The following is a 144,179-nucleotide window of genomic DNA, read 5'->3' on the forward strand; positions in this document are numbered from 1 at the left end:
ACTGAACTATTGATATGAGCACATTCCATCGTCCTGTTATCACATTCCAGCGGCCGGGAGTTTCGAGGCTCGGCACTCGGCAGAACCCCTGACCCCTCTGCCTCGACGTCGGGTACGTCGCGCGGCTCTCTGCCAACACATCGTGACCTCACAATGGCCGCGGCCGGCAGTGTTGTTCGCCTGCGGCTAACTTCAGCTAACGGGCACAGCAGCAGAGTGATGCTGTCCATAGAGGATGGGCAGTGGCCTGAACAAGCACAGCTTGGCAGCCGTCAGATCGGGACGATGTGAGGCGTCCAGTGTCGCTGTGGCCTATGAGGAAGATGATCTGGGTCTCCGTAAAGAAACTGTATCTCTGGATACTGTATGTCGTCTGTCTGCCACTGGGTTTGTATGTTCTAGTATCGGTTGCCGGTACTCCAAACACTGAAACTGGTTGACGCCGGCCGTCTTCGGCCGCCGCGCTGGTGGGCTCCGCTCACTATATCGGTGGCTGAGAAACCCAGCAGATGTTCTCAGATATCTTATGACAGCCATGCAGGCCGCCCCCGAACCGAAACAGAACCGAGACAGAGCATGAGATGTCGCCGGACCCATCTCGTGCTGGATAGGACTTCCGGTGCTGTCGGCCGACGCCATAAGAGAAAATTGAAACGTCTACCTGACATGTATTCCGAGAGCGTCACAAAGACTCTGATCTACAGAACGATGGCTGTGTGGGAGGTGGAGGAGGTGGCGGCGCCGGTGGAATGGACCAAGAGGGAGGAGAAGTGAAGCAGCGGTATATTCTCAGCCATCCTTTTATTCGTCGAATTGGTTTGTGATTAATTTTGTCCATAGTTCTTGGCATCAAAGCGAATACTGTAAAATCCTTGAAGACTTTTATCGCAGTTCCCTGTTCTCTGTAGTAGTACATACCTCGGTTCAGGCGTCGTTCTGTAGAGCGCAGAGTCCCTGGTCGCCGATGTACTTACCTGCGCTGTTCCCGCCAGACGCTGCTGTTCGTGGGTACCTTCCCATCGGGAGTCGCCACGTCCGCTGCCGTGACCGACAGCTCATCGTGCCGGTGACCCGGTCACCTTTTCGACAATGGAGTTGGCCACACTTTTGATTACCATCGCATTATGTCGAACAGGTCATCAATCTGCCTAGGGAATCGATACTTATTAATTGGCTTTGTTCCAAATTTCCTTCTAATAAAGTTCCAAGTAGAATTGAAATTCATTTAAATGCTATACATTAGGTCATCGATTCTATTTTGACAAAAGAAGGTACCTTAATCTTACAATAGCAATGCAGTTACTAGTGACATTTAACGACCTTTTAGTAAATCATGTTGAATGGCATACCTATGATATCTTTAGAAACTGGGCGTGTCAGTAACCATAAACACACCCTTCACGCCTGTATCTATGTAGCTACGTGGGATTTACCACACTAGGTGAGTACTTTGAATTTTATAAATGATGTGAAACCCTGAAATGATGACCAACTAAAATGCGAGCACGCGCGGAGGTCGTTTCAGGTCAGCTGGTGGGCGCGGTCGAAGGTGGCGGACGGGAGCAGCTGGCTGGATTTTATTACCTACAATAAATATTAAATATACATCCATCTCCGGCCTCTTCTGTCGTCGTTTCGTATGTCGGTGACCGGTCGCGTAAAGCAAAATTAGCCATCTTTCAACTTAATGCGATCACAAATCGCTTTGAATTGTATTTAGACGAACTTCAGCTTGCTTCAGGTCTCCTTATTCGAGCTTGAGAGTATATACAAAAGAAAACTTAACTGCTCTTGGGACAAGGCCAGTGAACATGGACGAACAGCTAACACAACTCCACAAAAAATGGTTAATAATGGCAGAGTGGTACAGAGTAGGAGGTATTTTGGCCACATGTGTTGAAATCAGATGATTCTCTTTTCTTAACCCTCGCCGGCACAGGGGGGGGGGTTGATGCAACCCCCCCTAAGGTTTTTCGCGAATAACTCGCGTAAAAAGCGGCCGATCGCGACGAAACTTTCAGTACCCTCGCATTGATCAATTTTACACCTACCCTGAAAATTTCATGACCCTGACTCAAATGACCTTTGACCTGTGACTTCTTTTCCGAGACCATGTTTGGCCGGAATCGCGATTCGGCGTATGTCGGCTCGCATTAGCCGCGCGTTTGCAAGCCTTTCGTGGTTTCAAACGTTCAAACATGTGATTTGATGTTGCTCCCATACATTAGGGTGGGTTTCAAGGTCACCTGAAGGTCAGGTCAGGTCATTGACCTTTGGTGACCTCGGGTGACCTCGGTTCACTTTTTCGAGTTTTACATGTTTCTAGGCTAGTTTTTGGAGCTGAATTCGAATTTAGCAACCATTTGAACATTTAAGAAGTAGTTTTGGTGCCTTCGTAACATGTTACGAAGCTGTCAGAGGCGGTTGACACGTATTACGAATACCCGTCACAACCCCTACCGATTGACCCGACCTGACCTGACCCGACCTGGTCTAAATGCTTAAAGACATCATCTCTGATCAAAACTAACACGATATTCGTGATCAGTGCCTCGGAAAACCACATAACAGCCACTCTTTACGACTTTCTAACAGGTCCCGATTTTACCGGTTTTCGGGTCATTGACCTGACCTGGAATGACCTAGGACCTTAAAATTGGGTATCATCGGCTTTGTCTCGTGACGGGCAACACGCTCGTTTTTTTCCGCGAAGCTCTAGCTCGATCAGGGGCCAAACGCGAGGGGGGGGGTCGTACCAACCCCCCACCCCTTGTGCCGTCGAAGGACGCAAAATGGCCTGTGCCGGCGAGGGTTAAAACTGGTGATATTTTCCGTTACTGAGTTGTGTGTATTCTTTTTGTATTTGGAGACAATGAATCAAGTTTAAAAGGCATCGCACCACCCTGCCTCATATTTCGGGACATTTCACGGAAGTTCGTTAGTTGATCTCTTTGACAAATCAAGGCATATCTAGATCGTTTTTTGTTTTGTCATTGTAACAGCTAACATGTTTTGAATGGAGTATGGTGCAACACTTTTTCGAGTGAACTTTGATAATTTCTTTGGTCATTAAGTTATAAAATCCATCTGGGAAAAGCACCAGTTATTAGTGATCAGCTAATTCCACCGGCTTGAAATTATTATCTGAAATTTGTCCGTTCATAGAATGAGCTCCGGTAAACTATGCTTTCGGGATATTCAGTAATGACTCTCTACCTAGAATTAGCTGATTAGAGGACATTGATCATGCCTTCCATTAGAGTTATCCGCCGGATCTTGACAACGCTGTGCGGTGAAACACGGGTTTCTCATCACAGTTGGTGAATGTCTAAGGCATGTCAAAGGATTTGGTCGCCCTGTCTGATGCCGGAAGGTCTATGCCAAGTAATTGAGGCCATTTCCTAAATGCATCAGTTTCGCATGATATATATATCCTTTGAAAAACAGTTTTATTTATAAACATGGAAGCAACTTTTCCATGTTCTGCAATTTCTTTTAGCTGTCGGGCTATTGGTAATATTTATTTTCCATCATGCACTGCAATGACAGCACAATATAATTAATGTTAATTCCGCATGAGCTGTTGCATTTACAGACCATCAAATACTTTCTTTACCTCATCGTTGTAAACCGTCAGCGGATAAACGCTAAGTGGCACATAAGCAAGTAGACCACTGTCCACTGAAATGCTATATGTGGTCTTCCTTTTCATCGTCCTTTGAGACCCCAGACTACGGAGCAAAAAGTCGTAGGCGATGCTCGAAACCTACTAAAAAATATCAACTATTTGGAAAGGATGCATGCGGAAGCCATTTTCGGACAATGAAGAGGCGGGGACTGGCTATGTTACCCCCCCCCCCCATGACCTCAGCGGAACATGGACCACTGCGCTAACTATTCCCTACGTTTTAAGCTAAAACGTAACTATTCCCTAAGTTTTAACCCTCGCACGACCAGGCCATTTCTCATAACACGAACGACCAGGGGGGGGGTTGTTACGACCCCCCCCCCCTGGCGTTTCGAAACGGAAGGTCGTAGAGCTTAGCGGAAAAAACCAACGGATTGCTCTCAACGAGATCTCGCGATTGGTGGTATATTTTTTGGTCCTAGGTCAACATTTGACCTACTTTTGACCGGTCAAAGGTCAAATTTTCGGAAAAATAGACTTTTTTCAACTTTCGGCGGCGATTGCGGCAAAACGGTGGGATATATCGACTTGAAACCTTCACTATCGTGTTCCTTGATCAATTCTCTATCGTTTGGTATGTATTTCGTTTCCCTAGCTCTAAAAATGGCGCGTTGGGAGCGCCGGAAGTCGGCAAGGTCACAGTCGGCGGCAGAAATTCGAAAAATCAAAATTTAAATTTTTGAAATCTGATTGTATTTTTGGATTTGGGAGGTCCATTTGCTCCCTATAGAAGCTAATATTGCTGCATATTCCCATTGAGGTGACAAGAATTAGCAAAATAGTGGTTCGGGCGCTTTTCAAAAATAGTACCGGACGCTGTTCCTCTTGTGACGTCATAGCTCCGTGACCTGACCTGACCCGGTCAAATTTCTTATACCATATGATAGCCAATACTTGCCCCAACATGCATGGGAAGTTTCATCACGATGCATCAACCGATGTCCGTACCACCGGCAGGAAACCTCGGGCGTTGGCACTCAGTTTGTGAAAATCCGGCCGGAGGCTGTACCTCTTATGACGTCATAACTCCGTGACCTGACATGACCCGATCATTTTTTTTTCGGCAAAAGATGCGCAAAGGTTGCCCCAGAGGGTATTGAAAATTTCAGCCCGCTACGACAAGCCGTTTAGCGTGCACTTCGAAAAAACCTCAGGGGGGGGGGGTGATACAACCCCCCCCCCCCTAGGCGTTCTAGGGTTAAAGAGCCAAAACGGACAATACAGATAATATGTCTATATTGATATAAACCTGTGTACACTGTAGGGGAAGCCGGGGGAAGCCCGGCATAGTAAGCTCTTTTTCATTTTTATTACATACCATACGTGCTGTATAAAATGTTGATATCCTGCTAGCTAGCTAAGTTCATTGGCTGTGTTTTCCCAAAAAATCGGTTTCGTGGAATAAGTATAAGGTTGAGAAAATCGAGTTTTAAAAAAGTGTTGATTTTTCTGGGGTAAGCCCGGCACGCCGGCCACCTCCCCAGCGCCTTACAACGAGTTGATGAAACCATTATGTGTTTTCCAAATATTAACGGAAAGTGAAATATTAAGGTACTGATTAGCTCTTGACATCTTAGAGCTTATGTCACTACTGGTATTTTAGCTAGCGTCTACTACATATACAGTACAGGTCGATGAAAATCGTGATGCAAAATTGACAAAAAAATGTGTATTTCAAAATTTCTTAAAATTTATTTTTCTTTTTACCTTAATGCATCATATTGCATATCATTCGACTCGGCTGATGAAGAAGAACACAACGACACCATTTTTGAAGCTCTAGCTTCATTGTCTGTCGCGTTATCTGCAAAAACGTAGTTTGACCCTAATTGACCTTAAGTGACATGACTGGCTTTGTCTATGATAACATGTTTATTTTCGAAATTTATCTTTGATCTAGGTGTAAACCAAACCTGCTCAGTACCTATAATATCATGCAAAACAGTGGTTTAGTGGCATTGCTCTCGGTTGGGGGTAAGCTTGGCCACTCGTCCGGGGTTACCCCAATGTGCTAATTTTTATTTTAGAACAGCGATATTCGAAAAAAAATGTCATACTTAAGCCAGCCTGCCTCGTCACCCCTCACTACAAACACTTAAACGGTCCTTACATAACATTCGTATAAATATTAGTACTGTATGGTATAACATTAACAGTGCAGCATATCTCACTTTTTAGCTAAAAACCCTTAAAATATCATTTTTGCGCTATAACTTTAACAATATGCCATTTTTGTCAGCCTTAGCTTTTTTGCTGGCGTTACCTTAGCTGCACCACGCTGAAAGGACAAACAGTTGAGCATTTTATTGTGAATAATTTAGCCGGAAACGGGGTGGCCGGGCTTCCCCCGCGCCCGGGCTTCCCCCGGCTTCCCTTACAGTAAATCTTCGAATGCCAAATTTACTCAGCGGGAGTTACTTTGCAGACCGACTTCCGTCGGCTGAGGGGGACTCTAATTGGCCGGGGTAATTTGGAACTCAAACCTAACTGTGCGCTCAGTTAAGATGTGGGTCCGGGGTCGTGCTCGCCAACTTCAACACACAGCGGCTGTTCCCACGAACCGCAGGCCATTCTCTCCTTGAGCTGTGTCGAACGCTGGAGTGTCTACGAATCTTACTCTTGAGCCTTAGCACCCCACCGCATTTTAAATTTTCTGATGATATAAAATACCTAGATACTTTGTGAATGACCTCTCCTTGAAATTGTATGTAGGATATATTTTACAAACAGTCAAATAAGAATTTTCGATCACGGATCTTTGTCAAATCACATTCAAAATTCAAAAACATTCAATTTCAAGGAGGGTCATTCACAAAGTACATATTTTAAAGTACAAATGCTCCTTGCACAAGCACTAAGAAGACTGAAAATACCTAGAGCTTAAAGCAAGAGTCCAAGTATGTAATGTTCCAGCAACCTATGTTTCCTATACGATAGTTACAGTACATTATACAGATGTGAGATGATCACTGAATGCTATTTATTATTACATATATAAATAATGTATCCTATGAGAAGCCTTTAATCAACATCACGTCGCATTATATGTCACCTATACCTTCACATATTCAGTCTATTCAGACAGGGACTTTCTGAAGATGACTCGTATTCGCACAATATCGCGTGCAATGCCGCTCTTGCGCGTCACGAAATGATTGGACCTATAGACACGATACCTTTCTGCCTACCTATGTGGGCTGGCCGACGCGGCATTAACTGAATATGCGATATATTTTAACTGCATGCCTTCAGGTCATACTCACGCTACATCCGCGATGTTCGAATGGCCCAACCGGTTTGCTGTGTTACCATGTGCATAGGAAACGGCTGTCACCATCAATTAGTGACTTCTAAAAATCTATTTTACACGTATGCGCTCATTGACTATATTGCAATGCGTGTTTTAGATGACAGTAAGTGTTGATACCAGTGTGAGTGCGTTGTTCGGATATGGTTTCGTTTTCTGCGTAATGCAGACCACTCTGCTCTGTACGGTCTACTGCAGAGCTTATACGCCACCAGAGCAACGCTACGAAGGGGTGATGGCGCCCGAAAATCTGCCTGCCGCGGTATTATTCGCGGTTCTCTCTCAGATAGTTGGGCAACTTGTCACAAGTCTGGTCCAAACAGGCACCCCGTTAGATATTAGTTGCCGACTTCGGCTGGCTGAAGGAAACACTGGGCGCTTCCTGAAGGGCACTCCGCGGCTCCAAACGACACCCAGCAACGGGCGCGGAAGGCTCCGGGGGAAACGATTCGAACCAATAGGAAACGCTATTTAAATTGCAGAAAGTAGACCAGATGGTCAAATGATTTCAGCTCATTTTAATTCAAAGTCCTGGCTTTAATCTGATTTGACTGCGCAAGATAAATGGCGTGTTTTTCGGCGTGGTTTTCTGCGATTGTGACACAGTTCAGCAGGTCTTGCATTTATCAGGCAGGCTGTGATAGCTTGAAAGAAATTTGGTGTCTAGGACTTATTGGCTGGATGCACCGTTGACCGTACTTTTGCCATCCGAATTTAAAACACTACGCTTGGTCGGATCATATACCTTGTATGGTCAAATTCAGGGAGTGAGATTTACGAATATATATGCAGAACTAGTTTGTAGCAGGACGGTGAAACTGGGAGAAGGGACATGGAAATCTGGGAATAATTTGTAAAGGAACCGTTTTGAGTGGGTGTGTTTCTGCGACACGACCGTTTTTCGGGTGCGGTCTCATGCTGAACCGTCTAGAGCGGTTGTGTTTCTGTAACTGGATAGTTTGGAGCCTGTGTGTTTCTGCGTCTGGACCGTTTTAGCGGGTGTGTTACTTCGAACCGTTTCGGTCGGCCGGTGGTGGCCGAACGGTCGGCGCAGAGCAGTCGGCTGGAGCGGCTATCGGGGACAGGTTTACTTCTGGTTTACGATTATTGCCTGTCAGGCGCGGCAGCTCCATGGTCGGCTGGTGGCGGCCGACCGCCACGGTCATCGCGGACCGTTGGACAGATACGTCTTCAAGGGCGTGCGGCCTGCATCCAGAAAGAGAGAGTCATACAATGGCCGTCGCGGACTATGGACTGAACTCCGGAGGGAACGGGCGCGTCCTAGGGTTGTGCACCACCACTGGGCACTGACCTACCCAGAACTTACCTACATGATTCTCATGATTCTCATGATTATCTTCGCCATCGTGATGCTGCCAACACGTAAAAGTATCAGTTACTTGCGGCACGGGACTGTGCGCTTCATCCCATCTCTTAGCACTTCTATTCATTCATTCATTCATATTTATTTTGCACCAAACATTGGCAAATTCCCGACAGCTGATAACAAACAATCATCAGAAATGACAAAACCGTCATGTGTCAGCAGTAGCACGGAGCTTAGGTCACAGGGGCCACGGCCCCCGGTGGGACGTAGCATGTCAGCAGTCGTAGTAGGCGACGCGAAGCTTGGCTGTTGTCCCTCATCAAGAAGCGGATGCTATCTGCCAGTCCGTCTGGGGCGCGCGATGGCGTCACCCTGTGACTGCACGACCGTCCGGCAGCTGCCTCGAGCACGGCAGAGAAGTCGTTTCCGCACATGCGGGACAGTTGGAGAAGAAGAGAGTCGCCAAGCAAGTCGGGGCACATGGCCAACTTCGTCAGGCCCGAGAGGAATGCCTGCTGGAGACGGTGTTCGGACCGAAGAGCACCACTTGCAGCCCGGAAGCATGCCGACCGAATCAGCTCATGTGCTGGGGCGATACCGGCAGCAGCGAGGAGCGCTGAGTGGTGGGCGCGGCGAGGCAGCCCCAGCGCCGTCTTGAGGGTCGCTGTCTGAGTGGCGTGCAGCTCTTCGATGTCAGCTGAGTTGAGTGGAGCGGACGAACAGCCGTACGTCAGTGCTGGCTGAACCACAGTCTTCCAGAGAAAACATTTATCTGCTGGACAGAGCCCAGATGCCAGCATGCCGGCAGGCGCAAGGCTGTACAGGCTAGCCCGCGCTCTTGCCGTGCGGTGTCGGACATGCGGTGCGGCCGACAGGCTGCTGTCCAGTAAGACGCCGAGATGTTCAGACTGTTGGTGGTTTCTCAGCCTCTGACCCGACAGACTCCATCTGGGCTCTTGGGCTAGTAGCTCTTGACCGAAGATAATGCAGTGGCTCTTAGTTTTGGCTGGCTCTGGGTGGACGAACTCTAGCCTCCAGCGCTGAGCAAAGTCGCCAACCAGCTTCAGCATGGTATCAAGGTTTTTAGCATTTGTAGCTAGGAGGAGCAGGTCATCAGCGTAGCATACAGCCGGCGCATGATGACCATATATGTCCGCGCCGAGGTCGCTCGCGTCCAGTGCTGTCACAAGAGGACGCAGGAAAGCGTTCGCGAACATTGGTGACAGGATAGCGCCCTGCCTGGTGCCGCGGCAGACACGGAAGGCTCTGGACGTGGAGCCAGCAAATGTCACGCGGGCTGTGAGTTGACGATACCAAGTCAGCATCAGCAGCCATGAGCTGGGGCTGAGGTACGAGGCTAAGCGCATAAAAAGCCCGTCGTGCCAGATCTTATCGAAACATTTCCTGGCGTCCAGGTTCGCAGCATAGACAGGTAAGCCGTGATGCCGGTTCCATTGGATGGTCTCACTGGCAAGAAGTGAGGCCTCGCTGGTGCCGCGCTGCGTGGCGAACCCGAGTTGAAGCCCATGGGGCCTGAAGCTGCCGTCTAGCTCGTCCAGTACCAGCATCTCCAGCAGCTTGGAGGTACACGTCGTCAGGCTGATGGGCCGGTAATTGTCCAAGTTGTTTGGATCGAGCTGCGATTTTTTCAGCAGAGGTATAATGACGCTCTCGGAGAACGCGTCCGGAACGTCACATGTAGTAAAACAGGCCGACATAAGGCGAGCCAGGGCGGTCAGCAACGCAGGTGAGCAGCCGTGAATAAGGTGTTCCCCTGTCACTCCATCCGCGCCCGGCGCCTTACCGGGCAGAAGGCGTCTGAGCAGGCCGGCGACTTGGTCGGGAGTGACGGTGCGAGGACGAGCCGCCGACAGGCAGAGCTGTGCTCTTTCTTCAACTGCAGCGGCAATCCGAGACTGATCGGCATCTAGCAGCGTGAAGTCGTCCCTGTGAACCGCCTCAAAATGAGTAGCAAACTCTGAGGCCGTACGCGTTGTCCCACTGGATACCTCGCCTCGGCGGACTCTCTTGACACGGCGCCAGAATCCGCTCACGTTGCCATCTTTTCGAAGTTGATGAAGCAGCCGGGCTTCTTTCTGAACAGGGGCCAGAGCTGCTGCGCGACGCGCCCTCCGGTATTCCCGCCGTGCAGTCCGATAGCAGCAGTGGACGGTGGAACCGAGTGGTCGTCCACAACTGGTCCAGATGTGGAGCCAAAAACGGACGCGGTTGCGCGCGGCCGCTGTGTCCGGAGTCCACCAGGGCTTGGGTCGGTGCTGTTTCCTGGTGCAACCGGCCGCTCTAGCAGCTGTGAGTATGCAGTGAGTTATTGTCGCATTCAGAGCATCCAGAGACTCGCCACATACAGATAGATTCCTATCGAGCAGGGCACCCAGCGTTCGTCTGTAAGTTTCTATTCTGTCGGCGCGGTCCCAACAGATAACTTCTGTGTCAAGTGCTGCGGGTGGTGTCGGCGGTACCTGATGTCTCCTGTGGTGCTGCAGCGGACACCAAAACACGGCAGACGAGAGGCTGGTGCGGACTGAGATTCTCAGCGTGCAGAGGCAGAATTTGGCAGTCAGTAATGCCCGGGAGCAGATCACACGGCACGGCTATATGATCTATATGACTCTGGCAGGCACCTCGCGAGTAAGTGAAGTCCATCGGCTGGGGGAATAGAAATTCTGCTACAACAAGCTCGTTATGGTCCAGTAGGTCCTGCATAGCGACGCTGTGTCGAGTGAAGCCCTTGAGCCGATGCCACTGTGATGGGCGTTGCGCCGCTGTCATTCTCGGTAGTGCACAGTTGAAATCTCCAACTAAGACTACGGGGGCAGAGGGGCGCTGCGCAGCAATCAAGGCGTCCAACTTGGCTGTGACAATGTCGTACTCATCAGAGTTGCCGCTGGACCCGTCCCAAAACGGCAAGTAGCAGCCGATGACATTCAGCACGGACTGCCTGTTGAACAGTGCCGTTATGCCACACAGGCGTGGATCGTCGCAATCAAGTGACCTGAAGGTCAGTCCCGGTCGGCGGCGGCAAATAACAATCAGAAGTTTAGTCAAGTTTAGTCACTTAAGTTTAGTCAAGAAACCTATCATTATAGGTTATTTTCTATTTTGCTTTCTTTGAGAAATAGGTACGCTTCGTCTGTCCTAATCTGTCAAGCTAATCAAAATACAACCCGAATAGTATATTTTCATACATTTATACTGAACTCGTGATAAAACTCTTATGGACAGTGAATAACAGTGATGCCCAACTCTTAAACATGATGTTATCGACTCATTCAAGTAAAATCACACTGTACAAGCACTCCAGTTCTCTTGTCCAGCACACACCACACTTGGAGCATTTCGAGCCACGTGATTTGTCCCTATCGGACAGCGTTCTTTTCAACGACAACTGGTGACTGGCGGCGAGACGCAACAAACGATTGCCACCGGAAACTACCGACATCCGTCGCATTCACCGGGAACGAACACGGCTTCACCAAAGAAACGAACCGATAATTCCGCGCCTGCGATCGTTTTCACTCTCGCCTGTCGTGAAGCAGCATGATACTCGCTCTACCAACGATGCAAATATTTGTAGGTTCGCCCGATGTGGTTTGCGGCTGTCTGCAGGTAATCACAGTGTGGTGACAAGACATAGCGTCGACCGTCGACCGGTCACGAACTGACCTCAGGTCACCGTGAGCCGCCGCCCGCCGCCACCGACACCATCACAGCTGACCGGCGGCCGGCTGTCGTGACCGACAATTGAACGGCGCGGCTCACTCAACCACAGCACAGCGTGCCGCCGCCATGGCGAGCGCGGCCACGCGAGCGCCGAGCCGGGCCGAACAATCATAATACCGTGAGGGTGCGGTCAACATGCAGGGCAATACTCGGGCCGAGCCGAGCGACATGCGAGCGGGGACATTAGCAAACCCCGGTGACTGGCGACCCTCACACGAGGCCACAACACAGCTAATGTAGCCAAATCGGCACCGGGCTCCGCAACCTAACAGACACTGTGCCGGTAAACACACGCAGTCCGAACAGATCGAAACAGGCGACGTCTAATGAAGACACACGATATCAACATATAATCAGGACGAAACGAAAACGATGCCACTTCAGGAAACACTCTTCAGCGACAGCCTCGGTCACATTTCAGAGCTCGGCCGGCGCGGCGCCTCGATGGTCAGAGACCCGGTGGCGAGCCTCCTCCCACCGCGCCAGGTCAGAATTGAGCAGCGCGGGCTGTCGGGAGCGGCCTATCGGGCTGCCGGGAGCGGCCTGGATGTGGCGGCTGTCCACCGTCCTTTCACCGGAGGAGCTATACGGGTCTGCTCCCCACGCTGACCAGACCAGCGACACGGCGAGACCACTGTCGATGGCTGGTCCTGCACTCCCCTGCGCATATCTGCGTCCGTATCGCCACTGAGACGCCAAGGGGTCCTCTGTGCGCATTGACTGCTCGGCCTCAGTTCAAACTTCAAAGCACTGCCCAAACCACGCACCCATGATTTCACACCTCACTCAGTCTACACACACACATCACCCAGTGTCTTCACACATCACCTGCAGTCTACACACGTCACACGTGCCTGCGCGGCCGCCTGCCGTCCGTGCAGGGCCGCGGGCGGGCTGCGGCCGCCGCGGCCGCGCCTCACACGCTGTCCCGCGCGCTCAGTTCGACCGCCGGCGCCGGCTCCTGCGGCGCGTCGGCGGCGGCGTTAGCGGCGCGTCGGCGGCACGGCCAGCGACCGCGCCTGTTTCACCGCACCGTCTGCACGAGCAGCGCCAGCATCACGGCCAGCGTGACCGTGCCGCCCAGCCAGGAGGCCGCGCTGCCGCCGTTACGCCGCTGGATGGCGGCCATCTTGTCACCTGCGGGACACACGGCGGGGGTGTCAGTGTCAGTTTCAGTGTCAGTGTCCCCAGACGGTGTCATTGTCTTCATTAGGTGTCAGTGTTCCTATCCGGTGTTCTCAATGGGTCTCAGTGTTCTCTTCATTAGGTGTCAGTGACCTCAGACGGTCTCAGTGTCCTCAGACGGTATCAATATCGGGTGTCGGTATCGGGTGCCGGGTGTCAGTGACGGTGTTGGGATAAGGCGACATCGGCCGACACCGCGCCGGGCCGCTGCCAGGTATTACGGTAAATCCGATCGGAATCTGGCCAACCCAGCCGGCTTGATTGGAATCGAGCCGCACGGCGTCGCCGGTGCCAGGAGGCGGCGACGGAGAACGACGGCAGGAGGCGGCGACGAAGGGCGGCGACGGGAGACAATGACGGGAAACGGCGACAGGAGGCGGCGATAATGTATCTAGGAGACAATGACGGGAAAGGGTGTCAGGAGATGGCGATAGGATAGGTTAGAGACGATGACGGGAAACGGCTACAGGAGGCGGCGATAGGATTAGGATACAGTGAAAAGGTTACTGTGTAGCAGGAGACCTTAACAGCAGTAGGAAACGGTGACCATGGTAACGGGAGACAAGGACTCGAGAGACGTCGCCTGACCCACCACGGCAGTTCACAGACAGGAGACAGCACGGAGATAGGGCAATGTTCATATGACTGAAAGTTTCAAAGTTTCAAATTAGGAGGGAAAAACAGAAACACCATCAACGTCCCTTCCAGTCTCTCTTCTTACCGGATCAATTTGTGTGTGACAACTGGCAACACTGGCAACTGGTGCCAATCAATCCGAAGACGTATATTGAAATAGTTCTACGAAGTAAAAGCAATCAACCTTGCATAGAAGTTTCAAATAATTTAAACAATCCAAGTGTTTCCCGTGTTCACCTCATTCCATCGCATGTCGCTGAAGCCATTAGGCCCGCACGCCAACAGTGCCGTTCTTTCATGCTCGAAGGCTGTTCTGTGAACGACACATTCTCTATTTTTATAACAAGTCGTTGTTTTAGTAATATGCTTTTTAGCCGTGAGTGTGCGCTACCTTTCCGGCTGAGGAGGGAAGCGGGTCTCTGAGGTTGACCGGAGACACGCGATATTGATCGCACCACTCGGCGGTTCAGACTGAGTGCTTGTTACAGAGACGGCGTCGGGCGTGCAGTTGAAATGCTCACGAAGGGAGGAGACGGTGCGTGACAATTGTATAGGGATGCTGTTCTCTGAAACCTTGTGTTAACTCTGAAACCTTGTTGTTAGCGAGCAAATAGGCATTTTTGATATCTTCGCAAAGACGACCTGTGTGACCGACTCGGCATCTCGGGGCCCACCGACAAATTGGTGCTGAGTACACTGGGTGGGACCCAAACGACGACGTCACGACGCGTATCCTTCGCCGTCGAGGCTGTGGGCGGCGACGGCAGGGCACACCGTATACGAAACGCCCAAACGACGCCGACGTTAAACGTGTCAGCCAAGGCCATGGACTGCACAGTAGCAAAGGAGAAATGGCCGCACCTTGCCGACCTGGATCTCCCCAGCGCCACCCACGGCCCAGTGGAGGTGCTCCTGGGAACCGACGTCATCGAACTTATTGTGCCGCGGGAAGTGATCGAGGGACCGACGGGAACGCTGTGCGCCGTAAGGACGCTGTTGGGATGGACGGTGACCGGGCGGGCGTCGGAACGCTCGGTGCTCGATGGTGAACACGTTGTCAATCACGTTCGTGTCAGTGATAAAACGAGTGCAGTTGCTGACCTTCACACCCAGGAATCATCAGAGACGACCCAGTGGTGTCACGCAGCCGAGCCGCCGGGCCCGGCCGACATCTTCAGCAGAGGCGGCCCGGGGACGGACCTCGCCCCCGGCGGACCGTGGATACGAGGTCCAGCTGCGCGGTCCGGCCCGGCCGCCCCCTCCGGCGACGAGACGAGGGTGACGGCGTGCGTCACCGAGCGAGCGGAGCCGGTCGTAAACGGCAGTGGCTTTTCGTCCTGCCTCATGGACTCCGGCGGCCTGCTCAGAGTCGGTGGCCGTCGCTGGAAGCGGAAGAACACGCAGCCGCAGGATCGCTCCTGGCGACGCCGGCGGCGAGAGTGTCTCCCCGCGCACGCCGACCGCACACTGCATGTCGATCATGGACACGACCGAGGTCGGGGTTGGCGAACTAGTGCGACTGACCGACGTAAACGTACCACGTGGACATTGGTCGGTGAGATGAGCGGAGTGTGTGACCCTGGTGTGGGCGGTCGTATTCCCGCCGTTGACGTGACGACTGATACCGGCCAGTACAGGCGGCCTGTCTCTCGTCTCTGCCGTCTTGAGTGCGACGGCGACGGACAGTAAATGGACTCGGAGAGATAATGTGCGCGCACGTGGGACGGCTAAAGTGAGTCGTCTACGACCGCACTGTGCCGCCGGCGAGCAGTGTGGAGGAGATCGGAGCGTTTATTAGTGTTTCCTGCGCCCACCATTCGCGGTGCTAACGTGTGTGTGTGTGCGTGAGAGAGTGAGCCGCTCATTCTGTCCGCTGCGAATGGTCATTTGTGTTGAGTGTTCACTGTTCAGCCATTAGCTATCAGCTGTGAGCCGTGTGACAGTTCTTGGACGCGCTAGTAGTTTACGACCTTAGCAGTGTTATGTTAGTTTATGATACGCACCGTGTTAGTGCTATTGTACGTCCGCGTTTGTTCGCTTCGCCGCTTCGGTAACGTAATGTGTGTCGTGTTGTACTTTGTGTGATGGGTGTTTGTTGTGTGTCGGCCATGTGACGGCAATGTCACTGCCGCCGATGCCTCTCGGCCCAGCGTGTGTAGTTTACGACATGCGTCAGTGTGTGACGGCACCCGGCTGCCGAGAACGCGCCGTCACCAGTTTTATGACTGGGTGATTGTTGGCGGGGATAATGCCTGCCTCAGTCAGACATTGTGTAGTGCGTAATGTGCATTGTCTGTGAGTGTATGTATATCGCGCATGTTGAACGGATCGTTACGAGTGTGTGCGTGCGTACGGGACGCTTGAACGATTGCTCGCTAGTTGTTGGATTTTCCGCGGATGATCGCGAAAAACCGGGCCGGCTATGTTAGCGAGCAAATAGGCATTTTTGATATCTTCGCAAAGACGGCCGGCGCTCGGAGCGCGGCGGTCGGTCCGCCGCGCCACGCCGCTCACATATGTGTCATCTGGCCCCTGTCCTGGTTCTCATGCCCACGTGTTGTGCGTACCACGAGGGCTGAGACGGGACGGGGGCCTGACAGTCTTCGACGGGACTCCACCGGTGCGCGACGGCCCGGTGCACGACGTGGCCGACGTGGCCTTACGTACGACGCGGCCGACGTGGCCCTACGAGAACGATTCAGTGAACCGCATTTGTGACCGCCGTATTTTGAGCATTTTAATCGTTTCCGTTTCATTCAAGAATAGACTTTTACTTATATGAACAATAACTTTATGGTCCTCCGGGTGAAAGACAACGAGTGAACGATCACGAGCACGCACGAACATTTCCGCATCGAACGGGTGAACTGTACGATTCTCACGAACACCTTGTATGTAATAATTGTTACATCAAAAATCTTAGGAAAGAAGACATACCCCAGAAAAATGACATTGACTCATGACTGTCAATAAAGGTGTTTGTCGCAATGTTGCCAGGGGCACTCGCCTATACCAGGTAGTCTTCAGGAGGCGCCATTAGATATTTGGAACAAGGATGGGCACAGGGCAGCAGCTGGACTCTATGTAAATTGGCCCATCGATTACGTCTGTTCCTCACCTGGTTCACTCACCTGGTGGGGTTCCCAATCTCACGTCTGCAGACAGGAAGGAGTAGGCAGGGATACAGTAGGAACCCGCAGACACAAGGCGCACCAGTAGTTGCTGCTACCGGAGTGGAGCGCCTGCACATATGTTTGCGCGAAAACAGGCATGGTTCGAGATGCAAACAAGAGTAGTTATGTTGTACATAATTGATGCAGGAGAAAGACAAAGTCAATGCTACTTTAAATGTGTCCATGGTTCAGTGCATTTCGCAAGACGGAGAACAAAACAAGGCGGTTAGTGAAAGTCATACAGAGCGTCGCCTAGGGCTTCCGCCAGCAAACCCTTAAAGGTTTTGTAGTTAGGTTCCATTACGACGTGCTCCGGGAGGGAGTTCCATAGTCTCACACCGCGCACCGAGAATGACCTACGCCTGACATCAGTCTGCGAGCGGGAATGGAAAATCTTAAAGCAATGTCCGCGCATGCCTAACTGAGGAGGTAGAGTGAACAAGTCAGCGGGGGACACCGCACATTTGTCATGGAACACCTTCCAGTACTGAATCATATCAGCCCTTAGCAGTCTGCCTTGAGTTGAGTACAAGTTCAGCGATGAGAGCCGGGACCGATAATCCAGACTCGACAGGCCAGCGATATGCTTGGTCCAGCGACGCTGGACCGACTCCAGAGCGCGCAGGTCCCCCAGGTACCCAGTGTGCCACACACACGAGCAGTACTCGATAACTGGTCTTATGTGAGTACGGAAAAGTGTCAGCATAAAGTCCGGAGATCGGCACACCGTGCTCCTCAGGAGGTTTTGAGAAAGACCTGCGGCCTTGTGGACAGTAGCGGATATGTGGTCGTGGAATTTGAGGCTCGAGTCCACCAGTACTCCGAGATCCGGATGGGAGGGGACAACTCGAATCGGGGAATTATCGATGTCATACACTGGAGGTGGAAGAGATTGAGATTGAGCCTTGCTCTGAAAACGTATGACCACACATTTGTCACGGTTCAGGCGAAGGTCCCATGACGAAGAAATACGGTGCAGGGCAGTGATGTCCTGTTGACAAAGCGAGGAGGCATGGTCATATGCGTTTGCTGAGCTGTGGGCAACTTTCATGTAAAGCTTCAGATCGTCAGCGAAAATCTTGTGACTAGATGCGAGACTGCTACCAATATGGTTAATGAAAACTAAAAACAAAATCGGACCAAGGACCGAGCCCTGTGGGACCCCACTGGACACGGGGCGAGGTTTGCTCAGTACACCTTTCACTGACACAGACAGAGATCGACCAATCAGAAAATCTTCAATCCAGTAGATGAGGGGCTCTGCAATGCCGATCATGCGAAGCTTGCGAAGAAGGATAGAGTGAGAGACAACATCAAATGCTTTGGCAAAGTCAAACATCACGAGGTCAGTAACACAGCCATCATCAAGCCACTTAGACACCTCGTCATATACAAGGATCAGCTGATCCTGAGTGGATCTCCCAGCTCTGAAACCGAATTGGTTATTTGTCAGCATAGAGTTTTCTTCCAGGTAGGTTGTAAGCTGCTGGCAGATCAGGCGCTCTAGACATTTGCAAGACACCGCAGTCAAGCTGATGGGACGATAGTTCAGGGGGTTATACCTCGAACCCTTCTTGAATAAAGGAATTACGACGGATATCTTCCAAGAAGCAGGTAAGCGACGTTCTCTGAGTGACTGTCTGAAAATAACAAACAAGGGAAATGCTAGGCTGTTTGCACAAGCTCGTAAGAGCGATGGGTGAAGGTTGTCTGGGCCAGCAGCTGAGTGGGGGTCCAGTGATCGCAGCACTGCAAGAACCTCGTCAACAGAGAAGTCAACGGGTGGCATAACAGAGTCCGCTGTTTCGTGAGGGGACTGGTTAGCGTTGGGGGGACCGCGGCCGAAGACGCTCTCAAAGGCCTCAGCAAAGGCTTCAGCCATTGTAGCAGGGTCATCTGAAAGCGTGTCATTACAAAGTCGTAAGGGACCAACGCCAGGGCAGCCTACCTTTTTACGCCTGAGATGTGCATGCAGAGCCTTAGGGTTAGAGGCAGACTCCTGGAGCAGTTTCTGTTCGTAACACGCCTGGGACTCCAGTGCAAACCGTTTCAGAGAGCGATTGAGGGTGAAGAAAGTATCGAGTGCTGATATGGCCGCTGCAGATCGCCTGCCATGGGTAAGTCTCATCTTTTTGTACGTCTCCCATGCGTGTCTCCTCCGGTGTCTGAGGCTGCCAGGGGGGTTTGTCCTCCATGGGGGACGAGTGTTGTCAGAGGAAGTTCCTGTAGGGACAAAATCGTCGATAAGAGGCGACAGTCTGTCCAGGAAGCGGGTGTACATCTGGTTGACATCGCAGCCTGTAAATTCAGCGCTCCAGTCAATAACGTTCAGTTCGCGGGAGATGCGATCAAATTTCGCCCTGTGCCACTTCCTGAACTGAGTGCTAGATTGGGACGTTGGGGGTGAATAGTCAAACACATAGTTACAAAGCACCGGGCAGTGATCGCAGCCCGGCAGGGGCGGAAGTACCGAAGAAGTACCCATCCTGTCAGTTTCAGTTGTAAGCACAAGATCGAGTGTGCTTCCAGAGCGGGGGTAAGTGGGGAGGCAGATCCATTGAGTTAATCCAAGCGACATGAAGGTGTCATAAAAATCAGTGTCACAGCCTGACGCGCGAGATGAGGGGCTGCTGGAATCCCACGCGAGGGACGGGAGATTGAAGTCCCCCATGAGCACGACTTCACGGTCTGCACAAAAAGAAATGAGAAAATCCAAGAGATGCTGATTGGCTTCAGGCTCCGACGACGGGGGGCGGTAGACTGCAACAATATGTACACTGAGCTCTGGCAATACAATGGCGACAGTGTTAGGACAATCAGTTTCAATTTGTTCGAACTTCAGGCAATTTTTGACATAGATACAAACACCGTGCTTGGCAAAAGAGCCTTCAGTATCTTTTCTGACCACTCTGAAGCCAGGAATGTCGATAAATGAATCTGGCATAGAGCTGAGGAGATGAGATTCCGTTATACACATGATATGGACACTGTGACACAGTATGAAATCTTGCACCACCGGCAGCTTACGGACTAGCGAGTTCACATTAGACTGACTTATGTTAAGGACGAATGTGCTGCGGCTGTATGAACTGGTAGTCAAAGCTACACGTTTGACTCAGGGTCAGGGACATCATTGTTGTTGGAGTTGTTAGGGTGGTCATCAGAGGGCGGGGCAGCAGGGGCCGGGAGGTTGTCATCCTGGGTGTCCTGGTTCCCGTCCCTGACACGAGCTGGTTGATCACTCGTGTTGGCAGCTGGTTCTGGTACTCTGCTCTCGCGCCTAGAATCAGCAGTATGGTGAGGGTTGGAGGCAGTGCCAGTCTCAGTAGCAGCACGCTTAGCTCGGAGCTCCGATCTCTGTTTGTAAGTTAGATCTCTGCGAATAAAGACGGAGCCGAAACGGTCAGAGTCTTTCAGCTGCTTGGCCCTGTCGAGTATGAGCTTCCGGACATCATCATCACAAACTTTGCCTCTGTAAAGGTCAGTTTCCGAGGGGATTCGGACTACATCAGTCAGAGAAACTTTCTGGTGAATGAGGAAATCAGTCACCTGTTCGAAAGCCTGTACAGCAGCATTAGCTGAGCGGGCCCCCAGGCCTCGAATGACCAGGGAAGACCTGCGCTTTTGCTGCTCCTGCAGCTCACGCAGCTCCTCTCGAACAACTTTCCTGTACTCAGATGAGGCTGAGGCGGGAGGCACATCAGGGTTGGCTGGTGGTCTGGGGACTTCACGTTGGGCAGCACCGGGAGCGGCAGCAGCATCAGGCACTGGTGGATTGGAGGCAGACAGGCTAGGCCAGGACGGATGCGGTGGAGGCCCGGCACGTATCAGGCCAATCTCCGCCTTCAACTGCTGCACGACAGAGCTCATTCCATGTAACTGTTGGGACAGATGTTTGACCAGTTCAACCAGCTGAGTCTCAGTACTGTTCGCGTGAGAGCCCCCATGCCAGGCAGTGAGACTAAAATCAAGTCTACATTTGGTGCATATGTACATGATGCCAGCTCCTTCGTACTTTTCAATAGCCTGTATCATATCACACGAGAGACCGGAGCACATCTCAGTGCAGTGAACCCAGGCCTGGCATCCATCACATCCAATAGAGCTACCTTCAACATCCTTGCCACATGTTCCACATAACTGCTCATCAGGGACCTTAGCTTTAGCACTGCGTCCTCTGCGGGTGCCAGCCGCCGAAGCAGCAGTCACAGCAGAAGCGCTCGCTGCAGCATCAGGTGCAACAGAGGACATCTCCGCACCAGGCGATGGAGCACCAGCACCATGCCCGCCACGCCCACCACCCCGCCCGCCACGCCCACCACGCACGCCACGCGACATTCCGACACAGTTAGCAGCCACCACACAAGCAAGCAACACTCCGGGGCGAAGAAAAAGTGGAAAGACCGGAAAGACTGGGCAAGAACACACAGAGCCGTGGGATGAGCTGGGAAATGCAGGCGGGGGAGCAGACTAGCAGAGACAGTAGGTACTACCCAGCAGGCTTTGGCGGCGTCATGTGCAGCAGCAGGCAGCTTAGGCGGGAAGGCTCTCTTCATTCGTCATGCTTGATCATCACATGCAGGGTAAGCAAATCCAACCAGCAAGATCACCAAAGCCAGCAATCAGTCGACTTCTTGACCTCTTATGGCGATTCGTGTCAACCCTAATGCTTTATGCTATGCTATATGCTATATATATATATGCTATCCTGCTATGCTTTATTCATGGCTGCCACTTTCGCGGTGTTTCGAGAAAGAATGTGTCTTCTATTTGATGAGTGAGACGGCGACAATCGCCATTGCCATCACATAGTCGCCATCCATGTCTTGTTATCACATAGTTTGCATCAAAGCAGGTGTGAAGAAAATGAGCATTTTGTTATGTTTTTCATTTTTGAATCACCGTCTAGAGCTTTGTCGCCGCTTACATGAACAGTTTTTAAATGCTTGCTTATTAATGCCGGCGAATGAATCTGCCAGGTACGTAATTTCTGTTGCAATACATTACATAGTCAATAGAATACATAACCCTATATAGTTCTGTGGATGCACAACATCTGTGTATCTATTTCTAACTTGCTGCTAAAATATTCATATTAACAAAATAACCCAACAGGTGAGTAGACATAAGCATGTTTTTACGAATTATAAGTTCAACATGGTTTAATTCATTTGGTACATGGTCAGAATATTTGATAAAAAGCAAAGTTCGTCAGTTTTTTTCTAGTTTACGTCCTCGGAAAGGAACCAGGACTAACTTCAGAGAAGACTTGTACCGTGACTTATTTTACAAGTGAATGGACTCTCTCAGGCCCATTGCAGCAAAAAACCAACGACACTGTAGTGACACAGTAGTGATCCCAGCAGTCTCAAATGATCCACTAGTGACCTTGGTGACCCAATGGAGCACTGATTAAGATTCACTGATTCTGATGATCACCGGTTGATCTTAGCGACTGTGCAGTGACCTCAGTGACCCATATGGCCAGAAGTTCCACTAATGACCCTGCAGTGACCCCGCAGTAACCTCGGTATCCCACCTTTGTCCCCGGTGACCCAGCAGTGACCCGGTGACCCGGTGACCCCGCGGCGCCCGTCACCCACCTTCTGAGACGTAGACGCGCACAGACGCCGGCCGCGTGTTGTCGGCCGAACAGTTATAGTTGCCGCTGTCCGTGTCCCGCACATCAGTGATGTTCAGCGTGCTGCGCGTCTGGCGGGGCTCGTGCTCCACGCTCACCTGACGGCCGGTCACAGTGAGATATCAATCTGAGGCTGTTAGATCAGCGGTCATCTGACAGGGTTACACACGGGAGTTTTGAGTCCAGCTCCAGGGTGCTGTCTCTCGAAGACATACGGACACATACGATAGGCTAGACATGATCAGTTAGCTGTGAGTCTGGAGTTGCCGACGCTCTTCGAGGTACCAAGCTTAACGTTCCATGGAGAGTCAGGGTTTGAGCTGGCTACCAGTTGAGCGTTGACCCATATAAACCAGGGTTATATGGTCTTTTCTACGCAGGCTCCCTACCTGTGGCGAACCAGTCGATATGTTACAGTTAGTATGTTACAGTTAGTATGCGAAATCCGTTAGTTTGCAACGCAACTAGTTTCGTTGCAAACTACCTGACCGGCCAGGTAGTTTGCAACGAAACTAGTTCCGTTGCAAACTAACTGACCGTCCAGTTAGTTTGCAAACTAACTAGTTAGGATGCAAACTACCTAGGTACGTTGCAAACTACCTAGTTACTTTGCAACGGAACTAGGTGTGTTGCAACGGAACTAGTTGTAATGCGAAATCGACGAAGCAGTGGCTCTATTTGTCGGTTATATTCAACTTTTATGTAACTTTTAACAACGGTCTTAAAAACAAAGCTGTGTTTTTGTAACGGGTGACACTAGACATAAGACGGGTGGTCACATTTAGGATAGAAACAGTGAATTAACTGGATTCGACTACATAACGTTACGATCACTGGCGGATCCCGAGGGGGGGGGGGGCGCCCGAAATCGCTCCGCCATCCACGCAGCGCCCGAAAGCGACAAATAGTTACTTATTATGAGAATGAAACGAAATCCTTACAACTTTTATAATCAAATACTTGTTTAAGACTGCACAGCCGTGTGTAAGGATTGGAATCAAAATCCGAAAGGTTTTTGGAATTTGGAGATTTTTTGGGATTATGTCTTCCGCAACGTTTAACCCGCGCATGACTGGGGGGGGGGGGGGCTCTACAGAGCCCCCTCCCGTTTTTCGGCAATATCTTTGAGGGATCGTCACGTTTGACGGATCATCTCGAAACTTGCAGTACCCTCAGCGGCATCAATTAGACACCTTGTGTTAAAAATTTCAACTTTCTAGCTACCATAGTTTGGCCGGAAATGACGTCAGAGTGACGTCATGTCGGCCGATTTTGATGCAACATACTGAATTACGGCAAACGCTCTCAAGAGCTTAGTTTTAAAGCTGGATCCAATATCTTCAAAAATAGCCAAGTTATTTGCATTATTGTCAAAAGTTTACAATTACTAGGTCGTTCAATAAGTAAGGTAAAATCGCATTTATTTCAGTCCACCTTTGGTGTAACGACATGAAACTTGCAACATATGTTAATTGAAATATTGTCTTCAAAATGGCTATAAGCATTTGGTAGCAGGTCCCATCGGTCAACCACCCCAGCCTTCAGAACTTGCACCTACTTCCAATCACCGTTCAGGCACACGTGCTTATCTCAGCAATCCACCGGGCACTGAAAACCCGCTCGGAAAACTCCTTATTGATGTTTTTTACCATGCCTTTTTATTTTCTTGATTGCCTCATCCGTAAAAAAGTTATTCCCAGAAACAGAACGTCTTCCGGCAATCCGAACAGATTGAAGCTGGACGGCGCCAGATCAGGGCTATACTCCAGCATTCCTGTACTGAAAGAGCAAAGCCGCCCCCGCACTGATGCCTAGTCAGGCATCCTTCTGTTGTTGAGTAAACTCTTTTGGTATCCATCCCAGGCAGACCTTGAAAATATTTAACGTATCTGATGATGCCTGTAGCTGATTCGACAGAACACTTACACTTCACTCCGTAAATGAAGTAAGTCAAGCGAATGCTTTGGGTCTCCATCATCACCTCGCTGATTTCACGGATGGTGCCAGGTCCAGAGGGACCTGCAAGCATAGGTCTGCCTGCCGTAGAATTTTGTCTCTTACACTGCCGTATCACTACCCACTGCCCACCACTAAGCATTGTTAATGGTCATGTGGCGTCATCAGGGTACTGCTGCCGACGCCGGTTTTGAGATGAACTCGAGGCTCACCTGACAAAACGGCACTTCCCAAACGGAACGGTGCTGCATCAATGTTTTCATACCGACCGTGTTCGAACAATTTTTCAAACTCCTAAAAACGGTTGGTTACGTTGTGAAATGTGAATCAAATTTTTCGTAGATTCAGATGATATATTTTATTTTGTTTAACTTGTTAAGGTTAATGAGCTATAGCACATTTTACCTTACTTATTGAACGACCTAGTAGGTATATATTTTTCAAAACCATTTTTCAGTACGTTTTTACATCGTACAGTAAAATAAATGGCACCATCGTGTTCCTGAGCTCAAACTGCATCTGATAGGCACCTTTTTTGTTGAACAATTTCATTTTCAAAATTTGACATTTTTTTACCTGAAATTGACCTGACCTCCGGTACATTCAGCTGAAAATGACCTCAAATGACACATACGACATTATTTTCGAAATCTACATGTAAAATGGACCATAAAACATGCGTCACGTGACCGATACATGATATAAAATTTTCGTGACCTAGGATGACCTGGCCTTGACCTTAAAAAAAATCGAAGTAAAAGTTTGGTACCCTCAGGGTATCTAAGGCATATATCAAGGAGTGCGTAAACCAAAAATCAGCCTGATCGAACTTGTCAGTCGGCGGCCAGAGCCTAACTTGTGAACAAGCAAAAAATGCCGATAATTTTTATTTTGACCCAACCTGTGACGTCATCGGTGACCTCGAGGTCAATGAAAATAGGTTTCCTTCGACAGTTTTTCCAGGGCTATCAGACACCGTTTGAAGTTTGACGATCGGCCCAGTGATTTCGGAGATAGGAGAGGGGGGTATCTGGAGAGCCCCCCCCCCTCAGTCACTCGCGTTATGGAAAATATATCAGTCATGCGCGGGTTAAGACCATCTTTCTGGAACCGCCAGTGATCACCATAAACGCGTAACATAAGCGGAAAGTAAAGGTTCTGCTGCCGATTTCGGAATATTCAAGAACCAGGCCGCTGACGAGCTCCTACCTCCACAACCGATCAGTCTGTGACGCGACCTGCCCTTTGATCATTGCGCCGTTACCGAATGGCCCGGCACCGCTAGGTCACCTGGCTAGGCGAGTCAAGTAGGAGTCGGCCGGTGAGACAGATTCTTGATCGCACGCTTACCCCGGAACACGGGACAATGGGACAATACAGTTCAGTTCTGTTCTGTGCGGCGGCGGTGACTGGTGAAATCGCAAAATGCCCCCCGGAACTGCCCTGCTCTGGATCCGCCAGTGATCGTCACATTATGTAGTCGAATCTGGTTATTCACTGTTTCATCCATAAATGTGACCATGCCCGACCTACTCGCATGTCTAGTGTGACCCGTCAAGAAAACACAGCTTTTTTTAACAACCGTTGTTGAAATTTACATAAAAGATGAATATAACCGACAAATAGAGCCACTGCCTCGTCGATTTCGCATTACAACTAGTTCCGTTGCAAAGTAACTAGGTAGTTTGCAACGTACCTAGGTAGTTTGCATCCTAACTAGTTAGTTTGCAAACTAACTGGACGGTCAGTTAGTTTGCAACGGAACTAGTTTCGTTGCAAACTACCTGGCCGGTCAGGTAGTTTGCAACGAAACTAGTTGCGTTGCAAACTAACGGATTTCGCATACTAACTGTAACAAGTATACGAAATCCGTTAGTTTGCAACGCAACTAGTTTCGTTGCAAACTACCTGACCGGCCAGGTAGTTTGCAACGAAACTAGTTCCGTTGCAAACTAACTGACCGTCCAGTTAGTTTGCAAACTAACTAGTTAGGATGCAAACTACCTAGGTACGTTGCAAACTACCTAGTTACTTTGCAACGGAACTAGTTGTAATGCGAAATCGACGAGGCAGTGGCTCTATTTGTCGGTTATATTCAACTTTTATGTACATTTTAACAACGGTTGTCTACATAACGTTACGCCAGAGGGGGGGGGGGGGGCGAAATCGCTCCGCCATCCACGCAGCGCCCGAAAGCGACAAATATTTACTTATTATGAGAATGAAACGAAAACTGAACAACTTTTATTACGGAGCGAGCGAAGCGAGCGAAGTCTTTCCTTAGATTAACGGAAATTTCTGAGTATGAGCGGCCGGCCGGCCGGCCGTGCGGACGCTTTTGCGAGGCTTCTATCTCAGCAACCACTTGACCGATTTACACGCGGTAATTTTTGTAGGGTAGCTTCTTTCCTTCTACCAAGTATTGGACTATTCCCGATGCATGTGGGTGACCCCTTATGCACGTGCCACGTGCAAAACGAAGAGGTGTCAGTTTTGTAATTGTTGCAATATCTCGGTAACTACTTGGCCGATTGCGCTGAAAGTTGGCATGTAGATAGGCACCCACTAGGCACTGCATATACATGTGCCAGAGTTGGGGTGCTGCTGCACGTGCGCACGTGCAGGGGTCGTTTCCAGATCTCGAGAACGGCTGGACCGATGGCCCTCAAATTTGGTACAGGGTTAGGGACCAGTTAGTAGGGTGCCGTGCACAAGTCAGTTGGGACCCATTTTGCACGTGCGCACGTGCAGGGTGCCGCTCACAGATCTCGAGAACGGCTGGGCCGATTGTGCTCAAATTTGGCACATCGCTAGAAACCGGTCAGTAGGGTGCCGTGCACAAGTCAGTTGGAGGTACCCCCTCAAAATTTCGCACGTGCAAGAGTAACCCCCTCGCTCGCTCCGTTAGTCGCCCCAAAAGGCGTTATACTGGTAATCAAATACTTGTTTTAGACTGCACAGCCGTGTGTAAGGATTGGAATCAAAATCCGAAAGGTTTTTGGAATTAGGAAAAGCTTTTTGGGATTATGTCTCCCGCAACGTTTAAGACCATCTTTCTGGAAGAACCGCTAGTGATCACCATACATGGGAAGACATAAGCTGAAGGTAAAGGTTCTGCTACCGATTTGGGAATATTCCAGAAACGCGCCGCCGCGAGCTCCTGCCTCCACAAACGATCAGTCTGTGACGCAACCTGCCCTTTGATCATTGGCTGTTACCGAATGACCCGGCACCGCTAGGTCACTGGCTAGGCAAGTCGCAGTAGGAGTCGGCCGGTGAGACAGATTCTTGAGCGCACGCTTACCCCGGACCACGGGACAAATGGAACCTTAGGTCACGTGACCTTAGGTCAACTTTTGACCTTTCGACCTGTCGAGGTCAACATACATATGTTTCGATGCGGATCGACGAGAGGATCACGATGGTGCTATTAGTTTGTTCCTAGCTGGGATACCTTAAAGCTATTCGAGAAAAACTTCATATATATGTAGTGCCGCTATTTTGACTTCCTTTTTGCTCCTGTGACGTCATCTTTGACCTGACCTGAAAATGACCTCAGTTAAAATTATAGACCTTATCCGTGTGTACCCTTTACCGTTTACCGCTTGTCGCTATCTTGCTTTATTCTCGAGATCTCGCTGTCGCTCCCGCTCGTAATAATGGACAGGTTATAAAAATGACCTGACCTGAGGTCAACGCAGGGCGATAACCACTTTTTTATTATCGCATATGAATGGCAATTGATAAGGCTTTAATCGTCATCAGACAAAATTGCAACTTTCAGTGGGGAAAATATCAAGGTCACTTCGAAAAATAGGTCAAAAGGTCACGTGATCAAAAGTTTCAAAAATTGAAAATCCGAGAGAGCCAAAGTGTTTGTTGGTTGATTGTGAGTTGAACCATATAAAGTTTTTATCGTAGAAAGCCAACAGTTTCTGAGTTATAGGCCGCCAAACATAGGGCTGCAGCGCGACCTCCAGGAATTGCCCGAGGCTATATCTCGGAAACCGTTGTTCGAAGAAAAAAATCCTTGCCACAGCTGGCTTCCCCGCCCATCACAACCCATAAAGGCTGAAACAGACTCTTTCCGCGTTCAGGAAATCGCATGCGAGAGCCTATTAAAATGCATTATAATTCGTCTCGCATCAATCGCTTGCGGGAGGTGCGTGCGATTGATGCGAGCGTGCTTCCATGTATTTGAATAGGCTCTCGCATGCGATTTCCTGACTGCGGAAAGAGTCTGTTTCAGGCTTTAGACCACTTCTCAACGAAGAATAATATATGAGGGACGAGGGTGCAAATTTAATTTTTTATTTGTCGATTTGTCGTGGAATGCCCCACTGCCTCGTCGATTTCGCATTACAACTAGTTCCGTTGCAACACACCTAGTTCCGTTGCAAAGTAACTAGGTAGTTTGCAACGTACCTAGGTAGTTTGCATCCTAACTAGTTAGTTTGCAAACTAACTGGACGGTCAGTTAGTTTGCAACGGAACTAGTTAGTTTGCAAACTAACTGGACGGTCAGTTAGTTTGCAACGGAACTAGTTTCGTTGCAAACTAACGGATTTCCCATACCAACTGTAACAGATATATGTACAATAGCTGCCGCCACGGAGATGAACGCCCCGAAACTGATACTTTTCCGCCCAGGAGACTGACGAGGGAGAACGCTCCGACTTTTGAGAGCCCGACTCGAAAGGATTTCATTATTTTGTTTCATTTGGATTGGTAAATTTTGTCGAGGAAGAATAATACGGACAACAATGAAGTCCTTCTTATCCTGTCGAGAACTGCTGCTTGCCAATAAAGCCAGAGCACGGCCCTCTAGAAATGTCAACTGTTGCACAGTACACTGAGCAGCCGTCCGGTCTCGAATTGACAACGGCATCTCGACTGTGGTACTTGCCTATCCAATACGATCATCGAGAGGCTCGCCATTAAACTCAAGCCATCCGCTCTCGTCGTGGTGGGCTCAGTGCATGTTTCATGGCCACTCTGGCGGCCAACGGCGCCATCCTCTCCAAACTTTGGCCCCATCATTGGTCTTCGGTGTGGCATTCCTGGTAGCCGGCCCTCTCCATTCCGCCGGCCCGCCAGGTAGCTGCTTGCCATTCGGCTAGCGGCTCCTACTCAGATGTACACATGTATATAGTCACACTCTGGTATTCCGCGTGACATTCACTGTGTTGGAGCGGGTCCTTACGAGTCCAGGCACGACTTTCTCCTCTCCCTATCTACTCTCCCTATCTACTCTCCCTCTCTTCCATCCCCCTCTCTCTATTTCTTTCTCTATCTCTCCCATTCTCTGTTTCTCTCTCTCTCCTCCCTTCCTCTCCCTTCCATCTCAGCAAGTACCGCGCAATTCTATATCCTTCCCTTCTATCTCTCCACCGTTTATAATGATATGCACTTGCAGTGATGACGTCGCACACAGCAGACGTCGGGTTAGTTTAAGTCGGTTGGTCTATGATATTATAGGCGTTCAGTGGGCGTTGCACCGCTCTACATTGGTGATCTGTCGTCGATGACCCGCTGTCTCTGAACCCTCAGTTGGCGATCAGCCTTCCGTTGGTGACCTGCCCTCCCCGTCGGTGACCCGCCGCAGGTGACCTGCCCCCTCCGTTGGTGACCCGCCGCAGTTGACCTGCCCTCCATCGGTGACCCGTCCTATGACCGCCCGTCGCTGCCGACCCAGGTCGATGGCGGCCGGTGGGGATGGCGACGCTCACGATCTATCATCGAGGTCATTACACGGTCGTGTGCGGCTCGCCGGCGGCCGAGCACACAGTTCTGACAGAGACCGAGGCGTCCGGCACGGTCGGAGGCCGATACCGACCGCTGGCGGACTGGCCGTCATACGGCGCGGGTGACAGAACGGTGCGGGCGACTGACTGTCATACGGCGCGGGTGACAGAATGGTACACATGGGTGGCAGACTGCCATACGGGCCGATGACAAAGTGGTTCACACATGGATCACAGACTGTCATACGGCGCGGGTGACAGAACGGTGCGGGTGACAGAATGGTACACATGGGTGACAGACTGCCATACGGGCCGATGACTAAGTGGTTCACACATGGATCACAGACTGTCATACGGCGCGGGTGACAGAACGGTGCGGGTGACAGAATGGTACACATGGGTGACAGACTGCCATACGGGCCGATGACTAAGTGGTTCACACATGGGTGACAGACTGTCACACAGCGCGGGTGACAGAACGGTACACATGGGTGGCAGACTGTCATACACAGACTGTACGGCGCGGGTGACAGAACGGTATGGGTGACAGAATGGTGCAACATGGGTGACAGACTGTCATACAAAATGGTGACAAAATGGTACACAATGGGTCACAGGCTGTCGTATAGGTCGGTGTAGTGGCAGAACAGTACACATGGGTGACAGATTATACCACTTTGTGACAGACTTTCACACAAACATGCTGCCGGCAGACTGTCATAGAGGTCGGTAACAGACGGTGTCCGATGTTTACATACATCGATACCAGTCTGACAGACGAGTCAGTAACAGTCTGTCATACAAATCAGTGATTGCAGGCAGGTAACATAGGTACTGACCTATAGGGTGAGACCGAGGAGGTTACACACTACGGTTCCCGATCAACCCACAAACTGGTGACAGACTGACACTAAACACACCATCAAGACGCCAGTGAACGCTACACAATCACGCAGCACACAGGTGGATTGACATAAGTGGCTAATAACCAGCTGTTGGCGTCACACCGTATTACAAACCCGTTCCTTGTTATATTGCAGAATCACGTCCCTCCACAATACATACGCCCGTTCAAATGACTTCGTGGGTAAGGGGATACGACTGCGAGTGGCCTGTGTGACACTTACACTGGCGGTCAATGACAGGACATCGGTGCTAAGGAACATCTAAAGGTCGATCACATCGAAGTCGTTACCGCTCGACAGTGTGCCTTCCTCACCTGAATATCACTGCGCAGGTTGTACGGATTCAGGACCTTGTCGTTATGGTGCCAATGCACGAACGTCGGTGGAGTGAGTGCCTGCAATACAGAGGGCACCAGCGCGATAAAAACCACGTGGACGAGCCTTGATGGAGCTTAACAGGCTGCGCGAATCACTATAGCGGATGTACTCAGAACGGGCTGGCCACCTTTATATACGGGCGGCCAAGTGGGCCAATTGAAATTCCGGCCCCGGCGGCGGCCGCGCTCGTTGCGAGGCTGGACCGATCGTCAACAGACACGGCAGGGACGGAGCGTCCCGGCATCGGCCCGCCCGTCCGCTGACGGCCCATAGCTGCTGCTAACGGGAAACGGAGCGGACAGGGGGGCGTGCCAGCGCGACATCAGACCGGGGCCGGACGGCGGCCCCCACCGGCGACAGGGTTTTTACGGTGTAACGGAATTGAACTCCGTTCCGGTAAATCCCCGGGCGAGTTGGTCGATCACCAGGCCCCCCTCCCCCCCCACACACACACACACACTCAGCGGGCGGCTGCGTACCTCTCTGATGACGCAGCTGAGACTGATGGACGTGCCTCGCTCCACGTGGTACAGCCCGGTGCCCTCGATCGTCGCCACGGGCTGCACCACGCGCAGACGCGTGAAGTACGACAGCTTCCCCTTGTCCGTAGGAATCTGCCGACAAAAGAACGGAAATAAGTCAGTACGGTAATCACAGAATCACTACCGATACGGAAGAACAAGTGGTTTACTGAGCACCAATTGCAACTGCCGGCCACAGGTCAGGGTCACTCTTATTACTGCAGCTGGGTGTGTGCACAGTGACCCACCCACCCGACTACGAGCCGCTACATTCCTACACCTCCAATCATACGGTGTGCCGGCGGCCCGGGGGCGGGCTGCGGCGTCACGCGCTGACGGCGGGCACGCGCCCCGAACACGCGGCCGAGCCGGCCGGCCGGTGGCGCTGTGCATACACGGACGGCGACAACCTCACGCGAGCCGCCGCCGTCCATTGATTCCGGGCGAGGTGCGCCCTCCACACGGCCATATCGACCCATTTGTCACCAGTCGACGTCTGCTGAAGGCGGCGGGTTACCCCGTCCCCCTCTCAGCTCGGGACAGACGCCCCCGCTGCTGACGCAGAGTTCCAGCAACTGTCGGGCTCGATCGCACTCGAGTGGTGACCAGTTGACACCGCGGGCCGGCCTGCTGTCAGCCGGCCGTCCCACCAGCGTGACACTTGACTGCTGCTTTTGACGGCTGGAACGCACGAGCGACACTTGCAAGTGCTGCGCACACACAGAAAACTGCGCCGATGGGCTTGAGAGCACACAGGAGCGGCGGCTGTTGTGAAGAGGCCAGAAAATGTGTTGCTGTTTTTGACGGTCGAGTCGTGCCACAGTCTCAGGGTGGCTGTGTTGGTGTGGTAGGGTTTTGGTACAAGACTGGATAGCGGCGATTCGGTAGCGGGGATGATGGCGCGTCGCCCACGGAACTTTGTCGTGGAACGTTATTGGGCAAAATGCCAGGGTATGGCAGAGGCAGCACACTTGTTTCTCATACAGAGACTGGTGGCATATTAGGATGTTCTCGTTACTGACGCCTTGGGAGCTACATGCATACTTTGGAAAATAAAACATTTATTGGACTTGGCTTCCTGAGAGGTTGAATACATTTTATGACTGGGTCCAAGGAGTAGGTATGGCCTCATAGGTGTGCTACTAGTTCAAACGCTTAGTAAATAAGTAGGTACATTTTCGATGCATACCAATGGCTTTTCCCACTCGCACCATGCCAGTGAAAGCGCATGATTTGTACATCGTGTCGAAAACAGTTGTTGTGCCTCTTCTAGCCGTTGTTTTTTTTTTAAAGAAATTTAGTCCGAACCTTTTGATAGGAAGGATTCACAAGGACAGAGCCACCGCTAAGCGAAGCTTGTTGCGTTAACACTGCCCTCTACCCTCCGATCGCGCAGTCCCAGTTCTATGGCAGAATTTAGAGTCCAAAGTTTAAAGGTAGTGTGCCACCTTCAAATGATTTCCCATTTTATTTTTCCTAGGATAAGAAGCTTCTGTTTTTACCTAATATCGCAAAGAAAATCAAAAATGGGCCTAAAATAGTGTTTTTTTTTCGCCTAAAAGTTTATCGGTTTTTCGATATGTATAACAACTGTAGTGGGCTCACCTGCAAACAGGCGTCGGCAACAATCGCGAATGCGGCGCACATGTGACAATAAGCAAAGGTCATTATAGAGTTACGACGTACGGGAATGAGTTATCAGCTGTCTAATCGTAGACAACACAACGTCGAATTTAAACTGGAAGCCTGTATTGGTATTGTTTCTTTAATTTGGCTGTCAAACATTAATTTATGGTTTGGAATATTATTTTATGTAAAATAATTGATATGAAACAGCCGTCTGAGCCGTCTCTAAAGTTATGACCCCATCTCACCACATGAAAGTGGCAGAAATGACAATGATCAGCTGACGCATTTTTCTTGGCCGAAGTCAGAGCGCGCGGCCCGACGCACCACCACCGCACCACAAAGTATGAGTAGACCGCGCCCAAAGCCAGGGCCCTGGTAACGTGAGGTAGCCGAGTCGGGGCAGCGTGCGCTGACCCAAGCCGGGGCCGCGGCTTTGGGCGCGGTCTTCCGCATCCCCGGGCAGCCCCGGGCTATATCACATGACACCGGGAGGACGCGCGGCCCCGGCTTGGGTCAGCGCACGCTGCCCCGACTCGGCTACCTCACGTTACCGGGGCCCTGGCTTTGGGCGCGGTCTACCGCACCACCTAACAGGCGTGTTCGAAACCGCAGGAGATGATGATGAACGGGTTTATCGAAACTTGATTGGATGAGCCTATCGGTAATAGCGATTTCAGTGCGTGCATTTATTGTTCATAGTGGTGTGAAATGTGGTTGGGGTACGACCGACAACCCGTCGGGGCGAATTTCGCACTGGGGTACTCAAAATTTGAAGAATTTAAGACGTTTCCATGAGCTTTGAAGGTATGGATAAGTTCTAAAAATCCGGTTCTCCTTATCTGGGCCATTAACTCCATACGGTCCAGGAAAGCTGGCACACTACCTTTAACGTGCGCGCATAGCCGCGTTCGGCCGGTCCCCTCACTGACTTCGCCTGGCTACGGCCTGCCACCAAGCGCAACCATACCTGTCAGGAGGCCCATCAAGCGCCCGTCGCGCTTCGAACCCGGACGGCGGACTGTTATAACCGGGAAGGCGTGCTCTCACCACGCGGAGTCCAACGCTCTACCAACTGAGCTACGGGACCGGTGTGACCACATGGGTAGCAAAGGTGAAATGATCAAGTAGGTACTTCATTCTAGGTTTGTTTGTGCGATAGATGTAATTCGTTGCAGTACGTTAATCCCAATTACGCTAGACGGACCAACATCAACGGTAGCATTCTACCTGCAAAAACTCTACCTTATTTGCTCGATGGTTATATTGATCAGCTTCAGTAGTCGTATTAGAGCATAAACTATGCATAATCAACGGCTGATGCGCAACTAAAAATGACAGATAATCAGCCAAACTGCATATGTGGACACGTGTCAGACAGGCTAATTGACTTTTTATTGGCGACAATGTCCGCTAATGGTTTGATTCCCGGGCAGACCGCAGGTCGGCCGCCAAACATGCCGCAAATGGTGCTGGTCACGCACCGTTCAGGGCGGTGCGGCGGCGCCTTGTTGGTGCTTGGTGCCACCCCTATGTAGGATGGCACTGTATCGCCCATATGCAGAGGAATTTTAGTGCTGGGTAGTGGTATTTTTAAGAAATGGCTTGCATCTGTGTTTCATTGAAGACCAAATGCGACCGCTGCCTGTTAATTGACCGCCCCCTTCGTCACACACATAAACTAACGGGACTGAACTATTTCCTTCCTGACCATCAGTAGCAGACAGACGGATCGGCGACAGACGGCCCCCAATGCCTATCGACCGCGCCGGCCACTGACCTGACACTCGTACAGGCCCTCGTCGCGCAGTTGCGCGAAGCTGATCTTGAGCACCCAGTCGTTGTCCGCCTTAACGTGGTAGATCTGGAACCGCTCGTCGCTGGTGAACACCGTCTTCCCAGTGGTGAGCAGGTGCCAGTCGCGGCGCCGCAGCCACGATACCTGCCGGAGGGGGGAGGGGGGAGGGTACCAGTTGTCACGCTGCTTCATGTTCTGTGCGTCTAGGTGTGGCACATACCCATTACCCATACTAAGATATTGTGCTGTTGATTTGTTTTCTTTATGTACTGTAAGAACAAGAATAAAGTTTAAACATGACTATACATGCTTATGAAAGCGGTGGAAATATTGCAGCTCTTCTCGTATGCCACAACATTACAGGCAACAAGTTTCCTGGTACATACCTATTATATTTCATGTTGAACTTTACGAAAACACTGATGAAATATCCCCAAGTAACCGGAATTTCTGTTTGATGTGAGCTTTCGACCAGGCGCCTCCTTTTACCCATTTCCCCTCCTGTGTTTACTGCACAGAGCACAGCGGTCTCAGGAGGCGCTGGGATCCCCACTCCCGGTCGGAGCACAAATGGGCCATTCGTGTGCGCCCGAACCCACCGTCACGCTTAGTAAGTCGGCATCCGTAAACTTGAAGGCGTCACAAGTATCCAGAGGCTCAGCAGAACGAAGCCACTAATCGCTCGTGAAATTATCAATTATCATCTGTCATAGCCAGAGCCCTTTTCAAACAGTACTGCCATTCAAAGTGTCAGTTTTCGTCACAGTTCAGTGATTGTTTTAATAATACTTTGCATTTGTGACGGGTGGTAGGGCGCTGAAGACGGTGTATATGGCTTCTCCAGGCTAAGTCAGTTATCAACTGATGTAAGACAAAAGGTGAGAGTGTTGCATAGGTAAGTAAAGGCCAATCCTAAATGTTGCCAGTGTTTTGGTTCGGCCATTTTTCATTCGAGACCGCTAGAGGTCAGTTTGCCCATGACAGGGTCAGACCGTCGATAGATTGCCAGGGGTCAGAGAGGTCAGTTGGCGAGCAGCAGGTCAGCCATAAATCAATACAGCAGGCCCAATAAACCGGGCCGGTCGATGCCAGATAGGGAGAACTTTGCCGCTGCAATACAAAAACAGACGGACTCCGCGGGGCGCTATGCAAGACCCCTTGTAGGGAGGGGAAGGCAGGCAGACAGGCAGACAGACAGACAGACAGACAGACAGGCCGACAAACCGACAGTGGGACACAGTGGACTAGTAATAGTGAACTTCTAGCGGCTGATATACAAATTTCTTTCACTCTAAAGTTTATTTATTCTTCGCTTCAGCCATTTTATTCATATCCTTGATTAAGTCATTTGAGATGTCATTCCCAAGCCATTCGTCGAATGTGTCACATTTCAGCTTATATGTCGGACTCCTTTAGTTCATACATCAGCCTCACTCAATGGTCCGGGTCTCGTCAACTTCATATATCACATAAGGTCCTTGTATAGTTAGCACGCATTTTTTTCATTCCGGTTCCCACCGGTGGTATATTTGAACAGGTACAAAGAAAGCGAGTGAGAGCAGCCCATGGAGCAGAAAACAGTAGAGCAGAAAAAAACAGTAGAGCAGAAAACAGAAAACAGTATTTGATAAACTACTCGGAAATTTATATTGAAATAGAAGAGTGATTTGTCGATATCTTCACATAATTAGCTCAGACCCCCAATGCCATTCAGCTTATTTCCCAGGCCTCATTCAGTTTACATCTCCACGTCACTCAGCCCATAAATACCCCGGCCTCATTCAGGAAATTTGTTTGCCTCATTCAGTCAAGTGCCGAGATGTCTGGAAGGCAGACTCACAGCTGAACCTCATTCAGTGAAGACTTATCAGCTGACATGACTCCGACCTCGGATTATGTTAGTTTCGATTTCTGGGGCCGGCAGAGGCCTTGACAACGAGGGGAGGGATGGAGGAAGGGACTTTGGACACTGGACGGACACTGTACCGGGTGTCCCAAAAGTAAGGTCATCATTTGTTTTGGCCACACCGCCAAAAATACGCGATGGATAGAAATAAATAGGACATCATATGAAAGAGCATTTTATAAAATTATATTCTGATATACATATGAGTCAATACATTGGCTCGTAGCCCCACATTTGCTACTTTGCTACATGGCTACCATTTCGGGCCGCGTGCACGAATAGACTGCGTTTTACTTCCTCCACTATTCTGGAGCTATTCTCTGGTGAGATGCCGCTTATGTTTGCTCGGAGGGATCATCCTTTAGTTCTTCCCGGCTCGTTGGGTTGTCCTAAAAGACAACTTTTCCGTTGTGTACCCAGAGAATAAAAATATGAAGGTGTAACGTCAGGTGACCGCGGAGGCCATTCAATGGCGTTGCCCTGACTGAAAATTACGCGATCTCACATCCACTTTCGGAGACAATGCATGATCTTCAGGACGGTGCAAGCATAGTCTCCATCCTGCTGAAACCACTGCTGGTTGATGGTGTCGGCACAGCTGCGTTGCGACGAGCGGAAGAACCACTGGGAGGACTCTCGGCCACCTCTCTTGATTTATTTTCACCCGATTCCCGCTGTCGTCCTCAGGACCTCGAAGCACAGGTGGCTAAGTATACATGCCCTGTGCGTACATTATACCTTTTTTCTGACGTTTCACCGGTTGAGGCGAAACTATGCATGAGTTCAGAGATAGGGCGAGCTGATAGGGTCTGCTTAGGGCCGAAAACTGGGCGGTATTTACCCTTTGTTTTAATGACGGACCCTCTCTAAGAGTTGAATTTCGACCTTCTCAGTTTTATGCCTACTGCTCGGTGTAGTTATGATCAAAAATGGTTTAAGCATGCAAGAAAATAATTTTATGGATGTACCTTGCACGTGTTAAAATTGGAAGTGATTCGGACTCTTACTTCTCGAGATATTTAAGTTTTAAATCATGACCTTACTTTTGGGACACCCTGTATGTGAGGGGAAGTATGGAGGGAGCACTGGACAGCACGGAAGATTGGACAGCACGGGAAGAAGTGGGTAAGGGCCATTGGAGTTAGAGGAGATTCGGTGGTGGAGCTGGTGGAGCTACGGGACGGGAGAGAGTCGGGGGGACGGAGGGAGGTGTATCGGAATTAGGGGGGCTCTGATGGTGAAGCTGATGGAGCTGCGGGACGGGGAGAGTCGGGGGGACGGAGGGAGGTACTCTGACTCGGAGGAGCGGGGACAGGCGGTCGGGCTCGGGAGGGACGGGGACGGGGTCGGGCTCGGGCCCGGGACGGTCCGTCACCGGTCCTCTAATATAACCGGCTGTGACTAGCCGGCTATTGGAGCGATATGTCACCGGCCACCCGGCCGGCCAGCACCGCCGAAAATAGCCGCCGCAGCCGGCCGGCGCTGATGGATGGTGGCGCTAACAAATACACCCCAGCAAACCACCGGTTACCGGGACAGGCCCCACAAGGCATCCAATTCACCGGAGATTCTGTCGGAGATCGTGGCAGCACGGCAGCTCACCGTCATTTATAGCAGCGCGGTTGGAAGGGAGCGATACGGAGGTATGGAGAGCGGGTCAGGGAAGAGTTCGGAATGAAAGGATATTCAAAACAAAGCAGAGCGTCGGGGGCTGGGAAGAAAGAGACGGCGAGAGAAGGGGAGAGAGAGAGAGAGAGAGAGAGAGAGAGAGAGAGAGAGAGAGAGAGAGAGGGAGGGAGGGAGAGAGAGAGAGAGTGAGTGAGTGAGTGAGTGAGTGAGTGAGTGTGTGAGAGAGAGAGAGAGAGAGAGAGAGAGAGAGAGAGAGGGAGGGAGGGAGGGAGGGAGAGAGAGCAGGACTGACACAATAGACAAATGCGAGGGGAAGCCGTATAAAACCTTGCAAATAAAAACAATAACGCAGTGAGGAATCTCTGGCTTCGCTCATAAAACTATCTGCTGCTGCTTGGTATCGCCACGACGCTCCGAAGTCCGACTGCCGAGTTGATGTGTGCTCTCGGCAGTGTCGTGCCGGGCGCTGGATGGGTGCTACGGCCCGGCTCATGGTGGTGACTGAGTGATATGTGGGCCGTATGGGTCGGCGGGGCCCGCCCGCCCCCGGCCCCCTCCTGACGTCACGTCCCACAGTGTCAGCGGGATGGGGCCGATATGGGAACACAGCCGCAGCGCCGCCTCCTTTCAGCGGCCGGTTTCAGAGACAGTGCTGATATTTAGAGGCGGTTGCCAGGGGAGTCGTGGCCATATTTCTGAGCTGGGACAATAGGACCCCGGGGGAGGCTGCGGGGCACCAGTCACACGCCCACGCGCCGGCTCTGGAGAAGAAGTGTTGGGATTTATGTGCCGATGAAGCACACGGATGGAAATATGACTTATTGACCATGCACTTACGCACTGCTGGTAATGCCATCCTTACTTTTGTCTTCATATCCAATACGCTCTTCACACTTTCCGCTGTAGATATAACGTAAATTTATGTTTACACTGGGCCTTTTGATGTTTCTTATCACCTAAACCTCTGTAAATTTCACGTCTACCGTTGTGCCCTCACAGTTCTTCTCGATGTGCCGTGCTTCTCACCTCTGTGGGCCTGCACCTGCTGTCGGCATTGTGTGTTGTTCGTGACCTCCTTCCTGTCCCTCCACCCCTCTCTCACCTCTGTGGGCCTTCCGTCGGCGGTCTGTGCCGGTTGTGACCTCCCACCTGTCCCTCCACCCCTCTCTCACCTCTGTGGGTCTGCCGTCGGCGGTCTGTGCTGACGCCGGCTGGCGGCAGTGCAGGAACGCTGGCGTGCCCAGCTGCGCAGTCGTGTTCGTCTCTGTACCGTTCGCTGAGGTGCTCCGCTGAGTGTGCGAGTGCGCGTGCTCGGACGGGCCGTCGAACAGGGAGCCGCCGTGAGCCCAGTGGCGCAGCCGGTTTCCGTCTGAAGAACAGGGAAATCATCGTCAGGGGTGCGGCACGAAACGGCGAGGGGTCGGCGGCGGTTATTTGTCTGAATATTCGATCGTTCACGGATGTATCAAGTGTAAGGAACTTAGCGATCAACCTGAGAAATGTTTAAGTGGTACCCTCTTTATTTCTGATTGGTAGGGTGTTATCAATCTAGCATATGCATTTGTTAATGGCTAAGCAACTTCTTGACGATTCCTTTTCAACGGATTACACTTTACTTTTTACCAAGAGCAGCGTTTGACTATTGACATTTCTGAAAATCTCCTCGTTTTATTACTTCTGAGTTTCGGCAGCTGAATTTCGTCTCCTATCGACCTCGCCCGTCCGTCCGCAGTCTTCTGAGCACGCGATCCTCGAGCATTGGGCGGCGGTGTGCCTAGTCTGCATCTGACCCCGGGATGTGATCGGGCATCTCGTCAACTCTGCAGCCCTCCGGCAGCGGGAGCTGACGGAGCCGCGGCGGCCCGCTCCAAACGCCGGAGACAGCAGCTGATTCAGAGCTCAGCGCGTCGAGACTCCACCGCCGAGCTGCCGAGATGAAACGGCAGCCGCGCACCGAACGAAAAACGCCGTGTCTTTTTGTTGACCTGCGCTGCTAAACCTTTGTGCCGGCGCCGAGTGACTGGGGCCGCCCACTGCTGAGGACTCTCGTGTGTAGTGGTGTAAAACCGGTGGGCTGCGCCGGCTGCATCAGTCCCTCACAGTCGGATCGGAAGGAGGTCTGGGTATGGTGCGGAGCGATCGGCGGCAAGGTGCCTTGTGACACTGCAGGACTAGCGTGAGATTCGTCGCTATTTTTCATGCCTCCAGCCACTACACTGCAAGCAACTCCACTCGAATGGAAAAGTCGATATATCGCCAAGCGCGCTTTGCGATATATAACTTACATTACATTAGGCTTACATTTCTTTAGTTTTCAGTTTTTTAGACTTAAAGGGACTATCCCACCTTTAACATGGGGTTTGAGTTGAGATAGCCAAGTTTGCGGCGAGGTTCAGAAACCACTATCTATCTAGGTTGCAACCCCCGCGGCCTCTTGGTGTTGAAAAAATTCGTTCCCTTCTCTTGAAAATGGGCCTTGTACAAGGCCCTATCTTCAACATGGAGCGACCGTTAGTGTGACGTCACCTCGTTTAGTCATTCTGATTTAAATGTGTTTGTTTGCTGAAAAATCGCTTAAAACTTGGTCTGAACTTTGTTGTGGTGCCTACAGAGTAAAAAGAATCAGCTTTATGACAGTAATGTGGCCTGGGGAAGGAGGTAATTTTGGGCTGTGACGTCACATATTTGAAAGTTTGTGTTTGGAATATGGGAAGCCTAAGATGTTTAATGAAAAATAAATGCCAGAACCGTGTTCCTGGTCATCCAATCTATAAAGTCGGGCACAATTTAACTGGTTTTAACAACATTTTAGAAGGTGGGATAGTCCCTTTAAGTTTCTACATATTGCCGAACTTCTGGAAGGAAGACATTTAGCAGGCAAATTATTCCAATTGCGATGCGTTTAGAATATCAACTCTTAGGTATTTGTTCATTCGAATTTTTGTTCATGTGGTAGGTATGTAATAGAAATATTTCATCAGCACCAAAAAAAAGTTTATGTTGGAGCTCATCTTAACGTTTATATGCATTTGTAATTTATTATTGTTAATGGTAGGAATTTAGTGTTAAGTTATTTTTTTAATTCCACACTATTATTCAGTTCCGTTATTTTTTCGTAATTCTTTTTATTTCTGCTTGCTTATAAAGAGTGATTTTCCTTCCAAATTTCTTTCATCAAACTAATTGGTAGCAGACTGGTTAGTTTGGGAACGCCTATTGCATTGCAGACAGTGGTCTGCACAGAATAATGATATGGTCCAGGCTGCAACTGGGGACAGAAAACAGAGTGCCATGGCTTGTTGCTTTCTTGTTGCTTCTGCGGGGCTTATGTCAATACCCGGTCGATGTGCAATCAATCCATGGGGTCGATTCAGCCCACACATCCACGCATGGCTAATAGCAAATCTTGCACATTCTGTGTATGTTCTAAACAACATACCTACTAATTTGATGCACAAGTATAAAATCACTAACATCAGGAAGCGGATATTTAGCGGATATTATTACATATTTTCATCTTTTGAAATTTTATCTTCTATCATCTATTTATCTTTTGAAAAAGGAAAATATTGACTAAGTGTCTTTTAATGTCAAGTGATGTCAGTAAGTTGACATTCTCTCCTAATACCTACTATGCTATGCTACTCCCATCAATGATACTGTGAAGTGCGTGGTTGTTCGTTTTCCTCTTCATACAATTCATATAGATGACCATTGACCAGTCACTCTACGACTGCATCGTTTTAATTGCTTGGATTATGGACGAATACCTTCGGGGATCACTATGACATTCAATTTGCCTTCGGTGTCATCCCCGGGATTATGTGGCCGATCCAACAGTTCTGTCGATTTTGCAGTGACATCCCGCCGGGAAAATGTTTCAGGATTGCTGATATAGTCAGCTGCGTAAAATGCGCGGATTAATATGTTATGTTCCTGTTATCTGTGTCGCCATGAACAATGAGCTTGCCCTGATTATTAAAATCAATAATCACTGTATCATCAGATATGTTTTCTAATGGCAACGAATTTTATTTCGTTGTAAAGGAAAATGACGTGTTTCTCATTGTTCTGATTGTTCTTAACCCGCTCCCAGATGGGGTCTGCCGAGCAACGCGGTCTGATGGGGGGGGGGGCATTTTGGCCCCCCCCTCAGATCTCGAGAACCACGCAACATAGCGACAAGCGGTAAACGGTGTTGGATAGCCCCAACGGGGAACTACCTTGTGACCCAATTTCATTGACCTCGGTCAAACCGATGACGTCACAGGTCAGGTCAAAGGTCGAATTTTCACCGTTTCCAGGCATTTCAAGAAATGCGTTGTAAAATCGAGTAAAATGCATTTCATTCAAAATAATCGATGGAGAAATGTTCTTCAAACACATATTTTGTCATTTGAGGTCACTGATACCAGGTCAGGTCACAGAGGTCAGGTCACTGGGGGGTCACAATATGAAAGTGTCGTGTGATACATGTTTTATGGTCCATTTTACATGACAAATGCGATTATGTGGGTCAGACAGACTTTAGGGCCAGCTTAGGTCACGTTTTGGTCAAGGTCAGGTCAAGGTCAGGTCAAGGTCAGGTCAAATTAGGTCAAATTTCAAAGTTGATATTTTTGCATAAAATGGGTATCGATTCGATGCAGCTCGTCACGGGGAGTTCAATGGTGGTCTCCGTTTTGCGCTACAAGGTATACAATTGCTAAAAATTGAGTTCAAAAATTTGACGTCATCAATTTTTAACAGTTTTTTCGCTATAACTTGGCCAAAAAAAAGAGGTATCGGTCTAAAATTTTGTATGTATATCGAAGAGTGCAGGGACTATCACATATATTCCGGTTTTTTCGAAATTCGAAAAAATGGAAATTTTTTGAGTTTTTCTAAAAAAAACAATTTTTTTTTGAGGGTCAAAATCTCAAAATTTCGAAATTTCGAGATTGCAGTTTTGTAGCGCTGTGTTTTCTCTACACAACCACATAAAGAACTTTAAAATTGCTTGTTAACTGTGGAATTGGTGAGCGTTTCAAGATGTCATGTTTTTTGCTCATTTTTGCTCGAACATGACCTCAGTTTGACCTCAATAACTCCTGACCTGAGGTGACCTGCGACTTGCAATTTTGTGTGAAGGTGTCAAATTGATGCCCGATAAGGTACCCAAAATTTGGCGGCGCTGCGCGCCGCCGTTTTCTCGCTATTTAAGAAAAACCACAGGGGGGGGCCAAAATGCCCCCCCATCAGGGCGCGGTTCGCCCCGTTGGGGGGGCCATTTTGGCCCCCCCTGTGGTTTTTCCTGAATAGCAAGAAAACGGCGGCGCGCAGCGCCGTCAAATTTTCAGTACCTTCCCGGCCATCAATTTGACACCTTCACACCAAATTTCAAGTCTTAGGTCAACTTAGGTCAGGAGTTATTGAGGTCAAACTGAGGTCATGTTCGAGCAAAAATGAGCAAAAAACATGCAATCTTGAAACGCTCACCAAATCTACAGTTATCAAGCAATTTCAAAGTTCTTTATATGGTCTAGTAGACAAAAAGCGGCGCTACAAAACTGCTATCTCGGATTTTCAAAATTGTTGGTTTTTGACCAAAAAAAAAATCAAAAAATTGATTTTTTTTAGAAAAACTTTTGAAAAATCCAAAATTGTTCCGAATTTCGAAAAAACCGGAATAAATGTGATAGTCCCAGCGCTCTTCTATATACATACCAAATTTCAGATCGATATCTCGTTTTTTGGCCAAGTTATAGCGAAAACACTGTTCAAAAATGATGACGTCAAATTTTTGAACTCAATTTTTAGCGATTCTAGACCACGTACGACAAAACAAAGACCACCAATGAACTCCCCGTGACGAGCTGCATCGATTCGATGCCCATTTTATGCAAAAATATTAACTTTGAAATTTGACCTAATTTGACCTGACCTTGACCTGACCTTGACCTGACCTTGACCAAAACGTGACCTAAGCTGGCCCCAAAGGCTGCCTGACCCACATAATCGCATTTGTCATGTAAAATGGACCATAAAACATGTATCACACGACACTTTCATATTGTGACCCCCCGTGACCTGACCTCTGTGACCTGACCTGGTATCAGTGACCTCAAATAGCAAAATATGTGTTTGAAGAACATTTCCCCATCGATGATTTTCAATGAAATGCATTTTACTCGATTTTACAACGCATTTCTTGAAATGCCTGTAAACGGTGAAAATTGGACCTTTGACCTGACCTGTGACGTCATCGGTTTGACCTAGGTCAATAAAATTGGGTCACAAGGTAGTTCCCCGTTGGGGCTATCCAACGCCGTTTACCGCTTGTCGCTATGTTGCGTGGTTCTCGAGATCTTAGGGGGGGCAAAATGGCCCCCCCCCCCCAACCGGGCGCGTTGCTCGGCAGAGCCCAACGGGGCGCGGGTTAATAGTTTTAACCCTCGCCCGTAAACGGCGATCTGCCACCTTCGCCCATGCAGGGGGGGGGGGGGGTTGGTGCGACCCCCCCTTGGCGTTTGAAAACGGAGCGTCGTAGAGCTTAGCGGAAAAGACCAACGGATTGCTCTCGCCGAGATCTCGCGATTGGTGGTATATTTTTTGGTCCTAGGTCAACATTTGACCTACTTTTGACCGGTCAAAGGTCAAATTTTCGGAAAAATAGACTTTTTTCAACTTTCCGCGGCGATTGCGGCAAAATGGTGGAAGATATCGACTTGAAACCTTCACTATCGTGTTCCTTGATCAATTCTCTATCGTTTGGTATGTATTTCGTTTCCCTAGCTCTAAAAATGCCGCGTTGGGAGCGCCGGAAGTCGGCAAGGTCACAGTCGGCGGCAGAAATTCGAAAAATGAAAATTTAAATTTTTGAAATCTGGTTGTATTTTTGGATTTGGAAGGTCCATTTGCTCCCTATAGAAGCTAATATTGCTGCATATTCCCATTGAGGTGACAAGAATTAGCAAAATAGTGGTTCGGGCGCTTTTCAAAAATAGTACCGGACGCTGTTCCTCTTGTGACGTCATAGCTCCGTGACCTGACCTGACCCGGTCAAGTTTCTTATACCATATGATAGCCAATACTTGCCCCAACATGCATGGGAAGTTTCATCACGATCCATCAACCGATGTCCGTACCACCGGCAGGAAACCTCGGGCGTTGGCACTCAGTTTGTGAAAATCCGGCCGGAGGCTGTTCCCTTTGTGACGTCATAACTCCGTGACCTGATATGACCCGGTCAAATTTTTTTTTTATCAAAAGATGCGCAAGGCTTGCCCCATAAGGTACCCAAAATTTGGCGGCGCTGCGCGCCGCCGTTTTTGCACTATTTCCGAAAAACCTCAGGGGGGGGGGGGTTGCACCAACCCCCCCCCCTACATGGGCGAGGGTTAAACTGTTTTAATTATTGCAACGCTACTCCTTATCGTCATTCAGTGACCTATTATGAGTGTGTCAGGGACTTGAATTAACCCGCGCCGGGCCGGTGCTCCGCGACTTCCGCGCCGGGCCGATGCTCCGCGACTTCCGCGCCGGGCCGGGGGGTGTCTGAACACCCCCCCCCCCCCCGTCTAACTCGGCTCCTGGGCCACGTAGCAACACGCGGTAAGCGGCATTCGAAAGAGCGTTAAAAATAATGACGGAAATACATCAGTCATTTTTTTGGGTCAGGTCAAAGGTCAGGTCGCCAGAGGTCATCAAAGGTAGTCATGTAGTCCATTTCAACAATTTTGGAAACTGCCAACGGCTAACTCGGGAACCAATAGAGCTACAGCGTCACGGAAAAGCGCATTCGATAGCCCTTTTACGGGCCTTTCCTAATATTGTTCTCAGATTTGACCTCAGGTCAACGGTTTAGCCTCCAGAGGGCAAAAACTGTAAAAATAGCAGTTTTCAGGAAAATGGTTTTTCGTCAATAACTTATGACTCAAGAGAGCCACGACATTACTGTTGGCAGCATCGTGTTCCTCTCGTCGAGACGCGTCGAATGAACTATTTGTTGACCTTGAAACGTCATTTGAAAAAAAAAATTGACCTCAGGTCAAGGTCATGACCTGACTGGAAAGGGTCATGTTGCATATCAGTCGATCCGTATCGTCGATCTGAATACATCTGACGTGTTTTCATATCTCTAGCACGTCTTTATCAAAAGTTATAGCAAAAAAACTGCTGGTGACCGTTCATGATCTAAGATGACCTCAGGGGCACACAAAGAGTTCACAGGTGCATTTTTCCGATTCAATGTGTCATGGTTACCTATGAACCGATGTTTGAGAGAGTTTTGAACATCATTCGTCCAAAAGAAGCGCATTTCAATTTTCTCCAATTGACTTATAATGGAGAGGTCGCACAATTGACCTGACCTTATTTCACAGATATCAAAATTCCGAGAGATACATTTTGTACATACTGTAACTTTTATCAATCGCTGAAAGTTTCAAGGCGATCGTTCAGTCGGTGTAGCTATGACGAGGGTTGAAACTTTTTCTGAGGTGAGGTCACTTGACCTGACCTGGTGACCTGACCTTGAAAGCCCTGGATCTGAAATTTTTACATGTGCGGAAAAGATGTATAGACAAGTGTGCCAAAAACGGCGGCGCTCCGCGCCGTCGTTTTTGAAATATCTGCGAAAAACCGCAGGGGGGGGGGGGGAGGGGGTGTTCAAACACCCACCCGGCCCGGCGCGGGTTAAGTGTTGTGGATGTTACACAGTTTGGAACTTGTAAAATGTTTCTAAAATGAAATGATTTAATGGTACTTAGCGGTATGGACCTCCTGGGTGTCCCTTGTCCAATTATCGTTTACAAGGTCAAAAAGAAGGTGCTGGTAAAAATTTACGCCATCTCCGCTAGGAGGCTGGGTATTCGTCCTACCCCGGATTCCAGCAATTAATTTGTCTTCGTCTGCACGGCTAAGTTTGGCGAAGAGCTGCTGTATCAAGTTCGGTGGTGTGTAGTTGGGGGCACTTCACAATTCATCTGGACTCTAACTTTTGGAATCGGTCGAGCGGCCAGCACACCCACTCTCACCATTGAGATGACGCAGATACGTAGGCGAATCAAGACACGGGTCTGCGTGCTCGCCTGTCAAAATCATAGATGAATATTGAAGTTGTTTGGTGCGAATATTAGGCTCGTAAAAACAATGACTCATTATCCGCCTAATAGGTATTACATATGATATTACAGATACAGTAATGCAGATATTACATATGGTATAACATATGACAAGGTGCCACGGTACCACGATGATAATATGTAAGGCAAACATATCCTGCGGCGCGCACCCTTCATTTCGTGCATACAAAGCCACCGTCCAAATAAATTACATAATGAAAATATGCTGAGCTTCATTCTCTCTTTTCTCATCTCTAGTATGTATATCAGTTTAATACATGCACGCTAATAGCAGTTCCGTGTAGTTTCATGCACTGTATTGCTTGTCGACGGCTATGTAGTACTCCCTTAGAACTAACTAATCGATTTCCAAATTGCTCAGGGTGGCGGCGGACGCCTCAGCATGGCGCAGAAGGCGGCGCAATTTACCATTGCTGACTTGAATGAAGCATTCCACTTTGAGAGCAGTTGTTTACATATTTACTGTCAGCTATCGGCTAATTAAGTCGATCACGAATGGGCCATCCATTTACGACCCACCACATAAACATTTTAGTATCGCGGGGCACATCATCTTGATGGAAAACTGGCGTAGTAACCACAAATAGTCTGAAAATGTGAACTTAAAGAAGGGGGCATAGCCCAGTGTTTTAGAAGCACTTATTAACTGCTATGTCTATCAACTTAGGATGCATAATCATAAAGCAATAAATTGCTTTTGAAACAAAAACTTACCTGGCTCTTCACTTTGCTCCCCTAATCAAGCAGATTAAATAACCACGTTGGCACGCATTCCGCAATCCCATTTGCCTCTAAATTGCTGAATACTGTGGAATGTAGATGTCGTGGTTATTTTGTGTACCTATCAAATTTTAATTTAGCTCCGGGTCAATGCCTTGACGAAATAACTCCGTGCCTCAGCTACAGTGCATATTAATAACTACTACAAATCATCTGGGATGCTGGTATGTTTTGACAAGGGAAGCAGATAGTGTGAACACCAAGGCAAAGGTTTGAAATTATTCATACCGCTTCAGGGAAAGAGGCGCAGTTAATTCTGTATAGACCTCAGCCCCAGTCATCCCGGCATATAATAACGCCCTTGTTTACATCGTTCTAAACGAGTGCCTTAACTAAGACACGGCACGCTACCAACTACTGAGGCGGCATTGACGCGCCTCTAATGAGAGTCGGCACAGCATAACACTTTAATCCGCTCTATATGGCACTGTTTTCCAGATTGGCTGTGGTGTCCTATTTACAGCGGCTGGGCTGCGTGTCAGGGACCCACGGGAGAGCGGCCTGGAGAAGGGTCCCGCTTCTGCCGGTGTGCGGAAGCGGGACCCGCTGTGGAGGGGTACTCCACTCAGTCCAAAGGATCGGGTCACCGTCGGGAGGGACCGGGCGCTGGGCGCGCAGTGTCGCGCGGTGGCAGCGGTGCCGGGCTCAGTTCGGACACCGGGGCATCCCTGCCACAGTGCGACGACGCCATCCAATCAATGCGATGAGCCGGCTCGATTGCAGACAATCATGGCGCGACTGCGCCGACCCCGCCGCGCCCCGAAACCAACACCGTGAGAGCCTCTGAAGGATCAGTGCAACTGCAGTACCACCGAGGTGGGTCCAAATTAAAGACACTATACCTTCATTGCGAAAGCTAACACCTGCATCTGTGTGTTCCTTTGTTATTGTTTTTTTTTCAGTGCCGAATGGCATGTGCTTCCGATTTGTGCATTCATCCTATGAGCTTGGATTTACATAATCTTTGCCAAGTAGATGTTTGCTTGCTCTACTGGATTCCGCGGCGTTTCCTTAGAGAAACATAACGCGACGCATAGAAAAGCAAGGGATTTATATCTGAAATGAGGATATGGCACAAACAAATATTCAGAGAGAAAGCGTGCTGCAAAAGGTATTGCCAAATAATCTGTCCGCATTGATCTTGCGACCTTCTACGCCTCGTGTTACCACTAAATTAAATTCCATCCGGAGTTTTGTTGGATGTAATTCGTGAGATCTTATTATCAGTCCACAGACATTGGTAAAGCTTCATACATGAATTATAAATAAAGTAAGGTAAAAACGCACAATACCATGAAATGTTTTTATCTGACATGAAGTAAATGACATTTTCTTCCTTGCACTTATTTCAGCTACACTTACACGCTTTTGCTCGTTCAACTGTTCTCGACGTACGAAGCTCGGGGTTCATCGTGGTGACGTGTGATGTTAATACCCAGCCTTCTACCTAAACTACTTCCTTACAGTATTTACCCCAACAATTTGAACCATTCCTTTGTACTTAATATTACGTTGGACTTGGAGTGCAAACACATGGTTACGTAACAAGCACTGCAATAATACAACATGTGTGTTTTTTTTAGAAATGCCGTTTTTGTAAGGCAAACAAAGCGAACAATGACAATCAGAAAATCACTTCCTACTCTCAATAACGCACAGCTTCTACACATACGGCAATAAATCGAGAAATCGAAATAAAAACGTAAAGAAATGCTGATTGGTGTCCTGTGGTAAAATCATACGATTCAATGATGGTCGTCTTAGAAAAGGCCTTGGTTCAGACCCAGTGGTAGGCTCTTTTTAACGAGAGCCGTGACCGGTGACATATGTAGGCTAAGGAGTGTCTTCCAACGACGCTGTGGCCTCTTCGGCCATAATATTGCCGGATGGCACCTTGCCGTCCTGTGATCTTGCTGACCTGTGACCGTGCCGACGTGTGCCCTTTCTGACCTGTTTCCTCACCGGCCCTGATGTGTGCGGCCGTGACATCTATTGGGCCAGGACCTTGGCATGGCATTATCCGGCCCACCGCCGTGGGGTGACCCCGTTGAGTGAATAGTGTCTGCAGTTGTTTAGCCCTCGGCTCGATCGGCCGGCCCTACTGTAGAGTGTGATTGATTCTGTTTGACGTGGCCATTCAGTAATCGCGATAGGATTGATAGCCGGTCTCTTTCACTGTCTGGCCCAGACAGAGGTGGGCGGGGAACGGAGAGTGGACGACGACCGTCGACCGGATGCAGGCAGGCGTAGCATTAAAAGGCCCATTTTCTATTACAGCTGGGACTTGGGAGTTTGGGATTTGAGATAATTCAATTGATTCCGTCTTAAATATTTTAATAGGTTTCTGGATAGACAAATGTTCTGATACTCGTCAGAACTCTGCGCTTTATAATACTTAGACCGAAAATGCATTTATTTCTTCTTCTCCTTCTCTTTCCTTCTTCTATCCCATGTTTCGTCTGGTCTCTTTCTTATCTGTCTCGTAATCATAACTTACCTTCTATCCTTCCCTCGCTGACCTTTTCGGGATAATACACAGCTGCTGAGGCCGGCCACAATTATCGAGACAGAAAGAGGAAGGGAGGAGGGAGATTGGGGCGCTCTCGGGAGCCCGTCTTGCGGGCACTAGGCCCAATCTGCTATTTGGTGCAATGTGGCTGACCCGGTGACCCGAGCTCCACTTTCCTCCGTGGTCCAGTCGACGCTGACACATCCAGAGATGCGTCGAGTCTTCAGAGACCTAGACGGAGCCCAGCTTGGGGTGGCAAATTGAACCCGGCCTGGAGAGACTGGACCGTTCCACTCAGCATGGCGCTGACTGCTCTACAGAGCCAGCCCAGCGGCCTGTCGCCACCAAACGGCTCAGCCAAGAGTGCTTTGTTTGTCTCCGAGCTCTAGGCATCGTTCATAAAGCCCATTTGCGGCTTTATCACTTGTGAAATAAACACCAGTGGTGGCCGGGGCCGGGCTCGCGGAATCCCGAACTCATTTGGTTGCATGAGACCGACCGGGCGGCTCTGCCATTTTGACAAGGACTGACCCGACCCGACACGGATCCCATTGACACGTGTTCGACGTGCCGTCGGCTCTGATCTCATCTGGGTGGCGGCGTATTCCGGAGCGGCGGCCGGCCACCACGTTAGGCCGATTGGCAGCGGCCCAGCGGAAGGTCAACAAGCTCCCCGGAGGCACGTAGCCCGGCCCTACACCCCTCTCGGACGCGCCGGGGAGGGTCGCGCTGATTGTGTGGTGTCGCACGACACCAAGAGCGACCTTGAATGTGATTAGACACGTGTGGCTGAATATGACAGCTTCATAACCAATTCCGCTACATTTTCAGTAAACAAAAAATCAGGGGGGGGGGGGGAAACAACTGAAAAGTTCCCGACCATGCGCACTACGTACTAAATTGTATTGATATTGGACACGTTTGCAGTAACAGTTGACGGAATAAGAAATATTATTTTTCAAATATTTATTTTTATTATTTACTATTTTTCAAATACACTTATCAAGCAGCCAAGCGCGTTTTTCATTATTTTCGCTATAGGTATTCGACATCTTGCATTATGCTTTTTATTGCATTCTACTTGTGGTTTGTTCATATCAGCAATTTGGTTAACGTTTTTACGTTTCTTTGCGTTTTTAAGGTCTTGTCACTGTTCTGGAAGACTCTTAAAGGGACCCTCCCACCTTAACATTAGATTTGAGTTGAGATAGCTAAAATGGGGTCCCTGGCTCACAATTACCGGTTTCGGCACTCACAACATCGAGAAATGCCTTAAATCGGAAATATTGAATTTCAAAATTGCAGCATTTTGATTCAGAGGGGCTAATGCATAGGAATACCCCTCTGAATGTGTGAGTTCAGCGCAGATATCTAACGATTTTTAAATGTTTGACTAAAACGTTTTGTAGCACGCGGTGGTATATGCTGCTTTGCGCGCAACAGGTGCCGCACTTTCAGCTGCCAAACTATTGCTTCCAAATAAAGTCGCTAGGAACAGCGGAGATCCCAAAAAGTAAACAAAAGTAAAAGTCTAATATCTTGAAAACCGGTGAATATTTTTCGGTGAAATTTGGTAGATATTCGTTTTCGCTCTTTCTGAACCGAGCAACATCACTTTCATGCCAATTCATAAACTTTTTTGAAGGTGGGAGGGTCCCTTTAACGAAAATGACATCACTCTTCGTAAAGCCAAGCAAATCTGTAGAAGTTGTCTCTTCCAAACAGCTCAATTCGCAGAGCAATGCAAACTGCTCTGTAAGGCAGTCTACTTGGCTCTGTTTTGAAAGCGCTGTTTTGTATTCAGCGGACAAGTACGCTGTGTCTCCAACAGACGCCGGATTACTATTGCTGGGACACTCGCTGCGCTCCGCATACAGAGCTGAATCCGATCCGGTTTCGACAAACAGGCCGGCCATCAGGACAGGATCGGAACCAAAGACTGCACACATTGCTTTCAGAGAGCCGGAGGCGTTTTCTGTCGGTGCTGTTTCGTTCGACATTGATCGAATGGATGGCCGTCTCAGCGACACTGCCGGTTGCAGGAGGAGCCAAGGGGCACGAGGGGAGCTGATGGCTAGCCTTATTGGGGTCTGAGTGACCCCGGGTGTCCGTTTTCATGCCTTTGAGAATGGTTAAAATGTGACAGAGGCTATATGTAGTACACAACAGTCCACAACCTAACCCAATAAAGCTAGCGGGTAGTTGATCAGGATGATCCGCTAGTTTCCACACCAGTTCCTAGATGGCACTAGTGTAGACGCCTGAACTGATACTGTCCCGCAAAGCTTGACGCTATCTCTCCCAACTTATCCAATATCCATCACGCTGTATGCCTAAGCAACAATTTTGCTGGTAATCGGTGGCATTAAAGTACTTGCAGCAGTAGTTTAAATCCATGCAAGGCTTGTTTTCAGAATTATACTTAGCTCTTACCTGAACAGCCGATCATGAGAGTGAAGAACACAACGGGAAACATTATGAGCCCCTCCTCTTCCACCCAGCCGTGTTCTGAAACAAAAGGTGGGCTAATGTCAGCGTCGACCTACATTGGAGCAGCGTTGGTGGTGGTCTCTTTTCTGGGGAGTGACCAGCGGTGGCGGTGATAGTTTCTCCTCTCCCGGCGAATGGCCGGTCCTTCCGGTGTTCAGACGGCCGAGTTCCCTTGATCTCTCTGAGACGGGGAGAGGAGCTATGGACGTCGCCCACTGAGCCGTGGAGCCGCGGACGGGCGGCGACCAGTTGACATTTGGAATTGGGCCACCCCAGTCCAGCTGCGCACGGCCCCTCACCAGAACAACCGGCGTGCCGTCCGAGCCACACATGTGCCGTCTGGACCAAACTTTGAGTCAGTGTGGCCGGATTCGCGCCGCACCGGTTCAAGCGGCGACCTCGGCCACGGACGGAGCGGGGGCGGCTGTCGTCAGCCCCCCGACAGAGCACGGCGAATGACCGCCTGAGGCCCTGTTTCTGACACTGACACTCGGAGGCGGGAAGTTGGGCCGCCACCGCCGTCCTGACGGGCCGCCGGCGCCGTCCTGACGGGCCGCGGAATTGGGCTCTGTAGCTCAGACACTGCGGTCGGGAGACAGGGGAATAAGGTGACAGGCTCTGCCGACCGGTCATCGCCGGGCGGTGCCATGGAGACGAGACGGAGAGACATAGACATGACGATGGAGAATGGAGATGAAGACGGAAGATTGGGATTTGGTATTGGATGGTATTGGGTATGTGGATGAAGACTAGAGGCATTGCAGTCAAAAGATGACAGATCAAGAGACGACAGAGACGAAAAAGAAGACAGACACTGAGACAGAGACAGAGACGAAGAGGACTGCTATGTTCTTGCGATTGTGTGGTTGCATCTATATACTCTGGTTATATATTTCATCATAATTGTGGCGACAGTGTGCAACTAGTGGCAAAGTTATCAGCCGGATGCCAAAGACAGCCGACGTCTACCACTTTATCATGCTGGTAACAGAAGGACTGGGGCCCAAGCCCTCTGTTGCATTGCATTTGACGTTACCAATTGATATAAAATATCAATAGCTCTCTTCCATGATAAAAGCATCCATTGGATTGATTTTCAATTTATGTTGTAGTGCATACAAGCATGTGGATATGCGATGCCTTTTTTATCGTCGTCAAGGCTGAATGGCTCTGAATTGTGAGCCGTCGTGTCACTGATGTATGTTACCTCGCGTAGCTGCTCCAGGACGATAGCTCCTGCAGCGGAGGGAGGGCTGTTGGGAGGGGGGGGGGGCAGAGGAACGAGCCGTCTGATGCGGACGGCAGTTGGCGCGACCATCCGCAGAGGCGATCAGACTCCACCCCGTCCCGGCCGGCCGGCCACCCCGCCCCGGAGCGCAAATGACCCGGAAAGCAGCCGCGCCGATGGAGCCGGCTACCGCCGCCGTCTGATGGAGCTCAGCAGTCAGCACCGGCTGATGGAGCTCAGCAGTCAGCGCCGGCTGATGGAGCTCAGCAGTCGGCACCGGCTGATGGAGCTCAGCAGTCGGCATCGGCTGATGGAGCTCAGCAGTCAGAGGTGGCTGATGGAGCTCAGCAGTCAGCAGTCAGCGCCGGCTGATGGAGCTCAGCAGTCGGCAGTCAGCATCGGCTGATGGAGCTCAGCAGTCAGAGGTGGCTGATAGAGCTCAGCAGTCAGAGGTCAGACAGAGCACAGGACAGGAGCGCAGCAATCAGGCCGGCTGTCTTGAGTCGACACGCAGTTCGCGACAATTTTTTGCAGTGTTCTGACTCATTTTTGGTTTAGACGCTGCTGTTTGTCACAGATGCCAGTCATGTTTCTGTTTATGCTCATTTGTTACTTGTTTAATGCCTGACCTGGTCCTAGCCCAGCTGGACATCCGCTTATCTCGCTGGTTTGATGGCTGGGTGGTTACCCTCTAATCGCAGAAACAGACAATCGTGCCTTATCACGCTGGCGCCACCGGATGCCACATAACGGGGAATGCGGGAGTCATTTCACCAGCTCACATCAAATCAGCATTAAGCCCAGCCGCGGAATCCCCGGATAGTGGCCGGAGTACTGTAATTTCTAATTACTTTGTTTAAATTTGTCACGCCCGAGACGTGGCGTGTAAGTAAATCAGCAATAACAAATACCAGAACAAGCCAAGTTAATGCTTACACCAACAGCTACTTTTGAAGCTTTGTGGAGAGGCGTGCGTGGCAGCTTGGGCTTAAACTCTGCTATTCCCCCCCCCAAAAAAAAACTTCCAACGCATTGTGATAGTGGTAAAAAAGCTGATCTAAACTGTTAGTACATGTTAAACTGTTAATGCCCATCACGAGATCCAGTGATTTCGTTTTCATGGCCATGACCTATAGCGTCAGTCACGGCCAGTGCTGCTCGATGAGTGGTCACGCCACGTGCTGGCCGTGATCAATGCCGTGACCGTGACTCGTTTTTCACTGGCCCGTCACATACCTCCCTGCCTCCCACGATTGGTGGCCCACAAAGAAGAGACCCAGTCGAGGCGGGACTTTTCACACCCGGCTGCGCACATAGTGTGGACTGGGGTCAGAAATTCTATCTAATAGCGTGCTCTCTCATCCTGATCGTAATCTCATCTGCCCATATCCGTTTTCTCAGTTTGGGTGGAGACTTCCACTGGCGTCCAACTGGCGTCTACCTGAGCAGGCGTCCAAGTTGGCGTCTAACTTAGCGTGGACGGAGATTTCCAAGCTACACGCGTCTAAAGTTAGCAGTCGCCAGCTAGACGCAGCCGCCGTCCAGCTAGACGCGTCCAAGACTTAGACGTGTCTAGCTAGACGCGATATGGAAGTATCCACCCTTTATGTTTCTATTAAATATGCAATTACATGGTGTGATTCACAATTTCACTAATCACCTTTCACTTTATCTCCTCAAGTATCTACAGCCCATACCTCAACCTTAAAACTTTAAACCTTTAAACTTTTGACCAGTATGTATGTCCTCTAACCCTTCCATTTTATCCCTCTCAACCACCCATTATGTTCCTCTCGCCCTCCCCATACACCGCACGCAGTTCAGCGCGCTACAGACATTAGAATGCTCTGCCGAGGTTCACATCAAAGCTGAACTTTGCTTGTTAACGACTGGATTCCATTACCAGATGTCAGCATCGACTTCTGAAATTTTCAAACACTCGACTCCCTTTGATATACGGAAATTTATAAAGTTAGGCCAGCTCCTCGGTAATGTCATTTCTGTCCAGCATAGCTTGGTGAAGGAAAGGCTGATGGAAACGAAAAGATTGTCCCCAGAGGGCGATTGTGGTGTTCGGATACATTTCAAAACGCCGCAGCAGCATCGCTGTAATTATTGCGATATTAACTCGGTATAAATTATGCACCAAAAATATTGCATACAAGAGAAGCGGTGACTAAATTAGTCATCACTGTGAAGTGACTGATATGAAGGCATTTAAAACATCAGCGCCGCGACGACGGGGTAAGAGTTATAAGTCGACACACAATTAAACATGTAAGATCGATGGGCTGATGATAACCGTTTAATCGTGTCACTGTTATTTTATCAAAGCGGTATCCCTCGATCGCTGCCTAGCACCAGAACCAAGAACAGGACCGGCAGCCGGCCCAAAATCTGTGGCAGTGTAAGCCCCGGCCTCGGCTATCGTTTATCGGCTGGTATTTCGACTGGCGATATTACTTTCATCGGGTTGCCAAGGTGGCATGTTTGTACGCTTCCGCCGGCGGATATTGGCCGTCTGTCGGCACTGGCCGCCGCCCGGGGCGGGGGCGGGGGCGGGGGCGGGGGCGGGCGTGAGACGGTCGTCGACAGAGTCCGATTCCGGCCGCCGCTATCGACGAGGCCGCCGGAAGTGTCCGGCCCACCCGTCGGTCGGCGGGCATCCGGAGTGGGCCGCGCCGCGAGCCGCTACAGCCGCCCTCCCTCGACCAGATACGCCCCAAACGACCGCCCTTTTCCGCAGATACTCTCCAAGTACCGGCTCGTTCGGTCCGAGACGACCCAAACACAGCGCCCATTACGCCGGGACTCCAAATGAAGTTTGGCGCCGGCCGCCTGTTGCAGAAATGCTCCACAGCCCTGCCCAGCCGTCTATGGCAGACCGGGGTGGCTCCGACTGAGGTAACCGAGCCATAGGACGTGGAGTGGGCTGCGGCGTGATGACCGGGTCACCGTCAGGGGCTTTGAAGGCGACTGGGATACCCGCGCTCCACCGAGACCGCGGACAGAGGACATCCAATCACAGCCCATGGGACGTCTGCCGCGCTCACCAGACCTTCAGCGCGTCCAAACTTAGCCGAGCGCCGGAGCTGTGCCGTGTCTGACGGCGCCGTGCCGCCTGTGTCTGTCTGTATTGCGTCGCGAGCTGTGCTGGGGGCGGCCCGAGTTCATGACGGCCTCAGAGGCTGGCGGTGGGCAGCCGCGGGCTGTCAGTGCCACCAGTGTGTGCTGATGTGTGGGCTCGTCACTCACCGTTCTGTGGAGACGTGGGGGAGCGGCACTCCGGAGTGGAACTATCAGTCGACGTGCCACGGCTCGCCGGTTATAGTTTGAGGTTAAAAGTGTGCAATCTACCGTCTGCCAATGGGGACAGCAGTAGTGGGCTCGTAAGACGGGCTGTGATGGGAGCACACACCAGTGAACCGTGATGGTAGCACCGAGTTCACCGCGAGTGTGACGTCAACCGCTGCAGATTGACGTCAAACGCGGCATGAAGTAACCCAATGCTTATGCAGCCAATGTAAATGTGAACTCAGATCCAAATTTTCAAATGAAATGCAGCTAGTTATTTCGTACTTGCAGCTTCTCCGTAAACCTTCTCCGTACTTCTAAATCCGGTATTCACCAATATCGTGGCCTTCTTTGGCCGTCTTCTATTTGTGTTTTGAGCCACGCAATAAGTAGGTCTGGCGCTGCGGTTTCTGATAGGCTCTATTGGTGCCACGGCCATGGCCGTGGCGCCGAGCCGATAACACCGGCCACTGGCTGAGTACCTTTTGTCCCAGCTGGCTGGGCCCGGCACGGTCGGTTTCTGTTCAATCCGAAATGACCCAACATGGCAACTGTGCGGTCACGGCCTGTCGGAGCCGCCGCCGCCGCCGCCGCGCCGCCGACCGTCCAAGTTGGCCAATTTGCCGGCCCGCTCCGTCCCACTGTGGGCGGGCCGGCGGAATTGGCGGCCGCCGACGGGCTGCGGCTTCACGGCGGCGACATGCCCCGAGCAGGACCGGACCGGATGGTCGCAGTCCGCAGATGCCCTGAGCAGGTCTGGACCGGATGGTCGCAGATGCCCTGAGCAGGTCTGGACTGGATGGTCGCAGATGCCCTGAGCAGGTCTGGATCGGATGGTCGCAGATGCTCTGAACAGAGCGAGTAGCGAAACAGCCACAGACTCCGAACCGGATTGGACAGGACGGACACATAACGACAACTGGTGACACTTTATTATAATGGAATGACATGAACCAATTATATGATTCCTGCTGGTGATCGTGAGAGGTTTATTTCATCGTACTGTCGTATAAATGGGCACTGTTTATAGTCGGCGTAACCGTCAATGCTGCAATCAAACAATTTCGTTCACTACGTTTTTAAGACTCTTACATTACATTATACATTTTCGACTTTCTTAGGACGCCCCAAATCTCTACAAAAGCCCCAAATCTCAAACAATTAATCTTCCGAATGTTCTCATCACGCACAATTCGCCTGAAAAATGAACTCTATATACCCCATGCCAATCCATGCCTCTGAAAGCGTAGATATACGAGGTCGATCCAATTATTTTGGTGATAGGGCAGCGACGCCGGCGGGCTTGAAATCACCATCGCCAGATCAAATGGCAGCCTGGCATATATTCCAGACAAGAGAGCCTCCTCAGAGAATGGCGTATGGCGTCAGAAATAGCGGCCACTGGGCCGGAAAACTGCAGATGGAATCTTCACCTCCCGGCCGGCCGGATGTCCATGCTCGATATATCATTAACATAAGGACGGCCTAGACACAGCTTGCCACCAAGTTGTGATATAGTGGCTCGTCTTTCTCGGAGGCTTTCCGAAGCCGTCCATATTCATCATTCTCCTCGGCCTTCTCTCGCTGTCGCCCACCCCTCTCGCGTCCTTGGTCCTCCCATGTGCAGTAGGCTGCTCCTCTCCATGGCTCGGCCAGAGATAGGCCCCGGTGCAGCTGCCGCCACCTGTGGTCGCTCGTATGGGCACAGCAGCGGTCACGGAAGGCAGTCTAGCGGTGACCAGCTGGTGGTCATAGCTGTCAGTGTCTAACCACCGGCACCTCGTTGGTGCCAGGAATGGATGCCACTCCAGTTGAAGGTCATGAATCATGAAATATATGTAGTATGTAAAATTGCAGGCGTTGCATATTTCTTCATCAGAGATATGCTTCATCACTTGCCGTAAAAAAACATGACATTTTTAGTGTTTGCTCCGGAGTTTCTCCTAGCTGCCAGCATGAAGTGTTTATTGTTGCCCCGTTTGTTGACTTGGTTTGTGTGTTATGTCACTGCATCAATACTCAAGCATATTGCATTGGCAGATGTGAATTTCGTATTTTCTTCACACCATGCTGGACTAATACTCGGCTCAATATCTTGCAGCCTGCTGCACGCCTGTCACGTTTCTGGAACCTAACTATTTTGTTTTCGCCTGGCTGGATCTCCGAAACTACCCTGGCCTTGTTTTCCCTTGGCCGTTGCTACTATGTAATGTTTTTGACCAGCCCAGCGGCTGGTAGTACTTGTACTAGCCTTTGGTCTGCGGCTTAGTTTCTAGCACTACACCGGGTTTGTTGTTTGACTCAGTTTCTGTCTCCATGTGCTGTTTATACTCGGCTCAGGTTCTTGTACCGTGCTATGCCTACTCCAGGAATCCTGGAGCTCAAAGCGCTGGTCGCTGTCAGACGCCAAAACCATCGATTGAAACTCGACGAGTGACACGGCCCTGCGTACCCTCCAATTTGTGCCAGCGATGTTCCCCGTAGTTACGGGACGAGGAAATGATATGTTAGTCAAGTCGTGCAACAGCATCGGTGCGGTTAGCTTGTGTGCGCAACCAGGATATCGACCGTTTAAACCGCACTTGCGCTGAAATTATCACCAGAATGGTATACGACAGTTATGGACGCAAACCAATGGTGCCCAGGCTTCCCACGATGGTTTGAAATTTGTTTCACAACGCGCCTGTAATAAGTACCTACGTTAGATTGAATAGATATCTTTCCATGTGACAAGACGTGACAAGGCTGCCAAACGAGTCAGACTTGCACCGATGCTGACGACTGTCAGTGCGCTGTCTCGTCCTATTTTCATATATGGAGATACATGCACGTTTTTATGTACAGCAAATATTCGCCATGCCTCCGTGGAAATGCAGCCTCAGAACCTTCAATACATTTCGTTCTCGCTTTCCGATGATTTATCTATCCCATCGGTATTATCCTAGACCAGAGCAAGCCTTTCGCCAATAGTATTACGCATGACCCATGAGATGATTAGATTCCGCGAGGTGGGTGGCCACTGGCCACGATACAAAATCCGCCTGGTGCATGTGGCAGTTGTAGGTGTTCTGGTGAGCGGTTACAGCGCGCTACGAACTAATGGGCCGCTCGTTTTCACTGGGTCGATGCAAGAGCTGAAAGGCGGCGGGAACGCCGGTGGAAATGAACTTTTTCGTCCAAACCACATGAACGCTGGATTGGAGTTGTGGAGTTGCCGAACTGTAAAAGATTGTACATTTAGGCATCACCCGTTTCTCTGCAAGTTTGGTGCAGTGGAACTTATACCTACGTCGTTGAAACTTATATCGTATCTAACTACGTGTTCAGTTACAAGTTGCAGCACTTTAAGAAATGGCTGTCCGGACACCTTACATGTACGGTTCTCCAGGGTATTAGTCGTTGGTCGCTCGGCGAGCGGGAGGGCAACCAGTTCCGCCCCTGTATCGCGTGACCCCTTGCTCCGCCCAGTTACGCACGAGCGTACTCCACGCCGCGTAGTAGCGTGGGGAGGGGAGGGTTAGGATGGTGGCATGTGTAGAGGCTAGAACCGGTTTCCACCGCCATGCCACCGCCCAGCGACATGGAGCGGGGTCAGTGACCAGGGCGCACGGAAAGGTCAGAGGCCAACTATAACGTAGAGCTTTGTGTCTCCCTCCCCTCCGTGTGTAACAACGCACGACAGCGGCCGGCCGCCGATCAGGCTTGACATGTCAAGGTCACCCGCAGTCAACGGGCGCAGAGGGTTGGTCGAGTGCGCGTCCGTGGCTGATGACAGTCTCGACCATGTGCTATGGTGCCGATAGACTAGCGTGGGTAATAAGTTTTTGTTCAGTGCATTTGGCTGCTGGGGTGTGTCATCTTGATATGATGCCTTGTAACGTGTATGATACGCTTAAAACCTCGCTGGCAGTGGCCGAGAGGAGGGGGGGGGGGCGGGGAGGCGGGTGCCGCCTCCACATGTTTATTTTTGTTGATAGCTGCGAAAGCTGAAATTTGGCAAGCTTGACCTTTGATTCAAGCTGAATTTTTATGACAGCAGCTGTATTTTCACCCTCGCCCATATTGGTGTTTTGCCAGCGTCTATCGTAAAGGGGGGGGGGGAGGAGGGTCCATTGGACCCCTTTGCCGTTCAGCCCTTGATCGAGCTAACGCTTCGCGGAAAAAGAGCGTGTTGCCCGTGACGAGAGGAGGCCGATGATACCCAATTTTAAGGTCCTAGCTCATTGGTTGACAGGTCAATATAACTCAAAAGTCGGGGAATCGGGACCCGTTAGAGCTTCGTAAAGTGAAGCTGTTAAAGGTTAAAGGGTTTTGCGGGGTGCTGATCACAAATTTCAAGTTAGTTTTGATCACAGATGATGTTTTCGTGCATTTAGGCCAGGTCGGGTCAGGTCAGGTCAGGTCACATGTTACGAGGGAACCAAAACTACTTCTTAAATGTTCAAACGGTTTCTAAATGCGAAATCAACTCCAAAATCTACCCTAGAAACATGTAGAACTCGAAAGAGTGAACAAAGGTCATCAAAGTTCAGTGACCTGACTGACCTTCACGTGACCTTGATACCCACTAGAATCCATGGGATCAACATCCTTTCACATGTTTGATCGCTTAAAGCCACAAAAAGACAATAAAACGCGCTCTATTCGAAATACGCCAAAACGCGATTCCGGCCAAACATGGTTTCGGAAAACAGGTCACAAGTCAAAGGTCTTTTGAGTCAGGGTCATATAAATTACAGGGTAGGCGTAATATTGATTAACTTGAGGGTACTGAAAGTTTCCGTCGCAATCAGCCGCTTTTTGCGCGAGTTATTTGCGAAAAACTGAGGGTAGGAGGTCTGTTCGACACCCTCCTACAAGTGCGAAGGTTAAGGTCAGGCCGTTGACCAATGACGTCAAAAGTGAACCTCTGTAAGGTCCCAAAATGTCGCGACGTCGCAGCACCCTTCGTGCCAGGGGACTTTTCAACGGGGAATGAAGCTTATATGATCTAGTACTATCTCACAGAGTCCTCACAACTTGTATGTAGCTATCTCGTATTTTTCTTAAGAGTCACCTGAAGTCAGGTCGGTCACGCAACCTCACGATTATTAATCAATTGGGAAATATGAAAGCTGTTATTTTGGCATTTTGACGCCGGGAGCCATCTAAAGCTGTCTCAAGCGCATTAATTCGCAATTTTATACAATCTTTGCAAGCCCCAGCATTCACTTTTAAAGTTAGGCGACTTCATTTATGACGTCACTAAGGTCACAGGAGTTTTTACCAAAAAGTCCCCATCAAATTGAGCTAGCGAGTCGGGAAGCCACCAGTGGACCTGTGAGGACCTACCGCTATATGACCTCCTTGAGCCATCAGCCAGCTCCGTGGCCTGAGTGTCTCTGCCCTGACCATGACCTGAGGCCTCTTGCACCAAACTACCTAGCTAGGTAAAATCGAAAAACCGGTTTCAGAATAAGCTAATCTACAGGTGCTAAATTTGTTTGCAATAGCCCAATACATAATCCTACATGTGCTTGCTAAATTTTGCAAGCAAATTGTTGCATTTGAGACTTGGACTGGGTATACGATGCAAAATAATCCAAGCATTGGTGCAAGAGGATTTTGGTGCAAGAGGCCTCTGATGTGAACACCTTAAATTGACCTCAACGAAAACAAAGCGTATACTATTCGACGCGCTTGAGCTGGAGCATGCAAAACTCGATGGTGCCATTATGTTGGCTCTGTAACCACTTAAGTGGTGAAGTTGTTTACCAAAAACCGATCCCGCGAGTTAGAGCACTTATACTGACCTTAGAGTTTATCGGTTGACCTGAGACATTCAACTCGGGTACCAGTTGCTGCATCTCATACGACGCACGCGCTCAGTTTTCGCCAAATTTCCGTTGAGGGTTAAGCACTGAAGTGATGTTATGATGCGAGAAGGTAAAGGTCAAAACAAGCATGCACACGAGCGGGTGTGAATAAAACTGTGTTCGAGGTAGGTATGCCTTTTTATTATGCATTCGATTTGTTTTACTTATTGGTAAGAACAGATACAACCAAAGAGAGCGCCCCTGAAGAAAAGGTGGCGCACCGGACGGGTGCGATTTTAAGGTCTAAGGTCAGTCGGGGACCTCCAAGTTCGGATTAAGCGCTGCATGTTAGGGGTAAAAAATGGGGGCAAAAAAGCATCCCGATTTTGGCAGCATCGTCATGCTTTGTCATGGCACTCATCCACTCCCTCGGCCGAAATATTATTTCCCTTTTGTATGAGTTCTGGCATAATCCCGCACATAATGCTGCATGTTGTTTGCCATGGAAAAAAACAATGCATGTTCAGCTACGTTCTACGCAGTACGCACTAACCTAACCACCATCCCATCATCCACCACTAGCCACCATCCCGTTCTGTGCCCCCTTCCACCCCACACGAATCAGCCGAGATACTAGTCAGTCGGGCTAGCGCTATCCTATCCTCCCTTCCTGACTGCACAGCGCTAAAACCCAGAGCCGAGACTTCCCGAGCGCGACCTCTGACCCCACGCGGTCCGAAGGGTCGGCCGATGCCTAAGGGCGCGCCGCGCGACGGCCACCCGGATAGCCTCTGCCGAGTCTCCCTTTCACACACCGTTTACTACGCGCTCGATTCATTCATGATTCTGTGTTTCCGCGTTCCTCTCGTTAGATGGCTCTACTGATGTCATAGGCGATCCCAGGAAGATTGCGGCCAGAATACCCCAAACGGCAGAAAATGAGGTTTTTGGTGAATATCTCGGAAAGTATTTGGCATACAACGATGCAATTTCACAGTCTCGTGGTAAATGTGCATACACATAATTCGGGTTGATACTTATGCATTTGAACATTATATAGGACCAGATATGTCCGAAAAAGCAAAACCAACAAGACTTTTACTGGAGAACCGTACGCCCACTGCTTTCGTCTTGCTCCGTGTCCCAACTGAACTTGTCTCAGCTCACAAACCTGAGTACCGCCCAAGTATAAGCTAAACTGTGTTTCAGCGCCTCGTATTGATTATAGGTATGCCGTATGCAGCAGTTGATAAGAGTCAGTGACAACATTTTTTATCAGTGATCCTGCACAGAGGTCTCAATTTCTGCGGTATTGTGCTGTTTTCTGCAGAAGTCTGTTTCTTCTGCATGGTATTCAGCAAACCAAGTGAAGTTCTAAACACATCCCCAGCCTTGCCACTTACAAATAATGCGCTGCCATTGAGCTGCTGTCAGTGCACAATTGTGGCGCACTAAGACAATGGATATATAACGTCATTGGAGCGACTGAAATACAGCTGATGCGGCACCTCGACCGATAATGCATTAGCAATGCTGCCACTGAGCGCCTTTGTTTTGCACGTCGTTAGTTGTGTGGGCAATGTGTCCATGTCAGGGCTACTGAACCTATTTGTGTGTTTTCATCGTAATATTACATAATCATTACGTCATAATCGTACTGTTATGGTGCAGTATGTTGTAATGCAGGCAGGCACCTACGTCGCTTACCGTTACCGCACGCATTGTGTTTTAAGCGCATGGTGCGTGGTGCTGACTGGCCCTTGCTGCCTCTGGAGTGTGGGTGGAGTTTCTGTCGAATATTGTTATTGTGCTGCCTTTAGGATTTCAGTTGGCCTCATCCGCTGGCTGTTTCTCTCTCGCTATTGGCTGCGGCAATGCAATTTAGATGTGGAGATATTGCTATCGCTGCCGATGTAGGTGTGCGCGGGAGCCCGATGGCAGAGATTGGAAGCCAGAGAGCGCCGGAGCAGGCGAGGAAGAAAGGGGCATAATGCTGGCGAAATCCGAAAGCATCTGCTATTCCAGAGCCGCATCTGCAGCCTCTGTGAAATGGAATGCGGCTTTCTGGGCGCGAGCTGGTCTCGCTAAGAATGGCTGCAAAATAGCCTGATCGGCTGCGCTCGACGGCAAGTAAACAGGGCCGGTGTCGGATCGGCGCACAGTGGATGACGCAGCGCCGGAGAGCGGCGGCGCAGCGCCGGAGAGCGGCGGCACGGCTCGCCCAGCCGGCGCGGCGCGATAACACGGAGATAAACCACGGCCCGGCGACCGATCGCGGTCCGATTAGACCGGCCGCCAGCGGACGGCACCGTCACCGGCGACTTTACCGCACCCAATCCGACACGGCGCCGAGCGAAATTAGCGCCGGCACGTCAATAACAAGGTATCGCCCACTCGATATAGGGGATTGTCTGCGTGTGTGTTTCGCGGGGAGAAATGTCCAGTGAACTGTCAAAACAATGTCAAAGCGAATAACCCAGGATGATATTTTTCGAACAAATCTGTTATTGAACAGTTTTTTTTTAGACTACATAAAAGACACACAAGCGACATCCCAACTGAAAATGGTTAGTAACTCCAAAAGAATCTCACTTACTTTGTGGCGGGATGACAGTCAGCAATCGCCGTTAAACCTGCAAAGAGAAAAATGGGTCACTTTCAACTATATACCTACTGGATACTCTTGGCATATTAGATACTCGTATCTAGAAAAGACTAGCTAACAATGTCAACCATTTTGCAGTCCCCAACCTTAAATGTTCGCTAAGGTCACCTAACCTCAACTGTTTATCACACCGGCGGCATTCACGAAACTTGAGCCCCTGTAGCGTCCTCACAGGTATCCGCTACTGTGTAGTGCGGATTTCACACTTCGATGAATTGAGTCAGTCAGCGGGGAAGCAGTTGACTGCCACGTTACAGATTGTTTGAAACCCTGCCCTTCCAACACTGTACTTTACAAACAACGTCAATATATTTTCCTCCCAGATCAGGCATGGAGACTGTCGCCGATAATGTGGCTGCAATACATCGTGGGGGAAGTCTGTCAGCGCCCGGTTCTCGATGGCCATTCCGATAGCCGCGGCCTCGTGTCTCCTTGCTGAACTGGTGATACCACCACCACAACTCACAAGAGTGGTCCTCTCCGCCCCCGTTACACACATTACGGGCCGCGGCCGGCGCTGCTGACCCGTCCCGAGCCCGATCTGACCCGAGCCCTACCCGGTTCTTCCCGATCCGCGGGCCGGCCCGCGATCGGCGGCCGCATCCATGAATACGGCCGCTCGAGTAATGAGCCGGCAGCCATTGCGCCGAGGGGAAGCGATGAGCAGGAAGCATTACGTGTATGGCTGCAGCTTTAACGACTGGCCCCGGGCCGTTTGGCCTGGCTAACTCGCCAAAGGTTTCGCCCAAGAGCCGAGATGGTGCTGGATGGTTAATGGTGGCCGCCGACTGACCGAATGGCTAATGGTACGCCATTGTGGCGAGTGGGGGCTGCAAACTGCACGGAAAGAGAGCCTGCACTTTCTGAGTGAAGTCATGACCGGCGCAGCTATTTCAGGCGCTACCCGTGAAACAGCTGAGCTGGTCATGAGCTGAGCTCGTATGAGTTTCTCGTTTCTTTAAATGATGCAAATGGTACCGGATTTATAATGACAGAATTAAAAAAACAATTATTTAGATATGAAACAGATTTTAACATATTCAACAGGTCAGCGACATCCAATGGATACATTCTAGTCACACATAAAAATCTGGGATATTCTGGATGGCACATTGGCAAACATTTTATATCGCAGCGTGATAAATAATTGCCACAGCTCGTATACCCAGAGGCTAAACCAACAACCAACGAATAAAATCGACGTTTTCCTTCATATCTAATGTTTACTTATCATTGAAAACCGCGACTATGTTTGCGCTAGAACACAGAGTAAAAGTAAATCCAATCAAACTTAACGACCCCGAGTAGCCAGTCTGCTGCTAATTCTGATTAACGGCCCGGCCAACGTTATCGTCCTGCCGCGAGCGGTGCACCGCTGCTGCCGACCGAAATACCTACTGTGCGCGTGCCGCGGCGGCGGTAAAACCGATATCGACCAATGGCGGCGGCGACCTTTGGCGGGGCGTGCCGGCACCGTGACCGGTCATCAGTAATCCATCACTCTATCAGTGCACCGAGCAGACGAATCAGCGCCCGGGCCGCCGTCTGGTGGTCAGGGCAGGCGAGCCTCCCAGGCCACAGGCTACAGCAGTGCAGGGAAAGTCGCCGGACATACAAACTACTGAGAAGCTAGCTGCGCCTCACTGGTTTTGCTGCACCTTATTTACCGCTTACTAATTGTTCGTCGAATTCAAATCAATGCTCAATCATTAGGATGAAAAGAAGCGAAAGTTATTTATGGAAATGCACAGCCGTATAATGAATGCATCCACTTAGGATCTATATACTTTTTGATATAACTCGTGTTGAGGGGGTTCCCCTATACGAGATGCTTCGGCATATTGATGTAATTTCTCAGAATTTGCTGTGTACGGCTGGCCAACTCGCCTGAAAAGTTGTCGATTGGTTCTGAAAACTGAGCCCCGATGTGAGTGTCGGAGAGAGCCGAACGGTGTAGGGGAGGGGGCCGGGAGGGATGGGGTGTGGTTTGCTTGTTGGGCTGCTGTGGGATGGTGCTGTGGAGGGGAGGAGGGGAGGGATTGGTGCCGATGGCTTGGCTGGGTTATTGTGAGCCGATGCAGGGAGAGAAAGAGAGGGTGTCGGTGGCTGGGCTGTTGTGGACTGTGCAGCCAAACGTCAGGTCAATACTCAACTGACGACTCACTGTCTTCTCCCCATTCCCTCATTTTCTCTGTTCCCGACCCGCTTCTGCTGTTTCGAATCGATATCAGCGTGGATAAAACAAGCCACATTCACTGTTCTGAAATAGCCTCCCCACTTACGGCGGTACCCACAGAACGGTAACTTGCTGTTTTTACACTAGAGTCTGGTAGCTAATGCAATCACGGAAGAGTATTAGAGCGACGATGCTATTCCCTAAGCTGCTTACCGTTGGATATTGCGAACATGGATAAATAAAGCCTACGTTTTATTTACACAGCTTGAACTATCCCTAGGACAGCTACATGCTCGCATGGCCATAGTTTATAAATAGAAGGATCCAATGTTCATGAAAGAAAAATAAAGAATAGTTTTTTGGGGGGAGCAGTGGTACCAAAATGTGTACTACCCATATGTTTCATAAACAGGACTATTGTGTTTGTTTCGTATACTGTACGACTTCGAATGGCCTGACCGGCCGTCTTGTTGTATGTAGGTTCGTCCTAGCGCCCGATTTCGCTTCTGAGGATTTAAGCTGGTAGATAAGCATTGTGAAGCCAAACGAGAGTAAGCACGCCTTCCTGGTCGGCCCCGCTGGCGGCGGCGGCGCCTTGTTATCACTCCCTGAACGGACCATCAGCTGCACACGGACCGGCCGACCGACGGCGAGACGACCGGTAAGCCGCGTCCGCTCCCGAGCAGCACCGGAGGAGAGCCTGCTTACGGTCACTAGCTGGGCGCTCCGCCGATAGTTTACGGACCGGCGGCGGACCGGCGCCAGGCGCACCGGACTGAACGGCGAACTCGACAGGACTTCGAACCCAACTGGACCTGCAGATCCAACTGGACCACAGCTCTGACTGCAGACCACAGACCAGTGCCGCGCAGACACGACTAGACCAGATGCACGGAAATGAAACTAAGGAAACGACAGTGGACAATAACCATAAGTGGCTGGAGGGCTGGCTTTGTAATTAGCCACCAACAGTTGCAGATGGTAGGGGCTAGAAGCAGATGCTGCTGCAGCACACTAATGGCGGTTTTAAGTGACGGTCGGTGTTCTTTCCCAGCATATTTTTACGATTTTATTTTATAGCATAGCAGCCGGCCACATGTTATTGTCTTGCTCCAGAGCTGACGCTAGCAGCAATGTGCGCTTTGCCTTTTCAAGATATATTAACGCCTTTTCTAGAATCACTCAATGTGCATGGCATTCATACGATGTGTCGAGTTTCACACCAGCCTTGTTGGTGGCTACACCTGAAATTATAGCCACAATAGTTGTGGTTCAGCGTTGGCCATTCATCGTCACAAAGCTCGCTGTCCCGAAATACAGCGCTGACAGGTGTTTTCAACGGGCCCTGATGACTGAATGGCCACTGACGACTGTGGGCGGACTGAGGGCATCCATTGCTGCACCGCTGAGCTGGTTAAAAGGCAGCTTCGAAAATTAAGGTGCATTGCAACCACACCATCTCATGGACACTCTCTTGGCGTGACGGTTTTCCTCTTTCATCCTGCAGTTCTACGGAAAACTAATTTAGCTTCAAATGCTCTTATATCGCGGTAACCATCCTTCCTGGGCATAAGGTATCAATGGACCCCATATATAGAGACCATGTTATGCTGGAGGTCAAGTCTACTCGGATTCCGCATAGCAACCAGGTTCGCTTCCGTAATCCCTGATATATTTCATCTCCAGCGTTCATTATTTACTTTTGGCTGTATTGCAGTGACACCACCTTCATACAACATTTCTACTCCTGTTTCTGTTACGCTGTATATCTACTCGTGCTTTTCTTTCTTGCCTGTGCGTTGGACAGTTTTACGCGTGCAGAGTATTGCATTATTCCCCGAAAACAGTATCCTGGTTATTGGTTAGGACGATCAATTCGGCTGGTATGGGTTCACGGTTCAGAGGTCCCTCAGAGATCGTTCAAGGACTGCTATGATATCTAACGCCGCGCCGGTCAGAATTCGCCCGAGGTCAAACTCGTCGGCCAGAGATCAGCGCCAGGTCAGAGGCTAGAACAGAGATCATGTCTGAGTTCAGAGGTCAATCAGAGGTCGGTGAGAGGTCAAATCAGATGTCTGCAGAGGTCAACGTGTCATCTGTCAGGATCAGCCGCAGCGGCCGTGGTCCGCCGTCTTCGTCTGTAAGCTCGGAGCTCGGACCGTGCGTCTCGGTGCGTGACCCCCGGCCATCAGAGTCGGCTGACCCTGCCCCCATTACCGGCCCAGTCAGCCGCCTCCGGCACTGCTCCCCCCCCCCGAGCAGTCTGCGCAGTAATAGAGTTCACTCCAATCACAGGCGCGGAGCTGCCGGTCCGACTATAGGGGGCCGGGCAGCCGCCAGGCGCGGGTGTGGCGTGCCGCTGCAAAATTTCACAGCTTGATATTTCAGCACATGCAGTGGGTGTGAATTAATGTGACAATCCTGCTTAATTAGTCAAATCTGAAAAAGCGATATTGACAAAATACGTTTTGTGGTGTGTCACGGAAAAGAAAGTGCCTTGAACGTCACAGTACATACAGACTAACTATTGTGTCCCCCGTCAAACCCAACAAACACATCGCATCGTATAACACTTGCACACAAAAAAAAACATCGAGTGTTACTGTCCCATGGCTATGATCATTTTCGTCCTCTCCATTCTGCCACACCATCCGTTCAGCTCACAGGGCATCATCATTCAACCGCTTCACATATCATGCGCCCCTCAGTCGATCACTCGATCGATCCTCTCACCCCATTGGCACATTTTTATGACCATTGCGGCGTGCTCTGCTCACCTGCTCCATCAGTCAGTGACGTCACGTCACCGCGATACATCAGTCCGGCTCGGTGCACCGCCGCGCCGGCCCGGCTCTGGGACTCAGCTGCTATCGCTCAGTAGCACGCCCCGGCCCCATATCGTCACAGATCCTCCTTCTCTCCATCCGCGTCTCCGCCCGGTCCGCGAGCCATCCGTCATCAGCTTCCAATCGATCGGTACTGCACCATCGCTCATCGCACCAACACCCGCCTCCGAACAAGTCATGTCCTGCAGCCTGCAGGGTCCTCAGATGTCCTGGTTCGCGCCTGATCTGTCTGCCATTTTTTGCTCCGAGAAGTTGCACTGCCGGCTGTGCCATATTGTCACGGTCGAATCGTCAGGTAAGGCTAACAGGAAGATAACAAGGATGACCTTAAATTAGCTGATGTTCACAGAGGTGGAACAGGCTAGTCATCATTCCGCCGCTGCTACTGAGTCGTTTGAGGCCTCGGTAATCATTGATCCGATCTCAATCCATGACAAATAAAAATAATTATTAGAGTCAGACTGTCGTAAGCGACCAAGTCGTAGACAACTTAGAAGCCGTTATTTTTATTTATGTTGTGAACGAGTTTTGTGTGTCTCTGCAGCCATCTTAACTGGTATCAATTTAAAACTTGGACAATGTAATGCTTAACTGGGTGATTGCCAGTGGTCTGAGGGAAATGCATGGTTCACTGAGCCGGTGAATAGCCTCACTTTTGAACCTGTAGGCCATTCTTTGATGACCAGGGATACATGCGTGATGCGCCGTGCATAGATGCCATTCATACTTCATATTTCATTCACATTACCAAACGTGAAACGCTTGGGGAAAAATGCGTCCTTGCGCCTCAATATTGTCCGTTATGAATGCCACATCATCTCGTTAAGGTAGGCGAAAAATGATAATTGAGAGATGTTTCCAATGCAAATCGAGCTTCTTTACTAATATCTGTCAAGGAGACGCGTCTGCTGACATGGTGCAGAGTACGATTTTGTAATTCTCGAACTCATTGAGCTACGACACTGGCCAGTTGACGGACTCGAAGAGCATGCCTCTTGCGGTATTTGAAATAACCTGGCTTAGGATTATCTCGGAACATTCATCATACAAATACCTACATTGCTTTTTTCTCTTGTTTTGCCCAAGCACTATCGGTTGGCCTTCTGTGACAGGTTTGAGCACCGGTCGACACTTGACAGGAAACCTGTCAGATGTCGGCCACGGCTCACCGGTTGGAGCGCGCTCAATGACCGGAGCAGTGAGTTGTCTGGGATCTGTCCGCGTGGTCGCCTGTCCTGTCACGGCCCGCCCGCTCTCTGTGGCCGCCCAGGCGCCTGTATTTGACCACTCGGCAGCGACCGGCCCGGCCGGCCGCCGCGACACCGCCGCCGGCCGGCGCCTCAGCTATTTATACCTCCACATTCCCTCAGCGTATGCTAATGAGCACAATGCTGGCTAATGGGCGTCGCCGGCCGGTGTTGTAAGTCGCGTCCCTGCGCTGTGGATCGGCGGCGGAGCGGGAGGCTGAGGAGCGCGAGCCGCCGCCGCGCCCGGTCCGCTGAGCCGCAGGGAGCTCGTCAGAGAACGCCGAACGGCTCTCCAGCGGCGCCGCGTGGGCTGCACAGCGCTGCGGCGGACTGTTGAGACATTCGGGGTGAGCGGGATCCGGCCGTACCTCGACAGGGCGGTGTTTAAAGGTTAGCGGCGCCGCTGCTGAGTGTGCTGTGTCGACGGGTACAGCCGAACGACCCTGGCCGCATTGAGCCGCTCCGAGCGGCACGTGATCACCGCTTTCCCCGCATGAGGCTGTCGAGGAGGTTCGGGGGTCTCGAAAATCCAAGATGACAAATGCTATTATTCATACTGGTGATGTCAATTACGGAAAATCGGAACACCGATACCAAACAAAATACCAACCAAAACCGTGGAGAAATACCGAAACCAAACCAACTTGGGAACATGAGGAAAATACCAACTTTTTACCGATTTCTTAGCCTCTTAAACATTAGCGAGGGTTCATGATACCAACAAAATACCAAACACATTAGGATTGAAATACCAAATACCGAGTTGGTATCGGCATGCCAAAAAGCTGGTATCCGATTGACATCTCTACTTCATACCCGGCTGTGCGACCTTAAAGTGCGTTAAAATTGCCGTGTGTATTTACTTATTCATTTAGGCACTCACGTTCTGCTAACAATTTACGTTGGTATAGTTTTAAGCTCGAAGCAAGTGAAGCAGTCGAAGCGTAACATTTTCAATCATCCGATGGATATCGCACCAACTATACTCGTAAAGTATGTTACAACTTACAACATTTATTATTGCACCAAGTGCTCTACTTCTTTCTTAAAAGATGCAAATGCCTTTTTTATTTCTAATTCACCAGGAACTTGGCATAATTTTGTGCGTAAACATCTGCAAATCTGGTGAAATCCGCTTAACTTGTTAGGCCGAATGCGTGGAGGACAAGAGCGTTCACTCCTCCAACGTGTCTCCGCCGAGCACAGTGGACGCGGAAGACGGCCGGTTTTGACAGTTCGCAGAGGTCGAGTCTGCCTTTCAAATCAACCAGTGTTGGAACGCTGCATCCGCGTTGAACGCTGAATCCGCATTCCTTTCACGACACATCCCGGAACTATTCAACACTGAAATTCCCACCGGCGCGGCGGGACTGTTCGGCTGTGCGTCGCTGATGGCCTGTCGAAAGAGTAACGCGCGACTTTGATACGGAGCGCGTCGGACCATTAGGTCGGCTTAGAGCGGCGCCGGCGGAGATTTGCTCTCCTCTAATCCTCATGACGGGCCGGCACAAATGTGGCGGCGCCGACTGTCGGCGCGCCGGCCCGAACCGCTCCGGAGCGCCCCCGGAGCGCCGTCGACGCCGCAGTTCCGCAGCGGCGGCGGCCATCTAGAGGAACGGCTGCGCCGCCAGTGGCCGCCAGCGTGGCTCGTGTTCCTGGAAACGGCCGGCGCCAGCGCATGAATGAAAACTGACGACAGGCGACGACGTATGAAGTGGCAGCGCCCCGGCGGCGACGGCACGAAGCCGAGCGAGCTCTTCTAAAAGTATTCCACTGTTAATGGAATGTTTCCATACACAGAAGACGACCGCAGAGCCATTGTTGGACTCGATTTCGCCAGACAGACTCGCTACGACTCAGACACATTCTTAGTCTCGATCGAGAGCGTCAAACTTTGCTGGTCGAGGCCATGGCAAATGATGCGTGAAATTCACGGTGGTTCTTGGCGTCTGTGACGGTGACGTGTGGAGGGGGATGGTTCAGAGGGCCGGGGGCGTGGCGGGGCCACAGACAGCGACGGATGGTCCAGTCCCGATGGCCGTTGTCGTGAGATTGGCCGGCGCCGAGCGCAATAGATCGCCGCCGACCAGCGCAGAATTAACGGCTAAATCGGCCGGCCGGCCGCTGCCGGACGTCGTCGTCACACAACAGCCATCGGTCGTCGCGGTCGACGCGACGGCAACGACGGCGGCCGGTCCCGAGTCGGCTGCGGTGCGGTCGACGCGGGCCGCGGGGCGGGCCCAGTCTGCTGGATTTTGTCGGCGAGGCTGGCGACGACAGGTCGAGTTTGGCGGCGATCCCCCGGCGGGCGCCGCCGCCGCACGAGAATACATAAGCAGGTGGAAAATCTCGTCCCGGCCTTACCAGTGTAATATTTGGCGCCGCCGCAGCCTCATTTGAATGCCGACACACAGACCATTTGTGTTTTTGGAAATAAACGACCGCGTCGGAGAAAAGACCGCAGAGCTGGAAGGAACCTCCAGTGTAATTTGGCGGGACCGTATGAAATGTTCCCCTCATTAAATACTTATCATACATAGAAATGGGACGGGCACAGCCGGTATTAAAAAGCCATGGGTGGTCTGGACAAGTGGAACGCTTCATGAAACATGAACAACACTGTAAGCTACCGCGATTGTCTTTCTTTTATTCAATGGGGTGAGCCTACTAATGGGGGCCTCAATAAATTTCCAATCCACCAGAGCGAAACGTTCCCGCAGCCGCTCGCCATATATTCGTCAGGACTGGCAAAGTACAACCTGATAATGTCATACCAAACGCGATGATATGTTCTAGGGCCATTCCACTATGTCGCCTGAGGGAAGGAACTGCCACTATAAAGGCGGTCGGCCCCCTCAGCCTCCCACGCTCCGCCGTGGCAGTGGACCGGCGCGGCGCGGCGGTCCCTCGACTCCGCCGCGCCGTCTTCTGAGCGCCTCGCGCGACGCGTCGGCACCGCAGTACTGCAGTAATTGGATATCCGTCGACAGATCGCTGACAGATTGCCGACTTACATTCCTATTAGCGCAAACGTCTCGCCGGCGGAGTGCGAGTCGCGCGGTAGTGGGAGGAAAGCCGACTGACCGGACGCCCGATCCCTCACGGCCGCGCATTATCGCACCACTGCCGACATGACGCCGGCGCTGACCGCCCTGCAGATGGACTAGTGACGTCATAGTGACGTGCCAAAGCTCTTCAGCACGGCCCGCCGCGAGAGAGGGGGTTCAGTCGTCGGCGCCGCACGCCCCCTTCTCCCATCCATATAGCGCCTCCTGGCTCCTCTACTGGACAGAGCTTCCTTTTTCCCCACACGGCCAGCGCCGCCGCCGGCCGGAGCAGCGCCGTCACCGCCGGGTTCGCGGAACGGTGCAGCATATTCGGCCGGTTAGCGGCGCCCGGCGCGTCATCCGTCGTCATCGGTCCGGCGGTGTCCCCGCGCGCGGCGTCATCGATCATGGGCGCGGCGGCGGCTGACGCGCGCCCGCCGCCGCCTGTGCCCGAGCCGGGTCGGACCTCGGCGGGAAATGGGCCGCCGGCAGCAGCGGCATCAGGACAGCTTCGGTTCTATTTAGCCGGAGATAGATCGCCGGCCGGCGGCCAGTATTCAGAGATTACATTTCAGTCGATTTCTCCGGGCAGAGATGAACCGACCGCCCGGAATTCTAAAGAAGTCGTAAAACATGATTCAATTAGGGGGATTTTTGCGCTATTGAAACACTTTTCAAGATAAAGTGCGGGTCCACTGATGTTTAGTGTGATTTATGGATTCAATTGTGCTAAGAGATCGATCCGATCTTATGAATGGAAGTATATCTATAAGAAGCATGTAATTGAAACTAAATTCAAGTGTATCATGGCAAGCGCATCAAAATCCATGTGCTCTTTGTAAAGTTTAAGTCGAAGGACATGAAACTATATGGAATAAATATTACTCGTCTTAAATTCATGCATCTTTGTGTTGCATAATGTGCAACCCAATTCAACCTTGACCAATTCCTAGCTGCTTGTGCGTTGAAAGCATCGTGAAAGAATTTGGATGTACCTGTAACGAAAAACGGGCTATAAGGAAAACAACAGTCTAACCACCCAAGCAATGAATTTCAAACGAGAGCCCCAAATTTGGTAGATGTCACGCATATTGCACACACTGCACTCATTCAAGCATTAGGTACATATGACCGATCAGCGATGTACTGGTAGGTATGCACATATGTACAAATGGTAGTTGTTAGGGCTGCGGAGTCAGTGGATTTTCGGTGACTCCGACTCCCACTATATCTCCGGCTTCCAAAAACCAATTCTGACTCCGACTCCGAATCCTGGTAGCACTGAGACTCCGATCGATTCCAATTCAGACTCCGACTCCGCAGCCCTGCCAGGTCTGTGGAGTCGATGGATTTTGGGTGACTCCGAGTTCGACTCCGACCTAGGTTTCCAAAATCGACTCCCACTCCGACTCCGACCCCGGTCAAAACTGTCGACAATGACTGACTCCGACTCCGGCTCCGACTCCGCAGCCCTGGTTGTTTGTATTGCATACTTCAGGCTACCATATTCACACACCTAAGAATTACAAGCACACACAACATTCGAACACATTTGCAGGCTTCTGCTTTTGTAGCTACTTCCATCCATCTCCGTCTGAATGGCACCGGTTGTGTCAGCACCCGGAACTATTACCGGCCATTCGGCCGTGACAACATCGCTGACGCCTGCGTCTGGCAATTCGACTATTGCGCCGCGTGATGCAACGAGATGGCTTAGAAAAACTGGTGGGCCTTGAGTTCGTCATCAATGAAGCCTTCAGACGCTGACAGTTCGCCTTTTCCAAAGTTAACGATACTTTTGAGAAAACATTCACAACAAAGAGTCTTTTGATTCTTCTAGATTGGTTTCTATAGGTAGACTGAACGAACGCAGCTGGGCCGTTCACAATGGTTGGTGGCGAGTGAATCACCAATGGTGGCGTTTTCGAATGCTGTCAGTAAAGGTCACAGCTATTCTGTATGCCTTTCAGCCTCAAAATGTAGTAACTCTATTGAGGAAGGCTGCGTGTTTGAGTCCCATCTTCCAAGTCGTTCCCACGTCAAATGGAATGTGAAATAGATTGCCTGACATGCTCGATGAGGATTTCAATTTATCACTCGGACTGATTTCCGGAAAAGTGTTCGGCGTTTTAACTTCTTCCTCTTCCCTCAGTCCTCTCTACCTCCCATCTCTCTGTCTCTGTCTGTCTGTCTGTTTCTCTCTCTCTCTCTCTCTCTCTCTCTCTCTCTCTCTCTCTCTCTCTCTCTCTCTCTCTCTCTCTCTCTCCTCTCTCCTCTCTCCTCTCTCCTCTCTCCTCTCTCCTCTCTCCTCTCTCCTCTCTCCTCTCTCCTCTCTCCTCTCCTCTCTCTCTCTCTCGCTCTCTCGCTCTCTTGTGCTCTATCTCTTGGTAATTCTCTCCCTCTCTCAAGCTGTGTCATTAGCAATCACTCTTTATTACGCTTTCTCTTTCACTCTCTCCCTCTTTAGCTCTCGCATCTGCTACCTTTATTTATCCGTCTCTTTGTTCTACATGATATCTACTTGCTGCTCGGTTACTATTCTTCTGGACTTCTCAAACTAGTTTTAGGTACCATTTGTATTAACCTTTCGTGTCCGAGTGGTTCTAATAATGAGGCGAGTGCATTGAGCGCAAGTAACAAGAGCAGGTGACATCGGCAGGCATGCAATGCAAAGTCAGAACTTCCTCGGAAATGGAACTTTATCTCAGTTCGCTCTGAGTTTGCGCTGACAAATCTCTGTTCAACTATGTCTCTGCCCTGCAGTCGAAGTTTGCCCATTACGGCGACCGATTTGACCGGAGCGCTGACCCCGACGTGGCCTGTGGGCGTGTCAGTCGCTACAGCGTCAGATATTGAAACGCTTTGGCTGGTGTATCGGTTGAGCCAGTCCTTCATCCGGAACAACGGCGTCGCAAACGGTTATACTCTTGATGTCATTAGATGCGAATATGAAGTAGAACCACTATCGACGGATCTTTACCTATAGTCTTTGGTAGATAGCCTTCATCTGTAAATTCAGATTTTTTTCCTTCACTTTGCAAGTAATTGTGACGTTCTGTAATCGACCTCGTGCCTAAGTACTACTTACTAGTGATGTCAATTACAGAAAATCGGAATACCGATACCAAACCAAATACCAGCCAAAACCATCAGGAAATACCGAAACCGAACCAACTTGAGAACATGAGGAAAATACCAACTTTTTACCGATTTTCAACCTTGTATACATTAGCAAGGGTTCATAACACCAACAAAATACCCAAAACAATCGGATTGAAATACCAAATACCAACTTGGTATCGGTTTGGTATTGGTATACCAAAAAGTTGGTATCCGATTGACATCACTGCTACTTACCATTGGCGCTACACATGCAGCGCAAGATCTCCATGAAATGTCCCTGAATCACATGACTCTAAATATCGTGGCTACCACCTCGGCGGCGGTTATTTCGTTCTAGTGCCTTACTCTGTGACTGCGCTGGTGTCTGTCTCAAGCGGTCCATTTTTCAGCACCGAGGTCATATCGCGATAGGGCGGAGCAGAGTCAGCGCCTTGACCGTCTGAAGATTGTGGGAGGGACCTGAGCACAACCGAACAACCCCTCAGGCCTGACCCAGCGATCGACCGACCGACCTAACGTCGACAGGCTGACGGAGCGACTGACAGACAAAACGACAGGCCAATGGACGGTGGTCGGGATTGAATGGTCAAAAGGGCTGGATAGAATTGGTGAATGAAACTGGATCAGTTTCATTCACTTCAGCAACCTCTTCCCTTCATTTTTGCTTCTATTTGTCCTCTCAGTCGAACCCTCCTGCTCGTCATTTTCTTATCTTTTCCCTCCCTTTTCCACCTCTTTCTCCCTTCTTGTTTTCCATTGTTTTCCCTTCTTCTCTCCCTCATGCTTTCCCTCTTGATGCTTCTTTTTTCCTTTGCTTTCTCTTCCCTCTCGGTCTATCCGATCCCACTCGCTCCACCAAAGAGGTGACGGCAGCAGCGGACCGGAGCTGACGGCATGGCGCTGATGACGTCATGGCCCAGAAACAAGTACCAGCACTCCCGCTAATAAAAAAGAGCAACGAGGACATAAAAAAGAGAGCAGGAGGCAACAGGCGTACGGTACGTGGGATGAGAAAAGTGTTTATATAAAATGAAAGTAAGAAAAGAAATGAACAAAAAAAGTAAAGAGGTTAATGAATAGAACAAGAAGGTATGAATAAAGAGAGCGAGAGAGAGAGAGAGAGAGAGAGAGAGAGAGAGAGAGAGAGAGAGAGAGAGAGAGAGAGAGAGAGAGAGAGAGAGAGAGAAACATATGGAGAGAGCATGGTGCCAATGTGCACTTTAAGATGTTGTCACTTGTTATATGGCTGCCGCAGATGACCAATGAATGAAGTTGGCAAACTTTACTGGATGATGTTGAAAGCTGCAGTAGGCTCACATCTGAAGCTCACTCAGTCCTGTATTAATTAACGCCCCACTCGTTAGATCATAATTCGTTAAGTTTAATCTCCACTCATTCACAATCACGATTCAGGTTCACTTCTCGTTGGCGGTCGATTGGTCAGTGGTCATTGGTCAGTGGTCAGGACAGTGTGGTCTGCGGTCGGTCAGTGGTCAGGGCGGTGTGATCGTCGGTCGGTCAGTGGTCAGGTCAGGACAGTGTGGTCTGCGGTCGGTCAGTGGTCAGGGCGGTGTGGTCTGCGGTCGGTCAGTGGTCAGGTCAGGACAGTGTGGTCTGCGGTCGGTCAGTGGTCAGGGCGGTGTGACCTGCCGTTGGTCAGTGGTCAGGACAGTATGACCGGCGGTCGGTCAGCTAGTGGTCAGGGCGGTGTGACCTGCCGTTGGTCAGTGGTCAGGGCAGTGTGGTCGGCGGTCGGTCAGTGGTCAGGGCGGTGTGGTCTGTGGTCGGTCAGTGGTCAGGGCGGTGTGGTCTGTGGTCGGTCAGCGGTCGGCGGCGTGACCACTCAAACCACAGTGTTTGACCAGGGGTCTCCGACGTCGCTTTCCACGAACGAGGTGCGACGCGTCGAGGATCGATCCTGCCCCCCTTCCGCTCCCCTCCCCCTCCCCCCGAGCTACAGCGGTTGGCGAATGGTGGCACCACACGGGCCGTGCCACCGGGCGCCCATCGGCTACACCGACACTGCCAGCCACCCCTGTCCAGACCAGTCGTCTGACCGCTATATTCCCCCACATCCGGTCAGCCTGGGCGGACGGATGAAGACGAATTCAGCCGCGGCCGCTTCTGACACCCCCGGTAGTGGCGATACCGCGCCGCCATCCGTTTGACAGAGCGGCTGTGAGAGTCCCCCGAGTCGGTGCCGTCAGTCAAGTGCCGCCTGGGACGGGGGTCATCAGCCCTGTATCAGACCAGCTCCGGTGGCGGCACGTGACGTGGAGTGAGCCCAGCAGTCCCCGGGGCACCCGCCAGCCACCAGCCGGCCTGGAAATACAGCCGACAGCTCGGCGACGGGTGCACACTAACAGGACTGATGGAGAGCGACTGAGACTGAGGGCACTGACGTGACTGACGTGACTGAGGTAACTAACGGACGGAGTAGGCTGAGGGACTGACGGACTGACGGTATCAACAGATTCAGACGTCTGGCGGCCAGCGCGACTTTAGAACTAACGTGGACTGGCAACTGCAGACAAATCATATCGGTAAGCTTGCCGTAAACAAACTTAAGGTGCAGTTGAAATTGAGGTCAAACAAATGGAAAGAACTAAACCTGGAGCAACATCTTCCTACTAACCGTCACTGAGCAGTGAGACCAGTTTGAATCCGTCTCATGTCTCCTGTTCTGTCTGGTATTATCCCTTCCCTGACTGTTTGACCCTAGCTTGTAAACTCTTTACTGCTCCGTCTACACTGTTCCCTCTGCTTCGGGGAGTAGTTAATTGACGCCACCAGCTGCCGAAGGTGGCACGTTCAGGGGAGCGGATGGCCTCGACCTTTTCACCGCCGGTTACCGAAGCAGACCTCCGGCTCCGTCCCAGCTGTGTCGCAGTCACTCCCACTCGCTCAGCCGACCCGAAATGAGTTAACGCTGTTGACACCAGCCTCCTCTCCTGGGAGCACAGGCAGGCGGTGAGGGGCACTTCCATAGTGTCCTCGGAAGGACTCCCGGACTGTCCTAGGGTGACCGGCCGAGTGCGGCTGGGAAGTACCGATGGCCCGACCGATCCTCACCGGTCCATGCTCCGCTGGTGAGTGACGGAGGCGCCGGAGGGCTGCCGCTGGGGATACCAACGCGGTGTCCGCTGAAGGGCCCTCCAGCGATGAGTGAGCTGGCGCTGCCACCGCCCTCGTCAGCGGCAGCTCGCTATAGACGTGACGCATGGGCGCGCGGCGCGACACGGAGCCTTTCACCTCATCGAGGAGTCTATACTGCGCCGCAGCGGCGGTCGGCCGTGCGCCGCTGGAAGCCGTGGCGCTGTTTGAATGCGTGGCCGAGGCGATGTGGCGAATTGTTTGCGGTGGGCGGCCAGCGTGGCCGCAGGTTCAGGTAATGTCAATAGTCGTGCTGTCATCTACGAAACACCGATGCTGGTAGCTGGGCCTAGCCTGCATTACGCACATCGTTCTATGTTGAGTTGCATGTAAACCACTTTGCAGGATAGGTTTACGTTCATTAGACCACGACTTACCTGTTCTGCTAAACACTGAGTCAAGCTGCACCGTTGGCTTGTGGATTGTACTCATGTTACAACATATATTTAGAGACTGATGGGTGACTGAACTGATGCATACCTCAAAATGAGCTACGCTTTGAACTTTACCAAACAATGCACACTTTCTCCAATGATGGTCTAAGGTCTTATTATTTGACTGGCATCCAACTGAAAGCGAGAGAAATAGCTTCAACCCTACCCACCTCGAGTGCATTAGCAAAGGTGAATAAAACCGCGCCTTAGTCCTGTATTCTGTCTCAGAATTCGGAATTTCGGAACGTTTTCAGATAGGTCAAGCACGGTTTTTGTTGTGCTATGTTCCAAGCACCAGTTGTTCACTTTGTTCTTTTAATGGGACTTTGACATGCTTGCTCTTCATTATACGAGTAAGTCAACACATCTGTGTGAAATGTTCATTTGCTCAATCATAACAAAGTGCCTGGTAACGCGCTACGATGGTAATTTAGTTTTTAAAAATCCAAGTCAGAATGCGGAAACACTTCACGTTGACCTTCTAAGCGAGTAGCATGGTGCTGCCGAGCGATAAATCTGACATGACGACCACCTCAATCAGTTTATTGGAGGATATTGATATTGCAATCAATAGCTTATTATTTGACTGGCACCCAACTGAAAATGATCGAGAGGCTCGAGTTCATTTATGAGCATCGTTACGGCATAATGGCAATAAACGAGTTCCTGAGACGTTCTTTTCATGCACAACTGGTAGCCTACCTTTTGACATTATTGGATACCCACCGGCCATAAGGAAATCCGTGCCTTATGACGACGTTTTTCATGAAGCTTCACAAAAGAATAACTTACGAGAAAACAGTTAGGTACCGCCTGCCAGCGATAAGGAAATATTCAATATTGCATGGACGCCGGCTATACACCGTAGAATTGCATTATTTTAACCATGGCACAAGGCATTAGAGGCCCACCAGATTTGTATGGCAGCTGTTTTGTGGTGCTGCTGCCCGCCTCCAGGGATCGGGGCGAAACGGTAACGTCGCATCGTACGCAGCATACCGCATCACGAGATGCTCCGAGAGAAATAACTCAGCCGCAACACTAGGGAAGGCCTAGCACGCAGCGACTATCACCATAGTAATGCAGTCAAATGCAGCGTAAAGCGTCCCCACTCGAAGAAACACGACATGATAACAGAAGTTGGTCTGGCTTCAGTCCAGGACCCGTTGACGCGGCACACAAAAACAGCGACTCGGGCGGGAATGCGGTCCACCAGCCTCGGCTCGGCTTGGCGTCGCCGCCGCCTGGCTTGGTATACTGTGCCGCATTTCACCGGTGAAATGCGGGACAACATACCCACACAGACGCTTTACTCGTGTATTGCAGGACAGTATACAGACACAGGCCAGTCGGTGACACACCAGGGAAATAAGCTAAAATTAGAGCGCTCTATTTATTGCTTCCGCTACTTCACCGTCTCCCATAGGGTCCTGTGTTGAGCTGGTGTCGAGGCTCTAAAAATGACGCCGATTTTTGCACCCTTCTCACGAAAACCGCTCGGACCGCCTGGAAACTAATTGTTCCGCTCTAAAAATTCATGATCGACGGGAAAATGAACGAGGAAAAGATTGGTCCTGAAATAATTCTGAACTCCCTGTAGAACATATCGAAATATGGCTGCAAACTAGGAGCATGTCAAAATCGACAAAACAATACAAATAAACTTACCGGGATTTTTTTATTTTCCATGCATCTGTGTATGAAATCAGTCGCTTTTTCGGAAAGATCATCTTCTGTTTAATAAATAATTCCACAATTGCAATCGAGAAAAAAAAACATTTCTGCTGTGACAGCAGTTTTGGCAATATGCCAGTTGTGTGGCGTGCGTGGTGCTGTGTGGTCGTTGGGACGGAGCTGTGAGTATTTTCGGTGTTTTAAATGGTTGATGGCCATTTGAACCAGCTTTATATTATTTCCTACCAATTTTTGCATCAAATTATTGCTTTGAAAGACCATTGAAACCCCTTATCTCTTCATGAAACACGAGCATATTCATCGTCGATGAAAATGGCGCGGGACTCCATTTGCGTTTCGATCGAAATAAATCGTAAATTAAATAATATTCGATGATAAGTATCATATTCTAGTGACACATTTTCATAAAATAAGGCATAAACTTTGCAAGGAAGTCAACATTGGATAATTGGATTCTTATTCTGCTCACATATCCTTGTAGTAGTCAAATGGCTCAATTGTTCGATAAATGTAAGTATATGTTTTGGCTTCATGTTTGCTGTGAAACCACCCAGCCACTTGCTGGTTGAGTGGTTTTCTGATAATTACCTGATAATCATTTCTCCTTTTCCTTAAAAGAAACTAAAATTCTTTTCAAAGTAACCCTTTTTTAGGAAAGGCGGCTTGCTCATTCACATTTCATGTTCTTCTTTTGTTATTGCTGGCAGTATTTTGATACAATAATGCAATACGAATTTTTTGCAATAACAAAACCTAAGACAAACTTAGTTAATGCGTCAATCAAACACCCAACAGAAAGATTGCGAGTCCTTGTGACGTGAAGTAGAATATTCTATGAATGTGTTTTATAGAATATGCCAAATTTTAAATTAATTTATTTTTTGATACTGATGGCTGAGCATGTAAATTATGCCACAATATAATTTTATTTTCTGGTTTTGAAATAGCCGGCAGAATTTTACTTCAACAAATGTAATATACATGGAATGCATGTTTTTATGTTATGTTAAAAGTTTAATTACAGCCAACAGAAGTAGCTGTTTCAGCAGATAATGTTTGTACCTTATGCATTACCTTTCTTTTCTGCAGGACCATGCTTCTGCTGGGTGGTCGACATTTGCCTCCTGAAGAAGTTGAGCAACATGAAGACCACCAGATGAGGTGTCTGCAGTTCATGTGGAACTCTGCAGACTACAAGTGTTATGCCAACCACAACCAAAGTGCTGTGATCATGGAGGCATGAACCTCATGACAACACTTCAGATTTGCAGTTGTACCAAAGTGTGATTCAAACCACCTGTGGCATCTCACTCAATGCGTGAACAGTGTGATCATTGTGCAGTGTTCAGCTGCAACTAAGACATTTATTAGTGACTTGTTTTGCAATTAGCCACCAAAAGCATTTTTTGGGCTGGCTGCTGTAATTTGTTGTGCACTGCACAATAGTGGTAGTGTTTTGTCACCCGTCAAGTTGTCAGTTGTGCATGTTGCATGTTTCTCTCCCCTCGGCCCTCATTATCAGTTAAGTGGTGAATTGGCATCACTCAGTCTCCCCAGATCTCCATTGGCTGTCTGTCAACCAGTGTTCGCCACGGGCCCCAAAATCCCCAGCCCAGCCCGGCCCGGGCCCATGGGTTCAGAGCCCGGCCCAGCCCGTAGCCCGCTCTTGGCAAATATTCCAAGCCCAGCCCGGCCCGGCCCGTCAAAAATAGCAATCTAGTTATTGTCTTAGTCTATTGCACTATTGCAGATTACACTATTTTGAGAACAATTCAAATTGCATGAATATTAACATGGCAATCATGAGTCCCTTCTTTTCAATGAATATAATCATTTCAAGTACCTATGGCACAAATTTTAACAGTAACAGCAAGCACCTGATTACACACCTGTAAAAAGTTTACATGATTATATTAACTACATTCTATGATTCTATGAGTAAAGTTATCTTGCAAGCTGATGTGTGTGAACATTATCATTCATAATTGGTGACTCTAATGCATACTTGAAGGAAGTATTTGCAACATACTCTATACTTCCCAGCACTTACCAGCAGAAAAAAGCTTGACTTATGGGAATTGATGAATATGTCTGGGATTGACCTTGCTGTTAAATTCACTCCATTGATGCTGCAATATCAAAAGCCTGAGAAAGCATACAAAATAAGTGACACTAACTTTAGCACTGTCTTCCAAAAAAAGAGAAAATCCATCCATTTATCAGCAAAACTGATTTAATCTATTTTCAAATCATGCCCACGTGTCAACCGAATCTCTGTGGACAACTACCTATCTGCTGCTTTCCTTGCTATTTTATGTTAGGCTCTTTTCAAGATATGGATATCGCTAGCAGCGTAAGCAGAAAACATGGTAAGCTTGAAATGTTATTGGGTACTTTTGCGACTTTTACGCATCATCATCATCAATCGAAAATGAGCGAACACTTCTTGATTGTCGCAGCTGCGGCAGGTAGCGATTCTGACCAATTGTATAATAAAACATATATGATCAAGTTTTTATTTTGTTTTTCGTTCGAGTTTTCAGACTTCGTGATTTAGGTTTTATTTTTTATTTGTTTAATTTTGTTTTTCACCTTGATACTTACTTAAAAAACGTATTTATTTGATATACTGTTGTGTATACTACCTAGATGCCGCCACATAAACATAGCGCCGCCGCTTGGCCGCCGCCATGATCGCAAATTTTGTTGAGAAGGGGCTGGTTTGTTGTGATTTATTTTGACAAATTTATGGACATTTAAAGAAGCTTTCATCGCGAAATACTCTGTAGAATTCCTCGTTACTTACAGTGTGTTTTGTGAGTATCCTTTTAAGGTTCTGTTCGTTAAAAAGCCGTCGGTGAAGGAAAAAAGACTGTGTTGGAATTGTCTCACTATCGCCATATATAAGTGTTAAACTTAATGTAGCCCTGTAGCCCATCATTGTTGAGTGGCTTCTTAGTTTTTGGAGTTTTTGTGCTAAGTAAGTTATTCTGATGACTACATTTTAACTTTTATTAACAAACTAATGATGCTAGAGATTCTCTGATCTTTTTGGTTGCGGAATTTTTATGAAAACCCTCCTATGTGTGATGATGTGATATTGGATAATCCTCAAGATTCCCAAAATTCAATATCAAGTAAGTTTTCTTTCACATTGCTTAAATTTGGTTTAGTTTATGTATTTTCCCAGTGGGTTTTGTTTGCATCAGTTTCCAAATTTTCTTAAATTGACATTAGTCACAAAACCCATAGTGCACAAAGCTCTTGGCCCGGCCCGTCCATAGCCCGTTAACTAATGATATTTGGGGGCCCGGCCCAGCCCGTAGCCCAGCCCGGCCCATGGCCCGTTGGGCTGGCCCGGCCCGTGGCGAACACTGCTGTCAACCACCTAACTTGAGATGGTATTTGCTAATAGTGTCAGAAAAGAAGTGATTGTAGACATTTTTAGGAATATGAGCTCCGTTTCATGCGTGTTCCAGTGGTCATTTTGTCACATGTCCCATAGTGTAATAAATGGAAACAAACTGTTGTTCCCTTTTGAAGGTATTCGCGGATGCAGATAGCGTTGGGCCTAATTATTAAACGCACCCTCCTATCAGCGACGCACGAAATCGACAAATATCATCCTTTTTAGAACGGGAGGAAACGAAAACTTGTGAACATAGCTGTACCTACAACAGTGCATAAGGAATTGAAATTCTGGGAGTTTTTGAAATTCGGAGAAACTCAAGTTGTCGACAGGTATGCCCCCTTGTACGTCAAAGACCGCCTAAAAAACAAACGTCTACAAATGAAGGCAGTATTCGTATGTTCGTTGTAATTGCAGCGGCCTAGCAACATGCATTGCGGTCCGATGGCTAATTACACTCGTGCGCAAAAACTATGCCGGCAACTGCCAATGCACTTAGGTCATAGGTGAGGAGAGGAAGGGTTATGTCAAATGTCAACATGAAATGGCTTCATCTATTGAGCTGTGCCTATTGTACATACATAATTCAACCAATCTATGCATTTCGTTTCTTCCTATCTACTCATGCTTTCACCCCGGCTTCAGAGTAATCATCCCATATTGTACGTCTTAAGATATTGATTTCTATGGCGGTTTGCAATTGCTAGCCACGTCTTATCTCAGTTTGGTGGCCCCGCATCGGTCCACTCGGCCGCTCTAAAATTGACTTACGGAGGAGGATGGTGGCTTTTATTTTAGCTTCTCCGCTGACTGCGGGGAGCGCCGTCGCCGAGGTAGGAGCGATAATTTGCTTATGTTTGGGACTAATTTCCACGCTTAATTAACATTTTAATGTTATTTTAATTAATTCATGTTAATCTTTGACGCATTCTCTTTCTATAGATACCATCCACCGGTCTGAGAAGTACTGCCTTGCTGCGTAAGGGCCGATAAAAGATCACGCTTTTAGGGGTATCTCTTCAACATGGGGCAGGAGCAATAAATAGAGCGCTCTAATTTAAGCTTATTTCCCTGGTATGTCACCAACTGAGGCGCTGTCAGTAAATTGGTGCCTTAGGTGTTTTGAAATCATTACCAGACGGTAAGATACTAAAACATATGAAAATCAAGCCACGTAATGGAATTTAAGTGTTTATTGTGCGGAGTAGAAAGGGCAATCTGACGGCTGTACTACCAGTCAATACCTTCCAGACAGTACAACAGCACCAAGTTTTGACGCTTTGCAGAGCCGTCGGGAGTGGATTTCGTCCTCGTTTTGTCGAGACCGGATTCATCAATTACCCGTGATGAGGGCGTTTTGTCACCGCCGTCACAGAAAGGACGTGCCTGCGTCTGCGGCGTTTTTAGGCGCGCTTCTCGGGGCGTGTCGCTGACAACAAACGATCTGACGTGATGTTCACAAATGGCAGCATCAGTCACGCGACCGTTCTGTACAGACTGTGTGGCCTGTGAGTCAAACCGGACTCGCTCTCGTCCTAGCTCTCTCGGCGCCGGCTGCCGAGTCTGGTCGGTGTCTGAGCACGAGCTGGGAATATCCCGAGCGTAGAGAGGTCACAGGGGTCGCTGGGTGACCAGGAAAATAACGAGCCGACGAGCAAAGGTCACGACTGGGTCAGACTGGCTGCGTTACTAGTGAGAGTCAAGATGAGCGTGGGCGTGATAGATAGACAATGCAGCCAATAAAGAACGCTCGTTTGGGCGAGTCTCAGCGTGTGAGGCGATATTATATATAGCTGATCGATCTGTCTCCAAGTGGGATGACTGTATCTTACTGACCTGTTCGCTGCCTGGGTGGGCCAAAAATAATCCTCGCCGCTTTTTAGCTGCTCTAGATGGAGCTACCAGGCTGACTGGTGCGCCGGTGGCCACACGTGTCTTATCCTGAAAGGGAACACCAGACAAGATGCGTCAAAGCGAGCTGCAGGTCGCCCTGGAACAAAAATAAACAAGTAATGGTGTTGAGCTGTGAAGAAATGCCAGAAACTCATATTGTTTGACTCTGCCCCATAGGCGGCGGAATGGGGGGCCGGGGGGGGGCACCGGGGCACCGTGCTCCCCTTTGATTTTAGCATTTTAACATTAGCTCTATGGGCGTTGCATGGAAAGAATGGGACCAAAAGTCGGCAGTGCCCCCCCCCCCTTAATTGAAGGTGTTTCGCCGCCACTGCTCTGCCCCCAAGTCAAACCGTATATGTAGACCGTCGCGGTTTTTAATCGGTTTAACCAATGTCCGTTACAGGTTTGACTGGGTTTCTGACGCTACATTTTTAGTGTCTCAGTGTTACCGTGAGTATAGATCTATGCATCCGCCGGTGTAGTCTGGCGCCTTGTATCAGTTCCGTCCCGACCGGCGGTGTGTCCTACCCGGCCGCCTGCCAGACACGCCTGTAAATCGACCCGTACCCCCGCCCTCCCCCGACCCTCCCCCGCGCCTGTCCGGAGGCGCCGGCGCCGGCTGGTTTCCCTCTGGACGCAGTCACGTGGCCTGTCAGCCCCTCGGTCACGTGAGTCACGTGACATGTCAGCTCCCCACAGACCAGGCCCGGCCCGGGGAGCCGGAGAGGCAGCCGAGGTCTCAGAGCTCGTCTGTCGCCGGCGGTGACACAAGAATGCTCACAGTAGCCGGCCGGCCGGTCAGGAACGCACACTTCTTCTCGGCGTCTGACCACGATTGATCACGGCCGCCTGGTAACGAGACGGCGACCGAAACGCATAGGCATTGGCCAGATTCCTGCGATTGTTCAGGATCAGCGATGACCCGGGTTTCTTTTGTCAAACACACAGTGAAGTAGCACTTCTGCGGCGAAGGGGACCGCCGCCAATGTGGCCGTTGAAGTCAGAAGAGTTTTAAATCCTGACTTGAGTGCACAGTTTGCATTTGCTACTGCCATAGCTGAGGGTCGTGTTGAATTCGTTGGCTTCCAGACCACAGGCCCCACCACTTCTCGAATCTCGAGGGTTTCTGGGGATGGTTGTTGGCAGACGGGAGGATCTTGAGGTGGTTTGTTCCACAGCTAGAGTGTGCTGGAGGGCTGTTCTGTCTGGCTCGCTGTCACGAAGAGATTCATTTATGGGTTTACTTCCGCCGGCATATTAACTGCTGCTAGATGAGATCCTAGGATGTTGTAGCGAAAAAGAGTCTACCTTGTTGGATATAAAAGCGGCCGGGATAAAATGCGGACGGTCTGTGGCACTTGGTATCCTTGATAGTGCGTAGGCACAGTGATAATGGATTTAAAGCATTTGCAGCCATTGAAGATGCCGCGTGCCCATCATCGGCGAAAGTGTGTCGCATGGGAAGTGTTATGCAATGCTTGACTTTTGATCCACTGCTAAAGGATTCAACTTGCATCCGCACATCAATAATGAGTTTCGAACAACGTCATTAGCAAAACGATATCGCAAACTTCACTTATTATCATTTGAATAATAATGAGCCTACTTGATATTTTTACGAAGTTATCTGTACGTCTCGCAAACATTTATCTAATATTGCTTATCAGCTCTAACCTCATCAGTACAGTCACATAAATCCAATTGGTTCTCATTCCGTCCGAAAGCTAGGGCTGTCTTGCTGCCCTGTCAATTCTCACGGGAAGACGGCCGACGATTGTTGCCGTGTTGGTCCGACGGCACGTGGCCCACTGTCGGCAGCGACAGCGGCCCGTGGCCGCTGGGGACTGCCCGGAACAGGCCGGGAACAGCCCGGGACTTTTGGGACCGTCTCGGCCGTCTGTGTCGCCGGTCCTGTTACATCCGGCTCTGTGACTGATCACCGGCATTATTGCCGACGAGAGCTCAGCGAAGCACCGGCAAGATCTGCATCTCGCCGGGGGCGCACGAGCACTAACTGACGCGGGGCCCCACCCCCAGCCATGAGCACACAGTGGCCGATTTTCATCAACTGTTTGGCCATGTTTCGGCGGCGGCGGCGGCGGCGAGTGTGTGCGCCCGCTCGTCGCTGCTGCGGTCACCAGTATTTACCGAGTCAACAGTGCGCCGACCAAAAACACCGTCCCAGGCAACTGGCGCCGGTCGGCTGGGTCGGGCCAAGGCCGCCTCGCCGCCCCGACCTCGTACACAGACAGAGCTGACGGTATGGGCTGAGACTGGTTGTGGTGGCTGGGCAGCGCGACAGCTGCGGGATCTTACACTGTAAGATCCCGCAGACCTCGTACACAGACAGAGCTGAGTCGCTGACGGTATGAGCTGAGACTGGTTGTGGTGGCTGGCCAGCGCGACAGCTGCTGGATCTTACACTGGGTAGGTGAGGCGACTACTGGTCCGCACTGAGTGGGTATGTGTTGGCTGGCTAGCGGCTGCTGATTGCTACTTTGTTGGTTATTGGTGGGCGGGTGCGGCGGCTCGACGCTCTCTCACGCTGAGTGGCTGCGACGGCTCCTACCAGACAGCTGATGTCGGTTTACGGTGACAATCACGCGTCCAGACAGCTGGGGTGAAGATGTGATGGCGATGGCACGGCTGCCGCTAGTGACCTGGGGATGGAAATGTGCAATGGGAAACACGGGTTCTCTGATATATTAAGATACTGGTTTCCACTGCAGGTCCGCGACTGGAAAGGTGTAGTAAACTGCTGGAAATGCACTGAGCTATACCGCTGGCTCACTGCTGAGAAGGTATAGGAGTGTTCTATTGGCTCACTGCTGATAGGTGCTGGAGTGTTTGATTGGTTCACTGCACTGGAAACGTACTGAGGTGTACTGCTGGTCGAGTGATGTGGGAGGTGATGTAAGAGTGAGGTAGGCGGTGCAATCAGTTGGGAGCGACCAGTGATGCAACTGATGTCAAGATATTAGTTTGAATTTTGAACATTCTGCTTCTTTGATGCGTGGAAAATCCTCTAGAGGTGGAGCCAGGCCTTTTTGCTTGAAATTACAGATAGCTTTAAACGCGCCGTTAGATTTACTCCGACTTAAAAAGATGCTCAGCGACTACCTACTTCTTCCAAACATCAATTTAAGCAAATACATAATCAATAAGGCCTCTTAACCGATCAGGCTATTCAGCGAGCTTGATATTGGCTCCTTTATTATTGCTAGGCATACACGATCGTGGCGATTCGTGCACGGCAGTAATATCGTCCAACGGAAATCTCCGCATGTTGTGAGACGATTACGGCAGGCGAGCATTGCCAAACACAAATTGCCACCGGCGTTATGGAGTTGGAGTCAATTGCCGGCAGTGTACACGCTCGTCGGGGGCCTGCCGGCGGACCAAAACGGCGCCCATCAGCGGGTCGACTATTGGAACCGGCCCGTCGGCGGCGCGGCGCCCGTCGCCCGCCGGTGAGCCGACACGCCGTCGCGCCGAATTCGTCGCAACTGCGCCAGACGGGTGGCTGTCGACAGCTGGTCCCAGTGGGCCCTCACAGCAGTGTACACAGAGTCGGGTCACGTCCGCAAAAATATACTGGCCACTCCGGCGTTACGATGTCCAAATTTCAATCCAGCCGTGCCGTTCATTCACTTCAGAATAGCTGCCATCGTGCCGGCCAGTTTGCAACATATCCCGCGGAACTCATTTCATCGGCGCTGAAAGATACTGACGGTGAGAAACAGCCTCGATGGGTTTGTTGTTTTGAATTGGCCCCTTTTATTGCTTTCAGCAATAGATTTCAGCATCGCAATAGGGTAAATACCATTTGTACTTAAGTTCAATGACATTATTCACTTGAATGGGTGCCTACTTAGGGATGGATTTAGACATGAGCTCTTGAACTTCTTATGTATTTTGAACCGTGTGTCGTATATTGTGTTACCAAATAGATCGCTTGTAGCTCCAAGAATATCAATTGGTTCAGTGGACCTAAACAGACAGAAAAGGTGCGCTGCTGGTCGGCGGACGTCCTTCCTGGTCAGAAGAGCGCGTCTCCGATCAGGAACTCAGCAGGCGAGGCTGTCCGGCCCACGGCACGCTGTCACCACTGTCAGCGGGCCAGGCGCGCACACGCGTGGGAACGGCCACGTGCAGAGGTCCGCGTGCTATGGCCCGTAACGCGGCAATGGCTGTCCCCAGGAGCTAGCCATTGTTGTCGCCGGGGACAGCCGGCCGGCGAGACACAGCGCCGATAGTTTTCTGTCGCCCCGCGCGCCTCCCGCCTTTTGTGACAGCCCGGTGGGCGTGCGGTAGCCAGGTACGATGTGTCTGTCTGTATGTGGGTGGGTGGGGTGTTAGCGCGGACTGAGCGCGGCACGCTGGGCAGTGGAGGGGCAGTGGAGGGGCAGGGGCGGAGCGAGAGATGGATCACAGGCGGATAGCGCCGCCGGCATGGTAAATAGTGTGTTGGTGAGCGGCCGCCGCCACTCGAAGCTGACCTAATGGTGCGCCGGGAAACGACCACCGGCCACCGGTCGAGGGCCGCGCGGGGATGAGTCAGAGTGGCACGGGAACCAACGGACACTCCGGTAGCATAGGCGTAACATGGTTCAATGCCCCCACGTAAAGATTTTAAAAACAAATTGAGTATGGGTTGTTGATTGGTTTCTATTGTAAGATGTAGGTACAGCCCTCAGCAGACTGCGTGGTAGGTATTCTTTTTTCGACATAACCGGTAATAACTCAGAGGCTATGCTATCAGTCGGTCAGAACTCACTGCAAATAGATGCGCCATGCTCCACTCCTTCGATTAGGTGTATCACTAAACAAAGTATACTTGTTTTGGGGGCAAATATAAACTTTTGGATTTTGTTGTCGAACTAGAAGGAAAATGAATACGGTGATGATGCCAATCTAAGGTGCGAAGTCTCGCGTGTCTTCCTGTTACGATTTGCGAATGACCGATAGCATAGTATGCGCATTATTCTCGTTTTAGTCGAAAAAGAATACCTACCACGCAGTTTGCAGAGGGCTGTACCATCGCTCAGTAACTTAAAATCAAGTAGAAAAATTGAAGTATTTCATTTTTCCTATTGATGCAGGCATGTCTTACGAAATCAAATGAATTCATTATATGAACAAACTTGTTGGAAAGCCTTTGTTGGTTTTTCGTAATTGTAGGTATATGTCTTCAAATCTACCATCTTGCAATGTGGCATTCCAAGCATTTAGGTACTTACCAAACAAACATTGCGATGTGAGACGGCTTAAAATTCCAAAACGCTACAAACTCAAAAGCTCAAACACAATATTTGTAGAGCGCCATACTGTCTGCAGTTTAAACACGATATAAAAGTGTTCCACCTTTAGTGGTAACCTAACCGGATTGACACAATTCGTGGCATCAATAGCCTCTCTAGCACAATAGCAGCCACCGGCTGACTCTGGTTTCCCGCTCGCACGCCGCACTCAGGGGCCTCTGAGAGGCGCCATCTCTATTTACTGGGGACGGGCAATTAGCGCGGAGACGGAAGTGATTTGCAGTAAATAGCGGCTCGTAAATCGGTCTGCCAGTCGCGCCGCCGCGGCGGGCGGCGGACACATTTCATCCATCATGCATGCTGCATAATCGTATGGCAGATTCGGACCGGGCCGGGCGTCACCGGGCCGGTTTACACGGTAAGCTCCATGTGCCGGAGAATGGCCGGGATCAGGCGGCACCGGCCATCAGCGTACCCGTGATGGGCCGGACGGCCGCTAAATGTGTATCGTATCCCGGAGCACAGAGTTAATGAAGTGTCAGACATTATAGACACTCTGCCGATCCATGCCGATATCATTCAATAAGAGGCTGGTGGGGTTTATGCATGGCTCTGTCCTGACGACGAGTATGGGGACTGTTACATAAATGCTGACTGAATTCCAGTTAAATACCGGGCCGAAGTCGGCAGTGTGCATGCATTCCACCGGGGAGATGTTTTGCATCACTCAGCGTTGAAATGATGAAACGCTATACAGCTATTTCAAGTGGGCAGTACTTCAGGAGCTAGTAATGGTTGTGGTGTACTCATGAAAATATTAAAGAACATTTAGCATTCTTCTATTGATACCGAAAAGTCCAACTGTCTTTGATCTGGTAACACATATTATAGGTTAAATAAAAATCCGTCTTGAGACCAGAAGAATCACAGCTTTGAATACAGCAGTATATCACTCAGCACATTTCTGCTAGAATATGATGTGATATATTATCCATCATCGCACGTTTGACGCCATATTTCTTAAAAAAAAAAGTTCAAGTCAAAAGATATTACTTCACACACTTCACCCTATATTGAAGAATGAGGTCCTCAGGATGTTAGTACAAATATAATATTATTTGAGTTAAAAAAGTTGATCAAATTCAAGTATATTTTTGCCGCAAACGTTTTCTATAACATGAAAATATCACAGCAGGCGCAGAATGTGGTTGCTTGCTTGATATGCTCATCATCAGACTAAGACATGCTGGATTGCAAACTGAACAGCTACGCCGTAAAGGTATTCCAAAGAGGGAATATTACCATCGGCGCAAGGCGGATATAAATCATAATCGCTCTGAAAACATGCACATGACCAGGATCTGCATCAAGTATAGGTGGCCAAGCTTTGTCGGCGCCATTGTCCTCCCACGCATCGTCTTTTCTATGTTTCGGTGTAACCATCCCTCCTTCCCGACCTATTGGCTTTCTATCGCCTCGCGTCGCTTCTCGGCGATGGCCTACCTGTTTTATCTGGCTCAAATCTTACTTTCTCACCGCTATTCAATCACACGTGACCCGTCGTATCACCACCGAATATATAAGTCTACTTCGTTACGATGACTCATAACACCTTCCCAGCCAGCAATTCGTCCGGGATGCGGTTGGGGACGGTCGGGATAGGCTCCGGATGTCCAGACTTGTCCCTACCGGGTTGGGTAGGCTTGGGTTGTCCCAATCGATACCGGACCTCAGAGGCCGGCGGTAGGGCGACTCAGGATTTCCGGACCGCAAGCTTAATCGGTTGGGACGCGATACGGATAGCCCAATCGAATCCCATGTTTAGGCAGGCTTGTGATTTACGTTGTTATCCCAACCGATCTGAGAAGGCGCTTCGGGCACCATATCCGGTGGCCCAGAAAGCCTGGAAAAGCAATCAGATGGGCTGCGTGCAGGCAGACGCGTCCTCTGAGCGCAGCGGCCAGTCTCGCTGCCGCGTTGGTCAAGTGTCGATCCCTCCTTTGAGCTGCTGCCTCAGGATATTGCTTTTGAACTGGCTCTAGCAAGCGGTCGGTTCAACTGTTGTCGTTGCAGGGAAATCAATCCGTCTTTGAGAACAGGGTGAGTATATGTAGTGCACACTTCATCCGTGATGTAGGGAGCGGGAAAGCTATAGGTAATAAAAATTGTTATGTTCGTTGTGGTTGTACGGCATGTGAATTACACTCGTGCTGTCGCATGTTTGATCAGTTATCATGGACAGAAGATGTTTGGTCTCATTGTCAAGTGTCGTTACCTAATGGTTGCATTGAAGGTTTGAAACCTGAATTACCAGGCATACCATGTAAAATGTCAGATGTGGGTTATTTTTTAGTGATTTTTAGTGTGTCCCAGGCTTTGATTAATTACCTCTTGCACTGAAAACTTTTTTACCATTTCCTGAAGGGTAAACCCGCCATAGCATGGTAGCTTGACACACAGACGTTTTTTACCACCTTCCAGATGGTAAATTTTACTCTTTCATGAAGAGTAAACTCGCCAGGGAGGGGTAACATGACACACAGACGTTTTTTACCATCTTCTGAATGGTAAACTCTTTTGATTTACTCTTGTCTAGAGTGTAACATTTTTTGGGTTACACTCTTTGAAAGGGTAAATCTTAAACGGGACCCTTTTCTAGGGAGTAACGCATCATCTACTCTGTGCTTTACCCTCCTACAGAGAGTATTATCTTCTGGCCTACCCTTTGTCACATGGTAATGTTTACTCTTTCCTTAAGTGTAAACCCCCCAGAGGATGGTAACAGACTCACAGACGCTTGCTTCAGAAGCTTTGCACGAAGCTTCTGTTAACCGGAGCTCACCAACTAAAAAAACATGCTTCAAGAGCAACAATGTATATTTGGCTTCCGTACAAACAATACGAGGGGCACACCAGCCATGAACATTGTGAGACTCTTCACTTATGCATACGAATTTATACGAAGCGTTCAGCAATGCACAAGCGGTAAATAAACACTATGATACAACTTGAATGCACTTTGAATGTGAATACAAGACATTCAGCGCCCTCATATTGGATAAGGCACAGCGCACAATATTTGAAGAGAGCGACGGCGTTCCTGGGTGGTCGCCCGTCTGCGTGAGATAATGAGACTGGATCACTACAGTGCAAGGCTTTTTCGAAGTCACCAACAAAATGCATAAGCTTGTAGCATCACAACAAAATTAATGTACGTACTCACAACCTAGGCCACGTGGCCGTGCACGGGGTCCTGTTAACCAGGTCAAATTAGCACCACTCAACGGCATGCAATGCTCTAGCACATCGGTACTTACAATAAAATGTCCATGCAGAGGCTCTATAGGCGATGAACAACACGCAAGCACAATCACCAACGGCCACGCCGCGCGGCACCGACACTGCTCACATCCGCTCTCGGAGACCAACGGCCGAAAACTGACAGATGCGCGCGGCCTTCAAACCGCAAACGGCCGATCTCGTTTCTGATTGGCTGAGTGATTCCATTTCAAATATCATCTTCACGAGGGTAAACAAGATCCACGCATGAAACGACTATCTGTACACGAGTCACGATACCCAGAAGGAAAGAGTTTTCGTGATGTTCTGGATCGCGAGAGTAATATTGATATTTACATGGTAATAATACTCTTCGCTGGCGAATAAGTTCATATTAACCACGTACCGTTACTATGCACATAATGGTAGCAAAGAGTTACCCTTTCAATATACTCTTATCTTGCTGGTTTGATGAAAATGAACCCTCCAGGAGGTAGTAAAAAAGTTTTGAGTGTGGTCATTTTCAGATGCTCTCTTCGCACAGTGGTGAACCGCCCGACCAGATACCAGCCGTCTAGTTTCGCGGTGGCTCTCTGAAGCCCGTGACGGCAGACGGACACACTGTCCGCAGAGGAGCCGACACGAACAAGGCGCAGGCCTGCTATAATGACTGTGAACACCGGAAGTGAGTCCGCTGTGCCAGCGCCTTGCAAGTTGCAGCGGCGCTAAGATGATGGCCGACGCCACGAATGTGCTGGCCATGCTGTGAATTTGTAAAAATTTGACCTGTGTGCAACCAGTAAATTTGTGAATATATTTCAGTGTCCAATGTAATTCATTTTGTCGTGCAGGCATTAGGTATAAAGGTTGAATTGGAGAATAATGAAGAGGCGAGGGGGTTGCGGTGGCGCAAGCAAAGTGGTCGCATCTGCATAACAGCAATCTGCGGTTATGAGACTGCGGTTAATATGTTAGATTCCTGCGGTATTCCCGAACCGGCCGTGCGGGCCGAGTTGGGACATCCCGATCGGGATCGGAGTTCATCGCTTGTTAAAATGCCATAAGGCGGTCCGGATGCGTGCGGGATTTCCGAACCGATTGTGCGGGGAGATTTGGGGAATCCCGATCGGGATCGGAGTTCAGCGCTTGTTAAAACGTCATAAGGCGGTCCGGATACGTGCGGGATCTCCCAACCGGTCGTGCGGGGTAGGTTGGGATATCCGGACCGTTCCAGCCCGTACAAAGTGTCTCATTTCCCAATCCCGTCCCACTCCGGTCCCGATCGGGGTGGTGCGGGCTGAGTCCGAAAATCCCGATCGGGAACGGAGTGGGATTGCTGGCTGGGTTATCACCTCATCACTCGACGATCCCTCGCAAGCTGTCCTCGTCCTCCAGTCGAGGACGTCCTCACCTCAGCTCTTCCCGTCCTCCACCCACCTCCTTCTTCGTCCCACCTCCCATCCGTCACCTCAGTCGGTCCCTCTCCGCCACCGGGCGCGTCCTCACCTGGTCTCGACTCCCTGCTGGTCCATGCCCGCCGTCAGTCCGTCTCTCCCTCTCTCTCTCTCTCTGTCAGCACTCGCCACTCGCGCGGTGCACCGCTCTGCTCGAGGCACCGGTCGCCGTCCGGCGGCCTCCTCACTCCGCGCGCCGCGCCGCCACACTCGCCCCGGGCCGCCGTCGGAGTACCGGCCGACGCCGCCGACGGTCGACGCTGCCGACGCGACGGCCACCGACGCCACGTCGATACGCACGGCGACGGCCAGTGCCGGACGGAGGCGCAGGGACGGGACGCGCGCCGACAGGGCGCGGGATTGTGATATCGGTAAAGAAGCTCTAATTGGCATTATACTTGCTGTGCATTGCATTTTCTATTTTTCAGCATATATTTTGCAACTATTTTGTATTAGTTGAGATATGCTTACAGTTCACGTTTGTACTTTTTTGCGCAGTATCAGAAGCTTTACGTAAGGTTCCCTGTAAGTGTTCTTTCACATTACAACAAAACTAGTTTTAATGCCATTGTTTCTTACCTAAAGGTAAATAGGGTAAATGTTACATTATTGAACACATCAATATCGAGTGCCAAACGAGTCCAGGAGGATAAAAAGCAGCAAATACGTGCCACCTGTATACTCAAGCCCTTGACACCGGACGGTTTTCAACAGTAAGATTTACTTAACACCTATAGTGTAAGCACTTGCCGCTTGTGTCCATGCCTGTCCATGAAGAAAGACAGAACACAGACGCTCATATTTAAGATCACCACAAATATAAACACGCTGCGTATGCATGAGTGCCTTCTTGTGCATGCAATATGCAGGCCCGCATCCCTAGTTCTTGATATTGAAAGCATGTGGCGTCATTCATATGCCAGGATGATATATGTGCGTCGGTTATGTAATAAAGCTTGGGAATGACCATGAATGCTAAGAAGATCAGAACGATTGAGGAAAATATGACTCTGGCGAATCGTTAACATGCTCTGCTTATTGGAAACGAATGCTTACACGTCAAGGTCAACGTCTACCAGCTTTTTAGTACTTTTTATCTGTCACATGCCATACACATGCACAATTGATGCTTGCATGCAAGTTGCAATATCAAAGCGTCTGGCAGACTGGAATAGACGAGCTGCAGATGACGGGTGGAAGGTGACGGACTGGAGACGGCATGAGGCGAAAGACGGCATACGGTAGACGGCATACGGTAGATGGCAGATGGCAGACGGCAGACGGCAGACGGCATACGGTAGATGGCAGACGGCAGACGGTATATACGGTAGACGGTAGGCGGCTGACGACAGACGGTAGATGGTAAACGGCAGACGGTAGACGGCAGACGGTATATACGGTAAACAGTAGGCGGCAGACGACAGACGGCAGATGGCTGACATTGGACGACGGCGTGCAGTGCCCGATGGCCGGCGGCAGTAGTATACGCTCGACGGCAGTACGCTCGACGGCAGTACGCTCGACGGCAGTACGCTCGACGGCAGTACGCTCGACGGCAGTACGCTCGACGGCAGTACGCTCGACGGCAGTAGTATACGCTCGACGGCAGTACGCTCGACGGCAGTACGCTCGACGGCAGTACGCTCGACGGCAGTAGTATACGCTCGGCGGCAGTAGTATACGCTCGACGGCAGTAGTACACGCTCGACGGCAGTAGTGTGCGCTCGGCGGCAATAGTATACGCTCGGCGGCAGTAGTGTGCGCTCGGCGGCAGTAGTATATACGCTCGACGGCAGAAGTATACGCTCGGCGGCAGTAGCGAGCGCTCGGCGGCAGTAGTATACGCTCGGCGGCAATAGTATACGCTCGGCGGCAGTAGTGTTCGCTCGGCGGCAGTAGTATACGCTCGGCGGCAGTAGTATACGCTCGGCGGCGACGGCCAGCGGATGGGTGAGGCCCGGACGTTATGCGCCCAGCGCTGCGTTACATCCGATGCGATGTTCACGGCTGGCTGGAGGCCGTTCGGCCCTGGCCGTGTCCGACGCAGCGTCAGATGTGGGGCCGATCCCCGTCCCCGCCTGCCTAATGCGTCATCCCTCTTCCGAGATAGCTCTGCCGCCGCAGCCGGGCGCCACCCTCCCTCCAACTCTGCACCTCCGTGGCCGCGCTTCACCAGCTCCGCCGCCCCTCCTCCATCACACCCTAATGCCGCGCCCCCAACTATCGCGCACAAACACGCGCACTGCATATTTGGGGGAGAGGTCTGTTCCTATAGGCATGGATGTATTTTGTGGATACGTATGTCGAATACAAAACCGAAGGCTTTCCGTTTTTATGCTTTGAAACCATGCGAAGATATTTGAGTGCCCACATCTTCGTTTCTAGTGATTGCAATTCGTTCTCAGCACCATCTTTATTCGAAAACTTCTAGTATTGGCTGGTGGTTGTTGGCTGTTCTAAAGGAATACGAAGCCAAGAGCAGGGCGTTTTTGTCTTGACTGCCTTATCGAATATTTAGTGAGATCTCCTTGGCTCCGTTTCGAGTGCACTTCTGTGATGCTCTCAATGTCGAGCAGAGTTGGTGTCTCCGGGATGCTGCCCTTATTTATTCATCGGTCAGAGTCCCGCGACACACGAGGCGTCCTTCGGAACGTGCCTAGTGAAGTGCGGCTGAGCTGTGCTCGATCTCTGCGGCACGCTCACCTACACTCAAAACTTTTTTACTACCTCCTGCAGGGTTTATTTTCATCAAACCCGCAAGATAAGAGTATATTGAGAGGGTAACTCGCTGCTACCATTATGTGCATAGTCACGGGCGTAGGAACGTCATGAAAAGTGGGTGGGCCACCCTGTCAAGGGGCCTCCTTTTCCAGGGGGCCTCCTATTTTCAGGGGCCTCCAACTTTTGCCTCGTCCTGCTGGCTGCTTTCAAGTAGGTATGACCTCCAAATCTAGCTTCTGAGATCGGGCAGATGTACCCAGGGGCGTAACCGCTTAAGCGAACAGTGCGGAAAGTCCGCACCATTTTTAAAACTTATTCCCCCTCCGATTTTTTTTAGAATCTATTTGCCGCAAACGTCGCATGACCCCTGAAAGGCTGAAAACCCTTACACAAATGTCTTCCTCGTTTCCCAGGTGCCCCCATTAGCTTCATAGGCGCCCTCTTTGGCATATAAGCGCCCTATGTATAGGTAGTCATCAGAGACATCCCTATATGTCCCACAGTCACCCCGTTGTCGCATACAATGTGCGCTCATCATAGGCGTCTCTCTTTTATGGACACTTGAAGGCGCCTCTCTTTGCCATGCCGGCGCCCCTGTTTCTTATGAATGCACCCCCATGGCATTGGTCAATTGCAATTTGCAGACCTCTATTGCATGTGGACGCCCATATACATGCATACCTATGTAGGCCTCAAAGGCGCCCCTCTTTCGCATTGAGGCGCCCCTATGGGCTTCATAGGCGCCCCTCTGTTGCACGTAGGTGCCGTACGTCTCAGAACCGCTCCCCTTTGGCATGCAGACGCCCATCTTTCGTACGGAGGAGCCGCTGTGGCTCTTAGAGACGGCATGGTGCTCCCAGACGCAGATGGGGCTCTCGGAGTCGACAGTGTGGGACCTTCAGTCGCTGATGGGTGCCCGCCAGATGTGGGCCCTCGGAGACGCCGGTATGGGGCCCTAAGAGATGCCGGTATCAGGTATGTGGCCCTTAGAGACACCGGTGTGGAACCCTCAGATACTTCAGTGTGAAGCCCTTACAATTGCTGGTGTGAAGCTATGAATGCGCTGGCTTAAATCCCTCAGAGGTCGGTACATGGACATTAGAGCTCAGTGAGAGCTTGTGTGGTGCCTTCAGTGACCTTGTGGAGCCGTTAGACATCAACATGGTGCTCTCAGGAGCCGGTGAGTCCTCAGAGTCACCGGTGTGGGGCCTTCAGAGCTCCGAGATACTGGTGTGGGGCCCTCAGAGGTGTCGGTGTGGGTCCTTCAGATGTACAGCCCACCGCTAAAGTAATGTGTGGTTTTACCAATCTCAACGGGTGGCTTTGACCGACGATTTTTAAATGCGGACTGATTGAAAAGAAGATGTCAATAGATAAAGTTGTAGCTACAAGGGTGATGATACATATAAGCTATATTCAAAATTTCATTGTAGTCTGGCTAATCGTTCCTAAGCTTCAGAAGCAGAACATACCCATGACTGTAACCACACATTACTTCTGCTGTGGACTGTACCTATAGAGCCTTGAGATGCACAGGTGTGGTGGCCCACAGAGGCGCCGGTGTGGGGCCCCCAGAGCCACCGATATAGGGCCCTAAGAGACACTAGTATGACCCTCAAAGGCGCCGCTGTGTGGCGCTCATAAACACTGGTGTGGAGCCATCACAGGCGGGCGGAGCCGTTAGAGGCCGGAAAGGGCCCTTAGATGCCTACAAGGAGCCTTCAGAAGCCGGCGTGGCACCCTTATGGGGATAAGCGTGTCTACTTAGGAGCCCTTGAGGTGCTCTCATGAGCTCTGTGGGGCCCTACCGTCTACCGAGCCGAAATATGGCCACGGCCAGTGGCCGCCGCATGGCTCTTCGGACTATCATTCTCAGGGGCCTCATCTGCCTAGTTTGAATAGAAGGGCCTCTCGGACCATCAGTCTCATGGGCCTCCTCTGGCTAGTATAAATAGAAGGGCCTGTTAGACCATCAATCCTAGGGGCCTCCTCTGGTTAGTGTAAATAGAAGAGCCTCTCAGACCATTACCTAATCTCAGGGGGCTCCTGTGGACAGTATAAATAAAAGGGCCTCTCAGACCATCAGTCTCGGGGGCCTCCCTAGAAAAGTGTAAATGTGGATAGAGGGCCCCCTCAGATTCATTAGGAATGGACCTCTCTGACTATCAGTCTCAGGGGCCTCTTGTGGCCAGTATGAATATAAGAGCCTCTCAGACCATCGGTCTCAGGGGCCTCTTCTGACTAGTGTGGATAGAGGGCCCTCCCAGGCCACCGGTTTCAGGGGCCTCCAGTGGCCAGTTATATGAACAGAAGGGCCTCACAGCCATCAGCCTCGGGGGCTTCTTCTGACTGGTGTGAATATGAGGGCCTCTCATGCCATCAGTCTCCGGGGCCTCCTCTGTCTAGTGTGAATATAAGGGCTTCCCAGGCCATCAGTCTCAGGGGACTCTTCTGACTGGTGCCGGATTGAGGGACCTCCAGACCGAAAGTTTTGGGGGTCTCCTGTGGCCAGTATGAATAGAGGGGCCTCTCAGTCCATCAGTCTCATGGGCCTCTTCTACCTGGTGTGATTATAAGGGCCTCTCAGGTCATCAGTCTCAGGGGCCTCCTCTGACTACAGTGTAGATGGATAGGCCTCCCAGACCATCAGTCTCAGGGGCCTCTTCTGACTATTGAGGATAGAGGGGCCTCCTCTGACCTAGTGAGGGTAGGGGGCCTCGGCTAGACCACCAGTGTCAGGGGCCTATTCTGACTAGTGTGGATGGAGGGGCCTCCCAGACCACCAGTCTCAGACCTCTGACTAGTGTGGATAGAGGGGCCTCCCAGACCGCCAGTGTCAGGGGCCTCCCCAGACCAGTGTGGATATTGGGGCCTCCTCAGATCCACTAGGGCCTCTCAGGCCATCAGTCTCAGGGGCTTCGACTGACAAGTATGAACAGAGGGCCTCATTGGATCCAACACGGCCCCCTTGGAGTCCGTGCGTGGGGATTCGTGGAACTTATTTTTACCAAGTTTGTTTATTCGGGAAGGTGACGACGTCCTCTCAAATCAAGACGAGGGGCCTCGAGTAAAAAGTGGGTGGGCCAAAACACATGGTTGGCCCCCCCACCTCGAAAAGTGGGTGGGCACTTGCCCACCTGGCCCCCCCTGTTCCTACGCCTATGTGCATAGTAACGGTGCGTGGTTAATATGAACTTATTCGCCAGCGAAGAGTATTATTACCATGTAAATATCAATATTACTCTCGCGAACCAGAACATCACGAAAACTCTTTCCTTCTGGGTATCGTGACTCGTGTACAGATAGTCGTTTCATGCGTGGATCTTGTTTACCCTCGTGAAGATGATATTTGAAATTTAATCAATCAGCCAATCAGAAACGAGATCGGCCGTTTGCGGTTTGAAGGCCGCGCGCATCTGTCAGTTTTCGGCCGTTGGTCTCCGAGAGAGGATGTGAGCCGACCCCCACCAAACACGATTTGGTAGCACTGTAAGGACGCCTGCTGGGCGTGAAGTTTTCCCTTCACCATAGGGTTTACACACAAATTGGTCAAAGTTTGAGCCAGGATATACTAGTCTAAAAATGCAAAAAACGAACAAATTTTGGCATCAATAGATTCAGCATTTCATCGTGTGCCTCAAACCGTCCATCATTTGGCCTCAAAGGAGGTAAAAATTGTTCAAAATCGAAGTTGAAAAGATGCTTTCTGAGCACATAATATGGTAGCAATCACGTGACCTGCTATAAGCAGCTTATCGATAATTTACAAACATAATTATTAAAATGCTGCTTTAAACAACATTTATCATACATTTTGAGCTTTCAGTACTTTAAATAAGGTCAAAACATCGCAAAACACAAAAGTTAATACAATAGTCACGTGGGTGTCAGGAAATGTCACAGGTGCGTCAAATTTGTGACTGGGGCTTTACTTTCAAACATCGGATCTACCTGTTTCTTATAGGTATCTTGATGTGAGCAGTGTCGGTGCCGCGCGGCGTGGCCGTTGGTGATTGTGCTTGTGTGTTGTTCATCGCCTATACATAGAGCCTCTGTGGACATTTTATTGTAAGTACTGATGTGCTAGAGCATTGCGTGCCGTTGAGTGGTGCTAATTTGACATGGTCAACACTAACAGGACCCCGTGCACGGCCACGTGGCCTAGTGCTGTGAGTACGTACATTAATTTTGTTGTGATGCTACAAATTTATGCATTGTGTTGGTGACTTTGAAAAAGCCTTGCACTGTAGTGATCCAGTCTCATTATCTCACGCAGACGGGCGACCACCCAGGAACGCCGTCGCTCATTTCAAATATTGTGCGCTGTGCCTTATTCAATATGAGGGCGCTGAATGTCTTGTATTCATATTCAAATTGCATTCAAGTTGTATCGGGGTGTTAACTTACCGCTTGTGCATTGCTGAACGCTTTGTATAAATTCGTATTAATAATTGAAGAGTCTCACAATGTTCATGCCTGGTGTGTCCCTCGTATTGTTTGTACGGAAGCCAAATATACATTGTTGCTCTTGAAGCATGTTTTTTTAGTTGGTGAGCTCCGGTTAACAGAAGCTTCGTGAAGCTTCTGAAGGAAGCGTCTGTGAGTCTGTGACCATCCTCTGGGGGGTTTACACTAAAGGAAAGAGTAAACATTACCATATGACAAAGGGTAGGCCAGAAGAATATACTCTCTGTAGGAGGGTAAAGCACAGAGTAGATGATGCGTTACTCCCTAGAAAAGGGTTCCGTTAAAGATTTACCCTTTCAAAGAGTGTAACCCAAAAAATGTTACACTCTAGAGAAGAGTAAATCAAAAGAGTTTACCATTCAGAAGATGGTAAAAAACGTCTGTGTGTCATGTTACCCCTCCCTGGCGAGTTTACTCTTCATGAAAGAGTAAAATTTACCATCTAGAAGGTGGTAAAAAACGTCTGTGTGTCAAGCTACCATGCTATGGCGGGTTTAATCTTCAGGAAATGGTAAAAAAGTTTTCAGTGTAGAGCCTGCTGTTTGTCCCCAGCGGCCGACTGACAGACTTTTGTTGCTATGATCGGAATGGGACAACCATGCTCATGATTTGTATTGTGCACCCGCTGGGCTTGGCAGGATGGACGGGCTGGGCTTATCGAAACTCTCAGTGGCGCCGTGTGATGGATTTTAGACACGTGACTAGTAGGTCACGTGCGAGGTACTGGAGCACGTATACTGGAGCTGAGGGACGTGGTTTAACTGGAGCACGTGACTGTGGATCAGACCGTGTGGGTAAAGCAGGCCCCGTGTATTCCGACTTTGGACTCACTGATGTGCTAGATTCAAATGCAAAAGACGGTCACGTACCTATAAAAAAGAGGCAAAGTTCGCTCACAATGCCACAAAATATATTCAAAGTTTTATTTTACATTCATGAGCTGTGTGATACTGTTATGTTTCACGAGAACTCTGATCTCATTCGGTGGTTTATTTGTATTGTTGTGATACTCAGCTATTCGTGTGTTTCAAGGATTAGCGATCAGTTATTCAAACATCATTTAGGATTGATTGTCACCTCGTGATTTTTATGATCGACTGCGTACTGCTAAAGGACCGGTGATCTGTTGGGACACTGTTTGGTCTGATGGGAGACTGTCGGCCTATTGGTCTCTAGGTCCGACAGTCGGTAACCGTTGGTCTGTTGGTCTGCTGAACTGACAGACGATCACTGATAACCGATGGTCCTCAGCGGGGCCTTGGGTGGACCATCGACCGTCGGCTGCCGCGGTCTCCAGTCATCTTCATTTGCCGCGCTGACTGGCGGCCGCGTGTCGTTAGCCGCGCGCTAACGACGTCCGCCCCCGCCCCCGCCCCCACCCCCGCCCCCGCCCGGGCTGGTGACCTGCCGGAACCTGACCCGCCCTGGCCATGAATCACAGAGCCGATAACCGGCCCACCGGAGGCAGAGCGCCGTCACTAGGTCACCGGCGGAGCGAACCGGGCACCATCATCGACCCGGCCCAGGAGAGGGAGGCGAGAGCCTCACAGCCTGAACCTAGCAATCTCTTTAAGTGATCAATACACTCTGTAAACTGTGAGAGGAAGAGGGCTTGTTTAGCCCATGAAAAGGTAATGCATCATTTACATTTTCTGAATGTTAATTCAGCACCCTAAATTCTGCTATATTGGCTAAAATTGTGTTGCATCATAAAGAAAAAAATGCTAAATAGTGAACATACGTCAACATTTTCTAATGGTTTACTACGCTATAACTTTATTCAGTTACCTCGATCTCAAAACATTTACTTCTGTTCCAACTGAGAGAAAACTTGCAATGCAGTGCTCCTGGAAATTCTAGTACAGATTTGCAAACACGTGGTGCAAAAACTTTCACGTTTTCTCAAATGTTGTACTTCAACATCTCCCTGATTAAAAACCTAACCATCTGGCCGGTCTGTGAACCACTGAACTCAGTCCTCACAGCATCTCCCTACGCTCTCAGCACCCCTTGCTTTTTGGGCCGGACCGGCGAGTGGACACCATGACGTGCGCACCGGATGCCGGGACAGGATAGCGGAAGGCGGCGACAGCGTCCTTCCGGCTGCTGGCAGCAGATGCACTTCCGGTCTGTGACAGACGCACATCGCGCAGCCGACAGACAAATGGCGCACAAATCGACACACGATGTCGCACAATTGCAGAGACGAATGTCGCACAAATCAAGAGATAAGCGCATCACAGACCAGCATATGAATTTTGCGTTAAACAGCGAACGAGCGCCTCACAAATTATTTGACGGATATCACAAACAAATGATGTATACAGTAGCGTTTTTTTTTTCTCCAAAAACAGATGAATGATCGCTGCACTAGGCTCTATAGTATATGTGTGTCGCAAAGATCAGCACGTAAATATTTTATTTGTCGTCATATGGACAACATGCTAAACGGTTCTGTGAAATCAGCATAAAATGTTCTGCCAAATGCGTATTTTCAGCATTTTGCATAGTGAAAACAATGTTAAGAATAGCCTAAACTCAATTGCTATTGCTCAAATATTTATGAGAATCTAGCAGCAAGCATAGGCAATAGAAATTGCCATAAGCTGTTTCTACTGGCCATGTTTGGTTCAAACTTCCAGAGCGGTTTGCTGGCAATGCGCCTCGGCGGATCGCGCTGTTGCCTGGGAGGTAGGCTGTGCCGCAGCACCTCTGTGTCGCGCGGCACAGTCTGCTTGCAGGCCAGACAGTCGACCGCCGCGCCGCCGCTCGCTGCGCGCCTCACTAAATTGGTGGGGGTGTTTTCAACTGTGTAGTGATGGCGCGGGACTTACCGAACCAAGCTGTGGGACTGCAGACGGATCTGAGTGCTCAGACCAATCACGGATCTCCCAGGACTGGCCGACCTCCCAGATCACCATCAGAACGCTATAAAAAGGTGCCGGGCTGACTGGCAAACAGGAAATATCTTCATCGCACCGTAAGTGAAATGGAAAATCACTCCGCTGCAGCAGAGTATTCACTCTGGACAGTGTGTTTTATGGTGCGCCATGAAACTTCCTAAAGCTGAGATTACCGGGAAAGATAGTATACGACCCAGAATGATTACCAGATGCCGTCGTAAAAGTGCAGTTGGTAGCCGACAGCGACTTCTTTTGGGGCTGGCGCCTTACTATAAGTTTTTTTTTTTACATTGAACGATTTCTAACGCCCTTTTTAGTCCATAGGTCTGTATAAATTTTAAAATCCTATGCATTAACTTGAAATGTTATGAAACACTACTAACACAGGCAAATTTGTAAAGTTACAGAGTGATAAATCACTTCTTACTTGTTGCACTCCCACAGCCATTCCAGTACCGAGAAACGAGACGTGCCTCTCCGCCAAAGCACTAAAACAAGCTCCATAACAATGCCACTCCAACGCGGGATCTGGCCATTTGGGTCAGCCGTACGCAACTTTGAGCGTAACACTTCCCAGCGACGGGCGAACTATTCAGAAATGGCCGGACCGGACAGTTTCGGCTTGTTTGTCGTTCATTGTGGACTCCTGATGAGGTCAGGGAGAGCAGAGAGGAAATGAACGGGATAGAAAGAGGAGAGGAGAGGGAGAGGACTGCTGACTTGTGGATTCCACCGACACAGTAGAACCCTGGGTAGTCGCCATATCACTCTTGGGACCTCTGCCCATTGCACTGCTCGGGGAATGAAGTGCCGTGTTCTCGGCTATTTGCAACAATAGTCGGTCCGTAGGCATGTCACGTTCTCCTGACGGTCCTCTCTCCGCACCAAATAGCGGCCGGCGGCGGCAGCAATGTGCTCCCATGGAGCGGCCCGGCGCGGCCCGGCCGGCCCACGCAGCGCGAGCGGTAGGTCCAGGTCACTCCGGGCAGTCTCCGCCCCGGACTAGCAGCCACTATTCACTTACTTCAATGTGATGTTAATTATTAACATTTACGAGCGGACCTGAAGGTGGTGCACCATGACGTTCATATTTATGCTGCAGTGCAGTTCCGGTGTGCTATTGCTTCCATAACTCGAGGTTTTACTGAATGACGGTGTCGAAACCGGTAGCTTGACGGTGTCATTTTCTTTAGTGGCAGTTTCCTACTGAAATATTTCTATGTTTATTTACCTCAAGCCCCAGTGAACGTTGAATGATCGAATTTTCCATGCACAAATTTAGAATATTGAATAATATACAATAATGATAACGATGGTTTCCAGATCTGTTTTGAAATAAGTGTTTGGAACAATATGTGAAAGAGCCAAGAGAACTGGTGAGTTCTGCAGCTATGTGGAGAGATATGGGGATGGAGAATAAAAAGACAGAGAGAGAGGGAAGGGGAGGGGATATGGAAGGATGAGAGATAGATGGATAGAGAGATGAGATGATAGAGATGATGAAAAGATTATCGAGATAATAGAGAGGCAGAAAGGATAAGGAAAACGCAAAAAGGAAAAGATTAAAAAGGTTGGAGAGAGAATGGGGAGTCGGAGAGGGTAGATAGAGAACAGAAAGGCAGAGTGAGAGGAGAGCGAGAAAGGGAGCGAGTAGGGTCCGGTGTCCGGCCGGGACGGAGCTGCGGATACGGCCGGAGCCGCTCCGCTGGGATCGGCCGCCATCAGCTAATGGCCGGCGCGCGCCCTTGCCGGCCGCCGCCGCCAGTCCAGGGACCCGTCCGTTCGACCGAGCCGCGCGCCGGGCAGGGCGGCGGCTGGGCGGCCGGTGCGCCATGGCGGGCGGTTCACGGTGCAGCGAGCCGCGCCGTTCCCGGTATCGCCGGCGGCTGCCGACCGTGTCTGGTGTCCGGATCGGACACCGGTCGGGACAGCTGCCGCCAGACGCAGCGGCTCGCGGCGGCCGGCCGAGTTACTCACCCCTGACTGCGGCCCACACGGGGAGGGACGGCTACCAGAACTCTGTCCAACTGGAGAGCATGGCCATGGGGTGGTGCGGGGGGCGCGGCCTCGACCCGTGGCCTGGCCTTTATTTGACAGGCGTTACCGTCACTCTTCAGCAGGCCCGTGTCTGCTGACGGCGGCTAGAGGCGGGCCGATGGGAACGACGGCAGGGGGAGCGGGGGCGTGCAGAGACGGTGGCTACGGCCGGGCCGACGGGGGTGGGACAGGGGCGGGGGCGTGCAGCGGCGAGCGGCGTCGCCAGTGACGGACGGGGCCAGTCGGCCGGCCGACGCCGCTCTTTGCGACAAACGGGCGCGACGATATGTCAGCGACGGTCGCGGCCGCCTGTCGCCCGCGGAGCTGCTGTTGGCGGCGCTCCAGCCGCCGCTATCGGAGCACTGGCCGCCGGCAAAACAGGCCTCCCGCCGCCGCGCCGCCTCCATAGCCCCGCTCCAGCCGCCCGCCCGGTCTGTCCGCCTCTTGCCGCCGCCGTGCCGCCCCCAATACCAATGCAGCGCCGGCCGCTGCTCGGAGCTGATAAATTCTTGCGTTCGTGAACCTCGATTTCAGGCATAAATTGGTGCGTCGGCCGGGGTGTCAGAGGGGCTTGGTGTCGGCGGTCGGCCTCCATAGCAAACAGGCCGCCGATCGGACGGCCGCGGATCACTGAGCAGCGCCGAACGGTGCTCCTCGGCGGCGCTCAATACAGACGCACGGCGCCACTACGACCGGCTATATGCGTCGTGACTCGATACGGTCATTGGTGCAGACAAACCGGTCTGAGCGGCCTCACGAGTCCGATAAGAACATGTGACGGCTGCTTGAAGTCACTCTGTCCTTTCGGTCAATGAGGACCAGACTTCCAAAGCTATTCTAAGCAACCAATAACCATAGAGGAAGAGATTAACGCGCCCTGGCCCGGAATTGACCCCGGATAACTGATCCGCACCGGTCACAGTGCAATGGTGGCTAATGCAGGGCGCGGGCGGCTGCTGCCGTTTGGCCGCAGGCTTTGTTGAGATTGTGCCCGTCGCCACACTTACACACCCGCGCCTGGCCGGATGCCGGGAGGGGCGGCGGGCCCAGTTTCCGGTCCGGCTACCCTTTGTCTGTCGGCGGGTCTGGTCTGGCTGATTAGCTGGGTAGATAGGCCCGGATGGCCGACCGGCGCGGCGGCTGCAGACTCGCTGGGCCGTTTTACTGCGGCGGCTGCGGCCGACAGACCGGGCCAGGCCACGGCCAGGCGCCGCAGTTGCCGGGTGAACGGGATAGCCCGCTGGGGGTCGCTGACCGCGGCCGAGGCGCACCGGTAGGTCAGGTCAGAGGTCAGCCCGCAGTCCTTACCGGTCGGATGGCAGGTCAGAGCTGACCTCTCGGTGCATCACCCCTCCCTTCCCCTCCTCTGCAACTTTCTTCCGACTGTTCTTTCCGGTGGCAGGCCATGTGAGTCCTACATCAGCGTGAGCTCTCTCTCTCTCTCTCTCTCTCTCTCTCTCTCTCTCTCTCTCTCTCTCTCTCTCTCTCTCTCTCTCTCTCTCTCTCTCTCTCTCTCTCTCTCTCTCTCTCTCCTTTCCTGTCCATCTCCCAGAAGAAACGAGTTCGTCCAGGCAAGGTCGAGAGAAAACCAGCCGCGGAACACAGCGAGTTTCGCGGAGAGCACATGCCACGAAACGAACGTCTTCAGGCTTCGCGAACTTCTTGCCGTGAAATCAGTTCTGTTAAAGCAAATGACGTGTTATCGGATCAAACTACCGGCAGGGTTTGACCAAAAGTTCGGCAGAATAGACTTCCGTATGACTCCTTAGCTCGATATCCTGAAAAGAAACCATTGCCAGCGGCTTATAATATGGTCAAACTTCAGCGAGGGAAATGTCTCGGGTAGTTGGGAACAACTTTTGTCTTATCTGCCGTCGGCCAGGGTGGGGCCGTGGCTTCTTTCCTCTCTTCCTCCATCTCCCTCTCTCTCTCTCTCTCTCTCTCTCTCTCTCTCTCTCTCTCTCTCTCTCTCTCTCGGCAGGCCTCATCCCATTGGCGCACCTCAACTTTGAACTATGGCCGTGCACTTCCTAAACATGATGAAGAGCCGCCATAACCGGGCACTGCCGACCACCGAGGGCGATTACCTCTAATATGGGCGGCGTGCAGCGGGCTGCCTCAGCAGTGGTTTTCCACCCATTAGTGCGGACTTAATGGATATTCACCTCCCGGAAACACCATTTGTGTGTACTGAGTAAGCATGCACGCCTAAACAAATTTTACCTTGGGGTCTCTTAGTTGTCTAACATTAGAGAGTTGTCTAACATAACATTCTGTGTCACTTTAAATCACATTTAATTGTCCGAGTCCTGTGCTTGGGCCACCATGACCAAGTAAGGATTACGTGGCCCGTGATCCATTCAGCGTGCAAAGTAATTGTTTCTTTTAGTTTCAGGCTACACTGGCTTGGCCTGAACTGGTTCTACATGGTCTAGTCTGATCATCATCGGCCATACTTCTCGGTGGAGACAGAGTTCAATTCCAGAGTCGCTCGCCAGAGACTCTAATCCTGGCGCCATCTTCAATCTCCTGTCTGGTCGGCAGTGCTCCCGGTCTTCATTCTTTGTCCTCACCGTCTACCGGCCGGAGGTTAGATGCCTTTCTGTTTAGCCGTCATCACCCGGCGGGTCTCCCGGGGGACAGTTCACCTCCACTGGCGGCACCAGTGAGGAGCGGAGCCCGCCGCCGCGGCGCCAAGTCATCAGACACCGGCCGTCCCGCGAGCAGGGCCGCCATTCAGGACACACGCCGCGCTGAACAGACCCTTCAGTTGATGAGACCCATCAGGACGTTACAGCCGCGGCGCCGTGCTCGGGCGGGGGCGGGGGCGGCGGCGGTTCACAGCCGTGGCTCGCTGCCGCCGCCCACCATTAGACGCTCGCCGGCGCGCATTTGACAGCGCCGCGCCACGCCTATTCTTATCTGTCTTTTGTTCGCCGTTTTTGCCAGGTCATTTGCATACTTGAGATGCCCGGCTCAGTAGCCAGCTTTACTGCGGCGGTGGCGGTGCGGCGGTGGGGCGGCGCGGCGGCAGCGGCGGGGACAGCGGCGGCAGCGGTAGCGGTTACGGAGGCAGCGGCGCGCAAACGGTTCTGCTTATCGCCGGTCCGTCGGCGGCGCAGGGACGGATGGCGGCATTTGTTTGTGACGGAGCCCGGCAGACCTGGGGCAGAAGCTGACAGTCCGACTGAGACTGACGGAGACTGATGGCCTCAGTCAGAGACTGGTCTAGATCTGAGGTGTCGCCGTGACTGGGAGGAAACTGGCGGATAGCAGATTTGGGAAACTACAATGAGGGATGATGTAGAGCCATTTCTATGCTTAGTCATTTCTTATTGATATCTGACGTTCATAGTAGGGTCAAAGTTGTCATAATCACAGGAATGAGCTGCTTTGCAGCATATATGACAATTGGTAGTATTGACATAAACAAAACAATTACCTAGCCACATTTACGAAGTGCCAAGGCACTATAAGTGCCTAATCACAAGCCAATTATCTGAAGTGTCGCTGTCTTTGAATTTAGTCTTGGGCCTTTGAATTTATATTTAACGGCAACACCCAACTTCTTCCTTCTGGTCAGTATTTTCAGCAAAGTTATGCACGAGAAGCGGGAATACGAGCGTCTTGAGAGCTATCTTTCAGCGAAACTTGGCGCCATAAAAGAGCACATCCCGGCGGGCCGGCCACCATTGAGCCGTGTTATGGTTCGGCAGGTCAAGTGTGAGGGAGGTGTGCTGCCGCTGCCGCATGATGATGATTCTGTTGTAATGTGGTGTTTGTTTGTGTGCACTGTGCATCTATGTAAAAAGGTGTATGTATCATCTGTTCGACGTCATTATGCTCACCGAAAAACATGCTTACCGCTGGTTCTGCAGTCACTTACCTCTTGTTAAATGCACTCCGGAGTTTCGATGTATTGGTTTCAATCCCAGGTAACGCAAGAAGAGAGAGAGAGAGAGAGAGAGAGAGAGAGAGAGAGAGAGAGAGAGAGAGAGAGAGAGAGAGAGAGAGAGAGAGAGCAAGGTCTTTTGCGCAGCATTTGCTCGAGTGTTCACCAGGGAAGGCACGTGACCGTCGGGTGAATATTCCGCCGTAGCACGGTTCATCATGGGGTCCGCCCAGGCGCGAGTCACGTGGGAGCCGTATGGCCGGTGTCCTCCGCGTCCGGTAACAGCAGACGGCCGCTACCACCGCGTGATGATTGATCTGACAAACAGACCTCCAGCACCGACAAACAGGCCGTCAACAGACAGACCGTCCAGCGGCGCTGACCCGCAGCGGACCCCATTCAGACCGCACTGCCGCCGTCGCCAGCGACGACACCGCTGTGTGACGGCTGGTCCGGCGACGCGTCGACGCGCGCTCGATCGCGGCCAGGTCATTTGATGAGAAAGCAATTTGTCGTGATGGATCACGGTGAGCGCAGACATCGAGCCGGCTCTAATTTGGTGCAGTGTCGCGCGCGTCGCTGCGTGCTAACGGCCGCCGCGGGCGTGTTAGGGCGATTCGCCCGGCCGCCGACGTGGTTAGACGCCGACAGAGCTGGCACCTGAGTCGACCTGACGTGTCGGCGACATATCGCGTTACCCGGCACAAACCCTGGGCCCACTTTAATTCCCGTCCGGATCGCCGATTACCATATCACGTGCCCGTTAAACCCTGCGGCGTCGGCCGGGCTTGCTGCTGAAACTTTCAGGAATGTTTAATAATGTGGACGAATGCCATCGTCGCCATCTTACAATACTGCATTAGGATTAGGTCGAGATTTCGAAGCGCTTTTGTGTGTTTTCGGTAATGTCAAGGCGACGGCTTCAAAAAGTAATTTAGAAGTGATTTATTCTGAAGTACTATGTAGTATGGGAATTGGGAAATGCTGAACAGAGCGACGAGCTGTTAACCCTCGCACGACCAGGCCATTTCTCATAACACGAACGACCAGGGGGGGGGGGTTGTTACGACCCCCCCCTGGCGTTTCGAAACGGAAGGTCGTAGAGCTTAGCGGAAAAAACCAACGGATTGCTCTCAACGAGATCTCGCGATTGGTGGTATATTTTTTGGTCCTAGGTCAACATTTGACCTACTTATGACCGGTCAAAGGTCAAATTTTCCGAAAAAATCAAACTTTTTCAACTTTCCGCGGCGATTACGGCAAAACGGTAAGAGATATCGACTTGAAACCTTCACTATCGTGTTCCTTGATCAATTCTCTATCGTTTGGTATGTATTTCGTTTCCCTAGCTCTAAAAATGGCGCGTTGGGAGCGCCGGAATCGGCAAGGTCACAGTCGGCGGCAGAAATTCGAAAAATCAAAATTTAAATTTTTGAAATCTGATTGTATTTTTGGATTTGGGAGGTCCATTTGCTCCCTATAGAAGCTAATATTGCTGCATATTCCCATTGAGGTGACAAGAATTAGCAAAATAGTGGTTCAGGCGCTTTTCAAAAATAGTACCGGACGCTGTTCCTCTTGTGACGTCATAGCTCCGTGACCTGACCTGACCCGGTCAATTTTCTTGCACCACACGATAGCCAATGCTTGCCCCAACATGCATGGGAAGTTTCATCATGATCCATCAAACAATGTGGGTATTGTAGCACGCTACATCTTGACCATCTAACGTAGTATCTTTTCGGCACGGTCGGCCCGGTGACGCGCAGCTGAGCAGAGCGCTGCCGCACGCTTCCCTCCCTTGTCATTATTCCCTTCCTCCTCCCACCCGTCCCCAGGTCCACCCTCCCCAATCATTTCTCACTGTCCGCACAGAAAGGGCGTGGAAATCCAGGACCCCCAGCCGGGCGCGGGTTAAAGGTTAAGACATAATTTCAAATACGAAATGCTATGTAATATCTAGGACTGCAGTTCTCCTCATATGCATTGTTTACTGTTGATAATATGATTTAAATTATATTTTCTATGAAAAGCTAGGGACCCCTATGACAATATTCTGGCACTCTATAAAGATAAATTGTATAGATAACTAGTAGCCCATCAGAAGCTATCGAACGAGTTTCAAGGAGTCATTTCCGTTTGAGCATTCAGCAATTCACTATGATACGGTGGATCACAACCAGACGACAGATCGGTGCGTACTAATTGGTTCTAGATCATCTGATTAAATCAAGAGCGGTTCAAGGTCTGCTAGGAGTGTATACGAGAACTAGTGATTAGGTTCATGCGTGCAGCAGCAATTAGGACTTGAGATTACGATTAGGTTGGATAAATAATGCGTTTCTGTTATTCGCGTTCTTACGAGTTAGCGCCAATAATTACTCCACCAATATTGGCACAGGGCATTGTGAGGCGCAGACGGCTTGTTTGCCCGTCTCCTATGGCGTAACGTTTACCAGCATGACCGTATGAGACACAGATGCACTTCTCTAAACCCACGTCCAGACCGGAATAATAAGAGGGACACGCCGTCACGTACGCAGGGCATATGCACGTTTTCCGCCAGTGGTACCGGCCACTGTTAATTTTCCCGCTTAGGTAACACTGGGTGAGAAGGCAGTGAGAGGTTCCTACGGCAGGGGAGAGGGGGAAGATTGGCACAGTATGCAGTGGAGAGTAAGTTATGCCAAAGGTAAGAGGCCGAAGGTCAGGGGTGAGTCACCCAAAGGGCGGATAAAGCGAGCCGTAGTGTCCCGAATAAGTCCTCATACTTATTTCGTAAAGGTACTCTAATCGGTACTGGACAGCCTCAGGGGAGGGAAGAATGTACTCCAGGACACGTAAGGCCTTGAATAGTAAATCCCATGGTTTAAGGATAGTTCCAGGATATGAACTGTGGTCCCTGGGTCGTGAACGGGAATGTTACACGCGGACCGGAAGAGGGCATAGGTAATCTCTCCCGGTAGAGAGATAAGTCGGATATAAATCGTGTATTTGTGTACCATAAGTCTATCGGACGTGTAGTGAATTCCATAAATTAGTAGGGTGGATATTTGTGCAATTATTCTGGACGGCCCTGCGGTAAGTATCTTTGTCGCCGGTTAGCGGAGCATGCATATGGATTTCGGAAAGAGACATTTATCTCGCCGGGGAGATCGTTGTTGATCCGACGCCTAACACTATCGGAGGGAATTTCGAGGGCTACGAATTAAATTTGGGTGAATGCATGAAAGGTGAATGTAACGCGAACAAGGGTGTGAGAATGGTGAAGGATGAATCTTAAAATAAGGCCGATAGGAATTGCGTAGAATTCGGTTACGGCAGTCGAGCTAGCAACCCTCGAGGGCAACTAAACTATCGCAACGCTAATACGAATTAAGTGGGCAATTTTCTTAATGGGGAGGCCAGTGATATAGGAATGGGTGACTGGACGAATGATCACATTCAATTAATCAATTTAATTACCACCCATATGTTTGGCAGTGGTCATCGGGACTTCGAATGCCCTGTCCTTCACCTGCCCAACTGTGCCGCAAACCCAGCTGATCGGATCCCTCTATCCCTAATCCGAGCAGTGAAGAAGCATCTCGTATATCATGGTCTATACAATGAACAGAATCATCAAGCCTCTAAATCAAAAAGCATCTTCCATCAGATGTATTTGTACGCAAGGTGGATCTGTATCTACATCTCTCCCAGGTGGACGTCAGTGAAGATCTCTATCAGGATATCTACATCTATCTCATCTTCATCACTACCTGGATCTCTATCAAGATCCCTCTCTATAGCTATCTCAGGATCTCTTCAACGACTCTCAAGTTCCCCATCACCAGCTCTACTATCGAGGATCTCCCAGCAGCAATTTGCTCTCTCTCTCTCTTCTGCTACAACCAGCCGAACGACAGGGGACCGCAGTATTTGATGAACCGCAAAGAAGATGCAGTTTTTTTATCCCTTCTTTCTTCTTTTTCTCTAAATCCCCTCGCTACAGTATCACCGGCAGAAAACCTAGGGATTTGGCGCACACGTTTGGTAACTGTCGGCCGGAGGCTGTACCTCTTATGACGTCATAACTCCGTGACCTGACATGACCCGATCAATTTTTTTCGGCAAAAGATGCGCAAAGGTTGCCCCAGAGGGTATTGAAAATTTCAGCCCCCTACGACAAGCCGTTTAGCGTGCACTTCGAAAAAACCTCAGGGGGGGTTGATACAACCCCCCCCCTAGGCGTTCTAGGGTTAAAATGACTGTTGCAGGGTCTCCGCCACCAGGAGGGGGGGGGGGTGCGGGGGTCCTTTCGATACGAAGGATTTTCGATACGAGGGATACCCATTTTGACCCCTAAACCACTGTCGTTTATCCACATTCAAGTTTGTTTGAAGAGGATAACTTTTCCAGGACACTGACTACGTTGGCCGCTCCGCATCTGGTATGCATTGCTGGAAATTCCATGTGGGTCACCCTTACCGTCGCCGTCACGCCCACGCCCCCACCTCCACGCTCCCGGCCCGATGCCTCCGGCCGACCCTAACTGCATGCTGCATGAATTGGACGTCGATACAGTTCCAGATCAAAGATAGCACCAGGGCTTATCACACTGTCCGACGACGAACACCTCGGCTCCCCTATCATTTTACAGCTATTCCTCTGAACTACCAGTGATTGCATTGTTCTAGGCGGGAAGGTTTCTTCTATCTTTACAGGGAATCCTGCCAGACATTACCTACTTGTTCGTACGAGCACTCCGAAGTGGTGTTTCCCTCGTCTGTCGGTTGCCCGTCCCGCCGGGGACGGGATGCCCCAGATCCCAGCGGGTCACGCAGTAATGACCGCTCGCTCAGCGGGCCGGCGCTGACCTGCGCCTCCATCTCCGATCCTGGATTATTAACGCGCTGAATTATTTGCGCGTGTGATCGGTGTGTTCGGTAGAGGGCTGTTATTGATGGCATTGGCTGTCCGGACGCCGCTGTCGGCCGCAGGTGTGCGTGGCGCGGAGCGCGGACACTGGGCAGCGATCACCGACAGAACAGACCAAAGTCAACTCTGGCCATAGAACCTGAATATGTAGGTTGGTACACAACACCTTCTGGGGTTAGCTTTTCCGAAACTCCTACAAAATGTTGCGTGTGTAGGTATTTATGTCCATGCAATTTTTTTCACAAGAAAAATGATATTAAAAATGTCACTTCATGGCACACACACCTATCGTAAAATGTTGATGATTTGTGTTAATAGCAAAGAATGCGCCTCACTCTCGCAATGTCAGGACCACTGCAAGTAACACCAAGATACTGACCGGATCCGGGTCTGAAGGATTGAAACAGGGCAAGAGACTCTATGCTATCATATATGTAGACATCCGTGCAGGTGACAAACCTCGCTTTGTGCCGGCATATCATGATTATCATGACAATTACCGTTACCATTACAATCACCGTTTCCTGGTACGTGGAGGGCCTGGAGAGCTTCACGCTAGGTAATGGTATGTATATCCGTCTATGAGCTCGCAGAGTTTCTCTGAAGAGATCTGACGTCATCTCTGTGTCTGCTGACATGGGCGGCGGATTAATGTTGTGCGCGGGCCGCGTCGGGCGCTCCGGAGTAGCTCCATCGCTGACCCTCGATCCTCGAGGACTCTCGGAACAGCAGAGGAGGCTGGCCGCCGGGCGTCGATCCAGCAGTGGCATCGCTACCGCTGCCGCAACGATATAAGGTCACTTGCCCTCGAGATCCGGCGGCTGATGAGCTCTCAAAAGAACGTCGCAGGGTGCCGCCGTGGCTGATCCAAGGCCTCCGCATCTCGGCGTGGCAGACACGTGGTGCTAGAGAAAAACTGCGCGCTGCTTACATGTTGCGTGATTAAACGGTGCGCGCTCAGTCAGTTTGGCCGGCGTAAACTAATTGTGTCGTTTGAATCTTGTCAACCTTAAATCTTAATCCAGGAGCCAATTTAACTCTATAAGTTGTTCATAGCATGGATATTGGGTACGCCCGCCAAAACGACCTAAGAAACAGCATATACGTTTGGAGTTAGGGAAAAAACACTTTCAAGTCCAAAACATCTGCCAAATATGACGCTTTTGATCAAGGTAAAATTCAAAACGATAGCTTGTGTAGTGTGTACCTACATGCTGTACTTTTGATGTAGGCATAACAACTCACAAGCATTGGTTCAGCCGTTCAAAAGCCTCTTTCTTCATTTGCTCTGCAACAAAAAAAAAATCTAGCACCATATTTTTGCATTGCCATTTACCCATACCATGTGCCAAAAGTAATGTTATAGGGTGCTCGCTCGCTGCATGCAACGCACCACATACCTACGTGTGTACTTACACCAAAAGTCACCACTGACGTCTATGTTAGCAAATCACACATGTCATTGCAGCAATTTTAGCCTGATGCACTGTGATCATGTACCCCACCGAGACCCGTAACCTTATCACCGATATAACCCGCCTCCGTAAAGGGAAATCACCAGCGCTTTACAGAGCCGGATTCGCCAACAGGCACACATTTACGTCCCTTTCTGTTGTTTGTGTCGGCTTTACACAGCTCCGATCTGTGAGCGAAACTGCCGAATTCACTGCTCCCGAAGGTGAACCGAGACCCAGAGGAAGCACATCTCGGCCAATGTCTGGTTAGTGCTGACGGGATTGAATCAATCTTCTCCGGTGTGAACTCTGTTGGGGCTGAGGTTATCCTATTTATTTTGGACGGTGTTTGACCGAGCAGCTCCCTCGCTAACGGTTCGCTAATCGCCTGGTCTCCATCATTCCTACGTTGAACTTTGTCCCGCCCGGGTGGATATTTTCTCGCTGAGGCCTTGTTGACGTCGTCCAGCTCTCTCAAACTGACGGGTTCCGACACGTGTCTCCGGCGGGGTCTGCTGGAGACGGCAGTAGGAGCGCTGGTGATGACCGGCTAAACGTTTCCGATGTCCGGCAGAACGCTAGAGAGTCAGGAATAAAAACCGTCAGCACATTCGACAAGTAAGTAGCCAACGTAAGTATCAGTGGAGTCTGAGCCAGTGTTCGCCACGGGCCGCAAAATCCTAGTCGTGCCCATCCCAGGCCCATGGGTTCACAGCCCGGCCCAGCCCGAGCCCATTCATGGTAAAAGCGTCAAAGCCCAGCCCGGCCCAGCCCGTCAAAAATGAATGGGTTAAAAATTATTGACACCGCACAGGTACCCAAAGGTAGCAAAGAAACAATATTTTGCGAGCCGCATGCACAATGCACATTGCATGCGTGCTTTATTGACTCGTTTTTGAGTCTTGCACAGTAATAAGCTATGTAGTTATAGTTTTTGTCTCAGTTGCGAACCCCTGACTCCACCTAACAGTTCATGGCCCAGCCCATCCACAGCCCATCGATCCTTCATATTTGAGGGCCCAGCCCAGCCCGTAGCCCAGCCCAGCCCATGGCCCATTGGGCTGGCCCGGCCCATGGCGAACACTGGTCTGAGCTCTAGTCACTGCAAGGCCAAACCGGCACCGATGCGGGATCCAGACACACGACATGTCATTTGGCTGGCCTTATTCACCAGCCAACGGATGGAGGTGCCGTTTGAAGTCCACGCCTGAGGGGATAGATCATCGGCGTGGTAACTGCAGAGGAGCTTCTAGCGTCGAGCACGTTGCTTACAAGCGCAACTCGAAACTCTCACTGTCACGTCACTGTTGCCAGGCTGTCGGCTGGTAGCTCCCACCACACAGTACCTCTGAGGACCATTCCTCGGAATTTCACACCGCGACTGTCACGTTCGCGCCGCTTTCTCACGAAACGGGCGATCATCTGGGCTCGGCGGCGGCGGAATCGGCTCGATTCGGGGCGTCTGCCTCGGCGGCGAGCCGGCCATCCGTCAGCGTAAGCCGGCCATCGCTCTGCGTTTCTTCACGGAGTGGCGCCGCGGAGGGCCGGTGAGCCTGTCTGGGGTGACCCCGTCCCTGCCCAGCCGGTACCAGCGCAGCCTCCGGCACGGGCGCAGCATACGTGCCGGGGCTACTCCCTGTTTGTAAAACGAGCTCGCCCCACGCCTCCTCTCTCTGTGATGAGTGGAACGCCCGGAAATTCAGCACCACTTTGGTATTCAGTAGATGAAATACCGCTGGGGAAAATAGACATTCGTCTGGGCATTTGCATCGATGCCGCCCGTTAAATATGACAGAGGGGAAGGCTCCCGCTGCGAACATCTCTGGCATCTGTTATTCGTTTGATGGTATAGTGAATGGTAGAATGAACGCTTATGTTGTGACTATTCGAAGGCCAATTTTGCGATAAAAATTGTAGCTTATTCTTGATAAGCTGACTTTCGTGAATGCATGTTGGTTGATAACAGCATAAGATTTAAAAAGGAACGGTCAAATTACACCGAAACAAATATCTGACCACGAGAACGCCTTTTGAAAAGAAAAAGAAAAAGAAAAACAGAGCAAGACTCGTTGTCTTTCTTTTATTTAGCCTAGAGAGTAAATATATTTTGTAAATTCAGCGTCTCTTGTTGAAAGCCTCCTAGGTTATTCCATAGAGCCTGATAAAACACGCATTCATTTAATTGCAACCGCCGAGACAACACGGCTTCGGTATCAAAGCACGATCAAAGCGGCGCTCAACTTAACGAGACAATTAAATCGCGAGGGCACGAGCCATTAACATTGGCCACACAATGGCGCCCGTTCAGGCCGCGCGGCTCAGGCTGTGGACGGCGGCCGCCGAGGCGCGCCCAAATGCCCCGTGACCACACGCCAGCCCCGGCCATTGTTGCGCCCGTGTGGGGTCGGCTGCGGCGGGCCTAAGCACGCCTCGGGCCAGGACACAGATAAATCAGCAGTGACGGGCCGACGCCACCTGGCCTGCCGAGGACAGGCCGCCACCGGCGCGGGCGCCCCTGGCCGCGGTCAGGAGGAGGGCACCGCTGCACTGACTGGGCCCGTGGGGTGGTGGTTACCTATGTACAGTAGGTCTATTAAAAAAGTCCCCAACACCAGTGGGCGCTGCCTTCGCTGAGCCGAACCCCCGTCTGCCTGTCCCATATCGCGCCGGGCTCAGGTCAGATAGGGTCAGCGGGACCCCTCGGTCCGGCCCGCGGGCGGTGGACGGGCGGCCGGTAACGCTTTCCGCCAGCCAGCTGTAGAATCCAACAAACGGGACGGCCGCCGCTCAGCGCAGCGAAACCGGTGTTAAAGAATGGCAGTAGATGTTCATGGCCACAATGATTATGAGATAGTCATTGTTAGCCCGTGCCCCACAGGAATGCCTGGACTCTCACGCCCTGTTGGAGGGGAAATGAGGATTGAGCATCATTCTTATAACTCAGCTTTGGGCATTTGAGTGATATTCGAAGTAGCGTCAGAAGTAGCAAAAAGAAGAAAAAAAAATACTTCAGCCAATTTTGGATCGGGTCATAACCAGAGGTCATGTCACTAGAGGTCATCGATGGTAAAATTTTGCTTAGACAGGGTGCGTTGCGCGCACCGGTGCATTGGGTTTCCAATTTCCATGGAAACATCAACAGACTCGGAAGCTCGCAACAGGGGCGCGGGAACTACTTTCCGACTGGGGGCACACCATAATAGAGATCAACCTAGGGTCCCCCCAAATATAGTTTTCTCACCGGTTTTAGGCCACTTATTTTTCATCCCTCGGCTTTTCAACAAAAAAGAAAACATTTGCAAAAAAGTGTGGTATTCCGTCTCAAAACTGTGGGGGCACCGCCCCCACGGCTCCAGAGTTGGGGGGGGGGGGGCAAGCTGCCCCCACTGCCCCCCCCCCCCGGCTCCCGCGCCTATGGCTCGCAACGCTAGCGTGGAGCCGAATTCATAGCAACCGCCGCAACAATGCAGCAGCGCAGCGCAGCGTGCTGCAGCGCGGGGCCGTGAAACACCGCCCAGGGCTATCCATGTGTCAGGGCAAGCCAACCCACGTGATGGGCTCGGCCCCAGCGGAGCATGAGGTCCAGGACTCCCGCCCAGGCCCCCTGTCTCCCCCTAATTCCTATCATCCTTCCCACTCTGAAATCGACCAAAAGAGCCTAACCTAACACAACAATCAGCTCGTTTACCGCTATGCTGAAATCTGAATAATATTGTCAGATTTAATTAGGGTCAACGGCTTAGCATGTAAATAACAACAACGGCCACCATTGGTATTATGAGAAAAACAATTGCTTTTCCACAAACACTTAAAAGTTTTTAGCTTAAAACTTGCATGAAATTAATTTTACCAGCCTCGTGTTCATCTTATTAAAACGCTTCGAATGAATCAAAAGTTGATCTTAAAAGGTCATTTGAAAAATTTGGCCTATGTTCAAAAACATGACCTGACCAGAAATGGTCATAATGCATAGCAAGATATTAGATCCGTATCGTGGAACTTTACAAACACTTCAGATGATTTCATAACTTAAGCATCACCATCAAAAATAATTATTACATGGCTCATATGTAAGCTGGGTGTGTGAACATGCTTGCGAGTATGTTGAACGCAACTGATAATGTTCTGTTGGCCACAATTTCTATATTTAATTTATCCTCCCGAATTTCATATTTTTGTTAATGACACCTTGACGATGTCGAGAAAAAACAGATTTAACAGCCTGAGATACATTCAGTATAAGGAAGGTTCAAGGGTGCTAGATTCCTTCCGTCCTCGCTATCCTCAGGAAAAACCAATCCGCATCGCCCCTAGTCTTCATGCTTCCCTCTCTGGACTGGAGGTCACCCCACCAGCCAACCTGTAGTTGATGTCGGATCCATTCCAGGACACATAATCCTCTTCGGGTGACCGTTTGGGAGACTGCTGGACCGTCCCGACAGGGCAATCGTCCCACGGGAACAGTCTCGCTTCCGCAGATCACTGTCGCTTGGCTCGCACAACCCAATTACTACACCACAGCATAGTTATGTCATAGCTCTGCAAGGGCCTTTTCAGACCGAAAAAGATGACCCCCAACAAAACAAACAATTTTCTCATTCAGTATTGTATCTCATCAAGCACCACATGTTTTCAGAGTGTTTATTATGCGTTCCGTCCAAAAAAACGCAGTTCAATTTTCTCCCATTGACTTGAGCCGTGAGCGATCTCAAAATTGACCCGGCCTTTCTGTCAACAATGTCAAACTTGCAAAGTAAACGTTTCAAATACATAAACTGTTGCCAATTAAAATCGCTGAAAGTTCTGAAGCGATCGGTTAGTCGGTGTATTTAGATATGATGAGCACAGGAACTTTCCTTGAGGTAAGGTCACTTGACGTAACCTGATGTTATGACCTTGAATTGAAAGACTTGGGCGGGGAAAAATGGGTCATTTGAAATCTTAAAATGCTAGATTTTAACAATAATTGCAAATACTATCCCGGCCAAATAGTGAGTGAGAAGGGAGCGATTCCCCGAACCCATGTTTAGCTAATTGAGCTAGCTGCTAGAGCCTCGCGGAAAAAACGAGCGCTTGCGTCGTTACGTGACGCAGCGACTGGCAGCCCATTTTAAAATATCAGTGACCTCTTAGGGCAGGTCAGTGACCTCTTAGGGCAGGTCCCCAAGGCCTTTGATCGGTTCTTGGTAAATAACTAAACGCATTATCGTCATTTCGATACAATCGTGTTTTCTGTTCTCAGACCCGTCGATTTATGTGCTTTTTTGTTTAGGTGAAGCAATTTAGGATGTTTGCCTCAGGTCAATGTCATGTTAGGGCAACGCAGGTCACGAAGCTGTTGAAAGGAGGACATGTTTCATAACATTTGATTCGGCAAGTCTTGCAAAATCCATTGATGGCTGTCCCGACTGGCTAGCTCATTTTGATCGGGAGTTATTGACGAAACACTCTTATGACCCTAGTGACGTCATAAATGACGTCACGCAAGGTGAACAATGCAAAAGTGAAGCATTAGACCTTGCCAAGAATGTATGAAGTCACGATTTCATGTGCTTGAGGTATAGTTTCAGATCATTTCCGACGCCAAATTAACAGTTTCCATAATTCCCCATTATGCTTATACGACACTAAGTGCATTGCGGATTGCATCATTTTATAACCGGCAACCGTGCAGAGGTTTACCTAAGACGTCATAGTTAAGTGATCTGACCTGAAAACGTGGTTGATATCAAGTGATCCGGCTTGAATGAACTGTAAGGCATGTGAAATGTCAGCCTTCTATCATCAGTGTGCTTTGAGCTACCGCAAAAAGAATGCATGGTGGCGGCATCCACCCCTTCTTCTCGACCGGCGAGTGGTAAACCTCGCTTCGAATCATTGCAGATAATGATGTGACCGAAAACAAAGCATTATTCTGTGTCAAGAACGGCCGCTGACCAATCTTAATTCGCTAGATGGGAAAATATATTCCTGCCCGGGGCCGGGATGATTCAATAAATGTCACCGAGGTTTTTTAGCGAAAACTCCGAGGGCCGTTAGGCCCGAGGTGATTTTGCTAAAAAAGCGAGGTGACATTTATTGAAGTCCCGGCCTTAGGGCTGGAAGGTGTTTCCCATACCTGCCAAAAAGCTCACAACTATATGATAGTGACGTCAGGCAGCCGTGCGGTTCAACGTGTTTAACCACATCCCTTGAACCACACGGCTTGTAATATTAAAGCATTGCATTAAACTGTGAAAAAGTGTGGTACAGTGCACGTGCCGTTTGAATGCCTGGATGTCTCGATTTAATCATGCGATGCAGCAGGTATGGGAATAAAATACTCTGTATGTGATACATATAGTTATACCCCTCGATTTGCCCTCGCGCTAAGTCTATTCTAATCATCACTGTCGCTTTTTTTATCCGAGATGATGTCGCCGCCAAACGGGTTGTTTTGTTTGCTTGCTTGCGCTGGATGGCCATTACAGATTATTGAAGGATTATGGGGCATTCCACGTCAAATCGAACAAAAATCGGCTGTTTTGCACCTTACCATCAGCGATTTCATTATAAATTTGTGAGCGAGTTCCTGTGTGGCCCCGGACATTACATTGATGTTTTTTGCACATTCTGACCACAGGTCTTCTAAATATAGGGCATCAAATTTTTACAAAATGTTGCATCTTTATATTTTTGAACGACCATAACTTTGGTTGTACTTGTTTGATTTGAATGAAATAAACCTTACTTTTTAGGTAATTTCTTAAGCATTTGTTTAGAATTGTTCCTACTTAAATGTATGACCTTGAACTTTGCTTAATTCTGTTCTTAAGCACAAATATTGAAATAACAAAAAACACGTCACCTTCGATTTGGCTAATTTTCACATATTTTATTGCCTACCATATTCTTAACAACCTGTGAAAAAATTCGAGTGGGCCATTCATAAGTTTTGAAGAAAATTGCACATATGCAAACGTATGTTAGCACGCGCAGTGGAGGGGGAAGAGCGAATTTCGCCCACCCCTCCTGTTTTTCGCCAATATCTCATAAGATTAATGCGAAATTAATGATGGCTACCTGTCAAGAATTGAATTGGACATCTCATCGTGCAAGCAATAAGAAAATCAGTTCACAACTGTTCTAGTAATAGCGGTGTAAAGTGAACATCCTGTCGCCGCAGCGACGCGGCGACTCGGCAGCCGGCGCCGACCGCTACGCGCCGCCTGAATTGTAGACTGTGCCGGGACGGAACGGAACGGTTCCGTCTTTACATCGCGCTCCCTACCGCTGATTACGTTCGATTCGCATCAAATTTTGTGAGAAGACTAAGAAATGTACAGGCAATCGTATGGTGAAAGAATTTTGAAAATCAGTTGGTAAACAATTGAAATATGAACTTGTAAACACAAAATTGTGATTGCTGCGTTTCCCGCATCGGCCGAGCCCGCCTCAGCCGGCGACATGTTACTCTTAGCAGGCCTCTAACTGCCATATTTATTATTGGATTAACTAGAAATTCTCCATACATACTAAAAAATGTATGTTCTTTCGTATAATGAAGATCAAAAGACGTGAAGATTTCGTTGCGTGATAATGTTTTCGTTGAATTTACTTCATGATGCATTTCCACACGGCTCAAAATTCACCGCAAAATACCGTTTGCCTGAGACACTTTTACTATGGAACGTGAATGCTTGACTACGATGACTATGCATTTCCATTCTCGCAGAGTTTGGGATATCACTAATCAGCAATCATTCATTTCAGAAAGTGTACACAAGCAAGCATGTCTTGACTCTGTCTTTCAAGGTCACGCGCGGTTGCGTGATGCTGATGCATGAAAACGGCGTTTGCCGCGAAAGTTATGAATGGCCCACTCCAATTTTTTCACAGATGGTTAAGAACATTGTGACGGACATAATATGTAAAAATTACCCAAATCGAAGGTGACGTGTTTTTTGCTATTTAAATTTTTCTGTTTTAATTCAAGGTCAAATGCATTTCAAGGTCACTTCAATTTAATTTTACAATTAAAAATCAAAGCCTTATCAATTGCCTATAAGACCCTGTTAATATTATTTTGATACCAGAAAAGGAACCAGAGTTATAGCCATTTAAAAAATTGATGTGTGGCATTTTTCGCTATGTTCGATGACCTATATCTCAGCGATACGTTATCAAATTTCGAAAATATTATACGTAACTCAGTTTTGAACCATGCCCAGTCTGCCTACAAATTTTCAGAAAAATCGAAGGGGATGACGGATTTCGGTGTTTAATTTGACGTGGAATGCCCCTTATGATAAAATAGGAATGGGGCTAGGGAGGATATGCACTGCAGGTGTTTAATTTAGGTCACAAAGGCATCATTTCCGGCATCGTGCAGAGTCATTATCTTCCCCTCCTCTGCACTGCGGCATCTCTGCGCCCCACACACGGCGTCCTCACTCCACGGCCGGCCGCCGCCAACTGACCCCACTCGCCGGGCGCCGCGACATGACCCGTGTCGCTGCCGCGGCCTGCGCAATAGAGTCGGGGCTGGAATCCGGGGGTTCGACCGGCCGGCCGCCTCTGGAGCGGGGGACTTTTTTAGTAGACCTACTGTACGCAGTGGGCTGGGACAGAAACTTGGATGGCAGCTGGACTTGAAGGGCGGGCAGGCTGGAGTGGAACTTCTGATAGGCTGAGGCTTGGAACTTCTGCGAGTGTACACAAGCAAGCTGTGGGGAGAACTAGGAAACAAAGCAACAACAGTGGTGGTTGCCGGAATGAGAAGGACCTGGTTTTGAATCTAAATGAGCTGACGTAATTACTGAAGTAAATGAATTAAATAAGCACTGGAGGAGGTCTGGCATGGTTGAGTTCGGATGGGATAAATCACAGACTTCCCTAGATAGCTAGAAGTCTGTGGATAAGTCAACTACATGATTCCTCCATTTATCTCTGTCATCAGCTCCTCAAGCCGGTCTGGGCCACGCTCCACGGATCAGCGGGAGCAGCGGCACCTGCCCTTCCCTCCTCCTCTCTCTTTCCTCTCCTCTCCGGACGAAGCGTCCTTCCAGCCGGAGCCGGAGCGGGAGCCGGAGCCGGGAGCCGGGGCGGCCGGAGATGGGCCATCACCTGTCCGCCGGTGGCTCGGCTCGACCGACGGGCCGCTCTGAGCCGAGGCCAGATCAATAGGCGGCCGTGCAGTGAAGCGGGACCGGCCGGACACCGGAGGCAGACAGGCGCCAGTGCCTCAGCGGCTCACCGTCTAGTGGTTCCGGTCCGCCACCCGCCGGTGAACGGTCTGAGATGACCCCCACCTGCCGCCGCCGGTCAGCCCGTCTGACAGACAGTCTGACCGGGCTGTGCCGTCAGTCTGATCGTCTGACCGTCAGTCTGACCGGGCTGTGCCGTCAATCTGACCAGGCAGTGCCGTCATTCTGACATGACTTCGTGGTTAGTCTGATAAGTGATAGGATTATGAATTCAGACCGTCAAGTCTCGAAGTCTCGTCAGACCAAGCTTCCAGTGCTATCTTGTCTTACTGTCAGCCCAGTCTGATGATTACCCGATAGTCAGGCTAGGTTTTTGCCCACAAGTCTCATGACTCTGCCAGGGGCGCCGCATGCACCAGCGCTATCCCATCGCCCCTTCTTACTTCACCGAGACAGGCTCCGTGATAAGTGAAATTCCGCGTATCCGGCTGAGTCTGAGGTGGTCCACGACTGCAGCGGCGGCGGCTGTTGGCCGTGTCCGTGTTGGCGGTGCCTGTCAGCGCCGACCGACCCCGTCATCCCCGTGAGAGTCAGACCAGACGCCACCGGTCGGGTCGGGTCGGCGGACGGAGCTGGACAGGGCCGGGTCAGCTCACGGCGCCACTGCCTGCACCGACCGGTCAACTGCCCGGCCACCAGGCCCAGGCGAAGGGCCGGGCGGGAGCTCACTGGGAAAATGGGCACATCCGACTTGAATGAAAGCACTGCTGTATGTGTTTGTTATATAACTACTCAGCCGTGCTTATCTCTGCCTGGTATAGTTATCGGGTTGGTTAAAAACAATATTTCTACACAAACTCAATAAGGTGCTGCCACATTATTTTACATTTCCGATTGTATCCCGAGCGTAAGCAAACATTTTTATCCAACGCTACGCCCCACAATAAAAGGCATCCGTTTTCATTGTGCTTCCAGGAAGCACTATCGTCTGCTCCATTTTTTCTCGAGTCTGTTCGACTCGCAGTACCGATCGGAAGTCTCCAATCTAATAAGCCGTTCGTTCGTCTGCCCTGCCGGTGGGCGGCCGTAGTCGACCGGGCTGATTTGCATGAACGGATCCGGTCCGGCGGCTCAAGCAGGGACCTCCGCTGTGGAGAGCGGGCCGGGTCGACTTGCCGTCACTGATTGGATCGACATGGTGACCTCTTCAGTCTCAGAGCTCGTGCCGACGCCGGTCTGAACTCGGGCCTGAGAGAGAGAGGCAACGGCAGCGGCACCCCAGGTGGGGCAGATCGGCTAAGAGATTTATACATAGAGACTGGCCTGACTAACTACTAGACGAACAGCTGACTTTAGGGAAGGTTCGCGCACCAAATTGGCCGATTGCTCCACTATTGCGACTGAGAAAGGACCATGGACTGGCGAGATGGAGCGTTAAACTGCAGAGCAAATGATCCGCTTATGGCCAGCATGTTATGTTTCCATTTCATTGGAACCTGGTGGCGACCACGATAAATCTGGCCACAGACGACTTCTGGGAACAGCTCCACCGCAAATATAACTGACCTATCAGAGATCTGGGTGTACATACAGCACTGTATAATGCTACCAGAGCTCTAACGGGAAGAGCGCGGTCGAAATACGCCAAAAAAATGTAGACAGCTTTGTCGAGGTGGTGCAGTCCCGAGCGGTTCGGATCACACTGAGTGATTGTATAAACAAAGCTCCCTAGAGGCCGCAGTACGACTGCCATTCTGTTGCGTGATGGTGTTGGAATGGGTCGGTGGCATTGAGTGGCCCCAGTCGGACAGCGAGTTTCCCAATGAGTTACTAATGTCTCATCCTCGGCGAATCAGAGGACGGGAGAAGGAACTGTCCCGCAATATGCGGAATTTCTATCGCTGCGACTCCCCTAAAACTTAATTTATTTTAAATGTGAGCAAATGATTTTAGTAACCACTAACCAGTAATCTCGTGAAATGAACCAGTCTCGGTAACCAGTCTCGGTTTAAGTATGTACGTGCCATATATGAGATTCCGAAATCAATCTGGTCGGTAGGTATCCCCTCTCAGGAGAGCAGTAGCTCCGAGATTGAGCGGCTTTAACACCTGCAGTGCGTCTATATCTCAGTTTCGCCGCCTCGGTGGCCGGCCCGGTGCTTTGTGGGACAAAGTTTTACAACTCTGCGTCGCCTTAACCCTCGCCGGCCGAGGGGGGGGGGGCGGGTGCCGCCCCCCCCATAGGGTTTTTTCGCGATAGCTCCGAACACGCTGGCGATAGAGAGCTGAAACTTGGCATACCTGACCTTTGATCCAAGCCGGATCTTTTGACACCAACCGCATTTTTGGGTCAGGTCAGGTCACTGACCTATGACGTCATAAGTGAACCTCTGCACGGTCTTCAGATGTCGCAACTTCGCAACGCCCTCACTGCCAGAGGAGATGTCACAGGGAAATGAAACTTGCAGGATCTAGTATCCATTATGAGTCCCACAACTTGTATATCTCGGATTTTTCCTAAAGGTCATATGAGGTCAGGTCATTTTCGTGACCTCACCATTATAAGTCAATGGGGAAAAATGAAAACTGCTATTCTGGCGCCGGGAACGATCTCCAACTATCTCAAGCACACAGAATCGTGATTTGATGCACTCCTTGCAAGGTTAGATGCGTCACTTTTGCAATGTTGACCTTGCGTGACGTCATTTATGACGTCATCAATGTCATATTAGTTTTTCGTCAATAACTCTTGATCAAATTGAGCTAGCGAGTCGGGAAAGCCACCAATGGACTCAGGAAGACCTGCCGGATCGAATGATATGCGACATGACCTCTTTCGACCAACTTCGTGACCTGGGGGTGCTGACCTGACCTTGACCTGAGGTCAACACCCCAAGTTGACCTGACCCGGACAAAAAGTATATCATTCGACGCGCCTGAGCGAGACGAACACGATGCTGCCAAAATCGGCGCTCTGCGGCCGTTTTTTGCGAAGTTATTCACCAAAAACTGAACCGTACCTTGGGGCACTTGACCTGACCTCAGAGGTCACCGGTTGACCTAGGACCTTAAAATCGGGTACCAATCTCTGCGTCTCGTAACGGCGCACACGCTCGTTTTTTCCGCGACGCGCTAGCTCCACCAGGGGCGAAACGGCGAGGGGGGGGTCGTACCCGCCCCCCCCCCCCCTCGGCCGGCGCGTATGTAGAAAACCAATAGGTCCGGCGAGGGTTAATTCTTCAGTAGCGGCGCCGGCCGCTGGGCGCGTGGGCCTCGTTCATTTCGCCACTCGGTCGGCTCCGCTGCACTATCTGGCACCCCAGAGGGAGGGGAGGGGCAGGGGTGGTGGGTGGGTAGCCCGGTCAGTGCACCGAGCGGCCCCGGTTACACCCCGGCCCCAGTAACCCCGGGCTCAGCCAGCCGGCCGTCCGAGCCGGTCCGCTGGGCCTGGTTACAGCGTCTCCCCTGGCCGCCACCAGCGCGGGGTTATCCTGCAGTTCGGACGCTGCAGGACGGCAGCTGCGACACTGGGGGCTGATGACTGCAGTTCGGACGCTGCAGGACGGCAGCTGCGACACTGGGGGCTGATGACGCCTGCCGGCGGCGCCGCTCGGCTGCTAATTTATGGCTGGCCGCGCCGATAGCGGAGGCCTGTGATGAGTTGACGGCAGCGCGCCGCTGAGACGGGGCCGCCGCAGCCGGCTCGGACGGGCTGGTCTGAGAGATGCTGGGGGGCGGGGTGAGGGCCCAGTTCAGAGGGGGCCCTCACCCAATCAGGGTCCGGCGGGTGTCCTCCCCGGGCCGGCGAAATTTGGTGGGATTTCACCGCCGCGCCACTGCGGTCGGCGTCGGTTCGACACTTTGTTCTGATTTGCTGGCCGACACAATTATGGAGATGATTTAGCGGCTCGGATTTGTGTCGCCTTTGTCGAGCCGGAGCGGCGATACAAGCGACTGTATTGTTATTCGGTATGAAATATACGGATGATTTCCAGTTCGGCCTCCTTTATTTTGGCCGTCGATCAGAGCGAAGGCCGTTCTCGGCCGCCAGCGGTGATGGGCTTATTTACGAGCTGGCGCCGGGGGCTGTCGGACCAGGGGGGGGGGCCGGGGTTGGAGTCACGACCCCGGCGATAGGCTCCAACAGGACACCGGAGAGATAGCTGGCTGTCCGGCAGTATAGTGCAGGGCAGGATTTCTTTGCGGAACAGACTGATGTCTATAGTGCTGACTCATGATGGGCGGACTGATGTCTGTAGGACGGACTGATGCATGAAGGACAGTGATGGCTCTTATAGCCAATGTCTGTAAGACGGACTGACTTTTGCAAGATGGACTGATGGTTGAAGGCCAGGTCCGATGTCTGCTGGATGAACCGACGGCTGGGGCCAGGTCCGATTCTGTAGGTTGGACTGATGGCCGGTTAGCAATGCTGGATTGCCGCTCAGCCGGAAAATGGTTTTTTTTTCTTTTTCTTTTTTTTCTTACAGGGTGCGGAAAAAGTTTTGTCATATGGATGCTAAGCTCGCCTACGCGCGCTGCGGTCGAGTTCAGGGCAGCGAATAGCCGCAGGCGTGACCTTTGGTGACCTAGCCACCTGGTGGGAGGGCAGAAACTACCATCCATTCACGGTCAGTCATGAATAGGCACGCTAAACGTCACCTCGTCGCTGGGTGCCTGCGCGCGGCGGCCGAATCGGGCATGACCGATAAGCAGGTTGCGGCAAAATGTGGAGTCACCTGGCGAACAGTCATGCGCATTAAAGGCAAAATACGAGCAGGGGAGGCTCTGGAAGATGCCCCCAGGTCAGGCCGGCCACGTTCAGTCAGAGCTCCTGAGAATGTGGCTGCCGTGTCTCAGGCCATCCAGGACAACCCACGCCAGTCCATCAGGAAGCTCGCGAAGAAATTCAGCTGCCATGAGAAGTCCATGCGGAATCTTGTTCACCATGATCTCGGCATGAAGTCAAGGACGATCCAGGATAAGCCACGCTTAACCGAGTCAACTCGCCTGCGGCGGATGGAGCGATGCAAAGTCCTTCTGAACTTCATGAAGAGCCGCAACACCGCCAACCTTGTCAGGATCTTCTCAGATGAGAAGCTGTTTCATGTCGACGCTCAGCTAAACAGGAGGAACTCCCGATATCTCTCTGACCAGCCTGTCGAAGATGTCGATCCCAAGATTCGTTTCAATCCGGTGAATAAGCATCCGCAGAAAGTGATGGTGCTCGGCGTGGTGGGTTCGGACGGCAAGAAGTGCCCGATGATCTTCATTGACGCCAATGAGAAGGTGAACAGGGCCGTGTACGAACGTCTGCTGGACAATCACGTCATCCCATGGATCCGGGAGACCTATCCAGATGGCAATTTTGTGTTCCAGCAGGACGGAGCGCCAGCGCACACTGCAAGTTCCATCCAGCAGAAGCTGACGGAAGAGCTCGGAGGGGAGGCCCATTTCTGGCGCAAGGAGATGTGGCCCCCTCAGTCACCCGACCTCAACCCTCTCGACTACAGCATCTGGAGCGTGTTGCAGGAGGAGGTCCAGGGAGTGTCCCATCCCAATGTGGAGGCTCTCAAGTCGCACATCGTGAACACGTGGGAGGCGATGGACCCCGCCTACATCATCAAGACGTGCCAGTCTTTCCGCTCCCGTGTGGAGAAGGTCATCGCCGCTGAGGGGGGTTACATTGAGTGAGGGGGGAGTGAAAGCATGTGGCAAGATGTGGCAAACCAGTGTTTGGTGGTTTTATTGAATATAGCTGCTCAGGTTGCATTTGTTTGTGGAAATACAGAGATATGACAGAACTTTTTCCGCACCCTGTATGTACCTATGTACTTATATATTACTGATTGACTTATTTACTTACTTTATTGTTTGTTGGCTTTTCTCTCTTTCTTTGTTTGTTTGTTTGTAGGTTTTTTCGCTATATATGTTGTCGACTTGTTGTTGTGAGGATCTGTATCATATTTCCCCACTTTTCTTCAAACAAATTTTGTTTGTTATTTTTTGTAGCAATGCTACGCTCTACCTCCATTTCCCATTTTATTTTATTCTTTAAGTGTGTTATACTGGGTTGTATTTCTTTGAGCCGTGCCTCATATATCACCATTTTTGCTAAAAGTATGACATGTGCTTCGTTTGTGTTTAAGTTGGTAAGGAAGAACCATTTTTTAATTCCGATTCTGTAGGTTGGACTGATGGCCGGTTAGCAATGCTGGATTGCCGCTCAGCCGGAAAATGGTTTCACTCGTGGCCATCAGCCGGAATGGGGCCCGGCTGACGACCTCCGAAGGTCAAAGAGCTCCTCACCTGCTCGGTGCCGGACACAGGCGGAACGATTTCGGTCTGCCCGCCGACTCAACTTTCAAAGGTCCTCAGAAAGTCAGTGACTGTGAACGCTACTAATTGTTTCCGTCAGGCCCTCTTTCTGTTAGTTCTGTGTGTTTTGGCTAGTCTGTATGCCATGGGCACGTGGCTTCTGGATATGACTATTTCGATTATCTCAGAGTTCCCGTGAAAGTCGCAACTTCAGATGCATTTCCGCATTGCACACTGCACAAACTGTTTGGCTGCCCAGGGCAGCAGAGCGCACGGCTGCCGCTGTCGCCGGCGGGCTGCTGCAGCAGCTGCGGGCCGTACAGTGGCGGTGAGACAAGTGTCGGTGCATTAGGCGCGGCCCCAGCCTCCGGCAGCGGTGGACCAGGTCCGGCGGCTGGGGCAGACAGCAGACAGCAGACAGCCGCGCCCCACTGTCTGCCGGACGCCTGTCTGCTGTCTGGCGGCGGCCAAAACGGCCGTCCCGCCGCAGACAGTGTCTTTTTGTTTTACGGCTGGCTTTCGTGAAGAGTTGCATTAGTGGCGAGGTTAAGATTTATGGCACGACAGCAAAAGGTAATGTTTCATTCGTCCCGGTCCATTAACCAATGTGCGCTGCCTGGCATTAGCTCCCCGGGAGTCTGCAATGATTTCGAGGCAGGCCTGCTCCGGAGCGGAATATTTCTTTTCTTCCGCCGCCTGAAAGCAATTGAGCCAAATAAACAAGCTTGTCTACGCTGGAAGTTGGAACCACCTATATTTTTGGAGAAAATTGGCGATAGATCTAGCCTATGGTTTGAGAACAGCCTGGTAGTTAACGTTGTTTTGCTTTTTCGTGTGATGAGATCTTTTGTCTGACTTACTAGCATTATGCTTCACAGCTGATAAAAATTGTTGATTATTTGTAACCTACCGTCGTTTTTACAGACTTAAAAAGCATTTCAGAGGTAGCGGTGCCTATACTTGCCTGTTATCACGTTGCTGACACGCGACACAGGTATGCATTGACCTGTTAGTGGTAACCCTACGACCAATTGGCTTTTCTCAACTTAGAAGGTGTGCGATCCAGTGGTGCGTGCAACACTCAGAAACAGAAAAGCCCATTAGGTTGTCTCGGAGGCACCTGGCACGTCTTTGCAAAGAGCCACCCTTTTTTAGACAATTTTGTTTTTTATTTGGGCTTCAGTTAAACCACCAACATTTTTATCTCTTTGGAGATAATGCGTTGGAGACCATACGCTGGTGTACATTGGTCTCTTTGGAGACCATACGTTGGTATACATGGGAAAAGTTGCGGCGCGCCCGGAATCTAACCGGCAACCTTCCGATTAACGATCCGCAACTCTACCCATTGAGCTACCGAGGCACCTTTTTGTAGAGGCAACAGACGGCATTCTGTACCAGCGGCGGCGGCGGCTGACAGGCTGTCGTAACGACTTCGGTCGTGTTTTTTTAGAGATTGGCAGCGTTTGTGGTGACGTTGGCCAAGTGTGGATGATGTGCAGTGATAGAGTGGATGTTTGTTCACCTTTGATGGCATTTTGCCGTTCAAATGCGTTCAAATGCGCAGTTGTTGGGAAATCTCCTGGACGGGGGATCGCTAGCAAGAATTTCTTTTGATGTGCAGCGCGCGGATCGAATCCGCGGACCGTCAAGACATTCGTTCATGGAGAAACCTGGGGGGTCTTCTGGACAACTGCACGGTCTTAAAAACTTCCAATGTTATCTCAAAGAAGGTCGCTGTATCGATGTTGAGATTGATTGAGATAGTCGGCATACTAAACCTTGGCTTTCTGGAAATTTCGGCATCTAATGTCTCCGTGTAAAGAGCATTTACCGGAAATTGAGACTGGCCGGATACCTCGGAGTAAACCAATCATCGAATGTTCTAAAAACTGTTTCTGAGTGAATGTTTAAAAACATGCCAATGTTTTTGTACAAACATATTCTCACTACCCGAACTCAGTTGAGTGACTTTTCATAAACCGTTACGAGTGAAGCGTGAAGACGACATATAGATGATAATATCGAGTCATCGACACCGCGCCGTCGTGGCTGAGCCTAAAGTGCGTTTCCCGGCCCCAGACGCGTGCGTAGGCCGCTGCCGTCCCGCTGCGTCCCTTCCCGGATGGCCGGCGCGCCGTTATCTAATTTGGTGCCGGCGACGCCCCGTAATGGTCGGCTGCATGTGTCTAAGTGGCCCTCGGCGGTCCCATTGGCGACCTGGCCTGCACCCGAACTTATACCGAGAACAAACACTGACACCGCGGCGGCTGCCTTGTGTGATCGGAGAGAGGACCCGAAGATACAAAAATTATGAAGATATGTTTTGTGTTTTATGTTTTGTAGGAAGAAGCCAGGAATGCTTCTTTGTCCACAACAGAGAGTTTGAATGCACATGGAGAGGAGAAATTCCTCATGTGGATGCATTGATATCTACATATTGGGACGAGTTTACCTACGTCATGCTTTGAAAATAGGTAGCGGCGTTCGCATCATGCATGCATTGTTTATATTTTCCAATGCGGCTCCAGTATTTCTACCTTTGCGCCTCCCGCAGAATCAAAGAGGGTGGAAATGGGCCGACCTATGTACCACCTAGTGTCATTCTCTTAAGGACATGATGTGGAGTTTGTTAATGTAATAGGTAAGTGAATAAGGACTTTACTCCACAAGAAATCGTTCGGGTCGGAGCTTTCGAATTGTATTACAAAACTTCGTCAGCGAGTCGTAATCGGGTTCGAGGGGTATCGGTCGCAAAATTCGGTCGCAAGAATTTTGCGACCGATACCCCTCGAACCCGATTACGACTCGCTGACGAAGTTTTGTAATACAATTCGAAAGCTCCGACCCGAACGATTTCTTGTGGAGTAAAGTCCTTATTCACTTACCTATTACACCTAGTGTCATCATAGCCCGCATCCATCACGCTGAATAATAATTGCTCATTAGCGAAAGGCGCGGTGGCGGAGGTGTTCGCCGTCCACGTGCCCTGTGACGGCGAACACCTCAGCAATCAGCCCCCTGTGTCGGCGGCGGCAGAGCGGCGCTCACAGCAGGCCGCCGTTTAGGGTGAACTCGTCAGTGGGGCCTGCTGCCGACGACGCCGCCCTGTGATCTCCGTAATGGCGTGACCTTTGGTGGCCGCGCGCGCCGCCGATGGTCCGGATGGCCCCCTGCGGTCACATATGTGCTGAGGCGGGAACGTGTCAGCGATGGCCATGGGCCTGAAGCGAGTCGCGTGCCCATCGGCTGGAGAACTGAGATCAGAGCTGGCGTGGCGACTGTCCGGTCAGCCCAGCGAACCGGCCCGGTCAGCCCAGCAAACCGGCCCGGTCAGCACTTCCCTGGGCATTTGTCAAAATAAAAACGGCTTACTTTCCGTACGGCTGATATTTCAACACCAATTGGACCATCGGTCCATGTCGGCTCAGTATAATTTTGTTGAATATTTGCCCTCCAATGTCCTAAGATACAAAAGCCAGTATGGGAACCTGTTAACAGCTCATGTATCGGCTGTCTTGCAATAAATAGTATGATTGGACAGATCGTCAATGCCAGCTTCAGGTGTTCAAATTCGCATGAAATTGATGTCGGGGTAGTTCATGTATTGTTTACTGTTTGCTAAGTGGTGTAATGAAGTAAATTGTCACATCCTAGAATAGCCGTCAATTACGATCTTTCCATTTTACACTGATCTTAAAATGAATTTGATCTCAGCTGAATTACGTAACAAAAAAAAATAACACAAGTAATGCCTAGTCTACACGTGTGTCTTCTGAAACTCTGTTAAAGTTTGCCGTTTGCGTTAGATGTTTACCATGATTAAAGAGAATGTGTACTGGTGTGCCAAGAACTCACTCCAACATTTAAATTATAGAGTATAGTGTAAAACACAAATAATCTAGCTACAGTTCTGACATATTTAATTTTTGGTATACCTAGTACGTGGCGTCAATGAGTAAGTTTTTACCTGTACGTAACGCATACGTGATAATAAGCGGCAAAGTTGAACCAGTTACATAAAGTAATAAACCAGGCTCTGGCAGATACCTATTGTCTAAATTTGTGCAGATATGTGCGCACTGCACACCCTCCGCCCCGTGCATCACACACCCGGTGCACTGTGGAGTGTGCACGTCGCACACCCGCTCACCGGGCGCCCGCTGCGCCCTGCTGACCGGTGGCGGTTAGTCTTGTGGTGCTGTCACACTGGCAGTTTGTTCTGGCTGGTATCTGGCGGCCGTCAGCGGGACTGTGACGTGGCCAGGTGACACCCCACCTCAGCGGAGGGGGACGGGGGCGGACAGCTCATATACCACTGTCGGACACCACCCCCGCTCCCCGAGGGGGGGGGGGAGCTGCCGACTGACTGCAATGGATAGCAGACTTGTCACGGGAAGCCATTGCCGGTACGGATGGTACAGGGCTCCTTGAATTCCTTGCTTTATTTTTTTATCAATGGTAAACACGGTAGTCACTAGTCAAACACGGTAGACAGCAACGCTGCCAAATGTAACAAAGCTGCTCAAGACGGCATGGCTTTGCATTTCCTTTTTTTGTCCAGCCCTTTGATGTTGCTGGGCTCAGCCTTTTTCCTAGACTAGATAAAGTTACACAGTGGGTACAGAACGTAGCATGCAGCTATAGATGTTTACGCATTTGTTATATGGGATGCTCGGCTGTTGTAAGAAATCGCCGTTCGCACGAAGTGAAAACGATAATTGTTAGGATATAAGCGAATATTTATTTATTTATTTATTTATTTATTTATTTCACATCGTGAGGCAAATCCGTGGAAAAATACGGCTATTACATGCTCGAGTCAGATACAGAATGGGGGGCAATGATGATGAAACAAACACGCGGCATCACAGTTCACACAGTCGGATCAGACAAATTGACAACACATTCAGCATACATTTACCGCCGTTTACGTCACTTGCTCGCGCTCATGAAGGTGCTTTCTCAGTCTGGCCTTGAAAGCAGCCTGACCTACGTTGCGCAGTGCTGGAGGAAGCCCGTTGTACTCCGTCACTGCGGAGTACAAAAAGCGGCGGCGTCCCGATTCATGGGCGGCGCCACCGGGGGGGACGGGGGGGACAGGTCCCCCGCTATCGAAAGTTAGGGGGGTACAGTACCCCCCTATCGGCGAGGCCCGTTCAATAGTTGATAATAATGCATTATAGAGCTATCCGTCGCATTTAATGCATCGTTGGTTAATCAAGGCAGGTTCTGAATAAAGATTGCTGTTGGGATGCATCGTAGGGGGTCCTCAGTCCTGGCCATCTGCAAAAGGTGTGGAGCTGTGATGCCTGTAGTTATAAGGTGATCGGCAGGGCCTCGGGGATCGTGCCCCCTTTTTGGGGCGCCAGGCAGGGTTATTACTTATTACCTCCCCACCCCACTGCCAGACCCCATTGCCGATAAAACCAAGCTCACTGAAATTCCATAGATTTCCGTTACTATATGAAAATTTTCCATTCCTAATTAGTCTAATTCAAGCATGGCAGTTCTACCACAGGAACCATTTGAAATCTATGCCATTTAACCCCAGCACTTGTGGGGAGAAGTGTTCGGATGGATCACAGGCAGGACCAAAAAAGCACGCAGTAGCCCAAGACCTTATAATTGGATATAGCATCGGCTCCCTCTCGTCAAGGGGTTCGATAGCACTCGTTTTTTTTTCTGCAAAACTAAGTTCGGTCGGCGGCCGAACGGCTGGGGGTCTAATCGAGCCCCCCATCCCTCCCCTTCTTACGTCAGCGGCTGTGAAAATGCCATTACCAGCTGTTGAAACATGGCAGTTGCTTTTGCATGAGTGCACGGAAGGGTTTTAGGTCCGTGATACGTGAAAGGTTCTACATGAAAGTTGAGATACACCAGCTTATCAAATTGCGCTCACTGTGGTGCGCTCGGTTTTACCTTGACTAGTCTTTGAATTCTGGGGTGAAACAGACCAGTCAAGAAACCTGTTCCATAAGGAGAGCCACTAATGCTAAAGAGATGTGGGATGAGGTTTCCAGAGACCTTCATTACCTCCCAAAGGGGGTGCCCCGCCATTTGCCAATCCCTGCTGTAGTTGTTACGATTGGAGGGTGAATATGAGAACGATGCAGGTCGTGCCAGCTCGATCATGACGAACACAATGGTGCCGACATCACAGCTCTACTGCCATTTTTGACGAAGTTAATCAACAAGCACCGGAATCCTACCCTGGG

The 144,179-nt window shown here is 50.4% G+C and overlaps 1 protein-coding gene across 1 annotated transcript; it reads right to left on the minus strand.

Moving 5' to 3' along the window:
• Window positions 1–11,501: 11,501 nt before the first annotated feature.
• Window positions 11,502–100,377, minus strand: LOC122370885 (zwei Ig domain protein zig-8-like). The gene is made up of 10 exons (XM_043346832.1): window positions 100,120–100,377; window positions 90,014–90,118; window positions 66,979–67,015; window positions 54,009–54,083; window positions 40,334–40,530; window positions 35,609–35,770; window positions 32,161–32,295; window positions 31,618–31,698; window positions 22,661–22,796; window positions 11,502–13,200 (listed from the first exon to the last, which is right to left on the minus strand). Exons 4-10 carry the CDS (start codon window positions 54,049–54,051, stop codon window positions 13,088–13,090), a joined length of 867 nt encoding a protein of 288 aa, XP_043202767.1. The 5' UTR covers window positions 54,052–54,083; window positions 66,979–67,015; window positions 90,014–90,118; window positions 100,120–100,377; the 3' UTR covers window positions 11,502–13,087.
• Between the last annotated feature and the right edge of the window lie 43,802 nt (window positions 100,378–144,179).

Source organism: Amphibalanus amphitrite, unplaced genomic scaffold (assembly GCF_019059575.1).
Source record: "Amphibalanus amphitrite isolate SeventyFive unplaced genomic scaffold, NRLGWU_Aamphi_draft 001180F_arrow, whole genome shotgun sequence".
Taxonomy (NCBI): domain Eukaryota; kingdom Metazoa; phylum Arthropoda; class Thecostraca; order Balanomorpha; family Balanidae; genus Amphibalanus; species Amphibalanus amphitrite.

Bases quoted from the DNA above. Each gene is read 5' to 3' on its own strand.
- LOC122370885 (XM_043346832.1), bottom strand. From the start codon at position 54,051: ATGTTTCCCGTTGTGTTCTTCACTCTCATGATCGGCTGTTCAG. The intron at 35,771-40,333 runs GTGAGAGAGGGG...CCCCTCCGGCAG, and splicing joins CCGACGGCAGACCCACAGAG to GTATCGTGGCTGCGGCGCCG. The intron at 31,699-32,160 runs GTACGCAGCCGC...TCTGTATTGCAG, and splicing joins TCAGCTGCGTCATCAGAGAG to GCACTCACTCCACCGACGTT.